Here is a 122,290-nt window from a genome sequence, read left to right as displayed (position 1 = left end):
ATATGAACTTAAGTTGTGTGTACACTGCTTTTGGCAGCAGAAAGAATTATCTATTTTTTATGAAGCTTGGCTGAATTAGGGATTAAATATGTCAAGTTTGGATATCTTAATTTCTTTTGATCAGTTCTTTGTAAGCCCCCAAGATTTATGAAGTTGCAAAAAGCAGAAAGCATTCAACATGTGATTAATAAACACAGTGAAATAACTATATTTGTGGCACTCACCCGGTTTAGTGTACGCTACTATTCATGACAATGTCATGGTGAAATTTAGCATTAACACTTTAGTCTAGCACTATCTTATTTTAATAAACAACACTGCCATACTGTCATATGCAAAACTAGGGTGGCACTAGGGGTGGCACATGCCACCCCACGCCACCCCACACTGTCATATGCAAAACTAGGGTGGCACTAGGGGTGGCATATGCCACCCCACGCCGCCCCACACTGTTATATGCAAAACTAGGGTGGCACTAGGGGTGGCACATGCCACCCCACGCCACCCCACACTGTTATATGCAAAACTAGGGTGATAATTTTAGGGTGGCACTTGCCACCCCACGCCACCCCTTTAGATCCACCCCTGATCCACAGAGCCTTCATACTGTCCTTCTCTATACGCAAAACTGACCAAAGCAAAAATACTTTAAACAATAAAAGCTGGAATAAGCAAACCTGCTCTGAAAACTATGTAAAACGTAAAACAAACAAGCAAAAAATACGACGAAAAAGGATGATGAACAGCTGACAGAGCAGATAGTTGATACCCCGAACCTTGGGAAACTCTAAAAGTCTTGCTCTATTTAGCAATAAAGCCTTGATGACTTTCGTCATCGCTTCTTCTTGAGAAACTCTAAAACATGTTCGTAAATAACCAATAAAAAATTTGTACTTCCTCCTTACACTGATATTGTGCCTACACTGTGCTGTGTTAGAGGCATCACTGACTTCTTGCTATCCGAGAATTATTTTATTTATTTAGTTATTGCGTTCAAAGCTATAGCATGAGGCAGGTTTCCCTTTGCAGCTGTTATAATATTTTCTCTAAGGGAAAAGTACTCGTCGCTTACTTACGTGACGTCGCGCGAACAGATGGACGTCACTTCCTGCAGTCAGACAGCCAGTTCGGGCCAGTTCATCGTTGCTGTAGTACTCGGTCTGTCCCATTGAGCTGTCAACACACGGCAAACCTCCTCTCTGCCGTGACAACATTTTTCTATTCAACTTAGCCCGTTTTCTCCGTCAGCGACGTTTTTCACCAGATAACAGCTACTTTCTTCTCACTATGACTCGAAGGTGATCTTCAGCGTGTCCAGGTGGTTCTGGGTGAGTGTCTTGTAATGAAATATCTGTGCGGTTTTGCCTTCATCGCTGTCACCACCATCATCATCATCACCCATGTGTCTTTCGTTACCAAGCGCGGCTAAATGCTAAAAGCGGTATGTATCTAGCTGATGCATGTGGAGACGTCAGCCTCATCCTTCCAGCGGCACGGGTGAAAAATCACCACGGTTGCCTCTGAGATACAGTTTTCCTTTTGGCAGCGATTAAATTGAGAAAACAGCTCAACAGTGGAGGACACCTGGACGTTGTTTTTAAGCTAGTCAGGCTAACAATGAAACTTGGCTAATGTTAGCCAGCTAGCAAACATTCACTCATGTCTTCTTATCTGCCTCGATGAAGCACCTAAGTGGATACCTGGGATTGTAGCCAGGATTGTTCCCCCGGAGTAATGTTTCCATTTTTAATACTGATCAGTTTTGCTGGCCAGCACCCGGTGATATCCTTTATGATATTGACAGTACGTAGTCACAGAAAACCAAGCATTCACCCATCAAGTTGTAAACATGTGCATGACAATTGCGCAGTTATGATGAGCTTTTTGATCTGCAGATGGTTTTTTTCCCCTTATCCAGTTATCATTTCGTTAGCATAAAAAGTAAATCCGAAGACGCTTTAAACTGTTGGCCGTGCAGTTTACTAAATCTAACACACCTGCTACACTACATCCTCGAGTAATTTGTAGGATTGGAAAAGTTAATACACCTGCAGTAAGTACAGCGTATGAAAACATGCTAATAAAATAACTTATAACTAATCGTTTAATAGCATTTAATCACAGGTCTTCTGAAAGGCTTCTCGTGGTAGCTGCATTGAGTAATATATATAGACTATTCAGAGTAAGCCAAATGTAAGTGAGCTATATTTGATATTTGTCAAAGATCAGGTTGTGAATTTTCCTAAATTATTTTGTTTGAAATGTGCAAATCTATAAGAAATGGTCAAATTGTTCACTGGCATCTCCACGCTGTAATATAAAGCTTTTGTGACTGAGACAGTCATGAAGTAGCTGGACTGGCACCCCTGTGATGGACAGGCCTGTTCACAGTGACAAGTGTCATCTATTTGGATTTAGGGCACGTGGTATTTTTGTTGTATCAGAAATCTATGCAAATGTTTGCCCCTTTTTTGTCAGCTTTCACTAAACCCACTCTTTTACTTGTGTGCATGTTGCGCTTACTTTGCAAAGCTGGCCTCAGACACTCTTGTGCCCCACATGAAGAGAGGTTTTTAAGTTCTGCCACAAATTCTCAGTGTGATTGCGAAGTGGACTCTGGACTTTCCACATGCCCTCTGGCAAACATTAGCACCAGAGCTTCTTCTTGTGGCTCCTACAGCCGTGCCTTAGCCCTGTTGACTTGCCCTACTATAAGCTGCCTGTTTGCCCAGAGTACAGGTTTGAGGCCTTATAGCTGTGATGCTTTCCATTTTGGATCTTCACTGCCTTTGATTTTGTGTGTGTGTGTGTGTGTGTGTGTGTGCATGTGCGTGACGTGCGCGCACCCTTTAGTAATCTGTAATTTTCACTGACATTTTTGCAGATTTGTTTGAAACACTGTTTCATCTTCGTGTTGCAGGTGTTGCCAGATAATTGACTTGCCAACTGTTGGGTATATAAATAACCTTGTCTAACTGATAAGTTGTAGACTGTTGGCATAAGACTGTCTTAAGCTAGTAACCTGTACACTCCAAATGGCAAGTTTTGATGAAGATTTGGATCGTGCAGAAACGTGTAAGGGTTTGGTTCTTTTGCTGAATGGTTTTAAAGAGCGAAAAATAATATGTGATCTAACAGGGGCATCCTTGCATTTCTGTTCACAAATTCTGCCGAAAAAGCTTTTAAAGTGTTGTAGAGAAAAGTCTGGTTATGCAAGATTCTATTTCTCTGAGAATCACACCTTAATTATACAAAGATATCTTCCTTTTAGCTTGAAAAAATTGGCTGTATCAGTAAAAATTAGGTGTCAAAGTAAAAAGAATATAAACTGGTCAAAATGTGTTTTTCATATTTGTAATTCATTTAGATCAATTTCAGAGGCTTATTTTTATTGAGTAAAGATTCTTCCAGTACCGTTAGGTGTAAATTGCTTTTTGGATTTATGTATTGCAGATGTACCAATCCTATATTTGGATTAGATAGTGTTAACTCGGAACTCTGTAAAATACACAATCAACTGTGCAGTAATGAGTGAATTCAAATAAATTAGGTGATTAACAAATGCATTTAAAACAATTTATTTAATTTATGGTCTGCTTGTCATGTTTTTATGTATAAATTCATTTAATTGCTAACAAATCATATTTCAGTCATGATATTAGTGTTGAAGCTAAACTCATAAAGAAGAGTGATTCCCAGCTTTTTAATTTAACACTGACATTGAAACTGCAATGAAGCTATATTTGGTATTGACAGATACCCAAGGCCAGGGTATCGGTATTGTCAGTACTGTAGATGGTGTATATTTCAATAATTCAGACTGCAGGCTGTTATTTATATATAAGTGATAAGACTTACATATGACTTGGGTCCAAAAAAGGCTTCAGTAGTGGAAGGATGAGAAAATTGTTTGGCTTTACTGAGCCAGCAAAACATGTCCTGATAAAGTTACAGTTTCTTTGTGTCTCAGTAGATAGTATATTTGATGTCTTTTCACTTTAACAGAGCCAGTGTTATCCTCAGTATCACTACAGTTAGTGACATTATGAACGTTGAGTTGAGAGGAGTAATATCCAATATCTAGATCTCCTTTCATGTGAGACCTCGAGCAATATGGGATTCAGATGTAAGATGAATTGCATTTATTCCATAAAATTTGACACTATTGTTCCAGTCTGTAAATAAGATAGGTCTGTAGTTATTTCTCAGTCTGTTCATCTGTTTATCTTTTGGGCAAATTTCGCACTTATGAGCACTTAAAACTATTTTTTATTTTAAATTGGATAATGAGGAAACAATATTTCTGGAATTGAAGAACTAAGAAGCTAACTTGCCCTTTTCACCCTTGGACTTGGCTCTTCTCTGTGAGGGAGCTTGAGGTCTTGTCGAGCTGAGCACTTGGAAGCGGTTTAGTTTAAGAAGTGAGGTGCCAGTATTCCACTGTCCTTTGAGCCAGTGCCTGTGGGGCTTTTACAGGTGAGCTTGAACACATCAACCTGTGATGGAAGGCCTGCCAGTGTTAATTCAGAGCGGAGATGTGAAATATCCTGACATGGTAAAAGTCCTCTCAGCAGTCCAGCGCTGTTTGATGTGGGAGCCTCGGAGCAGTGTGATAGAGAAACACAGCTTTCTACTGCTGGTATCGCAGTTTGCCTTCAGTAAGACCAGAACACTGAAGTTCTCAGCAAAAGTGAGAATGCTTTCAATGAAAATAGGAACAACTGTAAAATTTAACAGACCAGTGCAAACCTGAGAATAGCAATGTCATGTTGATTAAGACTTTTTAAGGCTTTAGGTAGCAAAGTGAGGTCATAAAAACACTGAAAATATCTTGACAAACATGCATTGTATGACCTTAGAGCATTGTTTATCAGGTGTTATTAGGCATATATGGCAGAGCTTATTTGCAGATTGTGACTGTTGCTTACTCTCATCGGCACCTGTCTGGATCTTTCGGCATAATCAATTGTCACAAGTGATATGAGTGTAATCTAGATACAGCCCTCCTGTTGTAGGAGGTCATCTACTAAGTTATAAGTTGCTCTTTGATGCATCTGTCGGAGTATGAATGTGTGTGAATGTTAGATAAAAAGCACTTGAGTGAGTTGAGTAAACCATAGAAAAAAAGTACTTGTGTGAATGGGTAACAAGGGAAGTTATATAAAGCACTTTGAGTACTCAGAGTAGAATAGCGCTATAAAAGAACCAGTCCATTTACCATTTATTCAAGAGGCATCTTCTAATGATAATGAGATCATTGGTTATATTAAAAGAATATATAAACTTTTTTTCTAACTTTTGATATACCGGGTTAAAATACCTGATGCATGTTAACAGCACAGTTGTACCACTAATCCACCTTGCAGTAGCGGAGCCACGCACTTACCGTATTTTCACGACCATAAGACGCACCGTACTAAAAGGCGCAGTCTCAGTTATGTGTGCGGTTACTGTATTTAACACACACATAAGGCGCACCTGATTATAGGGCGCATACAAGTATGCGTATTTAAAAATAAAGCGGGAGCAAAGCGGAGTTTGGCACTCACATTTTTGTTACCGGTAATCTTCATCAGCAACAACACACAAGCATACAAGTGTGCGTATTTAAAAATAAAGCAGGAGCAAAATTGAGTTTGGTACTCAGATTTTTATTCCCATAATCGTCATCAGTCAAACCCATCGAAGTCCTCATCCTCTGTGTCTGAATTGAACAGCTGTGCTAAATTGCCATCAAACATGCCAGGTTCACTTTCTTCACTGTCAGAGTCACTTTCCGTGCCGTGTGGCTCCTCGGAAATGATGCCGGCTTTTGCGAAAGCTCGAACAACAGTGCCAGCAGACATGTTAGCCCAAGCATCTACAATCCATTCGCAAATTGTGGCGTAACTTGCCCGGCGCTGCCTTCGACTCTTGGTGAAACTGTGGTCTCCATCAGTCATCCATCGCTCCCACGCCGCACGCAGCCTAACTTTGAATGGGCGGTTCACACCGATGTCCAGCGGTTGGAGTTCCTTTGTCAGGCCTCCCGGAATGACAGCAAGCTCACAGTTCATTTGTTTCACTTGGTTTTTCACATCGGCTGTGAGATGGGCACACATAGAGTCACAGATTAAGAGCGATGGTGATGCGTGGAAAAAAACACCTGGTCTCCTTACATACACCTCCCTCAGCCACTCTTTCATCATTTCCTCATCCATCCAGCCCTTTTCATTTGCCTTAATGATGATTCCTGCTGGAAACTTCTCTTTAGGCAAAGTCTTTCTCTTAAAAATCACCATAGGCGGCAGTTTCTGTCCATTAGCATGGCAGCCAAGCACAACAGTAAAAGAAGACTTTTCGTGCCCTGTTGTGCGTATCGCTACTGTGCTGGTCCCCTTCTTCTCCACAGTGTGACTCACCGGGATGTCGAAAGTGAGCGGCACCTCGTCCATGTTTGTGATGTGGCTGGGCTGGATGTTTTTGTCGCCGATGTGTTTGCTGCAGTAGGAGCGGAAGATGGCCAGTTTTTCATTATAATCCGCTGGAAGTTGCTGCGCTACCGTAGTCCTGGTCCGGATGGAAAAATGGCACCGTTTCATAAAACGAAAGCACCAAGATGGGCCTCCTTGGAAATGTTCAATTTTCATTTCTTCTGCTAGTGAAACTGCTTTTAGCCGAATGGTGACCGTCGAAACGCTTCTCCCACTCGTTCTTTGCTCGATGATCCACCGCTCGAGTCTTTCGCCCACACTTCACCCTTTAGCGTTCTCATGGTGTTCTATACTACGTCCTCATTACAACACACAGGGCGCACTGCACTATAGGGCGCGCCGTACTTTTTGAAGGAAATCTAAGACTTTTAAGTGCGCCTTATGGTCGTGAAAATACGGTATATTCACATAGGGGAATGTTTTGGGTTTCCTAAACTGATGTTTCATATTAAGAAACAACTGCTGAAGTCGAGCTTTACTACCATTACATGTATGAAATGCTGAATGACACTTGGCTCCTTTGCTGCTGACACACTGTAGCTTTAAAAATGACCTGTAATTCTACCTTTTACTCTGTTAGCTTGTAGCATGTGCTCAGAGTACCTACCGAATATGCCATACACTGGCAGTCCAGCCCAGTGATTTGGCAGACTGTGGCTACTGTTTGGGTTATTTTCCTCACTCGTTTCTCATATGAGGATAGGAAAGTGTTTAAAAAAAAAAAAAAGAAAAAAAAAAAGCCGTGTTGCTGTTACGTCCGTGTTTAAAAAAATAAAAAAATAAAAAATTAATACCTATTAAAATTGTGTACTAGTACACACCTCTGTAAAGTGAAAAGCACAGTTTCAAACAATTTTCCTGTTAATCCAAGATCATGCGTTCAGACTTAAACCTTAGCATACTTTTGATCTTGAGGATTAAAGTTTTTCCCAGGCTTTTCCCTCAAGTATTTTCTTCCCATAGGAAAGGAAACCAAGCTGTCTTTTTCTTTTCTTTTTTGTCTTTCATGGTCTGGAGTCATCCCTTGAAGTCCGTTTTCACCTGACACAGATGACGATGGCACATCATTTCAGCAGCTCTCTTCACAGTTTTGTGTTTATGTTATATTTGTTTCTGCAGTAAGGTGCAAGAGTATATTGTATAAGGTGATCTCACCTTTAACTACCTTTAAACTAAGCCAGTTTTTCTAGTTTCTCTTGAGACCAGTCTTTCAAGCTCGTCGGCTGGACGTTTCGTCGAATAACATGGAGAAGTTGTAACAGTTCCTCTGTGAGTTTAAGGTTCTGTGACTTAGGTAATCCCTAACAGATTCCATAATGTTGAGATAAACAGATACCATCTTTTGCAGGACTTTTTTTCATGTATTTTTTTTTAAACAACTTAAGCTGTGTGTTTCTGGTTGGTGTCTTGCAGCTGAATGAATTTGACATGGCTCCCTGGTGTGATTGCTGCAACTATAACCATTGCTAATGTTTGGATTTCTTCAGATTCCTTACACAGCCATCATTATTAATTCTGTTGTTCATACATGGGGAGACTCCTGATCTTTCTTTAATCGCATTAAAATTGAATATGAGCAGGGCAGGTATGAGATAGAAGAGTTACTGTTATATTTTGCAACTAGTGATCAGAGTTGGTGTTACTGTGTCGTGGTTAAACTGATGTCCTTATACGTGCCGATGAACACACTGAAATTCAAGATTTGTAATGAATAAATGAAGCATTCAACCACTCGAATCCTTCTCATTTTCAATAAGTTTTAGTTTCAGCACTTCAGACAAATTGGATTCCCGTTCTTAATTGCTGTCGGCATGCGTTTGAGAGTCTTATGAGTTTCTTTTTAAAGGTCGGGTTTAAAGATTTGAAAATTGGAATGCTCAACACATACTCAGGCTTGCAGTTCTTTCTTATTTTCTGTGTGTGCAAGTTTAGGGTTCATGTGGTTTGTGGTTGTGCGTTATAATCATTATGCCATTGTGATGCTCCCCCAGATTGTAATCTAGTCCAGAGTAGGGCCGTGTGATATGACAAAATATATCAGATGACAACTTTATCTATCGTTTTATATTATACTCTATCGTTTATTTCGTGCTGCAGGAAATACACTGTTTACTGCAATAGTTTTTCGTTGCTTTAGGTGACGGTTTGCAATAGCCACCATGGCATCCCAGAGAGACCAGCCAAAACAAGTTTAGGCGCTTGTTCCTAAATTTGGGGCTACCTCTGTAACAAAGTCTGACACAGACTTTGCACAGTTACGGCACGTCATATAAGGGCTCACGAAGATAATAGCAGCTATTACGGTTTAAATCTATTAATATATGGTTTCGTGGATTGGTCAAAACACTCGACTCCAGGTATACAATGCCCAACCGAAAACACTTCTACAAGTTGAGTTGCCTTGTTTATGTTACGAGTGTCAAGCCAAAGCTTCAGAGGAAAACAGCAACGTGGCATACTATGCTGCAACGACAGATTTGTGAACAGGCTGAACAACGCATCCCTGTATGAGCTTAATATATGGAAGCTTAACAGTGCTCTTCATTAGAGACTGGACATTCTGCAGTTGATGTTTGCAAACATGCTTTTTTCCTGACAACCATATAGGAGCAGTCAGCTGGAGTCGTCTAATGTGTATCAAAATTGCATAATGCCACATACGGGCAATATTTATTTCATTTTTGATTATTTAGTTAAATGTAAAAAAAAAATAAATAGTACTTCCCATGTGATGATTACATAAATTATTCACTGAATTTGCAGAAAAAGTGTTTAGATTGTGATATATATTGTGATATCTGATTAACTATAACCAACAAGTCAACACTTTACATCATTTTTTTTCATATCTGTGTATATACCTAAACCCAAGGGATGCAGTAGATGCTCTATGTGCATGAATGGAACATACATTTTAGGTAAAACAGGCAAGTTAAAATTTTATTCAGTTATTTATTAAACTTATGTTATGTGGTGGAGAACTCTGAAGGCTGTCTCAGGAACTCCTTTTAGTCTACAGAGGAGAGGAAGGGCAGGTAGTTAAAAGATTTTATTTATTTATTTTTTAAAGTGAACCCAGAAGCTACAATGATAAACAACATGACTGGCTCATGATGGGAAACATAGTTTGGCTTTAATACCCAATGAGTAGGAGGGGAAGTGATAAAGAAAGCGCATTGAGTTCAGAGTATGATGGCAACAAAACACTTTTTCCTCCAAATGCTTCCATGAATTATAGACTTATGTCATTAGGTCATGGCTCATTGTTCACTTTTTCCTTTTTGTCTTGTGTGTTGTAGAACAGGACAGAAAGGGAAAGGAGTATATGTCTACTCTCATTATTTATTTGTCTCTTTGCTAAGATAAAAATCTACGAAGTGCCCGAGCATTATGTGCAAGGAGTATTTTTAATTAAATCCCACATGCTAAGTGAATCTTTGACCACTAATCATTTGTTATTGTTAAAAAAAAAAGAATGGAGAACAAGAATGGTTCTCTGGACGCTTCTTGTATGCCGTGTAAATTTTATGTAAATGGATGTACTTGCATCAAAGATTTTGATGACATATTTTAATGTTTTCTATGTTTGTAGTTGTTACAGTAACTAAAAAATATTTCACAGAATAAAAATCGATAAACGTTGGTAGCCCACTTTCGTAGAATTTGTTTCCGTGCTGGCCATATGTGACGTTCCACTTGCTCACTTTATGGCTTTAATATGCAAACAATCATTAAACTCCGCAATCAAATACATGCCTACAATATTGTGGTTATATAAGGCACTGGGCTGTGTAAAAGCTGTACAGGATCATAGATGCTTTAGGACTCAAATAGGTGTTTATGATTTAGCCTCTGTTGAAGTTTTATACATTTATATTAAGTTACAACTGGTCGGAGCAGGCACACTCCGTTTTGCCTAACTATTTTTTAATCCCTGTAGAACTGGAACCACGTAAGGTAGCGCAATAATTTTTTTTTTTTTTTGCATATGAAACCGTAGGAGTTGTACTTACATCTTATTCCGTTAGCTTGCCCGAGGTCACGGTTTCCTTCCACATATAGCTTTGCAAAAATTGCATAAAAAGCACTTCCAGCAACAAAAACATAATATTCCAGACTTGCAGCAACAAAAACAATATTCCAGAAACACGCTTTGCCGATCCGATCAGCTGTTCATAACACTTCCTACGTTGGAATATAAGTCAGCGCGAACTATCGCATGTCCGCCATTACCTGTCCGAAACCGGAAGTGACGTCATTTTCGCGGAAACTGTAGTTTTTTAGCTTCAAAGCCTATGCTGGTGTTTTTAAAAGTCATGTTTGACTTTATGCTTTTCTGTATTGTTTCTGGGATGCTTAGAAGTCAAATTACACTGTTGGAAATAGTTTATTTTGATGCACATGCTGTGTTCTTGCAAATTTGCATTTATTTAATATATAATATATTAGTGTTGTCTTCTCACTATACATACTCTTAACTTTATGCAAGAGAAAATAAAGTATAAAAAAATGATATTTTTTGCAGAGAAACTCCGTCTTGTGGTTTTGCGACATGGTGCTGCTTTACGTGCACCCGGATTTGCGACATGCTTTACGGTAACTCAAAACAAAGACTGCACCCTCTCCACTCGCTGTTTACAGACTGAATACTTTCCAGATGACCACAGGTCAGGTGGTATATCGTGATATATATCGTTATCGTGATATAAAATAATTCATATCGTGATAAATATTTTTTCCATATTGCCCAGCACTACACACAAGGTCCTCAATGTCCCAGTGAGAATACTAGTTTCTCCTGTCATTCTCATATTCAAAACAGGAGGTATACCTTCTCTGCTGAGCAATTGGCTGGTGTAATTCTTCACTTTGGAGTGAAGTGGAAAAAAATTCTTATCATCTTGGCACCTGAAGTACTGAGATTCTGAAGTCCCTGGGAAGATGTCAGACTGGAACCTGTTTCATCCTTAATATTTAGTTTGGAGGCCACGACATGCTCGTATATTCTCAGTAATGAATAAATAACAAAGCCAAATGAACAGTTTGTTACACAGTAAATCTTTTGATAATTTCAGATGTAAAATAATTCAAAAGCTTTTATTAAGATAAGTACAACATCATAATGATTAACTTAAGTTTTGAAACCCAACAGATCCATCTTATATGAACAGACTTCTTATTCCACAGTGGTGCCTGTTTAGTTTTTGGACTAAACTCACATTTAACCCATTTTTATTTATTTATTTATTTAATTAATTCTTTAGTTACTTAACTTTTTAAAAAAAAAAGAAAAAAAAGAAGAAGAATTGAAGTGTTGTTGGAAAAGGTGGCAATAGGACCAAATCAAATGATCAACTTCAATCAAATTCTGAAGCAATTTTTCTGTATCTTGATGAAGCAACAATTAAGGAGAAGCTCCGAACAGTTTTGGCTATTTCGTAATATTGATTTGTAAATGTGTATCCTCAGTTAACCTTCAACCAACCTAAGACTCAGAATTTTTGGAAATCAATTGTAATGTGGATTGTTTGATTTAATGTTTAATGTTTTTTTTGTTTTTTTTTCTTGGGTTTTTCCATCCAGGGTTCCAGGTTAGTGTGGTTAGAGAGCAAGCTAACTGTGGGGAAGAGGACCGCCTGGGGCATTTAGTCCCTGGCTCTCAAGGTAAGTGCACATAAACCTTTGAAAAACATAATTTTGTTAAAAGACTTAAAGTGATATACTCACCAAATCAGTTATGTTGCTGAAATCTGCCTAGGCATGCTTTAATATATATGAATCTGATATGAATCAGTTGAACACTCATATTAAGCAGTAATTTAGTTATGTTCAGCTTTTTGTGGTTTTTCAACATCCGATTTATCCACACCATCCAAAAAAGTCTTCATTTTAATTACCAGACAACCAAAGTGTTAATCCCCAAGGGGTCAATTGCACAGCAAATATGATAACCAGCTGCTGTTTTACTTCATGAATTAAGTAAAAGGAAAGCAACAATGAATACTGTATTTTTCTTCTCTCTGTTATGATGCAAAATGTTCTATTGTTATGGCATTTTAGCAAACTTTTAACCATACCCTATTTTCTTATTATGTTGCAATATTTCCATACACCTTATTTATTTATTTACTTTGTAACCATTCCTAACCTGGCAGATGGGGGGGAAAAAAAAAAAATTGACTCGACTTTTTCTTAGCTTCAGTTAAGTTGTCACATAGTGGTACTTGAATCATAAACGGGGTCATAAGTCTGGTAAGGTTTCAACTGCTGTTGTCTGTTTGGAACCTGTAATTAGAGGTCACCACCCTCTGTTATCTGGATAGACTACGTAACAGTCTTGGTTTCAGTAACCACATAAACTTGATACTGTAATCTTTTTTTTAGCTGCAATTTATATTTGGATGTTATGTCATTGAGGTCATTTTTAACATAGTACTCTATTTTAAAATGTATCATTTATTTGTCATTCTTTTGTTTGGGGTACAAAACAGTGCCTGATTATATTTAGTCATTGATCTAAGGCTTTTGATACTCTTTATCGTGACTGTCTTATGATGCATCTTTTTTTGGTTTTGGTGGCAAATTGTCTCAGGTGTGGTATACAAGCTGTGGGGTCTGATGGCTTACAGTCCAGCCTCATTAGTGTCAACAGAGGTGTGCCACAGGGTTCTATTGTTGGATCACTTCAATACAAAATAGTCGTTAATGACTCGGGTGTAACCTTTAACGGTGCAAAGCATATGACACCACTCTCTGTTACCAGAGTTTTATGTACAAAAATCTTTGATTAATCTTAAACTGTTGTCAAGCTAAATGCATGTAGTTTTATGGAAAGATTGCCAAGCATCCTTTCTGCCTATAAATCCTCCTTGATGCTAACTATTGTCACATTAATTTCTTTTTTCCATTTATTTCAAACTTTGTCTTGGCAAATTTTCTGGGTGTCTCATGAGACTATATATATATATGTATTTTTTCCCCACTGTATATCATCTTCACCTACACCAGATCCCAAGACTATTTGGTCCTTGAAAATCAGGATGTTAATACTGAAATGGGAAAAATGGCTTGTAGTTATTAAGCTGTATGTGGGAGAATCTGTACAAGCTTTTAAAATAAGATGAAATGATTCCTGTTTAAAAAATTTAAATCCTTTTGGTCCATGGTAATCACTAGAACTAATTACCTGAGCTTATATCTTTCTGTGGTTCTGTAATGCAATCGGGTTGTGCTTGTGCCTTCCCAATGCATTTCTGGACAGTTATGTGGGTGCTTGTGTCCATAATGTACTTGTGTTGGCATTTCCAGTCATAGCAGAAATTTAGGAGGGAATGTTCTTGTTGTTATGCAGCCACCGCTGAGCGCTGGCTAGGGGGGCTGCCATTGAAAAATACAAGGAAGGGCTTGGTCCTAAGCAAAATATTCCGCGTATGCCAGAGAAAAAGTCCACCCGGGTGCAGCAGGCAGATAAGATCTGAGTGTGCGAGGCAGTGATACAGGATAATTGGGTTATACAGGGCGTTGGATGCAGTAGAAGGGTGGCCCTGTTGGCACTATGTCCTGACATATCATAGTGATAATTACTGTCAGAGAGGGTATCCTAACCATTTGCCTGACTTAATACCTCGTTGGATTTGCTTATCTTTGTGTGTACTGATGTATTTTGATATTTTATATTCAGGCTCTTAACCTGAGTCTAACTTCAGTTAACTTTGACTCCTGTCTATACTGACCTGTATAAGGCTAGCACAGTGGAAGGTAAAGGTCAATCAGTCCTTGGTTTGGGTGTAATTACACAGAACTATTGTGTATAAGTAGGCACAGATGGACAGAGACTTGATTTTCTTAACTTTGAGAGCTACACCTTCAGTTGCTCCACACCCCACCAGTGGTGCCCGATACAATCAGTGAAAGCTGGATTCTCTGATTTCTCCCGATTTCTTTTTTTACTTTCTCTGGTCTTTTGTGGAATGTAGAAATGGTAAAATGTGGCACTGTTTTAATGTCTGGGCCTTACTTCTTGAAACATCAATTTGCATCTTTGTGTGCCATGTTTCCCCAAGTAGCCCCATTTAGCCCCTCTGGAGTGAACCTGATCAACTGTCTCTAATATTACTTAGTGAGGGTTTGCTGTTTTTTTTTTTTTTTTTTTTTTTTTTTTTTGTAAGTAAAAAGTGAAACTGTCTATAGCCCAACTTGTGTTTACAAGCACCTTAGAAATCATTTGACAAAGATTGTTCAGTAGATATTACAGCAAAATTCACATGCACGTCCAAACACACTGGCAATTTTCCTTCTGTACGGGATGTTTAGTCCTCTAGAGAAATGAGAGAGGAATGGAGCAACAAGTTTGATATGGGGTAATGCATGAGTTTGAGTCATTCAGACTGTGGGTGCATGACAGTCTTAAGAGAGAGTCTCAGGTGTACTAAGGTTGAGCAACTTTTTGGGAAGTGCTGTTCCTTGTTGCTGGGCCATGTTTTGTGTGCTACAGTCTACATCTGAATTTGTAATTTGCTAAAATCTCTTTAACCCAGTGTAAATGCTGCACGACTATATGTGGACAGAGGTAGGAAAAACAAAATGGTTCACTAATGTATCCATAGACATGTTCTTAACTTTGTCCATAATTTTTTAATTTATATTTTATTCCAATTTTATCCTTACCAAGTGAAATTAGTTAATGAGAACTATTCTAAACTGACTGGCGCATGCCTGCAGTTTGCAATTGGGGAAAAAACGCGCTACTCTGTTTTTTGTCAGACTTCAAATAGCCGAAATACCTCCAGACTACGGAACTTCTCTGGCCCTTCCTTTCGACAATCTCTCCGGCATTGGAACCGTCATCTGTGTTGTCTTCGGTAACCTGGTCACCCAAGCTCTCGGTTGATTTTTCTCTAGTCGGCACACTCATTTCCTCCATTACCCGGCCGGCACGGCGGCTGGCTGCTTCCCAAACAAATACACATGTGCGGCTTGGCACTTGTGCTATACGTAACAAGTCACGTGATGTGACGCTGCGGCTGTGATTGGTTCGGCTCTGCGCTACTTAATTTGGATTGTCTGTTTTTTTTCTGTTCTTTTTTTTTTTTTAAGAGAGGAAGCGAGAGAGAGATGAGGTCTATCGCAATAGTTTAATTTTTCTATCGAGAAAAAGTTATTTCGCAATACATATCGTTATCGTTCTATCGCCCAGCTCCATGTGTGACTATATGTGTTATAGATTAAAACCCTCCTGTAGTTGCCGTTACTTCCACTGGTCCAAACCTCTTTGGCTTAAAGTGCACACTTTGAGTGCTGGTAAATGTTTTTTTTGATCTTGTGAATGATGCAGAAATTCAGCTTCCTTCCTAAGCAATATCCGACCTACCGCGTGGAGTTTAAATACAAAATCCCTGGTCACTTCAGTCAAGAAGATTGAGTTAAGAATATTGATTAAAAAGACAGAAACTTGCTTTCCAAAGTTGTAATTTGCTTTTGACATTTGTCTTTCTGTCACATTTGACATTCTTAAGCACTTTACAAGGCTTTGATTAGTCAATCTTTAATTTAAACAAAAATGTAGTATTATCTTGTGACTTGTTCTGCACTCTGACACTCTGCTGTTGAGCTCTCGGTTTCAAAGTCTGCTGTGAAGCTTAAATGTTTCCCACACTGTTCACCGTTGACATGTTGTCTGTTCTGTTTGCAGTGACTAAGGAAGGGGCTTGGCAAACTGTTCTGCAGCATGGAGAAGGAAGACCTCAAGATTGTCAACAAGGGGGAAGAGGAGGAGATGGTATTTATCTTTTTCATTTCACATATACGCATATTGAAAAAACGATTCCTTCCTAACGTACTGTGCTCCTTTTTTCTCTTTTTTTTTTTGTTAAGGAGCTGCAGGGTTACCGTCTGTGTCGTTGGCGGCTGGCCCTGGTGGGCCTCGGGGTGCTGTGTACAGGGGGCTTCCTTCTCCTGGTGCTCTACTGGATGCCAGAATGGTGCGTCAAGTCCACCTGCACTCGTACCACAGCCCGTGATGCCGAAGTGGTGTTGCTGCGCTCCACGGTAGGTAGCAAGTACAGCAGCAGTGAGTCATTATTATTCAAAAAAGAGAAAAATTACTGACTTAGAAAATAAGTTTTTCTATTTTTTTTTTCCTCTCTTTCTTTGTATTAAATGGGTTTTTAACATTTGGTTGGAAAAAAATCTAATCAAGAAATTGTGAAAGGAAGTGGTGGATTTTAGAGATTAAACATTTTATCAGCAAACTAAGAAATGAAACAAGTTAAAACAATTTTGGCTTCTTTTTTATTTTTTATTTGGTGTTGCCAATTCCTGAAAAAAATGGTAAAGAAGTAATTAGTAGTAACTATTTTGAAGACTAGTAAATAATAATAATGATAATAATTAACATTTATTATTAAAACATGCAAACACAGTTGTGGGTTTTTTCTTCATTGATTTTTTTGTGTTGATTTCTGTGTCTGTCTATATTATCATTATTATTTTATTATTTTATTTTATTATTTTAATAAAAGATTTCACATCTGTATTTTTCCATTATATTAATGGAAATATAGTTATGATCTCTCAATCCACTTCCCAGTGACTAAAAATGGAGACTGACATATAGAATAATGTTTTTCCTCCTCATAAATATTGCACTTAATAGGGGGAAATTTGTTGTTACTTAATGAAGCTTCTCAAAAATTCACTAGATTAACTTTGTTTGGATGGTTTAGGATGAGTTCCGGCGCTGGTTCCTGGCCAGGGTGCGAGTGATGCTTGCCCCAGGGAGAAACCCCTTCCACAGCCTGGAGACCCAGACCACCTCCCCCTCCTCCCCTTCCTCTCCTTCCTCCCTCTCCTGCCCCTTCTCCTCCTCTGCTTCCCCACCTCAGGCCAACGGACACACCGATCACCCCTCCGATGGCAGCCCTGCTCAGGAGCTCATCATAAAATTTGCAGACTACCAGCCCACGCAGGTAGGCACAACACTCGTCTCAACATAAATCTGTAGTATAAACTGGAAATGCACTAAGCACATAAATGAATGTGATCATCATTTTCCAAAGTTCATAGAAGGGTTGCTGTATGGACAACAATACAAATATGATTACTTTTGCCAAATAAATCTGTCTTATTTTCATCCCTTTTCTCTTTTTTTCCCTTCAGATTCGCTACTTTACCTTTCATAGCACAAAGTATTATTGGAACGACGAGAAGCAAAACTTTGAGGTTTTAACGTAAGCATTCTTTTATAACCATATAACTTTTTACTTTCACTGCAGAAGTAAACTTGGCAAAGGTTGCACACAGCAGTAATGACAAGTGAATATATGTCCTTTGGTCTTTATGTTGACTAACAAAAAAAAACTTGTGGGGGAGAAGATTTTCATTTTATAGCAACTTGCATACTTGTTTTGCTTTTGCTGTTGCTGTTATGTGGAATTAAAGTATCTCCTCCAATATTCCTATTACAGTGGCCTGGAGGATCTGCAGGTCAGCTGCTCCACCCTCCACTCGGAGCACAGCACAGGCCTGACTAGGAACCAGCAGGAGTACAGGTAACATCCAATCAAAAGACAAAGTCACACAAGTTTGTACGGCACTGTAGGTGCAAGGAGTTGTTGTTGGGGTTAAAAATCATAAACCCTGATATTGTAACTGGAGTTACTGAACAATGGAGGATGAATATCCACAGTCTTTGGTATTTACTCACAAACTAAACACAATTTTTCTTCCTGTCTTTTAGGAGACTGTTCTTCGGAGTGAATGAAATTGCAGTGAAAGTGCCTTCTGTTTTCAAGCTGCTTATCAAAGAGGTAGAGCAAAGTTTGAGTTTCTGTATCACCATGAATTTGTGTGAGAGACATCTTTTCATCTGGTGTGTTCATTGACACCTTGCACCACACATTAGTGATTTATTTTGTGTGGCACACGTATAATATATTGAGAACAGAAATCCTGTTCTTCTGTCAGAGCACACAGTCGTGCTTATGTACTGCTGTTTTGCTACTTTTTCATGTTGATGCAACTAGCTGAAGTAGCTTGTTAATTATTTCAGTGTATGATGAATAAAAAGGTGTTTAAAGTATTTTTTTTAATTTAAGAAAATTGTAGTGGTTCAACATTTTCAAACATTTTTAGTTTTCTTGTGATTTCTGGATCTCTCTCTGGTTTTCTCTCTTTGTTGTTGTTTTTTTTTTTTTAAATTTTATTTTATTTGACCTTTTTGCTTGCCATACTGATTCCTCTTTAAATCCTCCTGCAGGTCCTCAACCCTTTCTACATCTTCCAACTCTTCAGTGTGATCCTGTGGAGTGCCGATGAGTATTACTACTATGCTGCGGCCATTGTTTTAATGTCGGTCATATCCATAGCTACCTCTTTGTACACCATCAAAAAGGTGAGCTCTACAACATCATGAGATGGAATTGAATTCGTATTTCTGTCAGGAGCAATTTAAAGTCAATTGGATTGGAAATTAGTTCACTTTGTTTTTCTGCAATACTTAGATTTTAGCATAGAGATCTACTAATACAGAATTAATCAGCAAATGTGTGAAAAGAAGAAACAGGTTGATTCTTTTTTTCTAATATAAACACTTAGTTTTGAAAATCTTCAGCATCCTTGGAATAACTTAAACTATTCAAGTATTTATGACATATCAGCCACTGATAATGTATCCTTAGATTTACTTTTTGTATCATTATGTCAAAACACAATGAATGACAACTTACTTAGCTTTTGCTTTTTCCCCACCTCATTAGCAATGGGGCCTTAGCCTGGTTTGTCCAACTGTGTTTTTGCCTGATGGCGTTCCCACGATTGTTTTTGTTTTCAGTCTCAGATAAACGTCTTCAAAGGGTGACTCATTTATATGGAACATTACATTAAGTACCACAGAATCAGACGACTGCCTGTTGAAGACTTTTTTTTCCCTTCTTATTTCCTTGTGCCATTATGATTTATACCAGTGACTAAACTGAGTATCTAATCCAGCATTTTCAGGCCAACTCATGCACGTGGTTTACTGGCTCATGGTTGACTAACTCAAATGAAAACATCCTTGTAATTCACAGATGTTCATGGGAATTAAAAGGGGTTTTTTTAATCTTTGTTATCTTTCTTCTCTTTCTCCAGCAATACGTCATGCTTCGTGACATGGTGGCAGCTCACAGTATTGTTCGTGTGTCCGTATGCCGAGCCAATAATGGTTTGTAAAACTTTATTTTTCTTTGATTTTGTCTTTTGTTTGAGATTCAAAAATGAATTTCATAGGAAAAATGCAGCAGGTATTCTATATTCACCTAGTTTCAAAAAGTGATTTCCAATCCAAATCTGACAACAGGGATTTTTCTGCATTTATGCTGAGCCAGACCCTGCACTGGCTGCCCTCTAAATGTCCTCTGCTGTGAGACAGTGCAACGTTAGAGTCTATATGACAATAAGGATGGAAAGTTTGGTCTGTTATTCTGCACAAAAGGTTCTGTTTGTTTTTGCAGAAGTGATGACAATACAATCACCTTAGCATCTCAAAATGCATTTCATTAGTTGTCCCAAGGAGGGTGGTTGTCAGACATGGCTGTGGGGGCACATAAACTGTAAGGTACTGCTTATGATGCCTCAGCTTTTTCCACTGCTGCGTAGATAGGTATTATTAATGACAGAAGTGCTGAACAAGACTATGAGGCTCTTAAACACAAAATATCTTTGTGGCGGGGGGTGGTCTGCGGTGCTGCTGCAGGGGAGGTACACACAGCTACATGGCATCAACAATCACGCCTGTGCTGACTGACTGTTGTTGTTGCTGTGTGTCTGTAAAGGACGACAACAATATGACAATATGTTGAAAAGAATGAGCGAGTGGTCGGGTCTGCCTTGGGTTTATTACAATCTCCTCATCCCTGTTGCCCATCATGTCCACTGTCTACACTTGGAATACATTTCTCAGCTCTCCTATTTTAGGTTTGATGTCTGTATCTGATTGCACCACATATTTCCTGTCAGATATCGAGGAAATTTTGTCTACTGATCTGGTCCCCGGTGACGTGATGGTCATTCCCAGCAATGGGACCATCATGCCATGTGACGCCGTGTTGGTCAGTGGCACCTGTATCGTCAATGAAAGCATGCTTACAGGTTGGTAGAGAAGCGCATGTAAAGACTTGTTTCTTCAAATTTTATTTCTTTGCAAGTTCCAAACAGTCTGGTTTTCCTCTTATGTATTTCTGCACCCGGTACTAATGTCTTTTAATCCTCATTAGGTGAGAGCGTTCCAGTGACAAAGACCAACCTCCCAAACCCAGGGACAGGTGACGGGGGGGAGGAGGCTGGTAGTGCCTACAACACAGAGGAGCATAAGAGACACACACTCTTCTGTGGCACCAATGTCATCCAGACCCGCTTCTACACAGGCGAACTGGTCAAGGCTGTAGTGGTGCGCACAGGTTAGTTTGGGGGTCTGGATTCAAGCGCTTTAATGATTAATGTGATTATAGTGGAAATTGTTTATAATAATCCAGATCTTTTAAAACAAAATGGTGTACTGCTACAGTATAACAGTAAGATTTAGCCTATATGTTTAAGTTACTGACATAGTCTCTAATGAAATCCTTTACTTTACTGCCAAGTGGGAGCTTCATAAAGTTTGCTGGAATAAAATGGTTTGTCAATTTAGAACAACAAGCTTGCTGTTTGAGCTATAAAGGTTTATTAGTCCATTTGGTCAGAACATTTTGCCTCAGTTCAAAGGACAGAATGAAAGAAAGTAAGACTTAAAAATGACCAAAAGTTCATTTTCTTCACTCAGGTTTCAGCACAGCTAAAGGCCAGCTGGTGCGCTCCATCCTTTATCCCAAACCCACCGACTTCAAGCTGTACCGCGATGCCTACCTCTTCCTGTTGTGTCTGGTGGCTGTGGCTGGAATCGGCTTTGTTTACTCCATTGTACTCAGTATCATGAACGAGGTAATGCAGATAGTTACAGGAGAATGATCGGTCTCCTTTTTCAGTTTTTCCTTTTCTCCAAAAATCTTGTAAGATGATTACCTTTTCAGTCAGATGGTTTCCCTTTTTAATGCAATACAATTTAATAGAGTTAGTTGAAATGCCTGAGGCAGCTGTTCTAAGAGTGAGTCATCTATTAGCACTGAAGAACATGGGCTCTTTGTGAGTTGTGAGAATCAGGGTTATCAAACATGCAAACGTCTGCAGTTTTTCTTTTTTTGTTGGTTTGTTAGGTGCCAGCTAAGACCATCATCATTGAGTCCCTGGACATTGTCACCATAACAGTGCCACCGGCGCTGCCAGCCGCCATGACAGCCGGCATTGTGTATGCACAGCGACGCCTAAAACGTATTGGCATTTTCTGCATCAGCCCACAGAGAATTAATATCTGCGGACAGATCAATCTGGTGTGCTTTGACAAAGTGAGTCTCTTATTTATTCAGATTGTCAGATTTAAAAGACGGTGCTTGAGTCACTTTGTAGAATTTTACTGTCATTTCATATGTAGAAGCAACTGGTAGCAAAGATCACCCTGAGCTGATTCAGTTGAATTTCATTATCTTTTATCTTTAAAGACTGGAACTCTGACAGAAGATGGGTTAGACCTGTGGGGAGTCCAAAGGGTTGAGAATGGCAGGTAAGATGCTCTGAGCCCTAATTCAGTAAACGTGAGCCCATTTTACTGCATTTTGTACCCTAAAGAAACTAAAAATCTGAAGGTGTCATTTATTTCAGCCACTGATAAACTGGTAAAAAGAGCTTAGAATATACTGGAGTATATCTGTGTAACATTTCAAATCCCTCTAAATTGGGGATGTCAGACTCATTTTACATTGTGGGCCACATGCTGCCCACTTTCATCTGAAATGGGTCAGAACAGTAAAACTCTGATAAATGTGTAAACTTCAGTAACTATAAAACTATATAACTTTTCAAAGATTTCCTGTGGGCTGGACTGGAGTCTTTGCTGGGCTGATTCTGACTCCCAGACCTTATGTTTGACACACTTGCTGTAAATGCTGACATTACATTGAGGATCTGGGGTGTTAACATTAAATTACATAGTAATTTACTAGTCTTTTAATCAACTCAGACGTGTTGTTTCTGTCATGGTTGTTTCAAACAGCTCAGAAGAAATTTGGATACAAGCAGAAACCAAGAAATCTGTCTCTCAGATTCCCAGTGATTCCTAAAACTCATCATGTATTGTAATAAGCAGTGGCTGGATGATATGTCTTTTTTCTAGCACTAAGGTTATTATTAGAAAAATTAATTGTAATAGCTCTGAATTTTAAAGGCCTAATCATTTATTTACCAGATTAAAAGTTTTCATCTTGCGAAAATCGTCTCATTTCTCATTCAATTTCTTATGACTCCCACAATGTAGTTAAAGGAGTATAATTTACTCTCTCTTCACCGCCTACTTCTTCTGCCTCTCCAGCTTCCACCTGTCAGAAGAAAATGCCTACAAAGAAAATCTCGTCAAGTCCCAGTTTGTGGCTTGCATGGCCACATGCCACTCACTTACTAAAATAGAAGGCCAGCTGTCTGGGGACCCGCTGGACCTCAAAATGTTTGAGGCTACAGGCTGGGTGAGTTCATCTGTATCTATCCATGAGCTAAATGTCGGTAAGGGCAGGCTAGAGTTATGAGACTCATGAATCCATTTTGTGATGCAGTGTCCCCTTTATTCTCCCTTCTCTGTCAGTATTTAGGCTGGATACAATTTTGCTAAACTGGGCATTATCACATTATTGCTTTATAACCTGCCACAAAAACATCTGCATGATTCCAATCATGTTGATGGCTCGAGATTAGAAAGGTCCTCTTCTTTTGTACTAATCTAGCAGCGTAAGTGTACAAGTTTCAGATTATATGCAACTCGCTGTGCTGTTCTGATTTTTAGTCTGACGGTCTTTGGCATGTCTGGATAAGATTATTCAAACTAAATGTTACCTATGCCTAAAAGACATGTAAGCATTATTTCAATGTCTTAATGTTGCATATTTTTCCTATCCAAAAAGTATGAAATGTAAACATTTACTTATATTCACCTGCCCAGATCTTGGAAGAGGCTACTGAGGAGGAAACGTCTCTCCATAATCGTATCATGCCCACTGTCGTTCGACCGCCTAAGCAGCTGTTGCCCCCGGAGCCTGCTGTAACACCAGAGCAGGACATGGTATGTACAGCAACCCGGTTGTTAGCAGGACACCACAGGCCTTCGGAGCCTAGAAGAAAGTATAAAATTATATGAATATATCTGTCCAGCATCTAAACGTGCATTTTTTTTGTCTTTCCATGGTATTATAACATTATAAAGAACTGTGTATTTTTACTCTAAATGACTGGTTTATTTGTTGTTGTGTTTGTTTTGTTTTTGTTTTTATAGGAACTCTATGAGCTCTCGGTAAGTAGTAGTTGTATTTCTTTTCATGCCCGTCAAAGTTAACTATTCATTTCATTTTTTTTTTTAAAAAAAAGGAGTAATTTAGTAATGTGAGTATTTGTGTTTTATTTTTTGTCTTTACAAAACAGAGATTCCCTCATTTCTATAGTTCCTTTTTGCATAACTGATATACTTTTAACTTGATTTTAGCATTGCATTTTTCTCTTTCTAATAAACAAATATTTTTATTTTGTTTGTCTGTATGTGTGCATATGCAGGCAGCCTATGAGATTGGTATTGTGCGCCAGTTCCCTTTTTCTTCAGCGCTGCAGAGAATGAGTGTAGTAGCTCGTCTCCTCGGGGAGAAACGTATGGATGCCTACATGAAAGGTGCACCAGAGGTTGTGGCTAGTCTCTGCAGAAGAGAGACGGGTGAGGCGTCCAAAATGTAGAGACGTACACATTGTCTTACAATTTGTTTTATTTTTTTCTTTTGTACATTTTTCTATAAATTTAACTCTGTCCTGTTATATTAATAATTTTGTCCCAAAAGTAGATTCTGTTCATCTGGACACAGTGTTTTCAGATGAGCAGAATCAACTTTTTAGGACTTTCTTCCCAGGATGATTGAGCATGCTTCAAGATAATGATTTTGTCACTCCAACATTAGTATTTAGTGTTGTTGTTAGTGTTGGCGCTTGCACTATGAATCTATAAATCTTGGGTTTGTATCTTCTTTTCTTGCTGTTTGTTACTGATGGCTCTCCTGTTATTGTATTCATTTCTTTGCAGTGCCAGAAAACTTTGCAGCGGTTTTGGAAGGCTACACAAAGCAGGGTTTCAGAGTCATTGCTCTTGCTCATCGGCGGCTCGAATCAAAACTTACTTGGCACAAGGTCCAGAACATCAACAGGTAGTGTACTTTGCATTGATATAATACATGCGTTCTGAGACCTGAATAAGAAAATAAAGGGAAGTGGCTCTGTGTGGAACAAAAAAATATCTACTCAAAAATATTTTAATAAGAGAGAATTTACTAGGAAGAATTGTATGTTTAATTTGGGGATTTTGTTAGACACAAACACATTCATATATGTCTTTCTTTGAATTAGGGATCACATAGAAGCAAACATGGAGTTCCTGGGTCTCATCATTATGCAGAACAAGCTGAAGCCAGAAACTCCAGGGGTGCTGCAGGACCTTCATCAAGCCAGCATTCGCACAGTCATGGTTACTGGTGAGAACATGCTGGTATTTTCCATTATTGCATAACAACTGAGAGGTCACAGGTATGCCAGCAATAGTTTACTCTGCGTGTATAGTTTAACCAGCTGTTCCTGTCTAGACTCACTGTACTTGGCTGTGAATCAAATTCAACTTTGAGCCTTAAAAAGAATTGATTGTTTCACAATTGATCCATGGTTTGCACGTACTCTGGCTTACATTTAACCTGTTTTTTGCAAGCTCACCCATCTCCATTAGCCCCCAAACTCTACTGAGGTGTCTCTTAGGGTGAGGTGACACTGAGCTTGTATTTTATCATTCATCATCTATCATCAGTCACAGGCAGGCAAACCCTTGGGTGACTTATTTATAACCCAAGGCTGAAGATAAAAACATGACAAGCAAATGACTGAATTGTGGGATGTTAAAGCAAAATTAATATTGTAATCACTTTGCAGGTGACAACATGCTGACGGCCATCTCTGTGGCCCGCGACTGCGGAATGATCCCTCCCCAGGACACAGTCATAATTGCCGATGCCCTCCCTCCACACGATGGACAAGCCGCCAAGATCACCTGGAGATACGCTGACAAACCTCGCAATGCATCCCGAATTCAGGTGAATCGATGGGTCTAAATCTAACACTGGTACAACACACAGACAGCAGAACACACTTATGTAGATGGCTCATAATGTAACGTCACATATAAACTCAGTAGTATCTCGTCTTCTAAAGGACATGTAAAGGTTTTCAGTAGATCGAATACAACACAAAGGCGTGTTCTGATCAGATCATCCAAAAACCCATTACCTGTTATTTGATTACATCAATTACATGTTATAGAACTTATTTGTTGATTAGATAAAATGCAGCAGATTTTAACATTCAGTCATGAATTTCTGTGTGATTTCAGAACCTCTTTTAAATAATATAAAGATGCCTTTGTTGATTGTTAAAGCAGTTCAAAGACTTGCTTTAGCTCTATAGAAATTCTTGAATATTCCTGTTTTTTGTTTTTAATCTCAATGCATTTCTTAAAATTTCTCATACTTTGGAACAGGAAGTGAACATAAGCCTGGAGGATGTGTGTCACATAGATGAGCCCAAGAGCCAAGAGCTCTACCACTTTGCTATGAATGGAAAATCATTTGCTGTAATCGATGAACATTTCCCAGATATGCTTCAAAAGGTAAGAAACTGCTCAAACGAAAATGGAGCAGAAGTTGCACCAAATCCGTCTTTGTTTCTGACTCTGATGTGTCTCCTGTTTGTGTGCTCTGCTTTATAGCTCGTGTTGCGCGGCACAGTGTTTGCCAGAATGGCACCTGACCAGAAAACCCAGCTGATTGAGGCACTGCAGGGTGTTGAGTGAGTATTTGGTCAAATATTGGATGAACTTGTCAAAAGTGAGATTTCAAATTTTTATTATTAACATTCCCATCGTGGACAGTTTGTCATTAATGAGCAGCAGAATCAGCTTTTAAGTCAAAAGTGAAAGTTTGTGGCATTGTAGCTTTGATCTTGCAATGACTTTAAAAGGCGTTACACTGAGTAAAGAGTCACTGTTTGTTCTCATGTGCTCACAGCTACTTTGTTGGAATGTGTGGCGATGGCGCGAATGACTGTGGGGTATGTACACCTTCATCATTTGGACAACAGCTCTCTGTAATGGACACAATCTGACAGCAGTATGTATATAATGCTAACTTATCTCACCCAGGCTTTGAAGAGGGCTCATGGTGGGATCTCTCTGTCAGAGCTCGAAGCCTCAGTAGCATCTCCCTTCACCTCAAGGACCCCAAACATCTCCTGTGTCCCTAACCTAATCAGGTCCGTATTTTTATTTACATGCTGATTCATAAATGAGTAAAACGGTATTAAGAATAAGTATCTTTTAGGCTGAATTTGCAGTCTGGCAAATATACACAGTGTCACACTATTATTCAAATGTTTTGAGCAGTTGAATTCGTGGTTCTGGGAGGAAATTTTTTTCCAGTTATGTTGTTAAGAGATACGACACAGTTTGCTTTGTTTTTGCAGGGAGGGCCGTGCTGCTCTTATCACCTCCTTCTGTGTGTTTAAGTTTATGGCCCTCTACAGCATCATCCAGTACATCAGCGTCACTCTCCTCTACTCTGTACGTAAAACCGCCTGCTTAGTTAGATGAGAAATCCAGTGAATTCAGATTTTTGTCATCTGTACCGTGTTGTTTTTGGTTTTTAGATTTTAAGTAACCTTGGCGATTTCCAGTTCCTCTTCATCGACATTGCTATCATCCTCCTCATTGTCTTTACCAGTAAGTACAACTAAAGTATCAAGGATAAGCGATATGTGTGTTTATTTTTTTTGAATTTAATAATCCTCACTTTTTCCTCTGCCCCTTATCAGTGAGTCTGAACCCAGCGTGGAAAGAGCTGGTGTCCCGTCGTCCTCCATCAGGTCTGATCTCAGGGCCTCTGCTGTTCTCTGTGCTGACCCAGATCCTCATCTGCTTGGGCTTCCAGATCTGGACATTCCTTTGGGTCAAACAGCAGCCCTGGTACAAAGTTTGGACGCCACTTGCCGAGTGAGTACTGACTGTTACTTCTAATGTGTAGCAGACAAATACCCAAATCAAATAATAACTTGGTTTCATTATAGGTTTTAAACGTTGTCATGTTATCGTGTTCCACATTTTGTCATGTTATATGTTACATGATGGATTAAATTCTGCACACAATAGAATTTAATCCACCACAATGAAATTCTTGCAAATGTATTAAAAAATCAAAACAAATATATAACAAGTACATGAGTATTCACAGCCTTTCCCGTGACACTCAGAATTGATCTTATTGTTTCCACTGATCATGTGAGATGGTCTTCAACTTGATTGAAGGCCACCTATGGTGATTTCAGTTGATCGGGGATGATTTGGAAAGGCACACGTCTATATATAAGATCCCATGTGTCAAAGCGCAAAGCAAGCCAGGAAGTTCAAGGAATTGTCTGTAGACCTCTGATTTGGGATTGTATCAAGGCACAGATCTGGTGAAGGGTGCAGGAACATTTCTCCAGCACTGAAGGTCCCACTGCACAGTGACCTCCATCATCCATAAACTGAAGAAGTTTGGAATCACCAGGGCCTTAGTCAGGGAGGTGACCGGATTTACAAGAATTTCAAGTAACGTTTTTTACTTTGTCACTGTGGGGTTTGTGTGTATAATTTTTGTGGTGAAAAATGAACTTAATTCATTTTGGAAAAAGCTATAAGATTCTGAACACGTGAAGCGTTGTGATTACTTTCCAGATGCAGTATAAAAGGACCACAGAGTGAAAATGTTCTTAATGACTTCTCTGTCTTCACTCAGCGTCTGCAACCTCACATCACACATTGAAATGGACTTTGAAAATGAGACAGAAGAGGACGAGCACAACATCCAAAACTATGAGAACACCAGCCTCTTCTACGTCTCTTCCTTCCAGTATCTCATTGTTGCTATTGTTTTCTCCAAAGGCAAACCTTTCAGGCAGCCGAGCTATAAGAATTGTAAGAAACTTCAATAACATCAATATATATATATATATGTCCTAAAAAAATAAACTCTCCTAAACTCTAATTTTATTTGTGTGTACTCTTCACAGGGCCTTTTGTGCTGTCTGCCGGGAGTTTATATGTTTTCCTGCTGTTCATCTTGTTCTTCCGAGTAGACGTCATTACTGAGTTTATGGAGGTGGGAAGACATTAAATGCACACTTTATATTCTTTAATGTAGGATACAGCTTTATTTATCACATCAGGCTCCAACTTTTCTTGGTATTTATTCATGTAAATGGAGATTCTGATTTTGTTTTTGACTTACTGTAGTATTGTGCGTGCATAAAGCTTTAAGGCAGGGCTGTCTTGGTAATACTAACTTTATGACTTTTTCTTGTCGCTTCATTGATGAGTGTTTCTCTGTCTGTGTAGATTGTTTGCATCCCGTTTGAATGGAGGCTAAGACTTTTCCTCATCATCCTAGTCAATGCTGCTGTGTCTGTTTTGGTGGAGGTAAGATCCACACGATAACACTTGGGTAACAGCTGATGTTTTCCCCATGTCCAGATTTTGTTTTCTCATGCAGTGTGCTCATCTTTATCTCATTTAACCGGACAGCAGGATCAGTTTTGTGTTGTAAAGCAGAAATGGAAAGAAGCAAAGTGTGAAGTTTTTAATAGTTAACCATTTAAAGAATGTGACTTTATTTTGTTACAGTATGTGCATTTGTGGGTATTTTTCTCCGCATATGTTTGTCTAATTAAGGATGCTTTTCAGAATTTATTTCTGTAAACCTTCACAACACTGGATTATTAATGCCTGCCTGCTGACTCGTTGGAGCAGTATCACTGTTTCTGCCCTCCTTTTAGATGGCTGCCCTTGCATTCACATACTGCTTAGTATGCCCCTGTAGATGGAGCCTTTTCCTAAACTAACAGTGCAGTTTCCATTCATCTTTGGAGTGAATTGAAGGGGAAAAAAAAAACCCCACAGCAAGCTGGTTCTGTCAGAGCTTTCAGTATTCTTTAGACGACGATAACCATCCACGGCCGTCTTACTAATAAGCTTAATTTTAACCTCACATGCAATGATTAACACTCAGCTTCATGGAAGGATAAAACAAAAACCTGCCATACTTGGTACTTTAAAGCAGTGTGGCACTAAAAATCAGTTGCGCACCTCTATAACAGGAGCTTTGTGAAATCAAACCAGACTCTCTGTAATTCTTTCCCCTGCCCACTGCACCATCCCATAGACCGTCATCCTTGACATCGTCTTACGGAAGCTTGTGTTCAGCCGAGACAAACAGGGCAACTTTGGCGTCACTCCTGCCGCCCCAGCACCACAGGTTGGAAAAATCTGACACCTTCTTCTCTAGCCGTTTCCTTTTACTCTTGTGTGGTGTTCTCTCTCTCTCTCTCTGTTCCCACCTTTTTCCCTCTAATGTAATTGCTAACCACGTGCATGTGCAAAACCTCAGTCTTCTTCTGATCTGTACGCTCCTCCCTTTGTCCCTCTAATGGGGCACTCTGGTCAGGGCTTAAAAACGTGGTAACTCAGTTTTATTCAGGCTGAGCCACATGACATCAAATGTTGAAACTATTGCTAGTATGTCATAGATTGTTGCTATTGAAGCAGCGCTGGCCTTCGGTGAAGTAAACCCCATAATCTCATCATATCTAATGTGTGTAGTTTTAATGTTTTTCTGTACTGTAGGTCATTTAAATAAGTGATATGTTGCCATGCAATAGACATGCAGAATGCTGAGCAAAACATTCATCTACTGTTATTAATAATAACAATAATAGTACATTTTGCTTTTTTGTCAACCGCTCCAAGCCTTACATATTTCCCATTGCCTAGCAAGTATGATCCCCCCACCGCCCCACCCCCTGTGGTAGTCTGCAGGCCCTCTGCTTGCTGCCCTCTCTTAGCATCGCTCAACATTGTCATTGTTTCTCATCAAGTGTAGTGTGTTTGTATTTGAATAGTCAGACCTTAAATGTCTTTGTCAATGTGTGGTTTATAAGTTGCACTTTTGTCTACGTTTTTAATGTAAAGATCCTTTGTTTGTTTTTGTTCTTTGAATCCATGAGCTTGTTTTTAAGGAGAAGGCTCAGTCTTTAAGCTGTCTGTTGCCAACGCCTGTAGACTAGAATCATGCTGAATTTTGTTTTAATCTGCATGCACGCACAGTTGTTATAGTTTATCAGTGTCAAGAAATATGCATATTACAACTTTGACACTATATGAGTATATTTATATTTTGCATGTAGCAGTTTTGTTTGATTTGGCTGTTCAGGTATTCATTTAAAAAAAACAAAAAAACCACACACACTAACTTTATGTCTGTCAGGGAACCTTATCGCATTTTTACTTATTCGATTATTTTTCATGTCGTGGTATTCACAGGGAGCCAATGATCTGTATGGACACAAGTATCTGTCCTGCCAATGTTGCCCCCGCAAGATGAGACCCAAAGCTCGCTACATGCACCTTGCCCAGGAACTCAGTGTGGACCCTGACTGGCCTCCAAAGCCCACCACTACCACTGAAGCCAAGCCACGCCCAGAAAATGGCTCTGCCTATCAAATCATGATCAACTCCTAGCACCCCACAGCCTGTACTAGCTTATCCAGCTTCTACCTTTCATACAGGAAACATGCATATGAGGTGTGTTCAGCAAATTTCAATGGAACTGTCATGGGATAACTGCTTGCCTTCACTGTTCGTGCTCCAATGCTGTATAGTTTCAGATACTGTATTACTGCGCAAAAAAAAAAAAAAAATCTATGACACACATCTACCAAATGAATTTACATTGAACTTCTCTCAGTACTCTTGCTCTCTTTGGTTCACCCCCACACACGCTCTCAGGTTGCTTTTTATTTATCGTTAAAGGTGCAATATGTTGAACACCTTACTCTAGAAAAGGTCAGTGTTGTTTTGCAGGGGCATGCAGCAGCTCCTCTGGAAGTAGTGCTGCTTTTACTTTACCAAATTACTACTTTACTTTGCAAGGAAGGATAAGTGCAGCAAACAGCACAAGGCTAAAACTGACCATAGCAGGTTGGGCTCCACTGTTTTACATTGACTTTATAAAAGAAAAATCCAATCTCTGGGAAGAGCTCTTCCTTCCTTCATGTTAGACTGATGCAGGCTTTATGCAACAGTGACTCAGTGTCTCATCTTGAGATACAGTGCAGTATTACACTTCAGTACAGGCTGGCGCTACCTCGTTAGCATCCTTACTTCAGTAGCTGTCATACAATCTTCTGATAATTTGTTAATTTTTAAGCAGTTTTAAACTACCAGTCTTGTATGTTTCACCTTTAAATGTCACAAATTGAAATCCTCCTTTATTACAGTGTCTTTACTGAAACTAAGCAGCATTCAACTCAGTCTAGAAGGAACGTTGAAAAGCCATCAAAATGGTGCATTGGCCCCTTCAAATGAACGTTCAGTACATGTTCAGCATAACCTCACTTTGTCTGTGTGCAAGGGGGTGGAAAAGAGAGCCCGGGGCCCACTACACTCCACAGCTAGCCTCACATACATGTTCTGTCAGAAATCTCAGTTAAGGAGTTTAATCCTAATTAAGTTATTCCTTTTATATGATTGTCATAAATAACAAGATCTGCAGATTACAATATTGACCACAATACTAGAGTTTTAAGAGTGAAATGGGGATGTGTAGGTGTTTCAGAGAACACTGAAACGGAGAATGGAGAAGTACGGCATAAGATAGGATGTGTTTATCAACAGACATTTGCACATATCTTAGCTGATGTGAATATTGCAAGCTCTAATTGCTACTGTGTAGTGCTCTTTTGCAGCTAATGTAGATACATAGAATTATGTAAGTGCACCGGCTTAACCACCTAGTGGTCCTTCATTAGAAAGCATAGAGAGATGAAGCTTATCACGAATACCAGCGAGGACTGAAATGAACGCTTTTAAAAACAGAATTCAGTCAGCTGTGAGGAGGTTTGCAATTGTATACTGGCTGCAATCAATGCTTTGTGCAGTTACACACCCATAAGGGGAAGTACCTTTATATTCCTGCTTTGAAGACACCCACATATATCTAATTGGCTTTTGGAGATCATGTTAAACATCTGAAGAATACAGAATTATTTTTTTTAAATCTACCATCAGATAAATTTGGTCCATGATTTGTTGACCTGCTACAATTAGATGTGACCCGTTTCAAAATCAGCCTGTTCTCAGGAACTTTTCATTTCCATGGCTAGGAAGGTTAGGGAGAGTGTTTTTTACAAATTGATTGGGATTAAGTGTCATTTATGCCAAGTCAACTTTCAGTCGGGCAATTTATGGCTTGGTAAATAATGGGGGGGGGGACCTTGATGCTACAGAAGGATATGATTATGTTTAAAAAAACAAACAAAAAAACAGTGAATATTTGATGTACTTCCATTATGGGTTTTTTATGTTTGTTTGTTTTGTCCAAACATGCTACCTCTAAAACAAATGACTGAATTCTCATCTATCTTAACAGTACTGGCATTAATGCTAATATATCATAGTAATAGATAGATTTTACATAGCATATTGCATCTTTATTATAATTGTCAGGATCACATGCTGTTAACGCTGACTGGGAACAGCATTGCCTCCGTTTGGCACCTCCCTATCCATCAATACTGCTTTGGCCTTCTAGTGCTGAAAATCTAGCAATTGCCTCTACTAACTGTGCTTCTCTCTACTCTTTCAAATTGTTTTCTAGTGTGTAATAAGCTTTATAGAATTATGGGCTGCTAGTGGAACTATAAATCATAAATATTTTGTTTGCATCTACTGTATGAGCCATGTCCTGTCAGCAGAAAACATGGAAAGACATGCATGAAACCAGCTCTCTATGACCACGCTCTGAAGATGGTTGATGGTTGCAATGCTAGAAATATTACTTTAATTACAAAGCTTAACTATAGAATTAAGAAAGATTAACATTACATTTATGTATTACAAAAAAGGAAAGAATCTACATCATAAACGGCATGAATCTGTCTGATTATTGTGGACAGCTAACCACATGCATGATACCATATGAATCTAAGCATCTGCATCTTCAAATCCTTTTTAGATTGGCTCCAAAAAGGCAGAAGTACATGCTTACATTTTCAGTTTTAAAATGAGATTTCTTCCTATGGAAGACTGATTACAATACTGTACTGCATTATAGCAACTGTGCAACTGATCCACTCGCTGTTTTAAAGCACCCATGAAACGACAAACCCCGTACAAGATGGATGTTTACGCAGCCAGATTTCTATATTACACGTAGCCGGATTGCAAAGAGTCAAGAGCTGTATTTATGCTCACTCCTTTTGTTGGCATTTACAGTAATACTCCATGAAATGTCTTTCAGACTCACCCCACTAAATTTTGAAGGAGCTGTAAATGATTGAAGGCTCTCTCTAATAAAATCTAATAGGGAAAGTTCAGTCTTTTAAAATGGGTTTCAGTCATTAGTGATCAAACAGATGGGTGGGAAAGATGAGCAATCTTATATGAGAGAGTTTGAAGATTTTTTTTTTAAAGTTTGCATTCATAGCCATGGAAGTGGAGAAATGGGCAAACTTCTTTACATGCAGATTTAAAAACCAGTAAAGGCTGACTGTAGTATCACTTTAAACCAACTTGCATAAATCAGGTTAACTGTATCAGTGTAAGTGTAAAGCACAGCAGGTTGCCTTTCATGAATTGTAGTGGTTCAGTTTCTTCAGAGTGCTCATTAGAGATTATGTGACGCCATGCAAAAAGAAACGATTAACAAAAAACTTGATTCCTCCAGGGGAAAAATGGCGCAAATGAATTTTCAGACATCCTAACGGCGCTGTGATTGACTTCTTCAAGCATTTATCTCGTCCATTGATTATGATTTTTTTTTTTTTCTATACAGTGGAAATCGTCATATTAGTAAAAATAATGTAAGGTTGCTCCAGTGCTAAAAACCATTTCAGCAGTGTCTATTCAGATGCATTCATGTGAAAGTTGGGCCCCATGTTGTATAAACCTTTCCTTGGATGCATTGTTCATTACCTTGTGTGTAAAGAAGGATTTATAGATGGGATGCAGATGTGATGATTTGTATTCATGCAGATTCAAAGCATGGCTCACGTTGGCATTTTTGTGCTCATTAGCAGAATGGTTAAAGTGTGTCGTCATGTTTTGATATTTTAGTCTCACTGAAAGCAATTTGGCTTGTGGGCTCTGACACTGGTCACATCCGTCACACGACTTTCTTGCTTTTTTTATTTTTTATATTAATTATATATATATATGGTTTTTTTTTTTCTAGGTGACTTGTGAGGTTAAGAATGAATGTAATGCAAAAAACCTACAAAATTTAATCCAATGCAATATTACAATTATTGATATTTCCAAAGACTTTTCATCACACTTTTTTCTTTCCAAAAAAAGACTGAGTGAAAGAGAGAGGTTTCATCTGTCCTCTGTGTCAGTTTCAACATAGCAGAAGACGGTTTTTAGTGGTGATAATGTTAATAATGTTAGAGGTTGGATCATATATGAGATGTAGATTTCTAGTTTGTGCAGAAGAGTTGAAAGTTATAAAAAAAAAATTATGGTTTTTGAATTATCAAAGGGCTGGTGTGTCTTTTTCTACTTTTTTGGTACTGTGTTACAATCATTTATCTATTTTTGATTTGTACTGTCAGATGGATTAATCTGTACTTTCACTTTTGTTATGGAGTTGCATTATCTTTGTTTTTGGGGCATAAATCCTGGGCATTTATTTCATAGTTTGAATCGAGTTTTGCAAAGTATGATTAGGGCACTTGGATTAATATCATTTGGGCAAAAACGTGTTATAAAATGTTCACCATCCTAATTTCAAAGATTTGTCTTAAAAAAAAAAAAAAAAAAAAAAAGGAAAAAAAAAGATCTGTTTCTGTTTTGTTTTTCACTTTTTCTTCGGTTTCTTTTGTGTGTAAACTTTGAATTAAATTCTGTCACAAAAAGGGAATTCAGCTGCAGTAGGTTAGGCATCTCTGCTTAGCTCATTCACAATATGAGCATCATCTGACAATCTTCTCTGTCCTGATCGTCATATGTATGTATTTTACTTTTTCTTGTTTTTTGTGTAGAGCTTTTTAAACACTTCCATGTAAAATGTAAATGTAATTTAGCAGAATGTGCATCGTTGTTCAACATCAGAGGCCTGTTGTCATACATACATAGCTGCTTAGGAGCAAAATGTTTCAGTCTCAGCTGCGTCATCACTGTGCACTTCAACACAAACAGTTCCACCTATAGACGTGCAAAGTGTGAGTACTACTACTGCTTTTCCCTGTACTCGGGTTTTGCCTTTTACTGTAACAACTGTATAGAAGCAGTGGATCTTATGCTGAAACCTCTATGCTCTTAAACAGGTACAAGACACCAACTGTTCAGTTAGCATTGGCCTCTTATTTAAACCATGTATTTAAAACACACCACCGAATGGCATTTAGATTAAATCTAAATTTAATCTGAATTAAATCTGAGTGAATGAACACTCGTGGATGTCGTTTCCTCAGGGAACTGGGTCTATTTGATCATGTATTTGTTATGAATTAAGAAATAAAAGTTGAAACCCACACTGAATGGAAAAAAAATCAACACACTGTTGATTTAATAACTTTATCACAATCTGTTTTTTTTTGTTTTGTTTTGTTTTCTCCCCAGGACTATTTGCTGTGCTTATTTGCAGGTCCCTTACCTCAGCAAGAGGGTATATGTATTTACTTTTTAGCAGATGTAAATTTTTTTTAAAGAATTTTGTACTTTATAATTTATTTCTTATTTATTTTATGTTCTTTTCCCCTGAGGATTGTATTTCAAATTTATCTTGATTTCTTTCTTTTCAATAAATGTTTTTTAAAGCAACCTTGATGATAATAGTAATTTTCATGAATAGGATAATGTGAGGGTTGAAAAGCTACAGAAAACTGAGTGGAACAATATTTAACAAGAATCAACCTGAGCGGAAAATACATTAGCTTGGCTATTTACAGAATTGAACCCTCAAACTGGGATATGGCTTATTTACATGTAAAATTAAAACATTTTAAAATATATTACTTTTGTTAGTGCTGTGCAAAAGTCTTGAGTCACCTCTCATGCCTTTATATTTTGTTTCCATGGAGCCAGACTTTCTTTATACTGGGCTATGACTGATTAGAGCATAAAAAGGCACTTGGCATTGCTTTACCTTTTGAGTTGTCTGCTTGTAACAGACAACTTGGTAAAGAACCAAATTAAATTTGTAGTTTTAGGCAAGGTGCAAGCAGCCCATCGCATTTTTTCCACCCTCTTTTTAGTTGAATCTACGTAAAATGCCGGAGATGATCATTTCATGGTACTTTTGCACTAACAGGCAATTTCTCCAGAAAATTTGAAATATCTCAGCGTGAAGTGTTTCTTTAAAAAACTGAGAAAACAGAACAAGTAGAGGAAAAAAGAAGTAACAGGCCTGAAACTATCTACATCACATAGACCGTATGCATTTAAAAACAGTAGGAATAAATCCAACCAAGACCTGAGATCCGTGTGAGCCACTGTTCATTGAAGCTTCATCTGAAATGGTCTCGGTGAAAGGCTGGTTATCAAGAAGCCATCCTTATGGAAGGGAACTGAGACGAAAGCCTGAGGTATGCCATTTGAAAAGTTACGCTCTCTGAGAATGTTGTGAATGTAATAACTAAAGAAGGAAGTCTTCTTCTTCAGTCAAGTTTAACGGCAGCTTGCATCCAAAACTGTTGCATTACTGCCATCTCCTGGCTGTTAATCGTCCGTCACTCCTGAATCCTTAGATCCTCTTGATGAAAGAAGGAAGTCCTCTAGGATGGTCAAACTTATACTACAGGTGCATCCTCTAGTATCCTTCGAGGCACATGTTGTTGTGAATTGACATTACATAAATAACATTGAATTATAATGATCTATAGAGACATTTAAAAATCGAGAAAACACAGTATAAAAAGAAGATATAATTGCAGCTTTATTTCCTAAACATATGTAGTGTACGTTGTTATGGTTACCCCTAAAAACCCCGACACAGACGACGAGGGTGTCATTTGAAAAGAGATATTTTAGTGGAGGTACGTATAGGAACCAATTCACTACATCGTTTTTGTCAGTGCTGATTTGGCGGTGGCACCATTCACCGGAAGTGGACTGTCATTCCGATTGTGTCCTTGTTAGCTAGTTAGCCGCCACAACGGGCAAGCAAATGTGTGTCGTTTGGGAAGATGAATTAAACTGTACCTAAATAGTGAAACTGAACGACATCTCCGTGAAGCTGCTTTAACAGCACCATGCTGCGTGTCGGGAGCAGAGCTGCCTGGTGAGTTTGCATTTAATGAAGGTAACAGAAGCCAGGGTTAGCTACGGTGTGAGGAGAGCACATATGAAGCTGCTTCCTCTGACAGCTCAGGACGGCCGAGCTGGTTCTGTGTAGATGGCAGCAGCCCCATGTCATAGTAAGAAAAATAAAGGACACATATTACAGGAGTTATCACGGCTGTCTACACGTGTAGTGCTTTGGCTTCATGTTGCCGGTGCTACTGCAGCATAAACGTTACCTAGCATAAACCGGCTAAAAGTCTAGCTCGGTCGCTGAGTGTGTACAGCAGCTGGGTTATTTAAAAACAAAAACGATAGATTGACAGACCACTGTTGACGCGGATACTGTTAACTGTATCTGTACACTTAGTTGAGTGTTTTATTGTAATAAACTGGGTCGTTTATAACGTTCAATGTCAAACCTGAAAATGTATGCAGTCTTCTGCTTTCGTGCGTGTTGCTGCAGTCTTTTGGGGCTACCTTGAACAAAAATGACTGCTTTTGTAACTATTCTGTGGAAATGAGGTGTCTTTATTTGTTTTTATCCACACCTCTGTCATCTCAGCGTGGCCTGCAGGAACCTGGTGGCCAACAACATGGGGGTGAGATTTCGGATACCCTTGCAGAAGCTGCACCCTCTCTCCCGTGCTATCCATCACCGTTACTCTGGAAACGGCAACCCTCAGCGGCCTCCTCATCGCACAGCAGCCCGCTATTTCACCTCCATGTCTCGGTTGCCCATGCGGCCGCCGAAGCCTCCCCCGGGCTCTGGGGGCCACGGGTACCAGCAGCAGCGCAACTTCTGGGTGGCTCGCCTTGCTGCTCGGTTGCTGAAGCTCAGATATATTCTGCTGGGGAGTGCAGTGGGAGGGGGTTATACAGCTAAGAAGGTCAGTGTGGAATGCTGTGCTTTGCTCCTCATGTGAGATGCAGGAAAACTGTTAAGCATACTGAAGCGGTGATGTTTTTTTGTTTGTTTTCTATCAGACCTATGACGAGTGGAAGGAAATGCTGCCTGATTTTAGCGAATACAACTGGGTGATTCCTGATTTTGTTTGGGAACTGAGTGAACAAATAGATCTTGGTAATTTTTTATTTTTTTACAAACAATAATAATTAAATCCCTCACATTGTTTTCCACCAGCTGTATCATGAGCTGCAGCTCTGTCTTTTCCACCTGACTGTCTTATCCATTTTCACCTGCAGATAAACTGGCCAAAGCTCTACCAGAGATGGAAGAAATAGCCAAACTACTACCCGACTTTGACAAAATTGGGGAGAACTTCACGTTCCTCAAAAGCCTCCTCACCTCTGGTGAGTAAACAAAGCATCAGGATTCTCTTAATGCAATTACATATTATTGTAAAAACAGCATGTGCAGACATCTGAGTGTCATGATTTAGAGTGAAGGTTACAGTAGCTTCACTGAAGCAAGCCTGCTTTCCACTTCTACCTTCTTACCTGTAACATACTCCAAGGGTTGCATTTTTGGTCTCTCCGACCTCTAAGGGACCTGAGCAGAATGAGCAAGTAGACTTCTGTATCCTGTTACTTGTTGATTTTTCTGCTACACCCTTTCTACCTCTGGTTGTGGTTATTAAATGATTCCTTATTAACTGAACCCTCCAGTAAGTGCGATTTGGTTTTAATGCTGACTTTGGTTTCATGGCGTCACCATTTAGATGGGTCCATGTGCAGCATTTATGTGTGATATTATACCAATATAAATATATACATGTCTGTTATTTCATGACTTTCATTTAAAAACATTATCTGTACAAACTGATTGTGTAAACTGCATGGCGTTTCCTGTAATAAGGAATTTCACTGCAGTACAAGTTGGTTCCTGGGAACATGAAAGCTTAAATTAGTACTAATGAGCGTTACTGAATTTTGTGTAGGAGGCATTTTGACTGGATGAGGATTTGTTTTGTTTGTGTTGTCGTACATCAGCATTAGTGTTAAATAAATACTAAATATTATATTCTGCCTACAAATTATGAAGGATCGGTTGTGCTTTTATAATGAAAAGCCGCTAATGATAAATGCAACATTTACGGCTTTTTTCAAGATGAGACCCATTTGAGGGTGTTCTTTTCAATTTTAACAGTTTCCTATTAATTAGCTAGGTGACTTAAAGCTCTGGCACAGCATTATCTTTGTATTAATATACATCATCTAGCTAGCTGTGTCCCTGCTTTGACCATCATCCCTTTGCTTCTGTCTTTTATGATTTTTATCTTGTGTTGTTCTTCCTTTCTCCTCCCCCCTACCCTCCTGTTGTCCTCCACGTTCTTCACAGGTGTGAGTTTGGGTAGTGAAGTCAAAGGAGCTTCTGGTCTGCATCTGTTGTTAGGTGTGTAAACCCAGCTCTCAGTAGTGCTGCCCACTCCCCTCTTTTCTTTCTGTGGCTATCTGACAATTGTCTCGCCACAGCACTGGCACGGTGGCCATGATTTTGGCTCTGAAGGCGGTAGCAGAGCATCTTCCTGGGATATTGGCTGCCAGATTGCAGATAAATGCTGCTGTCATTGTTCAGACTGTTTACAGAGTTCAGTAAGTGTAACTACGAGGGTTAAAAGGTCTAATCTTGGACTAACCTTTACTTGAATTGGTAGAAGATTTCTCTACTGCTTCTTGAAGTCATCCCAAATTCATAGAAACCTTGAAGTTTACCTTCCCATAGTTAATTTAAAGCACTTTTTTTTTTTTTTTTTTTTTAAAGAAAGTAAAAGAAAAAGCTACAGAAAGGGTCTGGAGAGCTCATAAATGCAGATCATTGTTTTTACCTGTAGTATCTCCTCTTTTCCTTTTTTAATTTCTTTAAACTGGACTGTCCTTGGTTGTGCTTTGTCCTACTGTGTTGTGTATTCTTTGCCTCCTTTGACTTCCACCCTTTTTCTCACCTGGTTTTTGCTTCTGTCATTCTTTCATCACTAATCGTTGGGGCAGGTTCGTTTTGCTCAAACTTATTGTTTTTCAAATGGTTGGAAAATGAACACAAAGCTGATTAAGATGAAAATGAATTCCAATAATCAATCCAAACAGTAAGCTAAAATAAATTAAATAACAATAATGTAACCCTTAAATGGGTTAAGATTAATAAAGGTAGTTCATTGCACAGCAGTATGTGAAATATGTACCTGAAGGTATTCCCACACAGATGTGACCACGCCTTTGCAAGGAGTCATAATAACAGCAGGGAGTGTCTCTGGCTCTTACTCACGCACTATTAACACTTAATGTACCCTTTAATGGCTTCAGGAAAAATATTTGTCTATTGATATAATCAGTATACTTATTCCCAATGCTACTACATTTTTCTCTGTACATGTTCTTTCTGTGGCTAAGTAGAATTTACCTTGTACATTGTCATAACATGTCTTGAAAACTTAATTTCACCAGTTTTGATTAGGTGCCAAAGGAATATTAGAAAAATTAATTTAAAGATCTTAAAGAAGTCAATTCTTGAATTGCTTTTTGTCCATCTAAAACTGTTTCTAACAAGGTATGGAAGTTAATCAGTGTCACAGACATCAGGGTCAAACTGATGAAACCATTTACAGTATTTTAGTGCTTCAACATCTAGTCCTAGCTGCACTAAATTTTCTGATGATTATTGGACTATTATACATTCCTGAATAGCTTGAAAAGTTTATATATATACAGACCCTTTCCAAAAAATTAGAATATCATGGAAAAGTTTATTTATTTTCATCATTCCATTCAAAACATTGAACTTTCATAGATTATAGATTCAGGGCCCACAACTTAAACGTTTTCAAGTACTTAGTTGTTTATTTGTACATAACTTGGGCTTCCAGCTCATAAAACCCACAAAAACAGGATTTCAAAAAATTAGAATACTGTCAAGACATCACCATTTAGTTCTCAGTTATTGCAGGAAAAAAAAGAAAGAAATCAAGATCACAGCAAATCAATCAAAATGTGGTACTTTCAAAATGATATGTCAATCTTCAATCCTTGTTTGGGAATCCCTTCGCGTTAGTCACTGCTTCGATGCGCCGTGGCATTGAGGCAATCAGCCTGTGGCATTGCCTGGGAGTTATGGAAGCCCAGATTTCCTTGATGCTTGCTGTCAGCTCTTCATTGTTTTTGGGTCTGGTGGACCTCATTTTCCTCTTGATACCCCATAGATTCTCAATGGGGTTTAGGTCCGGCGAGTTGGCTGGCCAGTCAAGCACTGTGATGTCATGGCCATCAAACCAGGTTTTGGTGCTTCTGGCAGTATGGGCAGGGGCCAGGTCCTGCTGGAAGATGAAATCTGTATCTCCATACAGATCCTCAGTAGAAGGAATCATGAAGCCCTCTAAAACATCCTGGTAGACTGTTGCGGTGACATTGGATTTAAGAAAGCAGAGTTTACCTACACCTGCACCGGACATTGCACCCCAAATCATGAGTGACTGTGGATATTTCACACTGGACCTCAAGCAGCTTGGGTTCTGTTCCTCACCCGTTTTCCTCCAAACACTTGGACCTTGATTCCCGAATGAAAGGCACACTTTACTTTCATCGGAGAAGAGGACCTTTGATCACTGGCCAACAGTCCAGTCCATCTTCTCCTTGGCCCAGTTGAGTCGCTTCCGACGTTGGCACAGGCTCAGAAGTGGTTTTGAAGCTGTGATTCCTGCCTCATTCCACTCTTTCTGGATCTCTACCAGATTCTTGAATCTTCTGTCTGATAATCCGCTGAAGGCCACAGTCATCTCTTCTGCTGGTGCATCTTCTGCTACATTTTGTCCTTCCACTAGACTTTCCATTGATATGCATGGACGCAGCATTCTGTGAACAGCCAGCCTTCCTAGCTATAAATGTTTGTGGCTTACCCATCCTATGGAGGGTACCAATGATGCTCTTCTGGCCAGTTGTCAAGTCTGCAGTCTTTCCCATATTGAACTTAACTGAGACAATTGAACCAAAGTGAAGCAATTTAATGACACCTGGGAAAACCTGTGCAGGTGCTTTGAGTTTAGCAGATGAGTTGTGTGTGACACTCAGTTTAAAACATTCATGCCCTGTAAAACTTCTTCACGTCTTCATAGTATTCTAATTTTTTGAAATCCTGTTTTCATGGGTTTTATGAGCTGGAAGCCCAAATTATGTACAAATAAACGATTTCAAGTACTTAGTTGTTTAAGTTATGGGCCCTGAATCTATAATCTATGAAAGTTTAACGTTTTGAATGGAATTATGGAAATAAATAAACTTTTCCATGATATTCAATTTTTTTGGAAAGGGTCTGTATATAAAATATAGTGCTACATTTTCCAGACATTTGAATTTTAGTCATTCTGCTCTTCTGTTTTTCTATCGGGGGTCTTTTAGCCATAGTCACAATTCTCCTAGTTTGAGCTGCGTGTAATAATATTTATGTATTTGCATTGGTAATCTTATCCTGGGTTGTTATGTCTCCCCTGATAGAAACTTCAGGTGATCCTCCACTAAAGGCCACAGATTCCTCTGCTGCAGTTGCACATGAAGCTGGTGATAAGCAGTACAAAAAGGCAAGTAGATAAAATCTGCTCATACTTCCTAGTTTTTCTTCTCTTTACTCTGACACAGCTTGGTCTCGCTCAGCTCCTCTCTGCCTCTTTTCGCTTAAAAGAAAAGAACTATAATCATTTAAATCAAAATGCCCCCAAGAAACTTAAATGTTAGTTTGCATTACTCAAAAAAATTGTACATTTTTAAATGTACTGTGCTTTGAAGACCTGGCAGTGATTGAGGTGCATAGTCTTTAGCAGTGTACTACTTGGGGTTCGTTTTGATTCAGTGAGTTCTTCTGAATGTGAAATGCGAGTTAAACACAATCTTACCAGCCAAGTACACAGATATAATTAAAGGTGTAATAGTGAGAACAAAGTTTGTACAATAACAGCGTTAATTAAAGATGGTAAATTGCCAAAAAGCTGGCTGTAAGTGCTATTAGAGTAGCTCGATCTTCAAAGTTTTAAACCTGTAGCTGCAAACTGTACAGCACCAAATCAGTGTTAACTGCAAGTTGTCGCACACGCTGCTAAACATGTGAGAAGTTCATTGACTGTTGTCTCACGTCGGTGGATAGTTGCTTCTTTTAACTTTATGCTATATTTCCTTATTTACAGTTATTTCATTTCTGTTGTCCTTGTGCTGTTTTGTATTTTGTATGTATATTTGTTTTGTTTTCTATGTTTCAGCGCATCCATGTCCTATTATTTATTTATATATGGTGTCTGCGGGCATATGTGTGGTATATGTATGTGATTGTGTATAAGTGTGCTTGTTTAACAGTCTCTAAAGTTTAAAGGAAAGTGACAGCGACTTGGAGTATTACGAGGTGCATTTAAAAAAACAAAACTTTCCTATTCCCTATTTTTTTCTATGATCATGGTCTCCAACATGAATAAAACACCACTTTTTATTATATTATTTGCACATTTCACAGAGTGAAAAAGCAAAAAGATGCACACAATTTGACATACGTCATGGTGGGGACTCTTGAACTATTTTTCCTGCTATTTAGTATGCTTTGTGCTTCACCCTGACCAATATCTCAGTGCCTGCTTCGCTTGGTTAATCATCAACTTCCGACCAGTTGTTTTCAGGTCCATTTAACGTTGTTTTGCAGCACATCTAAACATTTTGGTCAGAACTTGAAACTTGTTTTATAGAAGATGTGTTATTGAGGAATTATGAACTTCAGGCAAAGTGTTGTCCCACTCATGATGAGCAGATAGCCAAAAATCCTCAGTGGTGCATAATAATGAGCAAATGCAACAGTATCACAGTTGCTGCCACTCGCTGAGAGGCACTGGTTGTCGTATTAGTTGCCTCTTCTGCTTTCAGTCTGACAAAGTTCAGCATCTCTGTGTTTTGGATTTAGGAGAGGCTGACTTTGCTCGGTTACACTATTGATGGTGGCAAAATTAACACAGCCACAGACTGTGATTCGTTTTAATGACAACCCTTAATTAATACAATTTAATTTTGACTTAAAATAAATCCCAGAGACAAAGACAGACGCCCTCTGCTGTAGCCCTGTGTTGGGTTACTGCAGTGGCCTGTAATGCTGGCCTGCCCCGTGGCCTGCAGTTGTTTTTGTTGCTCCTCCTGCCTTTTTCTCACTATGACATACCTCACCAGGGTCTGCTTGGCGAGCTCATTCTTATTCAGCAGCAGATCCAGCGGCACGAGGAGGAGGTCCGACGGGCCGCTGCAGCCAGTAGTGCACGCCCCCAACCGTCAGAGCCTGCTCCGAACCCCAGCCCCCCTCAACAGTCACGCAAGGTGAAGGTCCAGTCCCGCTTAGATCTGCTCTATCGTACAAGAGACTCCTAAAGCTTTACAGCTACAGCGCAGGGCCAAGATGTAAATCGTAGGACTCAGTGATTTCAGCCAGTGCTACCTTAAAAAAAAAAACACTAGAGTAACTTCACACCCAGTTGAAAATCAGTGTTTCCTGTCTGAAAGGTTCAAGCCTCTTTACCTCAGCGGTGCTGATGGGCACAATTGAAAGTGTGAAAATAATCACACACGAGTATACTAAACAGTTACTGTAGCAAGGTGACCTCATAAGATTTTCAGCTGGTGTAAAGTTGGTGTATATATATTTGTTTTTGATAAACTTGTAGTCCACATAAATTGGCCTGCCAGCAGATTTTATTCCACCCTCTATAGTATTAAAAAGCAGTCGTCTTCTGTGACTGTGTAGTTTGAGTTTGTTTTGCCAGTGTGCTGTTGGAAGGGCTTGCATGGACCTCGACAGCTTGGTTTCAGAGAAATGGTGACTATAGCCAGCCTCATTCTCCCACGCAAGTGGCTGGATAATCATCAGCAGTACTGCATTATTGTGCAGAAGCGCTGCATGGAGTGGAGTGAAACCTGCCGCATGGTGTGAGCTACACTTTTTTTTTTTTAAACTCTCATGAGTGGATCTAACTTTTTGTTATCAATGTACTTCATCAACACGCTTAAGCTCTTTAAGAGCCCCTTAAAGCTCCCTGAAAATAATGAAGAGATCTCTTAGCTTTTCAAAAATCTTTGCTATGTATTGCACAAATGTAAGTTAAAGAACATTTCTTACCCCTGTTGTGCAGTATAGAAATAGTTTTTAATGAAATAGTTTAGCGTGTCTTTTAAATTCCTTTTCTTCTTCTTCTATTATTTGTCCATGTGTGCAGTGCCTCCTGCTTCCTGTCCCACGTCTCATTGTTCCAAACATGTTGCATATATATATAATACACAAAATAAAATACAGTTTGTCCAATCATTAAAATTAAGCTGTAATGGCAGTGAATTTGTGATTAAGTTCACTCTGTGATTTGTGCCTGTTTGTGAATCATAGCGTGTTGATTGAAGCTGAGCGATGCCAGAATGATTGTGTCTGCCTGAAATTTGTCTTCCTCTCTTGGATTAACTTGACTTTCAACTCTCTCTGTAGACAGAATGCACGGATTGAACCTTTATGATGCCGGTGGGAGTTCAGTTGTTTGAAGGTGTTCTGTAAGAGTCGTGGGGTTAGCTCCTGTTTTCAGAAGAGAAAGGAAGCATTAACGTTTGTTGCTGTTTTTGTTTTTCTTTGTTTCTTCTGTGATCTTTAGTCATCTGACAAAGAAAAGATAGACCAGCTCCAAGAAGAGCTGCTGCGCACTCAGGTACAGTAGGCTGTGACTTCATTCTTCTTGCTAAAATGTAAATGTTGAAATGTTTCTGGTTGTTAGTTTTGACACTGCTATTTGTCCATTAGCTAAGATATCAGCGCATGCTGGAGAGACTGGAGAAGGAAAATAAAGAGTTGAGGAAGGTGGTGCTGCAAAAAGATGATAAGGGCATTCACCAAAGAAAAGTGAAGGTGGGTTATGAACATATTAAACACATACAGATTCTCTTTTTCCTGGTATAGATTTTACTTTAATTGGGATTGCTTTTTCAGATGTGAGCATTGCAGATATCTGGAATATTTTCCAAAAGGTCCCAGAGTGTTGGGCAGTTACATTTTATTATGATTAATATCTGTTAATTATAAAAAAGTGTTGCCTTTCATAGATTTAGTTATTCTCCAACTCTTCTTTGTTGTGACAGCTAATTACACAAAGACTGATGAATAATTACTGTTCTGTCTCCTTGTGTAGAAATCCCTTATTGATATGTATTCTGAAGTCCTGGACATCTTGTCGGACTATGATGCCAACTACAACACCCAGGACCACTTACCCAGGGTACATATGAGCTTTATTTGTTGAACGTCTGTGTGTTTTTTAAGAAACAACATTTTTTGTGTCATTTTTTTGTGTGTGTTAGAATTGATATCTTGACTCATAAAAATCAACAAACAACTTCCTAAATACCCGAAAGGTTGATGCTGTTAATGTATGAATCAACTTTTTGGGATTTCCTTACGTGGATGATTGAGCATGCATCAAAACTTTATAAATATGTTGCCAAACTTGCATTTCTTGTTACTGGATCACATAATACCTTCTGTTTCATTTTCCATTATCCCAAAGCTGTTTTCCTTTCCCTGTCTCTTTGTGTGGTCTCACCCTCTTCCTAAACTTGTGCTTCAGGTCGTTGTGGTGGGGGATCAGAGTGCTGGAAAGACCAGCGTGCTTGAGATGATAGCACAAGCCAGGATATTTCCCAGGGGCTCAGGAGAGATGATGACACGCTCTCCTGTCAAGGTGTGTGGGGCCAGTGTGGTTCGTGTGTGTGTGAAAGATTTCATATTTATATGGCCCTTATTTAATTGAATATTTTGTCACAACATGGTCAGAAAATGTCATCATAAACAGGTTTACATAAGAAACAACAAAGATTATTTTGAGCGTTGTCACACAAGCATTCTGGGAGTGTAAGTTAAACCATTAAAACATTGACTTGTGTTTTTTTAAATACATAAAAACTCTTATTTGCTGTGTAGGTAACATTAAGTGAAGGCCCTCACCACGTGGCCATGTTCAAGGACAGTGGCCGAGAGTTTGACCTAACCAAGGAGGAAGATGTAAGTGACACAGTCTTCAATCCATCCATTTGATAGAAACTACAACTTCAAGCTAGTTGTTTCATTAATTAAAGTATTTATTGTGCTCTTTCTTTCTGTCCCACAGCTGGCTGCTCTCAGGCATGAGATTGAGCTGAGGATGAGGAAAAGTGTGAAGGAAGGACAGACAGTCAGCTGTGAGGTTGTACATATACTAATACTCTGATTAAAAATAAAGGGGTTTTTTTCTGCAGCGTTTCATGAAATTATGTTTTCTGTTCTGTTAGACAATATCCTTGAGCGTTAAAGGGCCTGGCATCCAGAGGATGGTACTTGTTGACTTACCAGGTGTAATCAGTGTAAGTCTATATTCTGTATATAGTAATGTTTTAATTTCCTTTGACTGTATTAAGATTTCGTTTGTTTTTTTTCTATAATTTACCATATATTGATTTACCACGATGTACTAGATATATTTTGGATTGTTTTTTTTTTTATTTTATTTTACTTTTGTTTTTCTTAAGGAGTAAAAGTTGCTGTTGGAGTCACTATTTCACCTTTTGTAAAAGTTACAGTCTTAAAAAGTTATTTAATGTCTTGTAGACGGTGACTACGGGCATGGCAACGGACACTAAGGAAACCATCTTCAGCATCAGCAAGGCCTACATGCAAAACCCCAATGCAATCATCCTCTGTATTCAGGGTAAGATATGCATATGTTTCCATTTACAATATTAAAACCAGCACATATCACAGCGAATGAAGAGGTGATCTCTACGTGGACTAACCCTCTTGCTCGTTGTCCAGATGGCAGTGTGGACGCAGAGCGGAGCATTGTAACAGACCTGGTTAGTCAGATGGACCCTCAGGGAAAGAGGACCATCTTTGTCCTGACCAAAGTGGACCTGGCTGAGAAGAACCTTGCCAGCCCAAGCAGAGTAACTAATCTTTGTCATCTAAGAAAATGTTGTAAAATAGTTACTTTATAGGTAAAAGTTATGCTGTTAACAGCTTCAAATGCTTTATTTTATTTTAATTTCTTCATGTAGTGACAAAAACACAGGTCTACCTAATGATTCCTGACACCTAAAAAAAAAACATTATCATGACATTGTTGATCATTGTGTTAAAATGACTTCTTAAAAGTGATCATGTTGACTCATCATGCAATTATTGCAGTGTGATTAGAGCTATTTGCAACTACACCACAAGGGGGCGCCAAATCCATACAGTTTAACCAGATTTCCTTGGCAAGTCAGCACCTGGTTTCTGAAAACAGTGTGCACACTACAGAATGGAGGATTTCAGTTGTATTTATTTTTTGGTTTTTTTGCCATCTTCTTTTTCAGATTCAGCAAATAGTGGAAGGCAAGCTGTTTCCCATGAAAGCCCTGGGCTACTTTGCTGTTGTAACAGGAAAAGGTGACGTCCATTACTGAGAACTCCAGCATGCTACATTTACTTTTGTGTCCCTTAATGATGGCTTTTAGGTCAATAATGTCACATTTCCATAGAGAAATGTTTTTTAAATGTTTTATCTCCACGTTAGCTTAACTAAACAGCAGGTGAAGTAGGTAGGTAGCCAGGTAGTTGACCCTCCCTGTGTGAGGGAAGCCGAAAGCATTCAGGGATGCTTGCTGTTAAAACAAAGAACATGTGCAGGGAATCACAAGGCGTCTCATTCATCTCTGCCATAAGGAAGTCATTGTTTTCTGTGATGCATTCAGAGTAATGCAGTAATGCAAATGCAGTAATTTTTAAAGATCGAACTGGAGCAGAGCAGCAAGCCTTCCTACATGAGCATGACACATATTCTACTAAATAAAGCCTACATTTAGTACAAGCCTGCTCTCAAATAAAGGCCTTCTGCCTTTGGGGTAAATAAAAGACTCGGTCACTATTTGATAGAAATACATTATGTAACACACAGCATTGCATAGAATAGTCGCTAATTTATGTTAAATTATTTGCTCATACTTTTTTCTGCTAATTGCTTGTGTCCAGGAAGCAGTGCTGAAAGCATCGACTCTATCAAAGACTATGAAGAGGACTTCTTTCAGAACTCTAGGTTACTCAGGCAAGTTATACCATCTAATATGCAGCCTCTAAAAGTTCATCAAATAAGTAATACATGTGTTGAGAAATAATTTGTGTGCACAACTAGGGACGGCATGCTGAAAGCTCACCAGGTGACCACAAAGAACTTGAGTCTGGCCGTCGCTGACTGCTTCTGGAAGATGGTGCGCGAGTCTGTAGAGCAACAAGCTGATGTCTTCAAAGGTATGGCAGCACCTTCAGCATTTAATTTGATCCTATAAAGAACCGATTGATTCATATAGATAGGTTGTTTGCAATGAAACATTTATATGGTCAGATCTGTTTGCAGTGATGTGCATGTTAATAATGTGAATAGGCATGTTAGCATTAACAATAAAAGGAGTAGTTGATCTTACTCTGCTACTGACTTTTCAGTCTCCCTATATTGGCTTTCCTCAGCCACCCTACCATACTTTTCCACCCCCTCTGTCTTGACTTCCAACTACAATTAGTCTAGACAGTCTCAAGCTCATTGCTAACAGCATAAGAGATTTATGGCCATGAGACTTCACATCCCATAGGTCCATTGTGTTGAGTATCGATCCATATCCCATCAAATCACATGCAGCCAGCTTCCATCCTCCATTCTTGGCGCCACCACATCTCCACAAACCAGCAATTAGCCTAATCTCCACTGTGGGTAGGGAGCTGTGGAAAGGGGCAAGAAGCTCAGTGTGCTAGTGTGTGTCTCTTGTGTGCATACGCGAGAGGTAAAACTCTGACTTTTGATAAAGATTGTGTGATTGGCCCCATCTTCCTTCCTCCCCAGAGACCAGTTAGGGAGAGTAAGTGTGCAAAGCCCTCATCCCCGTTATTAGAGAATAAACACCATCTGCTGACTGAAAGCTGCCGTCATATCACGCTATGTGAGAAAAGGCCAGGCTCTGTCTGTATAGGCTCATTGCTTGATGATGATCGAGATCTGCCAATGGATGGAGCATAATCTCGAGGGTGAAAAGAAAGATTTAAGTGTTAAGTTTCAGCCAGGCAGAAGAATGAGCACTAGATCATTTGATGATTAGTGTCTGTTGGAGCTTTATGATGTTGCTGCCTATATCAAATTATAACTTCAGGTTTCATGTGTAAGACTGTTTAAAAATTAATTATAACCTCTGCACACTGTCTCACCTACCACTATTTTATTAAATCACAACATCTCAGTCTAAGTGACCCTCATCAGGTACAAAACAATTTTCATATAATAACTCTGATCCAAATCCATCCAGTCTGAATGCTGATGGTCCCTCTTTAGACCTGTGTGGATGTAACTGATGACAACAGTAGTTGCTCTTTATTTTAGATGTTTTATCACTAAACCAATAATGATATTACTGTCGTTATCTGAAGTTTTTACCAGTTTGTGTTCTCTGATTGGATTATTTATTTATTTCCTGTGGGTCATTCAGGTGTGCAGTGATTTAAAACCACATAAGATTGAAATTTGTTCATATTGAAGTTGAAAATGTTTGTTTAAATATTCCTTTTCATGATCCCTGCTTTAACCAGCTTCACGATTCAACCTGGAGACGGAATGGAAGAACAACTACCCTCGTCTAAGAGAGCTGGACAGGGTAGGAAACACAAACAGTCATTTCTTTGAACTCTCACATAGTTCTTTATAAAAGAAAGTATGCTCATTAGTGATGGGTATTTTATAAATTGCATTTATGTTTTTAAAAAAATGTCCTTAAGAAATAAGAGTTTATCAATATGTTAAAATTGCCCTAAATGTTTATAATGTGGTATTTAATCTTTTTGCAGAATGAACTGTTTGAAAAGGCTAAAAATGAAATCTTGGATGAAGTCATTAGTTTGAGTCAGGTGACCCCCCAACACTGGTAAGTTCCTCTTGAACTAACATCAATGATTTATTATTCTTTAGTCGGTCTCACCATCATTTCAGTGACTTTGTTAGTTTTAGTTGTTTGTGAGGTGAATGAGATTTCATGTTATGGGGAAAGAGCAGTGTTAAAATGTGCATTAGTACTTAACCAGCCACTAGCTAAAAAGCAGGTCTTTGTCTCTGTGCATGTAGCTGTATGTGAATACCCACAATGAGTAAAACCTTGCTTAAATGAGATGTATGCATGCTGTTGTGGGCATCCCCTGTGTGCGTGGCATCAGTTTTCTCCGATCAATAATCTGATGAATGGCCCATGGACAGGAGCTGGGGTGGCCCTGTTAGCCAGCCAGCAGCCAGCCAGCACTATTGGAAATGGCTCTTATTGACAGTGAGGAGTGCTAGCTGGAACAAAAGGGGACCTAATGAAGTATGGCTGTGCGTTTATGATAAATGAGATAAGTGCAACGCTTCCTTGGTCTCAGCGGGATTTGGGACTCGGGGGAATCCTGGGTTTTGTTCTGCGTTGCTGTGGAGAGTGTGGATGCTGTTAGCTTTTAACAGGGTCATAGTATAGATGTTGGAGTTTACAGTCGAGCGTCCCTCTTTGCTCATTGTTTTCCTGCTCCGGCTGACGACTTAACTACACTCAGCTAGACACCTTGGTCCAAGGCACTCTTTTTGTGTTTTTGCTTGTCTTCTATCTGTAACTAAAAGTGATAATCCAGATCTTCAAGATCTTAACATGGGTTAAAGTTATTGAGCTACAAAGTTTGGTACAAGTCGGCGCATGTCTCTTTCAGAACTGATGTTTTTTGTTTTTGTTTTTTTTTCTTCTTGTAGGGAATCTATTCTACAGAAAAAGCTGTGGGAACGTGTTTCCACCCATGTAATTGAGAACATCTACCTGCCTGCTGCCCAAACAATGGACTCTGGTACCTTTAACACCACTGTAGACATCAAGCTCAAACAGTGGACTGACAAGCAGCTCCCACACAAAGCACTAGAGGTGAAGCACACTTGCTTTATTAGTCAGCTCATATCATGATTAATTCAGTTAAAATGATTGTTGTTATTTTATTATTTTTATTACAATTTGGTGAGTTTTTGGAAATTCCTATCACTGTCATATTGTGTTTAGTATTTCCTTTTCTTTTCACTGTTTTTTTGTTTTTTATGAGTGTCTTGAGTCTAACTCGATTAACACAGATTGCAGATATTGTTAAAACAATTAAATTCAGCAGTGGTTTTATTCTAATAGCCCCTTTTCCCTCCTTATATTTTGCATACTTTGCCCCTGTCAGGTTGCCTGGGAGACGCTGCAGGAGGAGTTTGCCCGCTTCATGGCTGAATACAAAGGCAAAGACCAGGATGACATTTTTGACAAGTTGAAGGAGGCCGTGAAGGATGAGAGCATCAAGAGGCATAAGTGGAATGAGAGGGCCCTGGACAGCCTGGTAAACACACAGTAAAATACCCTCACAAGCAGAGAGTGCACACTTGTTTATTGAAGCTCGCAGAGCAGACAGAATTTCATGATGAGATGCCATCAGCATAGAGAATGTAGTCTTGATGCAAAGAAGCACTGATGCTAACAAGTGGAATGTGTTTTTTGTGCTACTTACCTCTTTGTGTGGTTGCATCAGAGGGTGATTCAGCACAATGCCCTCGAAGACCGCTCCATCACAGACAAGCCCCAGTGGGATGCAGCAATCCAGTTCATGGAGGAAACCTTGCAGTCACGCCTCAAAGACAGTACGTTGGCTATGATAGTATCATATGTTAAAACTCTCCTAGCAGTCTTAACCACACACAAACATTTGTAGACTTTTATTGTTCTTTTTAGTTGGAATCACATCAACACAGTTTAATGTTCTTACCTTTGTCCCAGACATCAGTCACACACCTGTCCTGACCAGGTTTTAGGTGACCTTGCTTTTGATTTAATTTTCTTCTTTTTTCCTCTTTGCCTTCGTCCTGCAGCTGAATCAGTAATCAAAGACATGGTGGGTCCAGACTGGAAGGAGAGGTGGCTGAGTTGGAAGAATCGTACACCAGATCAGGTCAGAATTGCAGGATTTCCTCAGAAGTCATAGCTGTGATGGTGCAGTAGCTTTTATAAGGAGCTTTGAAACTGTAAAGTGGAAGATCTATAAAGACTATCACCTTACACAATGGTCTAATTCCATCCACACTGTAGAGCTTACATATAAATATGTAATATTTTACATTTAAATGCTCCTTGAAGTGAAGACTTGCTTTTCTAAACCTTGCAGCATATTCGGAATGAAACAAAAAATGAGCTGGATCGCCTGCTGAAGCTGCACGATGAACACACGGCTTACCTGGCTAATGATGAAGTCACCACAGTACGGAAGAACCTGGAGGCACGGAGTGTAGAAGTTGACCCAATGCTGGTGAGATGGAACGGATTATTCTAAAAAAAAAAATTTTTGTAACAGCAATATCTGGCAATTATGTTTGGCCTCTATTAACTGGTGAAATATTTTCATACCTGTTCAGATCAAGGATACGTGGCATCAGCTTTATCGGCGACACTTCTTACAGAAGGCACTGTCGCACTGCAACCTCTGCAAGAGGGGTTTCTACTACTACCAGAGACACTTTGTTGACTCTGAGGTAAGTAGAAAGAGTTGCCTTTTATTTTATTTATTTATTTATGCAGTTTCACCTGAGGTCAGGGTTAGTTTGGAAAAAATATAACTTTACTCTGGGGAACCCTGTATACTGAAGGCTGAAAACCTAGCGGGTACACACCCTTGATTTGTGTCTGTCCCAGGCCAAATAAAAACCTAAAAAAAACCCGGAATAAAAATATGATATCCCTGTTTGTTTCTGCAGTTGGAGTGCAATGATGTGGTGCTGTTTTGGAGGATACAGAGGATGCTGGTTATAACAGCCAACACTCTACGACAGCAACTCACCAACACTGAAGGTGAGCACTGTGGACTGTTATTTCCATAACAGCAGTTGTAGCTATTTATGGAGTAAAGTTAAAAGTATAGAATATCAAACCTTCTATTTTTAATGATTTCAGCTTTTTAGTTGTCATTTCTGTGGGTTTGTTTTTTTTGTATCTTTCTGAAAAACCAACAGGTTATTGGCAGGAATTTTACTTCCTCGTTTTGATTTTTTCCCCCTCCTGTTGGAGTAAGTTGTTTCATCAGTGGTACTTTGTGTCAAACATGTGAAAAATGTTATATGCACTGCAGTGAAATTAATTTGCGCACCATCCCCAAAGCTGATACTGAGATCACATTTCACTGTTGTTCAGAAATGTTTGACTGAAGCAGCCTCTGCACTTTCATTGTTGGGCTTAGTGATTTTTATATCATTTAGCAAGGTTCCAGGAGCAGTTATCCAGATTATCTATAAAGTAAAGACAAATGTGAGAGTCACAGTCCTTCTCAGAGTCTTATTAATAATTATAAAGTGTTTCATAACTTGATTCATCAAAACAAAAGATCGACAGAAGAGTGCAGTTCATTGTTGTTGGGCCAGGCATTGATTATTATTGTTTCTTGTGTATCTGTCTCTGTGTCCGTGCTCGCCAGTGCGCCGATTGGAGAAAAATGTGAAGGAAGTGCTGGATGACTTTGGAGAAGACATGGAAAAGAAGACTCAACTCATAACTGGCCGCCGAGTCCAGCTGGCTGAGGATCTCAGTAAGACACACAAACACTTGCAGAGCAGAAAATACACTGCAGATACACAAAGGCTATAAAAGAAACACCTGCTGAGACTGATTGTTCCTATTTAAACTTCACAGTTCCTAACTCAACATCACAGTGGTTTGCATGCCTACCTACTACACTATCAGATATTATATACAGTACTGTGCAAAAGTTTTAGGCAGGTGAGGGAAAACAAAAGTGGAAGTGTTAATCATTTATTTTCATCAATCAACAAAATGCGGTGAATGAACAAAAGAGAAATCTAAATCAAATCAATATTTGGTGTAACAACCCTTTGCCTTCAAGACAGCATTAATTCTTCTGTTTACACTTGCACACAGTTTTTGAAGGAACTCGGCTGATAGGTTGTTCCAAACATCTTGGAGAACTAACCACAGATCTTCTGTGGATGTCGGCTTACTCACATTCTTCTGTCTTCATGTAATCCCAGACACACTCGATGACGTTAAAATCAGGTCTCTGTGGGGGCCGTACCATCACTTCCAGTACTTCTTGTTCTTCTTTACGCTGAAGATAATTCTTAATGATTTTGGCTGCATGTTTGGGGTCATTGTCCTGCTGCAGAATACATTTGGGCCCAATAAACAATCATTTATATTTCTGAAAACGTTTTTTTTTTTTTTTTTTTTTGTAAACAGCATTTTTTTTCACACCTGCCTAAAACTTTTGTACCGTACTGTATGTACATCTTACTTTGACCACTCAGGTCAACTACGTTATATTAAGCACGTGGATCCATTCTGGGAAATCCTAGAGTCATCAGTAGGTGGCAGTGGTGCTTCAGGAATTTATATTGATTAGTCCAATATGGCAGTATTATTGCATTTAAGTCAAGCTGACAGTACAGGCCGGCTGAGACGGCCTGTGTGTTCAGTTTCCCACAAAATAGGATGCTCTCTAAGAAGTAGGTAAAAGCAGACAGAAAATATTTGTAAAGAAGTTCAAGCTGTTTTTATTTGAAAAATGTACAAAGACGTACAAATGAATTGTTCAAGCAGAAAAACATTATTTAAAGGAATATTTATTTATATGTAACCTTATTTTCTACAGCAATGAAAAGTTGAAACGGGGGAAACAGAATAACAGAAAAGACCAGAAAAGTTTTGTGTTTCTTAAAAACGCATCTGGTGGAACATTTCAGAACTGATTTAATGAATTAGTAATAGGTTCAAATACATGATTGGATATAAAAGGAGACGCTGAGTCTTTGAGGAGTAGAGATGGAGCGGAGCTCAGGCAATAGTTCAGTTTAATAAAAATGCTTCTCATTTTAAAACTAAAAAGAGTTGGAGAAATCTCTGAGGTTAATTCATCTACATCTTTTGCCATCCATAGCAGATCCTGAAGTATTAACATGTGTTTGGGAAGCTTTTATTACCCTTAATGTTAAGTACCAAGTTGTCATCAAGTAACAGTAGGTTAGTATAAATGACAAGACGCACAATAGATGCTCTCACATTAAGCTTAAATAAACAAAGAAATTAGCTAAATAATAGAAGTGTATTTAAATTTATACTTTTTATTAAAAAAAGAAGAAGCAGCTGTTTTCAGGGGTAACCACAGCGCCTAGCTCTGCCCGTTTAATTTGGCTGTGTTTTACGTGGGACGCCCTTCCTGACACAACTCCAGAAGAGATTTTTAATCTTGTGCACATAATTTCTTCAACACCTTCTGGGAGTTCCTTTAAATTTGGCACAAGTGTTCACTTGGACTCTAGCAAGAACTGATTATTAATGATTGACCCATCTCCTCCTTTCCTTCTATGATTTTGAGGAAACTGCTCTTGCTTAAGCACAAATATGTTTTTGCAAATAAAATGACTCATTCTCAAAAGTAATTCGTACTGATGTTAGTTAAAAAATAAGACATAGACTCTATTCCTACAGCGACACAGTGCACATGTGCTGTATCTGCTCTGTAAGTAAGTTTTGGGAAACTTTTCTTGGGGGTGGACCGATATATCTGCTAATTTTTACCTGTCAGCCTTTTGAAGGCTCCTAATTAAAAGCTGGTGCAATGAGTCTTCTCCAGCGTTGGTCTTATTCAGAGAAGCTCTGCTTGCTAAGCAAAGTTTGTGTTTGCAAAGTGGCACACATGGCTTGCTGCCATTTCAGAAGTATCTGTGTGACACACACACACACACACACACACACGAGCATGCACATGCATAATGATTGTTCCTGTCACCACAGAAGTACACAACAATTTACACACACTTGCCTTTAAGTTGCAATTTTCTCACATTTAAGCCAAGTCAAAGCACAGTGTTAAAACACTGCAAATGCCTGCATGATCTCAGAGTTTAAAGAACAATACATGCCTCAAATACACACATTAGAGTGATAAATGATAAGTGAATTTACTAAAGAAGGCTTTTAACTGTTGAAAATTCATAACCTTAAGTCAGTTTTTTGCAGGAATCATTCTCCTGTCAACTTCTACTTTTAGATTTTCTTGACTTTCATATGTTGTATGCAAGCTCTGATTGTCAAAAACACATTTGTGCTTTTATTACCTTCCATGTAAACAGCAGACCGCATGTACAGTGTTACATGTTTAAGTAGGCAAACACTTCACTGCATCCAGACATGGTCATGCTACATTAAGAGGCACTCAGAGAAGACAGAAACACACACGAAGGTTTTTGCTGAGGGTTTTTCTGTCACAGAGCCCCCTCTCCATTCCACACACCGTCAGCCATGTCTAGACCTGCCTGGCCTTGCAAATTCTATAAGGCAAGTGGATCCATAAACTTTTCCAAACACGACATTCCCACTTTCCATCTGGAAAGACTGTCCTCACTGATAGATGTAGGAGTGTGTCTGGAATTTCTTAAGAAACCATGTAGTGTAGGACCACACCTGTGCATGCACACACTTTTGTTTTTTTTGTTTATGAAATCTGTTATTTGTGGTAAAGTGTCTGCTTCACTCTTTAAATCTGCATCAATACAAGCAGCCATCATTTGGAGGGTCGGATGGGAATTTTGACATCAGGAAAAAAAATCTATTTATTGTAATTTGAAGGTATAATGAATGTAAATTTAAACAGAATAAAATGCTCTGTAAATGAATCACCATGAACCACTGACTATGAAATTCAGTTTTCTCCATTTGCATCAAAGTCAGAGAGCTTTATTGCATCTTACTCCTCATGTCTCACTCCCTTCACTCCTATCTCTACTGTCGACTGAAATCTAACACTACTTATTTTGTTGTAACTCATAACTAACATTCCAGTCTAACGTTGCAGTCTGCTGGAAATGTACCTTACAGCATGCCGCCCTTTTGCAGCCCTAATTTTACAGTGATGTCAAATTTTTCTTTTCCTCCTAAGAAAATGTATGTTCCAGAGTTTGAGCTTTGTCAGTCTGTCAGGTTGAGTTAGTGGGTGAGTGGAGGATCTGGGTCATTAGCTGTCGGACACTTTGCGCAGGGCATTCGGTGTAACACAGCCTAAGTGTGTGGGTATGTGGGTCCTTGAGTCTAGACTGAACTACGTGGCTTATGGGCCGAGTTGGTGACATGCCTCAATTTCCTCTGGGCAAAGATTTTTTTTATTTTTTTTGGGGGGGGTTCTTTTTTTAACTGAAAGGCTCATCATAAAAGTTTTGCTTTGCAGAAGCTTTTCACTTGTGCAAATATAGTAACTGGACATGGCAAAGCATAATTAATAAAACCCAACTTAAGCATTCTTAATTAGAAGTATCAGGTAGTTATTACTTTGTACTTTTAAGGACATTTCTGCTGTTAAGAGACACTAAATCTGTCTTTAGCAACATCAGGCTGTTACTACATTTAAGAACACATGATAGGAATCACACATGGCTCCTTCCGAAACATGCAGTTCTCTACAGGAGAAGATTTTTTTTGTCTGCATCTGTGTGAAACAGCCTTATTCAATGCAGTTCCATCCATGATGAAATCATCTTTTCTTTGCAATATCATTTCTCCTTCATTCTCCAGACCTTTTAGAAACAACAGGTCAGATCGCCTCAGGCCCAAACTATGGCCTGACCCCACAGGTCAGCCAGCTGATACCATAGGCTACTTGATCTAGCTATTTTTTTTTAACCTGCCTCCAACTCCCTGGGTCATTCTGACCCTATTTCACTGCCTCTGTTAAAATCTATCCACCTGATCCTGTCTATCACTTTTCTCCCTTGGCAGAGGGAAAGAAAAAACAATGGGCAAATCTCAGAGGAGGGCCCACCTTCACCTTTATAGCCTCTCTGGTTAGAGAGGAGAGAAAGTGGGAGAAATGGGAGGCATTAGAAAAGCTAAACACACTTAACAAAAGCAGAAATGTGCTTCCAGGGGTGGACTGCTGTTAAGCTCGTATTTGCCCCTACTCACAGACAGACCTAAGATCACTCAGGTTACAAATACAGGTCAGGTGTGTGCGTGAGGGAGAGCGTGAAAACTCTGTTAATTAATAGCACGCTGCAAAGCGGGGGTGGGTGTGTGTTTGTCAGCGTGTGCCAGACCAGCTGTATGGCACAGTGCCGTCTCTGGAGCAAAGCCCAGGCCTAATGTGCAAGCAGAGCCCTCTTAGGAGACCACTGGGCTGTCGCTTGGCTGCTTCATTGACCCTCATAGAAATGTAGTGCAGTGTGTATGTGTTTGAGTGTGTTTGCATGTGTCTGTGCTTGTTAGAGCTACTGTGGTGGCTGATTATAGAGAGCGCACTGTACCACATTGTTTGGAGGATTGCTTTTATTTTATCAAGCCATGAATGTCGAATTTAATGTTGTGAGTTTTTAGGGCTCATAACACTCATGAACATAAATAATCACTGCACCACTTTTCTATGTCAGCACTTTGTCTGTTCAAGGTGTTGGTGTTTAATGTTTATGTTAACATCAAGTTTAGTGTCTTCATGTGTATTCATGTATTATTATACTTTTTTTAAAAATTCATCTGATACTATTATTAGTATAAATGCAGACTCGTTATTTCACCACATATCTGCAGTCTTTTGCTTTGCTTGCAGTGTCCACAAATCGAAATCCGGTGTGTAAATGAAGGTGGAACAGTTTTTTATTTCTTCCTAGAGTCACAGTTTGGCTGTTTTTGAACAGGAAGGAGCAGATTCCAGCGGTCACTCCCACATTGGTGGCTTTTTATCTACCTTGTCAGATTGTTGAAGAGTGTGCACACAGTGCACTGGCCCTTGAATATATAAATAGAAATGCACATTTGCACCTCCTTTCCCAAAAATATTTTCAGTCCCAAGATCAAAAACTCATAACTCATCCACAAATGGATGGGTTTAATTGACATACATGTTACATCCCTATTTATTTATTTATTTTGTAATAGGTTAGTTGGCGAGTTTAAAACCTGGTCATGGTTGTTTGTAATAATACATTTCGGATTAGGTCAGTAATTTTCTAAGTTCCCAGGTGGAATTTTCATCTGCAACGCCCCCCTCAACTCGGATTGCCAACTCAAAAAGCCAGAGTAGACCCACCAATCCAGTGTTAGCCATCATGGCAGAACTGAATGTAAACAGTAATGACACTGCAGTAAGTCTGTACTTCCACTGTTGTGTATTTGTGACTCCTCAAATAAGCCATTAAGAGAACACTGACTAGACTCTATCTATGAACATGCTGCAGTGGAGTTTTTAAGCACAAAAAAATGTATAACTCAGCTTTGCTAGCAATGCATGACTACTCCGGGTTGTGTTATTTTGGATTTTTGGGGGAGTTTTTGATTTTTCGAAATGTATTTGATCACTCTTTGATATCTTTTTTTTTGTGGACTTATTGTCTGTTATTCCTTTGTACAAGACTGAGCATCTCTGCTTTAAACTTAAACTTCTGAATAATTGATTACAGTGGTCACCACAAATGTGTTTTGCTATTTTGAGGAGAAATGATAAAACACATTTAGTCTTTCTTTCCTTTTTTAAAGTTTGAATCCATGTTGACAGCTCATGATTGTCACTACACGGGAAGTTAGGCATTTCACGCTGCTTGGACAACAAAATCAATCAGTCTCACACTTTGGTTGCTGACACATTATGGGAGGGGTCGATTCAGATAAACACCTGGGACCGAATAACCTTTTACATTAAGTTCATCTCCTCAGCGGCAGGCTCATTGGCTCTGATAAATGCAAGAGCGTGTGGAAAATTATGGATTTGAGCTTTTGTGACGCGAGGGTTAGCTGAGGGTCGTGGAATGAAAGGTGTCAACAGAAGGTGCTCTGAAAACAGTGCTAATGTGTGAAGTGTTTGCGTGTTTGCACATGCAGTCACTTTCTCCCTTTTCTCGTGTGGAAGCCGAACACAATGAGGCTCTGGTTGTCTGGGCTTGCTCAGCGGAATGCCCTCTCAGCCTCACGCTCACTTCGTTTCCTTTCATCTCCTCCCCCTCGTCCTCTTTTGAGCAGCTTCCTCCAGAGTGATTAGGGAAGGCTCATTGAGAAGTGCTCCTCTGTTCTCCCCTGCTGTAAGGGATGACGTATCATCTTAAGGTGTTGTGTGCACATGTTCCCTCATTCAGAAGAGAGGGGAGTAGAGGGTGGTGGCATGCTGTTGCTGCTGTTGCTTGTACAAAGCTTTGCGGTGCTTCTGTTGCTTTTCTTTATGACTTTAAGGTCACAATTCATTAGGAATTAATGCTGCTGCTATTGAAGCTTGTTTGGAATTAGATATATTTCCAGATCTGCACACAAACCATCATTAAAGATGCTTAACTACCTTTTTCCTCAACTGTGTTTTATGTCAAACTACAATGGCACACGGTCAGAGGTGTCTTTTTATTCAGAATGAGAACATTTACAATAAACACACCTGCCATAATCCCCACAGCTGAATGATAATTTCCAGTTTCAGCAGATTCTACCACATGGAGTTTCATACTTTTTATACTATTCATACTGCAAGGAATTGGCCAAATCACAGCCAGCAAGGAATTGGCCAAAACACTGACTAGTTATGAAATTTCCATGAGTAATTTTTCATCTCTGTACAACTGTATTCAGAACACAGCATTTCCACACTTTCCCAGCGGGTGTTTGAATCCTCTAGGGCTGCCCTTTGTCACTGACTATATTCATGAAACCCAGCACCTTCCAGATTTCAGGATCTCAGGTTGTCTTTTTTGCGGAGGATGTGGCCCTGGTGGCTTCATTGAGTGACAACCACAAGCTCACACTCTTGCAGCGTGTACCATGGCTCTCAGCTGAAAAAGGGTGCGTGGCCACTTCAGGTTCAGATACAAGTTGCTGCCCCAAGTGGAGAAATTCAGCTGTCTCGGGTTCAGAAGCGAGGGTACCGTGGAACATGAGATTGACAGGCAGTTCTGTGTAGTGTTTGCAGTGATGTGGCCTCTGTACTGATCTGTTGTTGTGAAGATGGAGCTGCCACTATATTGTTTTTTTTGTTTTGTTTTTTACATTCCTACCCTCACCTATGGCCGACCAAAACAATATTACAGATACAAGCAGCAGAAATGAGCTTCCTCCATAGGGTGCCTGGGCTCAGAGAGAAGGTGAGGAACTCAGAGCTGTTACTCCAGCAAATCAGAAGGACCCTGCTGCAGTGGTTCAGACATCTGTCTAGGAACTGTCAGAATGTGCGTGTTGAGGGGTTTGAACATGTCCAACTGGGACTCTCCCCTTGGGCATTCCCAGGAAAGGCTGAAGAGATTATGTCCCTCAGCTGGCTGGGATGAGGAATGTTTGAGCTCAAACTGCTGCCTCCACAACCCAGATCTGACTCCTTCTTCTGACAGTGTGAAGAAGTTAAACAACACATTTAATTCTCAAGATATCTTAATATATAAAAAATAAATTACTTTACTCTATTACTTAATTACTTTTGTGTAGTAAGTAGGGGAGGTCATCAGTAGGAAAGGCTGTAAAACTCATGAAAACTCAGTTAAAAGTCCAAAATGTATGCCCTCTTTCACCTTTTTCTGAAGCTTTACATTGGCTGGATTCATCTTTGTCAGATGACTTTTGGTGCCGGGGCTTTATGTTTGACACCCATGTTCTCTACAGTAAACAGTGATTTTGCAGACAGATTTTTCTGCACTCCTATTTTTTTCTTAAATGTTAGTCCTCATTTATTAACCAAGCTACTTTTTAGTCCACTGGCAACTACATAGTATAAAGGTTCTTGTCACCTCCCACCCACTGTGTGTACTACGTTTGTGTTTTTGCATATGTGATCACCAATCAGACTTGTGTATCTGTTTGTGGTATCCTGCCTTAACCTTAATTGCCTCTGAATACATCTACACTAGTCAGAAGTGTGGTTTTGTAAACCAGGAGTCTTATTAGTGTTACAACAAGTAGTTTTTTTTCCCCCCACAAAGAAGGAAACCTCAGACTGCAGAGTCACTGCCAGATGATCCATTTTCTGCTTGGGAGCGTCAAGTACACAAACAGTAGATCTAGAAGTTGTCATAACACTGGCAAATATGAAGCAGTACTTTGTGTATTTCATTTCATGTTGTTTGGTAAATGTTTTGGGACTTACTGCTTTTCTGTTGTGAGGCACAATCAGATATCTGTAAATCTTTTTTGGTTTTTCCACATTTTGACAGCTCTCTTTGTTCACTATCTGATAAGTAAAGTACAAGTGAAGAGAGACTAAGATGTTTTTTCATAATATCTGCTTTACTAGAGGGAGTTTTATTTCCCCGTAATATTTGCTGATTGCTGCTGTTGTCATACGGAGAGCAGCCGTTGTTCAGGATGCAGAGCTGATTGTCCACTAATCAAAAGATTGTTGGTTTGATTCCCAGCTCCCCCCTCCTCCTCCTCCTGAACTCCAAATAGCTCCAGACGCATGTGTGCGTGTGTGTGTGCGCGTGTGTGTGTGCGCGTGTGTGTGTGTGTGTGTGTGTGTGTGAGTCAGTAGTGGTTCACAATTGTGTTTTGAGTGGTTAATAACACTAGTTATCTTTACATAAATGCCAGCTGATTTTGATCGCCTCTGTCTTGTTTTTCAAGGTAATTTTTGAAACTGTCCAGCATGAACCTTCTACCACAGTAAAGTGGATTGCTTTGGTTATACTCGCTCTTCTTCAGTTACTCCCTCTTTACCTTTGCTCAGCTTACCTGTTCCTTCAAGTCTCCTTTGTTACCTCCAGCTATATACCATCAACAGTTTATTCCAACTGCTGTGTAATTCTGGTTTCTCTCTTTCATCGTGCTCTTTCTTTTCTTGTTATCAAAGCTCTCCCACCAGCCAGCTGCCACCGTTTACCAAAGTCATGACCTGTTTCTCTTTCCACTTTCCCATCATCTGTCTCTTCCCCTTTATTCCTCGCTGACTTCTCGCTTCCTTCCTGCACTCTGGCGCATCCATCCATCTATCCATCCTCCCATGTCAAGCACCAGGAATCTTTGTTTTACACACTCACACTTGTACACACACAGGCATGCCCATCATATGATTGACAAGCTGTTGATGTCACTGATCATTAGTCATGAGCATTTGTTTAAACAGGGTTAGACAGAGGATTTAATTACCTTTGCATCACAGTTTAATTTAGAAAAAGAGGAAGAAACGCAAGCAGTACAAGATTAACAAATTGAGTTTCATTCATTAAAACCGCTCCAGTGCTGTTCAGTTTGTTGATAATCTTTGGACTGCATTATTCAGACGACAGCGACGTAACACCCGTTTGTCTGCTTGGAAATATCCTCCCTAGATAGAAGCTCTGTGAATAAATCAAATGGACTACAGAAGCAGGAAAAAAAGCTGCGTGCTTTAGATGACAACCAGGCAAGAGGTGATGATGGAAGTGGTGATGCAAACAAAAAAAGGGGAAAAAATGAAGGAGATTGTGAAGCCATCTCTCATTCCCCTCAGGGAAAGAGAGAGTTAAGTGTGGGAAAATAGAAAAGAGAAAGATGTGTGGTGATGGGAGGGAAAAGCAAGGCTTCTGTTCACATGTTCCCAGCACAGTTTGGCCACCGGGGAGCCATTCCCACTGATCGCTGTGTCACTCACACACATGCACACACCAAGCTCTGACATCAGGTGCTGTTTAAAATGAGGTAATAGGAAAACCATACAGTCTCTCTTGTAGGCAGTTTAAAACAGCGCATGGTGTAGTTTTTTGTTTTTGTTTTTTATAATGGATTTTTATTGTTGTGGATTCTGTGTAACAGTATTGCAAAATAAAAATGTGGTGCAGATGCGAGAGATTTGTTGCCAATATGATGCATTTTGTTTCCATTATACTAGTATAAAAGTCATGTAGGATTGATTGATTGGAGAGCTTGCAAGGAAATGGTCCAACTACACAGGCGCAAATATGAAATCATTAAAAAATCTATTATGCCGGCTAGCTGCCATAAAAGTGTTTTTTATAAATAAAAGGGATTCTCGAGCGGCGTATTTTACAAGAATATTCGTAAACTAAAAGAAGAAACGGTGCTACTTTCTCTATCTTTGCAAGTAAAACACCTGCAGTTCACTAAGTCGCCAAGTGTTTTTTTTTTTTTAACCTCTTGTGGCTCAAAGGAATTTTAGGCGTTTTCTGTCTTTCCGGTGTTATATCGATATAAGGTGTGTGGAGTCCAGTGCAGCTGGAAGCATGTATTTACCTGAGGGCGGAAAAGGGATGAGGAACGCTGGCCCCGTCTTACTTGCATGTGCTTAATGCAGAGTTCATTGGCAGTTAACATTAGCTGCACACCTGTGGCTGATTCAGCGCAGGGGAGTTTCTTTGAGGAATCATGACAAGATATCAGTTTAGCCAGACTCTGCTTCACATCCCCGGGCCCATGTGGATCCTCGTGATTGATTGCCACTTAGCCTCACAACTGGCCTCCATTTGAGTGCACGAGGTGAGTCTCGGAAAACGTCTACCCCTGACTAGCTGTGATTTACACCATGAGTCATGAGTAGATTTACTGTCTCAGACTTGTTTTGTAGAATAGGTATGGTGACTGTTTCCTGATATATTTTTAATGTCTGTTATCTACCGTAGAGTTAAAGCCATCGAAAATCCAAATTTATTCCAAATTTGTCCCCAATTTCACAATCTTTTGCACTATAAGTCTGACCAGCAGTCATCACCTGGCTCTTTTCAAAGCTTTATCCCTGCATTTTGCTGTTTTTGTTTAGACTGCCCTTTGGCTGACCCCACGTTTTGACCTGTTCAGACCAATCTGTGTCTTTCCCCAAGTTAAACTGCGTTCTCACAGGCATCTGTTTTCTAGATAAGAGACTCGAGTGCGAGGGTTGATTCATTGCTCTGTCACTGACATGGCGTTAGGGCTGTTGACATACCGGCAATCCCTGGGTCCACGTCTCCCATGGACCAGAGCCTGTTAGAGCGTGACTATCCAGATTTAGTGACACATCAAGCAACAGCGTGCTGAGGAAAATGGCTTTTCTGTTTGTTACATTAAGAGATCAGCTTTCGGAGAAGGAAAGGCCAGAGAGTTAAATATTCACTGTCCCCACCTACACTATGACCTTGGCAGTCATGAGCTATAAAAAGTTTCTTCATGAATGATGACAGGCCGGGACGGGAACCAAGCCCCCACGCCACTCTCTCCAGTGGCCGTTCTGCAAACTGTTGCTCTCCTGTCAGAGCGGCATGCGAAAGAAGCCTGAACCTTGGCGCCAAACTCATCCAGCGAAATCTTTCTGTCGCCACTTTTTTCATGACAGCCATCTTTTCTTCACTGCTCCCTCCCTTTCACATTGAATGAAGAAGAGTGACCACATCCCATAGGAAGGGGATTAGTTTTTTTTCCCCCCTCCTTCACAGTAAGTTGCAGTTCCCCCAGGACTTTTTCTCTGCTGTTTTCTCCCTCTGTGGTGGCTACTTGTCCAGCAGGGCCACACAGTCTAATTACAGGTCAATTAAAGGCTTTCGGGATCAGTCCTTCTGCCAGCAGTTCAGCCATGGCAGGCTTAGGGGTTTCTACAGAGTGAGAGTGAATGAGATATCATTTCATGTGGAGATCAGCCGAGAGAAGGCCTTGAAAAAGAGGATTTACGGAAAAGGCTCCCCTGTCTTTCTCTTAGTCTGCCAGTCCCTCCACCCTTGGTAACCCACACACCACCAAGCATCTTAAAGAAGGGGCCTCTGGGATAGAGGCCAGAGGATTATGGGAATATTCATGACCAGATAAAGGGGTGAGCGGTTGAATGACTGTGTTTTGAGGCTCATCTCTTAGGTAAACAGGCGCTTAAATGGAGTTTTAGATCGCTACTCCCACTGCTCAGTGTGGAACAGGCAATGGTGACTCTGTCCACTTTTTTTTGTTGCATTTCTACAGGACGGTGAAAAGAAAGCCTTGTTGTGGCCTTTTTTTATCCTGTCCTTTGGTAGCAAACAGATGGTAAAGGAGGGAATAAATATCTGTTTCTCACAGTTTCTAGCCACAGAAAATATTGGCTGTTCTGAAAGATGCCATTCACATCCACCCGTGTCTGATGGGCTCCTGAAAGCTGCTCATTTTAAGGGCTCATTTTAAAGTCATTAAGCGTCTGCTTTAAGAGAATTGTAAATGGGCTTTGCTCTTTTGATATACATGGTCTAAATAAAATATATATGGCTATTTAATGTACAGCTAATTGAGCATGGCTGCAAGTAGAACTGATGAATTACAGCAAGTTACTTCATAAATCAACATTTTGTTTTACTGCAAACTCTGCTACAGTCTACCTGAAGCTATTACAACCAGCCTGTTTTATCAGTCATGTCCTTTCAGGTGCTCTTGTTTGTTTTCCAATCAAAAGGAGGTTAATGATACTCTCATCCCAGCAGCAGCTCAACCAAACCAGTGATGACTTTCTGTGCATGCACCCTGTGGGTGTTCAGAGATGAGACTTTTTTTGGTTGGATATACAATTTGATCCCAGCAAGTGCCACCAGGAACCTTTTGCTGTTCCATGTGACAGGTGTTTTCACGCCTGTAGTGTTTAGTCTGCTTAAATTGAACTCTGGTTTGTTTTCCCCTTCGGTGCAGTTTATTTGCGTAGAGGTGAAGACAGTAATCTCACTCGGGTGCTAACCAAAACAGCCGCACTGAGACCCTTCAGAGGGTCTCCAGAGCGGTTGGTTTATGGTGCGAACGTGCTCCGACCTCAATCCGAAACAACTACCAGGTGTATATTGTAAGTTTGAGCTAAAAACAGCTTCTTGTTCTGGGATGAGGCAAGCTAAAGATCTCTATGGACTAGCAACTAGCTGTAAATGTAAATTCTTCATGTTGTCCAATAGTCCAGAACACAGCACCTTCTTCCTGTGTTTACTTTTGTTGTTCCCGTCCCGACCAGTAAGCGGGCTGAACATTGTCTGTGCGTAAACATTAAGCAGAATCACAGGTAAAAGCTTTAAGTTTACAAACTCGTCAATGAATTTGTAACAGAGTAAACGAACTGTCGGTGTGAAGCCTGTAACCCTTTCACAACATAATCAACCAAACCAGGTCTGACAGCTTCTCTACAGGCCCAGATGTCAGAGTCTTAGAATAAAGTTTGAATAGCATTTGTAATGCAGTAACAAGCCATTGTCGAATATTTCCAAAATATAATGGTGACCGGCAAATTACCATTTCACCCCAAGGCAGCGAAAAAGACTTGCATTCAGCAGCTCTCTACCACTATTATTCTCTAAATACACCTGAATAGTAGTGACATCTACTTAACTTGATAGGAGTTAGATAATACTGTGGTCCACTGGATGAGTGATGGGTTTTCTGTTGCCTCAGCAGCAGGTGTTAAAGAAGAGTGGATTTCACCCTGTAAGCTTTCTCAGGCGGTTCGGGAAATCAGACTAGTGTCTTTTCTTTATTGCAAACCCCTAATCTAACCTCTAGACCACTGCTGCCTCCAGTGAGCTAACAGAGCTCAGCGTCTCTGCCTGGTAGCTGGAAAGGATCCTTAATGTTTGACCTGTGCTAAGCGGTCTATATTTGAAATGCCGAAGCTCTATAGAGCACCTTATCATCAGCCACATCTAAACCCTCTGCAAAGCTTTGAAGCTTGAGCCAGGGGATTTCCCAAGTTTTTGATGATCTGACAGCCAGTATCCTCCTTTCCTCACACCAGCCAAAAACCCCTCACCTCCCCCTTCACCCCATAACTCCCATCTCTTTCTTCACGTCGGACAGATGTTGCTAATCCCGTTCTTATTGGCTCAGATTGAGTTATGTTGTCCTGTGGTCAGGACACACAGCCTGTGAAGCCGAACTCTGCGAGCTGCCTTTGAGCCGTGCCTTGTGGTGCGCTGCGTGTTCGAATGGCATACCAGAGGTTTAGGTTTCATTCAGCCCCACACCTGCTGCAGCGACTTGTCAGCGTGCACCTCGACAGGCCCCTTTAATGCCTCCATTAGGTGTTGTAATCTCCCCCTAACGCCCTGCCATTTTGCCCGAGTGTGTTAACGGAGTATCAAAGGCCGGGGATTTTTTCCTTCGTTTTTTTTTTCCCTGCCACCTGCCAGCGGTAAATGTGTGGGAAGGTGAAAAAAGGTGGAGGTGACATGACTGTGCAGCGCTTGCTGGTTTTCGAGACATTTGGGTTGTGTGTGTGTCTCACAGCCAAGCTTTTCTGGCTGTCAGTCAGTTTTTCTCAGTTCTGCCTACCTGTGTGTGTGTGTGTGTGTGTGTGTGTGTGTGTGTGTGTGTGTGTGTGTGTGTGTGTGTGTCTGTGGTTTTTTTTTTTTTTTTTTTTTTTTTTAAGGTTATTTTTGCAATCCAGGACTTCTCAGCTTTGCCAGTTTTTTAGGACATAAGTGTGGGCGTGCCTTCATCTCTCCCACCAACTGTTTCTCTTCCCATCAATCAAGGAAAAGATACCTAAGCAGCCGTGCTCCCTTCAAAGGGGGGGGGCTGCACACGAGCCCCTGAGTATGATATTTAGTTTCACTGCAAATCACGCACGCAGTTATCACTTTTGTGCTGACGTGAAATGGACACTTTGGTCACTGTTGCTCCGGGGTCCAAGCCTCAGTGATTTATCGTCTTTAAAAAGGTTAAGTCTTTTAAAAGCCATGTTTTCTGTGGCCTGCCTCGTAGGAAAACAATCGACAATGGTTCGTCTCTGGATCTCTTTGCCGCTGACTGATCAATATAGTGCACTGCTAGTTTGTTCTTCAGAGCTCATGTTTGAGTTTGTGCTTGGGGGAGATCCAGACAGATTAACAAGGGTGACAGAGAAGCTGCGCAGCCAGCCAGCCGGGCCTGGAGGTGCAGCTGGCATCGCAAGCCACGGCTTCCTTTTCTCCCGCGCTGGCCCGCAGACTTCCTTCCGCCACTGTTTAATCAGCGATTAAATCCGCTTTAGACGGCTCGCTCATCTCGTGTGACAGTACACGTTGGGTGGAAGGATTGCTCGTCTTACGCAGTCTCAGAACAATAGGAGTCTAATCACAAAAAGAAGTGAGTGACTATTTCTTCAGTAGACCCCCCCCCCCCCCCCCCCCCCCCTCCCCTCCCCAATGTGAAATGTTGTTGTTACGGTGTCTCTCTTCGTGTCTGCCCTGAAGGTACATAGTATTGTTTTGTTTTTTTTGTTTTTTTTAAGGGGGTGGGGGGAGTGAGAGCTTTCATGTGGTCCATGCTAACCGGGAATGGGTACACAAGCCGTCATCATGATGTGTGAAGGAGGCCTGCCTTGTGGTTTTGCTGTCACTGTCAGAGGGGACCATCTGGTGTATTGGTGGAGAATGTGTTGAAGTGTCTAACTGTAGAGGTATATTACAGGGACGAGAGCAGATTTATAAAATCTCCACCTCATCCTGGTTCTGTTTAATGACATTTTAGTGTTTTCTAAACTGCAAAAGCTGCAGAAATCAAATTCTCAGTTTTTAAAGAGAACTGGCTGATGCACAGGAAATCACAGTAAAGTTCTGCAAGCGAGTAAAAGTTCAGTATTTGACCACATAGTTATAGTTTTTGTATATGTAGCAGAGAAAGAGTGTGGCATTTCTAAAAGACAAATCAGATAACTTGTATTACTCAACAAAAGCTGAATTCATTAGCTGCTACTTTTTTTTTTAACAGTAATGCAGTATGTTATTTAATTACTCGTCACACACTTCATTAATTACTGTTATGTTCCTCACATATGATGATCTGAAAGCCAATGTGGCATAATTACCAGTTCACAATATAAATCTCAGGCTACATCTCCACACACCAACACAAATCCCCTTCCTAACGAGGACATGTACATACTTTCTCTTAGTATTTACACCTTCACAGAGAGACTTCAAAGCGATCTTCACAGTGATTCTACTTTAGAAACATGAACAGGTAGAAACAGAGGCTCAAAGACCGGATTGCTCATCACTGCCTTTGTTATGTTAAGTTCAGGCTTTGCTGCTGGGCTGGTGTCAGCATACAGTCAGCTTTAGCATCAGTCTGGGTTCTTGGGTAACTCTGTGTTAGCATGCTGTCTGTGCAGATGGTTGCAAAGAGCTGAGTTTGTGTTAGCAGTAATAATGTGGTTGTTTCTGTCCTGGACGCAGTTTGAACTTCATTGTTGTGCTCTTGTAAAAATAATGTACATAACTTTAAGTGGGTTTTTTTCTCTATGGCAGGCAAATCACAATAAATAAATATTATAACATCATCATGAACTGAAATCTGCTGATGTTGTTTTTTACATTCTATTTATTTATTTGCTTTCTGTCTGCCTGACACGCTGATAAATGAAGAACTACTCGATACAACTGACAATATAATTGTAACTTGTAACTCTTTGCTATTTGGGCTGATTGGGACCTGATGAATGTAAAAACAAAGAATTAGGTGATTTTCTTTTTTTCCTTTTCTTTCTTTTTTTTTTTTTTTTTTTTTTACCTGATTTTTGTTTCTGAGAAAAATGAGATCCACATATGAGGACATTTGCTTTAAATTTCAATAGAACAGTGGCAGTATAATATCCTCGTAAGTGGATAATCAGGCCCTTGTAGAGCAAAATTCAGTATTTTGGTCTAGACAACCCAAAATGTGATGTCCACATACGTGGACGCCAGGTCCTAGGAGATTTAAAAAGTATGACGTGTTCCCAGTAATACATTAACTTTACCTCTGTGGTTTCTTTTATTAGTGGAGGACAAACACATTAAAAGTTGCTGAAATTGTTGCCAGCTAATTTTGTGTTTGCTGATGATTCTGTTCTCTTAACAAACCCACCATTTGCTTCTCTGCAGAGAAAGTTCGTGAGATCCAGGAGAAACTTGAAGCCTTCATAGAAGCTCTTCACAAGGAGAAATAGATGAACCAGGTATTTGTCTCTGTAACTGTGTCAGCTCCTAACCAAACTGATGCCCCGTTCACTAAATGTAGCCCATCTTTTATTCTTGTTGTTATCAGAGCTCTTGAAAGTAAAGTTTGGATCACAACAGAGAAATGCACTGAGCAAAGACGACTCATCTGTAAATGACTGTCTTCGCCCCAAACACTCACCACACACAACATAACCACCCCCCACCCCGCGGACACCTATGGAGAGACGGCCCTGCACAGAGCGATAAGATGAAGGAACAGTTTCAGGCTTTCTCTGCGATTTTCTTGTAACTTTTTCTAGGGTGACCAGAGGGACTTCTGTACAGGAGCCCAAACCTAATAAGAAGCTTGCAGAGTCCTGTCAGACGTCTGACCGCTTGTTTTCAATAAATGAGTAAATTGTGTACATGTTTATCTCCAACTTTCTTATTTCTTTTCCACTTTGTTTTCCCCTGGTTTTCTTTGTGTATATGTAATTATGCAGGTGTGTATTCACTGATCTGTGTACAGAGAGAGACCCCATTGCCATCGGCTCCTTTTGTCTCACCTGGTGCTCCTAAAACATGCCAAGTTAGTCGGCTGGTGGGCACAGAACAGTTTAGTTTGGTTGCACTTCTAACTTAAAGCACTTAGTTGTCTCTCTGTGCTGCGAGGGGATTCTCCATGCAGGCTAAATGTTCCCCTAAATTAGGTGTTCCTTCTGCAACCTACAGAATGTACTCAATCAATACTGCAGGATTAAGAGAATATAATATACAATATACAATACAACACTTTGATTTTATTTCTTATTATTTGGTTCTTTTGAAGTTTCATTAGGAAAACTTAAGTATTTGCATACAATTACCTGATTAAGCTCCAAGCTCGAATAACTGAGTCCATGCAAATCTGTCTATGTGGCGTTTCTTGGTTTGTGCAATACAAAAGCAAAAGAAAAAAAACAAGCAGTCAAAATTAATTAAAAATTAATTTAGAATACTTAAGCATAATGTAATCACCTTACTAAAAAGACCTCTGCAGTTTGCTTGAGGCACTTTCAGTAAACAAATAAACACAACAGGTTACATAACCTTTGAAAAATCAGAGCCGATATCATCTGTCGGTTATCACACATTTCTGTGGACTTGTCTAGTCCATCCTGGTCCAGTCACTCAGGGTAGGTTTGGTTCCAACCTACACCAGGTTTCATGTTCTTTCACAGTAATGTTTGTGTATGTATGCAGCAGACGCGCAATTGTCCCCTCTTTGTGCGCGATCAAATGCTTAAGCTAAAAACATGGGATAAAGAAGAAAAGAGGAAGGGAAGATTTTAAATGCTTTGGTCAAATCACAGATTCTCCCATCAGCCACTCGTTTCCTCGTTCTTATCTTCAGCCCGTCTTATCTTGCACCTCCATCACCCACGTAGACATCTGCTCATTCTACCAAGCTGGAAAAACTGTTATATTTGCCTGAGGGGGGGGGGTGGTGAGGCCGTGTTAGTTCCTCTTTCTTCCTTCCTTCCTATCTGTACATGGGGAAAAGATAAAATATAAAACTTAGTAGGCAGTCGTGGAGCTACTATCATGTACAGCACCTGAACGCAGAATTGTTGGTGAGTTGGTTCAAAAACGTGTTTTATGTTGTAGAAAATAATGTTTGCATGGTGTATCCCATCCGCTGTGCTTTATTTATTAAATTGTGTTTAAAAGTACAAATTGAAAATAAAATTGACAAATAAAAAAATCATTATTTTGTTTGTTTGGTTGTTTCATGACATGTCAGCGTTAAACTGATGTTTGCAGCACTGGAAGCTTTTTGCTGTTTTGCCTGCTGGTTCATGCTAGTGGCCTCTAACAATGGTGAGCCTACACTGACATAAGTTTTATATTCATGAGCCAAAACATGAGTAATTATACTATCGTGACCCTCTGATTTATTTCAGGTGCCATCATCAAGATGATTGCTTTTTCTGGGTGACTCGTGATAGCTTTGCGCTGCTATGATTTTCTGAATTACATGAAAAAAACTTTAGTAAGTTGTTTTAATGCAAATGTTAATAGACTAATGGGTAAACTAAAATTGTGCAGTCTACCTGTTTGCATGTGAACATTATCACTGTGAGCTTGCAGTTTAATCCACAGAGCAGCTGTTATGGCCATCTAGCAGTGGAGGGGGTATTGTAATATTAACCAGCACTTGAGTGCCCTGCAAACTGCTATTCTAATTTAAATCATTTCCTTGGTCACAGAGAAATAAAAAGTAAATTCTTAGAATCACTAGAACCTCTTGTCATCTCATTCGGCTGTTTTGCTCTTAATCAATTTTCCCATTGAGTTAAAGGCAGAATTCTTTACGATTCTCTTATAATGGCTCCAGTACACTAACTGTACATAGTTTCCTTCCATTCTTTTCAGTCTTTAGGTGCACCTATACAACTGCATAAAAATATCTATTTAACCAATCACATGACAGAAACTCAGACATGATTAACAGCAACTTGAATAACCACTTGTTACAGCCAAAGTATGCAGAAAAGCATCTGTCAGTGCACAGTATGGTAAACCTTGATGCAGATGTGCTACACAGCAGGCTCCACTCCTGTCAGCTAACAACAGGAAACTGAGGCTACAATTAACACAGAGCCACCAAAACCAGGGAAAAGAAGATTGAAAAAAATGCTGCCTGTTCCTCTGAGTCTGATTTCCTACTGCAACATTCAGATGGCAGAATTAAGCATAACAACATGAAAGCAGGATAACCACCATGTTAGTCCCCATGTGATGGACCGAGCAGCGAAGGAAAGTCAGGCACAGGTTGAAGTCCAAAAAACATTTTTTTTTATTTAACCCAAACACAAACTTGGTTAAATTATGCAGAGAAATCTAAATCTTGGGCCCATAGAAGAGGTCAAAGTAACAGAACTCTACTCAAAAGCTGATAACACCCAATAATACAAACTCAAATAAGCTGACCTACCTAAAGAGACAAAGGGGAAATAAATGGTGGCTGATCAGCACACAAAAAATACAAAAAGGGATAGAACACACAAAAACCTAACTGAAACTAACAAATCCTCCCCCCCCAATGATCCAGAGTTGTGGTATGAACCAATTTGTATTATGTGATTGTATAAGTAAATTAATTCTAAATATTTAAAGAAAGAAAAATGTAAGTGTAGTGTTATTTGTTACCACTGTGTGGCTGTAGCTGCAGCCATCACACAGCAGTAGAGCATGTTTGGAGTGAGGTACAACAGGAGCATCTCATGGAGGATGTCCAACAAAGCAGCAGCAGCTGTGTGATGCTATCATGTCAACATGGGCCAAAATATTTCCATGTTTCCAGCATCTTGTTGCACCACGAAGAATGAAGGCAGGTAAACAGGATCTAGTCCAGTACCAGCAAGGTGTATGTAGTAAAATATTAAGAGTCGAGACTCCATCTGTCTGAACCTTCAGTGTTTGTCTGCTCTGTAGCATGAACTGTATATAAAGACAGACATGGATTCCAGGTATACAAAGTCAAACTAGATGTTTTTTATTTACGTCCTCAGTAAATGCTTTACTGATAATTTTGTGGTCTCAATAACTAGTTTCATTCATTATTGAATGAAAATGAAATGAATAAACAGCCTACTTGTGACTGACAGGTGATTATCATGTAGACATGCAAATCTGCCCCACGCTCATCACATCTGGTTTAAAAACAGCCTCGTGGCAACAGTAAAAATACTCAGCCTGAAGTTTGAAGACAGCACAAGTCTGGGGTGACGTCAAGCTTGCTACTTCCCTCTTTGATAAACTGTCTATGTGTTCTATGTATGGATTCATCATGTTGTGTATTTTATCTTAAAGCTGGCTGCTGCTGTTTGGAGTGAAGCCCCTGGCCCAGGTTTGAACAAACTCTGCAGGCTGCTATCTTATCCCAGATCAGACTGAAACTCACTGTATCCCGAGGCAGCAGGGAGAGGCTCTGCCTGATTAATAAGTCAGAGTCCAGAGGTCCTCCACTTCTGGGCATTTTCTCTTCTTTCACAAGAGCCTGGTTGTTATTGCATCCTTACATTACTCAAAGGGCATCAGCCTCTGAACCATCACCTGAGGCTTTACACATGAAAATGCTTCTTTCTGTCCCACTATTATATCCCGCTGTTTTCTCAAAAACAAAGTGAAAAAAAAAAGCCTAATGACTCTAGCAGTCATGAAAAGAAAGGGGGAAAAGTCAACCTTCAGCAGAAGGCCTTTGTGCTATCAGATAGCCACGTTCAGGGAGCGAGGGAGGCCGGCCTGGACACACTATAACCCATTAGCATCTGCAAAGACCGTCACGTTGACTAATAGCCAGGCGCCACAACAGCACAGTGACTCGGTTTGTGTTTTCCCTCAATCCCCTTTATGCTGCTGACACAAAAGCAGTCAAGCCGGACCTGTCAAATGTGCCACAGCAGCGGACCTGCACAAAGCTTCATTTCTAGTCTTTCTGCAGAAAAAGAAAAGCCCAATCTTGTTGCTTCATTTTTTTTAAATCCCCCATCTAATCATACAGACACATTCAGGGCCTTTTCACGGGGGGTGTGGTGGCTCGGCAGATGATGAAAACCTTGAATGAGTCCAAGAAAAGGGTAATAAGTTGTGGGGATGGGCGTTTTTTGGCAGTAGCAGCGGTGTTAGCATTTGTTTGCCTTCTTGTTGGCAGCGCCCACTTTGTTCTCGCCTTTCTGTCTCCTCTCTTATCGGCTTGCTGGTTGACTCAGAGGGAGAGGCAGAAATTCAGAATTTATTGTACATGTCTGCTGATTTAAAACATCCTCTGGTGGATGAGGGTTAAAGACATCCACTCTTGTGCTTATTCAATGAATTGTTCCTTATTGATTTTGTGCAAAGCAAAGTCAGAGGGCTTTCAATTATTACATCCATAACGGTGGAGTCACAGTCTCCCGGTAAAGACAGCTCTTCATGTTTCTGGCGGTATGTTGTTGTAGTCATGTTGCAAAATGAATTTGTAACCAGTCAGATGGCATGATGGGGATTATTCGCTACTTTTATTTGGCATATTTAATACTTTGTTTTTAAAGATTATTCTAGTATTTATTCTAATTATTTCACCTGTTGTTTGGTGAAAATACAAAGACCTAAAGAATTTGTTATTTGTTGATATCATGTCAGTAATTGCATGACAATAAAGCAGAGTCTGATTTTTTTTTTTCTTTATCTTTGTCAGATATTAAAATGTGATGATTTGAAGCATGTGAGTGTGATAAATACCCCCAAAATAAGAAATGAAGAATGGGGCAAATCCTGTTTTTACAGCACATTAAGCAAAAATGCTAAAATTACAGTATATTTAAAGAAATGGCAAATTATTCCACGGACCATAGGAAATATACTACATGAAACGCTGTGTTAGTCTCGCTGCATGACGGGCTACTTGTAAAATTTAAGGGGACACTATTAATACATGAAAGACACTGATTTGGCTGATGGGAGGCACTTATCAGCCCCTCAGTGGAAACAGTGGATGTAAATCTAACACTTTGTGCCCCTGGAGACAAACGGCCACTGTTGAGTCACTGCTGATGAATCTTATCAGAAGCTTGTTGAAGCAACAGGCTTCCTCCTCTGATTTAACCAACAAAACCTCCTACTGTCCCCGGGGCCCGCTGCTTTCTGCCCTGCAGAGAATAGCGTCACAATTGGCCTTTGTGTTCATTATGTTGGAACCATCTTCCCATTGCTCTGTGGGGTCCATTCCAGAGCTGAATTAGGCCCATGGGGATTTTAGCCAAGTCATAGAGGTCACTGACCTTCCCTGTCACAACCCAGGCTCACACACTCTCACACACATAGAGAGAGCCGTGTTCCTGCTCTGTGCCAGTTATAAATTATTGCAGCGCTCTGTGCTTATATTGAGCTCAAGAAGGCCGACCGTGTGAATCCCGCGGTGGTCCTGTATCTGTGAGCGCGTGTGTGTCCACGGGAGCGGCGCTGCAGAGGTCCGCCGCATGTTCTCACCATTCATGTCTGACATCCCGCCCGAAAGAATCCATGAAATGACCTCATCGTCTCACAGCGCAGGACGTCATAAATGAATCAGGTCATTGTCGAGGGGAACCGGTCCCCATGAATAAATGCCCGCTGGCCGACCTATATTTTCCTACCAACCCACACACACACAGGCTCAGCTGTGTGAGAGAAACAAACATACCCCAAACCGTAACATGAAGTATCACATCAAAAGTATCACATCATTCAGATGTGAGATATCACATCTGAATCACTGTTTTTTTTTATTTTTTATTAGTAGTATTAAAAATGTGTCTAGTCGTTCTGTTGCTGGGTAATCAATGCAAAGAGATAAATCCAGTCATAAAGGATGCTGAACTTTGTGTGCAGATTAATGTGACAGCATTTTATTTAAAAACAAGTCTGCTTCATACACATGCGTTTATATGCCGTCTCTGTGATTAGGTGGCTACACCGATGACTGATTGTGCTGAATGCTTGATATGATCCTTTAAAGTTTACCCAAAATGCACTTCTTGAAATTAAGGAAGCAAACGTGTTATTCTAAGCCATCATAGTTAAATAATTAAATTAGATTTTACTATTGAATTGAATTGAATAGATTTACTATTTTACTATTGAAACTTATCAGACCAAAGCCTAAAGATGGTTATAGAAACATTTTGCTGAACAAAGATGCGACTGTAGCTTTAGATTGTGGAACTCTGAGTAAAATTGAGTTAGTTGCAGTTTTTAAAAGATATCAAATGTGCCCTGTGCCCTTTTATGTGGCTCTATTGTGAACTTGTGATGTTATAAAGGCTTAATAATACAGGAAAAAAACCTTAAGATATAAAAAAGAAATTCAACAAATCCACGTATAGTTCAGGGGCCTGTAACTAAGACAATTTTCACAGTATGAAGGTAAAATTTTACAAGTGGCTTTGTTAAATAAAATGAAGTTATTGTCCTAATTTTTTAGCTGATTCTATAAAGAACTGAGTTTACAGTGTGACTGCAGTCTTAATGAGTGATGCTTGTGGAGGGATTCAGGAACATCCCACTTTGAATATTCATGGCAGTTAGGCTCAGCTAAGTGATGAAATGCTGAAACCCAGGGCAGAGGTGTGTGTGTGTGTGTGTGTGTGTGTGAGAGAGAGAGAGTGACAGAGAGACTACAGAGGGGTGGGAACTTTCCCTCTACAGAATAGAAATATGCAAAGTTGCCATGGAAAAACCGATCACCACACAAACTGTTTCTTGATCGAGTGGAGGTCTTAGTGAGAGGGAGGGACGTGGAGCTTTTAGCACATGAAGCGGCTCTGGGCTTGCATGGACTTAGTGGGATTATGTGAGCCTTCATGGCAACCAGTGAGGCCAGCAGGTGAGGCCTGGGCTCAGAAGCCTTAGCCTTTAGGTAAACAGAGGGGAGGGCTGACAGATCCTGGCTGTGTTGCCAGGCTGAAATTGTATCTGTCCACACTACTTACATCAGTCCTCCTGCACAGTGGCAGTGGCAGGGGACTGCACTTGTTGCTGGATGGGGGACGCTGAGGACCGGCTTTCATCGTCTAAGTGCCATAGTGAGGGCAGACCAAAAATGGTCTGGTGACATTACTTGACTGGCCATCAATAGTATCTTAGCAGGCACTAAAACCAAACGCAAACACAGAGCGTGGCTGAATGTGAATGTTTGAGACGAGGCTCTGTTTCATTAGTGTGCTAAAGCCGAGCAGAAATGACGACACCTTTGGTAAAGTGATCAACTTTGCGCGCCTTTTGTCTCTTTTCAGCGAGTCCTGATCTCATTTTCACTGAGCTTACACTTTTAATTAGATTTGCATTTTCAACCCGGCCTGTTTTACATGTGTTCGGGGAATTAACAGTAGAAAACAGGCTTAAGTTACGTGAATGGTTCAGTGTTTTCCCAGAATACTTGGACTTCAACCTGCCTGACATGACGCCGGATTAAGACAAGAGAATTGCCACGTTACGTATTCAGTGTTGTCAGGAATTTTTGCGCATTTGTTTTACACCTTTTCGCATGACCTCTGCACAAATGAGACCTGAAAATGAGATTAAACGGGATTCAGCAGGATGCTGAACCGAAAGACGAACAGACCAGAGAAAGGCAGGTTTGTTTAAATTGAACATGATGCCAAAGCTGTGTTTATTTGCTGTATTTTCAAATAAACTTGCTTCACTGTTCTGTGTGTGCGATTTTTAGCTCTCATTGTCTGATCACAGTTTGTCAGGGGTGTCTTCAAAATGTAAACTTTAAGCTTTTTGTGCCTTTCTTTGGCCCCGCTCCCTCTTCCCCATGCATCTTGCAAAACTAAACTGTCAAAGTAAAACCCACCTCTGTGCCATCCGATCATCCTCCTGTTTGTTCACCTGCTGGTCAGTCGAATCAGAACTGAAAGGCCAACGCTTTGCCCTGCTGACCTCCTGACCTCCTGCAACCTCCACACGCCTCCTCTCTGGACCAGCAAATATTGAACCAGTCAGTCAAGTTTTCTCTGCTGCCCACTGAGTTTGACTGTTGCTAGAGAGCAGCTGTAATACTGCTGGACAACTGCAGGCCGGGGCATGTCCCTGTGTGTGTGTATGTGAGTATGTTTTTTTCATGGAGTTTAAGCGTGGGATGCATCAATTTAAGTTGGTGTCATCATTTGAATATACATAAATAACATCAAGTCCCAAATCTTGACTGCATACTCACTCACTGTTAAAAGACCTGCAAAATCCTTAATGTTTGTCAGTGTCGCTAAAAAATAAATAAATCCCACAATGCAATGCATTTCATAGATTAAAACAATAATTTTTTTTCAGTGCAAAAAGATTCAATGATATCAAGTGCTTGTAGTTCTTTGTATGTAGTGTGTGTGCATGTGCATGTTAACAAGTCTGTTTCCTTTAGATTAAACCTTCATTTCTATCAGCCATTGCCTGGGTTTGTGTGTGTGTGTGTGTGTAATCCTGAGTTCTCAGGAATGTTTGCTCTGCCAACACTGTAGTCGTCGTCGTCTCTCCAGCCTTGAGAGAAACAGACACTCAGCAGCCTTTTATCAGCTATACATGGCCTGTCCTTTTAAGAGGAGGAAGGTAAATAAGGACTTTAATAGGTGGATAATGTGGTCACAGGGCACAAGACTGACTGTTCTTGAGCAAACACGGGTATAGCAGAGTGTGCACACACACACACACACACACACACACACACACACACACACGATCCCCGGCCTCTCTGTCCTGGTCGTTGTGTCCTTGGGCAAGACACTTTACCCTACCGCCTACTGGTGTTGGCCAGAGGGGCCGATGGCGTGATATGGCAGCCTTGCTTCTGTCAGTCTGCCCCAGGGCAGCTGTGGCTACAACCGTAGCTTGCCTCCACCAGTGTGTGAATGTGAGCGTGAATGAATAATGTCATTGTAAAGCGCTTTGGGTGCCTTGAAAAAGCGCTATATAAATCCAATGCATTATTATTATTATGTATGAGGATTTGAGGATCTCCAACATGTGTTCAGAGTACTGAAAGCCACACACACCAACACTGGGGATCAGTCTTTCCTGCTAAGGTTTGATGAGCCAAAGATGAAATGTTTCGATTCATTTGCTTTGTTGGTTCGTTTTTTGGATCGATCGATCATTTTTTCTTGTTTTGCTCATTTGTTTCAAGTCAGCTTTTCTTTTCTTTTGTCTAAGCTTGAGTGTTCCAGCTGAATCCAGCTGATGTCCACTTGTAGGTTTTCTGTGCCCAAACACATTTCTGCTAACAAACACAAACACACTTCACACTTACGTGCACATCATCATCATCCTTATCCTCTTATTTCACGTCCATAGAGATACAACAGGTTTATCTTCCCAGACAGCGAACACACACACACACACACACACACACACACACACACACACACACACACACTGTAATCTCCAGAGGCCAATTAAGATAGTCTATCTACCTTGAGGCATGTGCACCGACCACCCCCTCTGCACCCTCCACACTCGCCGCCCTCGTACCCCCAAGTCACCACCAATGATAACCACCACCTCCACCTCCCCCCAGTAGACCCTTTGACCCCCTGACACACGACCTCTGTGCTGAATGAGTACACACAGGGGCGTTAGAGCGAGACCCCCAGCGATTATTGCTCCACTGTGACACACATGCACACAATAACATACAAACACGCACATACCCTGTGGCTGCACACGCTGAACTGAACAGTGAAAAAACAAGTACGGACCACTGGTCACACACAAGGCATCTCACTACACTGCCTCCTACATATGCACACAGCCCTGCCAGGTGAGGGGTTAGCTGTGGGTCGCAGGTTAATACAGTCCAAATGGGCCAAATGTACGGGCCAGCTACAGGATGCAGGGGGCGCTGTAGAGATCAGGAACGGCTTCGTTTGGCGCTGGATTTTACATTTTTTATATGACACAAAAAATAAAGTGGTATTAGATTTTATAATTCTTGATTAAAACATAAGATCAATAGAAGGAAATGGTGAGAAAACAAAATAAGATGAAGTCAGTGAAAAGTGAGGAAGAGCAAAGCTGGTGAAGTGTAAACCTCAGTATCAACAACATGCCTCTTTGATTTTATCCATATTGTTCATGAATATGATGGCGACATAAAAGTTTGGATGCTGAGTAAAATGTCAACAAAAATGGAATTCAATGACAGTTAACTGAAGGACATGTTTGATGTTTCACTGTGTTAAGCCTTTGGAAAAAGAAGAGACCAGTTATTGCAGTTTGGACCTTAAAGTGTTTCCTGTTGCTTACTTGAGACAGAATTTCAGCTCCTCAAGTGTTCAGGGTCTCCTTTCCAGGGAGGATTTCTACAAAAAGCTTCAGATTTTTAAACGTCATACCACAGGAGAGTTTTTTGGGGGGACTTTAGCTCAGGAGAAAGAGGGAAAACTGTGTAAGTAGGTCATCTACTAATTGGAAAGTTGGCGGTTCGATCTCGGGGTGCTCCAGTCTGCATGCCGCTGTATCCTTGGGCAAGATACTGAACCCCAAGTTGCGTTCAACAGAGAGTGAATGTTAGATAAACAACACTTAGGCATAGAAAAGAAGCGCTTGCATGAATATGTGTGAATGAGTAAATGAAGCATGTTGTATAAAGCGCTCAAGTAGAGAAGAAAAGCTCTACATGAGAATCACTACATTTACCATTTTCCACTTTGCACCAGTCAATCTTGAATGAGCTCGAGGTTTCGAGTAGGTTGCACCATTTTCAGAGCTGCTTTATATTCTTCTTCTTTTCTTTTTATGGTAGAGTTTTACATGCATTTGTGGATGAAGGCACAAAGTGTCTTCACTGACAATGATGTCTCCACATTTCTAAAGCAGCGTCTTCTGAGAACCAAAGATTCCTCAGGTTATTAGTTTCTGGCCTTGGCACTTGCGTACCGAGTTTATCCGAGTCTCTGAATCTTTAAAGTTATTAAGCACTGCAGGCAATCAAGCCCCTAAATTCTGTGTAATTTTATGCTCAGAAACAATGCTCTTAAATTGTTGAACTACTTGCCCACACAGTCTCTCAAAGAGAGGTGAACCACTCACCATCTTTACATCTGAAAGAGTCATTGTCACTGGATGCTGGCACAAGTTCAGATGATTTGTAAATAAACAACTGGATTATTTTTTACGTCTCATTTTTGTTTTTGTTACAATAATAATGTTACAATATAGACTGGAGTTTAAATAGAAGCCCAATAACCACGATTTATGATCATATATTTTTTATTACTGAAGAATTACTTCCTGTCAACATGTGCTATATGTAATTGCATTGTAGTAAAACCCACAGTTTCACCTCATGTACAAAATAATTATTCAGTTTCATCCTCTGTGTTGCGTGTCGCTGACACACAGTCCGGGCAGGTTTGTGCAAGGATAAACTGGGAATTGTTGCAATCTGGTGGTCAGTGTATAGGGACATCAAAGGGATCAACTCACTGGTGGCAAGACTACGAGGAGAATAAGACCAAAGCCAGCCAACAAAACTAAGCCCAACCTGAAAGGCAGGCAGGCCCAGTAATACGGGATCATCCCTGGTGTAATTCCTCCCTCCTGGCCCTGCAACAAAGAGACCTGAGACAAGAGCTGCACATCAGGGGGAGGTAAGGAGGGGGCTTCAGCGAAGGTCCGGTGGTCTGAGGTCCACTGACCAGGTCGCCATGCCAACAACATACACACAGATGCAAACAACTTGCCTGCAACAGTTTAGAGCCCTCTTGCCCGCCTTTATCGCCGCATATTCTAATCACCAGCTTTAGGCCATGCATTGTGTGTGGACGTGTCCAAACATGGCGGGAGATCAGAGGTCACCTTGGCCGCTGACCTTGGCCCCTATGCTCCCCCCCAAAAGGGTCAGTAAGAGGGGTGTTGTTGGATTTCGTTGGGGTCAGACCATGTCGCTGTCCCTCTGTGGCTGGTCCGGTTCCTAATCGGCTCAGAGGCCGGACGACATTTGTTATTGTCCAGCTGCGTTTGAAAGGCCTTGTGCTGAAAGGACGGGGCATGACAGGGTCAGACTGGCCACAGCGCTCTGCTGCTTTTCAAATGCCATCGATACCCTCCTTCATTCTGGCCAGCACCGCGTGACAAGCGGTCAGCCACAGACGAGCTCTGCCACGATGGCGACGAGGATGTTTTCAAGAATATAAAATGTAAAATGGATAATTCGGTCTTGAATGGTATCGTCTCCTTACCAATCATCAGAGGAATCAGAAGTGGCCTTTAGTGAATTATGAGTTTCAAGAGTTTCTCTTTCATTTACTGTTTAACAACATTTTTTTTTAAACAAGAGAAAAAAAACTGAATAAAAAAATGATTGCTTGTTGCTGCAATTATGTTTATCAGAAGAGCTTTTGTGTAACTAGTTTTTCTAATTGGAAATAAGAGTAGGGTCTGGAGGAGTCTAGCAGGCTATTCAATTACAGAGAAACACACACACACACACACACACACACACACACACACACACACACACACACACAGTACTTCCTCCAGTTGTTGACTCAGGACTGAATTAGCAGCTGATTAAAAGATGTTGCCAGACTCCTAATTCACCTCAGCTCACACAGATGCTGATGGCTTCGGGCCGCCTGAAGAGACTGACTCGCGAGTTAATTCTATTAGAACTGTCTCCCAAACTAATTTCATCAAGGATCTCCTGCTAACTTACTCCACGCACTGCTCACACATTCAGCAGAACAAGTACTGATCAGTTACACGTGCAGGGAGAGAAAGCACGGTGGGTGCGAGCGGGGCCACTGAAAGGTCCTTCAGGACCCAAAAAGAAGGTGTGCGAGGTGTTTACATCTTGTGATAAATGTTTAAGGCTCAAAATAGCGTGTTCAGCTAGGTTGGCTAATGATGCAGGAGCTTGTAAAAAACATCCTCATACAACTACTTACTGCTGTTGGGCTGGAATTGAACTCAGTCCCCAATCTGAGCAATCAGCTACTTTGACAATTCAGTTATATCATCACATGATGGCCAAAGCTAAGACCCAGGTTATATAAAACTTGAATTCCTCTTTAATAAATGGCCTTCCTGTTTCCCAGCTTCTCTACTCCTGTACCAACTTACTCTAGGCCATCGAGTCTTTGATACAAGACAGCCACATTGTAGCAACTACAGGGATGTCCAGTTGGTCTAAATGAGTGTATTTTAATGAAGTGCACTAAGCCCTACAAGTCCTCTTCAAACACACGGTCTCAGGAAATGCGACATCGCAGACTCCTTAGTGCTCGTCGCCTCACAGGCTAATAGGACCTGCCAATGAAACTGTCTCTTTTTCCTCTCACAGCCAAGAGAAGGGAGAGCAATTAAATCCAATTGGAGCCCACAGTAATGCTGGGACCTGGTCCCCAGGAGGCCCCAGCGGTCCGGATGTTTAATCATCATCTGACCTAGTTGTGGGTTCTGATAAATGAGCCTGGGGAGGGAAAGCGTTGGTTGGTCATTAATCTAGAGCGAGATGGGGGACAAGCACACACGGTCGTCGCCGAGTTAATTGGCCACTTATTTTAGCACGAGCGAGGGGCTAAGGCGAGATGGAGATGGATGTCCTTTCGTCGATCCATAATTTGGCCCTCCGGGGTGCTAATACAAGCAAAACAAACAGAGTAGAAAGAGGTGAAGAGGATAAAAGGAGAGGAGTGAGGGGGAGAGGGTGACATCTCTGAGACGATGTTGAAATTCCAGCGGAGGGAAACTTAAATGAAGCCACTTTGACTTGGACTTTAGAGGAAATGGGCTTCTGTGTTAAATTTCACTGACATGATCTGTTATTAATTTTTTAAGCTGTCATTTAAAGTGTATAATGTTAGGCTTTCAAACCTTTACCGCGTCAGGAAAAAAAAAGTGCTGAATTACAAGAATGTGATCACACTTCTTATCTATCTTATCTTTTCTACTCCTCTGTGTCGTTTCTGCCTGGCTGTCCAGTCAAGTTGGAGTGAGGCTCCAGCAGTCACCCAGGTTGCTGCCTGCCTGATGGATGATGGGAACCAAGGGGGGGGGAGTCCCGGCTATGATAAGGGCCCTATCTTGACAGGGGCTTCCTTTCCAAGCCTGAGCTCAGTCACATAGCGTCGACAGAGAGAGATGGATGTGTTGGTGGGTGGGTGGAAGGATGGATGGATGAGGAGGAGACAGACATGAGAGTGTCTTATGGGACAAGACACAACCTGTCCTTTTGTGTTATCAGTTCACCTCCTGACCCCTGCACTTTTTTGCCCTTTCTCTCAATCCAGCCTCAAAACCAGAGCGCCTCAGTACGTGTAGACAATGTGGTGTTCTGCAGGGTGTTTTTACTAATGCTGGAACTGTAGGGAAGGCGATGTTGGTTAATCCACCACTATTTTCCAGTGATCATCATTTCCCCTTGTATTACAGTGAGACTGACACCTCTGTTATTTTTTATTTGTTTTATTTTTTCATAGCACAGTGGATAGAAGGCTGGAAAGCTGGAAGACTTGGGCCTCTGAGTCACGTGCTCAATTCCTCTAACAACTAAACCAGCAGCAGTATCTCATTATTATTGACTGCCATTACTTCTAAAGGTGAAAATGCTAGAAGGAGAAGGAGATCGGTCCAGGCACTTTTTAACACGGGTAATATTTGGGACTAGAGCTCTTACTTGGAGAATCTGGGTTGAGTGGGGCTTAGGGAGTAACTGGTCAGGGGTCTGTGGATAGTTGAGACCACTGGAGGGTGGACAGGCAGCTGAGTCTGATAGGTAAGTATTTAACCAGAACTTTCCAGACAAGGAGGACCAGCTTGATGGGAACATGTGAGTGAACTTTGCAGATAGTGACCTCTTTAGCCATCCAGGAATAACTGGATGGCTAAAGAGGAGCCTGATGCAGGAATTGATCCTTATATTCTGGTAGGTTATGACTACATCAAAACAGATGTATCGGCTCAGACTCCACCAGCAGGTGGACCCCAGGCAACTCCAACCTATTCTTAACCTGAAGAACAATGTTGGAAAACAGCTAGAAAAAAAACCCTGACCAGGACCGTGACAATAACAAGTCTGACGAAATAAAATACAAAGATACTACATAAGACAAAAAGCTGTTTTACATTCTTGGTAAAACTCCAAGTTTTGCTGAATGCTTTACGCGTAATCTTCTGATGATGAAACTGCAGACAAACAAGCAAAATTGTGCAAAAACATGCGCGTACAAACGAGATGAACTTTTGTGGACTTTGTGGTGTTTCTGGCAGTAAAAAGAAAGAAGTTTGCAGTTTTAGAGGCGTCATGTCTGACTGCCATGGCTTTAAGGATTTGGGTTAGTGGGTGAATGTGGGTCTCTTTTACTGTCATGTAAATGCTTGACAGTTTCTCCCATGCTTTGTTATACTGATGCACGTGTAATCTAAGAAACTGTCACCATCTGGGTTTGTTAGTGTTGCATTTGAAACACTCTATCCTCCCATCATGCCCTGTTGAATGCGAGGAATTGGACTAAACACCAGGGGTCTGATCAATCTGATCAATTGGGGGGTGTTGCTGCCCCGTGCAACCTAATTCCAGCTAATTGGGACTTTTCACACAAATCTTAAGAGCAGAATGCTTTCTCTAATGAGCATGGCTGCTTTCACGCTCTGATCTGTGGCCAGCAGCAGGAGCCTGGCCCAGCTGACCTGCTCTATCTCGGGTGGTCAGTGCTGAACAGGACACCGCTCCTGGTTCAGCCACACTGAATAGCTGCTCTTCATGCTGTTCTCTGCAGGAGATCTCGGTCTTTGGAGTTTCAAGCCTGACCCCTCTGGATAAGACTGGGCCAGGGTCAGGTACCAGAGTCAACAACCCTGGACTGACCTCCACACCAAGAACTGTGCCCTCTAGCCAATAGCCTCTGCTGCCCTGACCCTGCTCAGGCCTGGCTTGGCTCCCTGTGGTGAGTCAGGGGGTCAGTCTCCCGGAGGCTCATTGTAGCAGTCGCTAACCAACGATAAAAGAGCTTGTGGTCAAGCCACGGGGGCTGCAGGAGCGTGAAAGCGAGGGCATAGCCGCACCCCTGCCGGTGCAGTCTAATTTAGCAGGATGCTGGTATGTAAGCCACACCAACAATGGACACTGGACTGGTAAACAATAATGTTTGTGCAAGGCCTCTTTCTTGGGGCCAATCTAGCACTCACAAAGCCCATCTGGCATCAATAAGATGTCCCGAGATGCTATTCAGCACATCAGTCTTCATTTTGTGTGGCTTTTCAGCAAAAGGTCCTCTCTGGGTGCTCAGTGCCCAGTATTGGCTAACACTTAAGAAGTGACAGATGCTATAGATCTAAAGTTTTGAAAATAAAGTGACCATGTGTGAAATCTATCAATTATTAGATTTAAAATTTCAAGCTGTCCTGCACAGGCATGAGAAGGCCTTTAGAAAGTTGATGAGACCCACCATTTATTTATCATTATTATTATTATCTTTAACTTATGTGGAAAGGATGAAAGGATAAATTCAACAGAGTGTGTTTAGGCATTTTACAACAGCATGCATCATATTCATTAGTTTTTGCAATTACACGAAGAGAAGTTTGCAACCCTAAACTTCATAATTTTCATGGCTGCACCATTTATACTCTTTTTTCTCTCCTTTTTTGTTAAAATTTAAACACATCATTGGTAAGGATTGCTTTCAAGTCCAAAGTAGGACACTTCATTAAACTACCCCAGCATTCTGAGAAGCCCCGCACATAAAAAACCTCCTCATTCATGCTCGATTCAGGCCTATATGAGTCATGTCTTCAAACGGAGGAGTGTGGGAGGAAGTTTGGAACAAGATGGCCAGTGAGTATTTTGTTCCCAGTGCTGGGGCTGGACCGTCTGGGCCAGGGTGAATAGTCAGGAGGCTAATGAATAAGACTGAGAGACAGAGAGAGCGTGAGAGTGCAGGAAGTAAGCGCAGCAAGTGGCAGATAGAAGCCAGAACTCTCTCTCTCACTCTCTCTAGTTCTCGCTCTGTCTCTCACCCAATCTGGGACAGGAAGTGGGATTGTTTGCGACCAGCACGTGTGATCCATCGCCCAGCATGCTCTGCTCTCCTGAGGGAGGTCAGGCAGGAAGTGGCCAGGCGTGGGCTTTGACCTCTGGGTAATGAGCGAGGACCCTCAGGGGGAACTGCTGCCTGCTGCCACGTTTCTCTCCACTTACAACAAGACGCACTGAAACACTGACATCAGGCATGTGAAGAGAGTCAAGCCGGGTAAAGCAGTGCTGTATCACATTCAGCCTGAATCACCAGTGAGTGATTTCACACTGCTGAGTTGCACTGAGTGCACACAAAAGGACAGTAGGGCAGGCGCAAGCGGACAGTGTGAGTGATCATTTGATTAATGCATTAAAGGTTTGGGCTCCGTCTGCTGCCACTGGCTTCAAGTTCATGTTGAGTTTTAATAACATTTTAATAATGAATAGGAACAGGGTGTTTTCACATAAAAATAATGATGTTTTGCATTGATTAGTTTGCAAAACATCTAATATGTGGGCAAGTTTATAAAATAAAAGGAAATGTCAATACAGATGAATGCAGTTAAATTACACCACCTAAGCAGTTTGACAAGCAGTCAAGGAAGTAGATGGATTTAATGAATGGATGGTTGGAACTAGAAGCTAGTTCGTGCATTTATTACTTCTAGTGTGGACTATTGTAATTCCTTAATATCAGGGTGCTCTAAAAGCATCTTGAAATGCCTTCAGTTGATCCCGGCAGGCCTATTTCTCCTATATTAGCTTCTCTTCATTGACTCTCTGTTAAATTCAGAAATGCATTTAAAATCCTTCTCCTTGCGTGCAAAATCTTCAATGATCAGGTCCCATCTTAACTTAAAGACCTCACAGTACCCTTTCCCCCCAGTAGAGCACTTTGCTCTCAGACTGCTGGTTTACATGTGGTTCGTAGGATACTTAAAAGTTGAATGTGTGGCAGAGCCTTCATCTTCCTCTTTTGTGGAACCAGCTCCCAGTTTGGCTTGGGGAAATAGACAAACTCTCTACTTTTAACATTTGGCTTAAAATCATTTACATAAAGCTGCATTAGGTGAAACTGAACCCTCTCTCAGTTATGCTGCAACAGGCCTAGGCTGCTGTGGGCTTCCCATCATACACTGAGTGTTTTTTCTTCACTCACCCTTGTTCACTCTCTATATGTTTGTACACCGCTCTGCATTTAATCATTAGTTGTTATTAAATTCTGGCTCTCTTCCATAGTATGACTTTTGCCCTGTCTCTCTCCCGTTATGCCCGGTCGCAGCAGATGGCCCCGCCCCTCTCTGAGTCTAGTTCTGCTGGATGTTTCTTCCTGTTAAAAGAAAGTTTTTCCTTCCCACTGCTGTCAAGTGCTTCTCATAGGGCTTCTTTAAAGGGCCATTAGCTTACAATACACAGTGCCTTGAGGAGAGTGTTACTGTGAATTGGGTCTATGTAAATTAACCTGAACTGATTTGAAAAAACTTTTTGTGATGCTACATTATGAAAGATTTAAATGATTGGATAAACAGATTATGAAAGAAGCTCTGCTCTCCCAGCTGAAAGGTCCTGGGTTTGCATCCACAGACTGACTTGGGCCTCTCTGTGTGATAGTTTACATGTTCTCCCCATGCTGTGGGTTCTCTTCAGGTACTCTAATGTCCTCCCACAGTCCAATGCCATGGGGTTAGGTTAATAGATGATTCTAAATTGGCTGTAGGTGTGAATGTGAGCATGAATTGTTGTCTGTGTAACATCAAAACACATTTTAAGGTCAGTTTGGGGTAAGAAAAGTAGAAAATTTACTGTTTTGTTAATATTTGATTCTCCAGGGAATCAATTCAAGTCAGTGTACTGTCCTCTGAAGATTGAGGCTGTGTGTGTGTGTGTGTGTGTGTGTGTGTGTGTGTGTGTGTGTGTGTGTGTGTCTGTGTGTGTGTGTCACATGCATGCGTGTTCCTTTCTGTTTGCGCAGTAGAAAATTCACTCTGGCAAATTGCTCTTTTCCCATGCCTCTTGGCCTTTCTCTGGCAAACTGCTTGTTAAACTCTGCCATTGTCAGGACTCTCTCTCTCTGTGTGTGTGTGTGTGTGTGTGTGTGTGTGTGTGTGTGTGTGTGTGTGTGTGTGTGTGTGTGTGTGTGTGTGTGCATTTTGGCTTGTATTTGCTTGTCACTGTGCCTGTGTGTTAATGTGCCTGCTTTATATATAGTCATTGTGTATATGTAAAGCGTGTGCATGTCAGTTAGTTGCCAGCCTCAATGTCAGACATTGGGATAACAAGGGCTAATTCAGCGGTCCATCGTGAAGGGATGGGGGTGTGTGTGGTGGTGGTGGTGGCGGTGGTAGCAGTCGGGGGGCTATCAGCGGGGAAGCCAGCCAGGTTCCCAGGACACCGTCTGCAGACCACTTGAGACGAAGAGAAAGAGAAAAGTGAGGGAGCAAGAAAGAAGGAGAGAGGGAAGAAGGGCGAGTCGTTCCCAAAACAAAACACAAAAACCTGAGGCCACAAGTCAGTCAGAGAAGCATTCAGATCCCACGCAGGTAGCTGGGCCAGAGAGAAGCCAAATTGTCCTTTGTGACACAAGAGCCATTCAGTGGGAACAGGATGCTGTCTGCGGGATGTCCCAGACCCCTCGGCGCTGCATTGTAGTGTGTGTGACTCAGTGCGTGTGCATGCATGTCTGGCTCAGTGTTGACTTTTGGAAAAAGATTGACGAAGGGAGGACTTGGCACTCTTCTCTGTCAAACATCTGACAGTGAATGAACGCTTCATAGACAAACTCAATTAGCCAGCATAGAGGTTTGAAGGAGGTGTCTTGTGCCACAATAGGACCTCTATTTTGACATATGGCCATGGTGAATGTAAGGCAAACATATCTTTTTGGTGGTTTTGAGACAGTGGCAGACAGATCAGAGTCTGTCTGAGACTGTGAGAAAGCCGGAGTGACGAGGCAGAGTACGACAGTGATAATAACGGCAGACGAAGATCTTTCAGAGGCGTGTCCTGAGACGATTCTCTGTATCTCATTTAATCTGTAATCTTAAAAAGGGTTAAATAACATTACATAGCATTGTCCTTATCACACCATATTACATTAGCTGGTTTAGTTTTATTCGATAAAGGTGTCAGACAGACAAAATGAAGTGAGTTTTTTGTGGCACTAATTGAACAATCTAAAATATAATTAGAATTCCCAAAATAAATAAATAAATAAATAAATTAATTAATTAATTTAAAAAGTCCTAGCTCCTCAAAATAATCCACACACTTTAGGACGTCTTAATGTTGTTGTCTGTGTACTACTGAACAGAAAACTTGCTTTATTTTGCTCTATGACGTTCGTATATTTACCCAAGTACTGTACAATGAGTTTATAACAACAACAACAACAACAACAACAACAACAACAACAACAATAATAACTTTACTTGTTTAGCACTTTCCAAAATTACAAAGTGCTTCACTGTTTGAATAAAGGCCACAGATTAAAGAAAAGTATACACGTTCACATACAGAGACATAACCAACGTGTGGCATTTATTCCAACATACACACTTTCATACATGCAAATAGTTGCAAACTATGGCCCAAAATAAAGTGGAAAAGCCATTTGAAGCCTGCTTAATGTACTTAAAATCTCTGTAAACATTTATTTAAATATAACTACAATTTTTCAGAAGCCGTGGTTGCACAGCTCCACTTTATCACACTTTAGAGGAAATTACTGCATTGTTTTCTGTGTCTCTGCATGAAGTTTTCTTGGCAGACTTTTACATATAAACATGTGCACTGGGTCATAGTTGTATCTTCTCCTTTTCCACTGAGAGTAAAAACAAATAAAGTGCATAAAACAGCTTAATTACTGTATGCGCTGTAATCTTCAGACAGAAAGGACTGATTTTGTTTTTTTTACTGAAGAAGAATAAGAAAAGCAGAAATATTAAAATATTGTAAATCTCAAAAACTGTGAAAATGTAGTATTTCACTATTTCACAGAACAGCGTCCACTCATGGACACGTGTTCTCAGGCTGAGTTCATAATTTACAGTCTGTTTTCTGATCGTGATCACCTGGTTTCACGTTAAGCCTGTTTCACATCCGTTGTGTGCCTCCATTGAAAGCTCTTATGGATAGCACCATCAGGTTGCTGTGGCACGGGCTGAGTTATACACAAGACCTTGTTCTCATCCCAGGCCACAGCATCATAAAACATAGTCCCCCCCAAAACAACACCCACACCCACTCCTCTTATGTTACAGGAACACTGAGGTTTTTCGTTCATATATTAAAGTTAAAGTGATGAAAGCAGCAGCTACACGGTCGGAGACGAGAAGGCACGTCCCGCTCAAAAGAATGAATTTATGTCAGCTAAAATCAGTACAAGAGGGGGGCAGTTGTGCGCTTATGTGTGTGTGTGTTCATCCCCATGACAACAAGGATGAAAGCACGCACTTCCTTGCACAGTGAGCCCATATAAGGGGGCCGCTGGGCCGAGCTCAGCTCAACAATACCTTTAATGTCATAGCTCAGTGACTGGTCTTTGTGAGCGGACCAGCGCGCTGCGACCCACACAAAAACTCAAAGGCAAAATGGATTAGAACATAAGAGAAAAGATGACTGAATCAAACCCAGTGGATTGGAGGAGATTAGCTGAAGGGATTATGGGAGAAATGACACACTAATTACTTTCTGTTGGGGTTTGGGATAAATCTGTGTTTAAAACTTGCGCGAGGTGTGCGCACAGTTGAAGTTTTGTGAGTTACTTCTGGACACAGTGGCTTTTGTCTTCACTTGAGTTTGAATGTACTGAGGAGGAGTGAAACATAGAAACATGGATATCAAAACGATGAACATCACTTAGATCTGGGTTTTATCTTTTATATGAATGTATAAATTTCAGAGGATTTATATCATTTTACATGAATTTGAAGACTGTCACTGATATTTTCTGAATCTTCTGAAATCTAAAAGAGGAAATCTATTACATTGTTTTTTACATTCTTTCTCAAAATACCAAATTCAGGATTCACAAATAAAACCAACACTAGTTTAAAGAATGTGTACTCTCCTCTGAAAATGATGATTTTTAAAACAAAACACATTTTAGAAACTTAGAAACACAAAAAAACTTTAAATATATGCAGAGCATAATGACAGTTTTTTCACTTTTCCATCTACTGAAAATGTCTGACCTTTTAAAACAAGTCAAACACTGCACAGCTGTGTCTGCAGAGCAGGTTTAAATTTCTGATCTGTATCTCCTCGAGTACTCCAGTCCAACCTCTTGTGCTTGTGAGGAATTCAAACTTCTGTCAAACACTTTAAGAGAAAACAACAGAAAGCCACTCAGAACCGCAATCTGACTTTCTAACTTCCACTCCTGTTGACCGAATGCTTGTCTCTCACTGTTAATTATTTGACCAAACTGGAGTCAAGGGGTTTAGAGGATGTCTTGTCTGGAGTTTGCTCTGCTCTCCAGGTCTCCAATTAGCCTAAAAAGAACACAGGAAGGATAGCAGAGACAAAAGAGGAGAAAAAGAAGGCCAAAAAAAGGGAAAGAAAAACACAACAATCAACAAGACCTCTTGGCGTCCTTGTGGGGGAGGACACACACACACACACACATACGCATACACACCTCCTTCCATTCCTCACAAACTCTGTGGTGTTTTCGGGGCTCGGGCTGTCACTGTGGAAACCTGGAGCGTCTTTCGTCCATTTCATGCGTTCACTTCCCTTCCTCCCTCCTTGTGTTTTTTTTCTCTCTCTCATCACATGCGCACACACAAACACTGACTTCCCCCCAAGTCACCACCTCCTCCCGCCCCTCCATTCACGCCCTCCCTTCTTTTTGAGCTAAAACAAAGCACTGGACTGAAAGGACTCTGAGGTAGGTAAATGTATTCAGTGACACCGGCCGGATGATTCCTTTCTGTGCCAGGCCTGTAACATTTGTTTCATGACTTGTCTGAGGGCAGGGACAGCGTGTTGGGCTTTTTGTCCCATGTGCCCTCTGCACGGCCCTGCAGTTAATGGTGGCCTTGTCCCAGGCTGTTGGACCAGAAACCTCCAGCCCCAAGGGACGGGCAGACATGGTGACATGGAAGAAACATGGAAAACTAAAGAGCATGTTGGGAATGAGTTGTTCCACACGCTCCACTCTGGTGTTCACGTTGCTCAAAAAAGTAGAGAGGAGGGCTTTCCTTTCCTTTCCTTTCCTTTCCTTTCCTTTCCTTTCCTTTCCTTTCTCAGTGAGTGACAGGCAGTCAAGCCAAGGGGCCAGGTGCTGCTGGAGAGGGTGAACTTGATCGCTTGAGCAGGGGGGAGGTTGGAGGCAGACACCCCGCTGCTATCTGTCCAAAGATGGCCCCCAGCATTTAACAGTGAGGGTCCCCTCTCTTTCACTGGCTGCTGCTCAAGAGCGCATCTTCACTGCCGTTTTGTGCGTCTCCCTCGCTGAGACATGAGTGGACTTTGGGGCCGAGAACTATGGCGCACTTGACTCTGGTAATCTGCTGAGCACCAAAAGACCTGAAGCCTCGAGTGATGTGAGAAGAGAGCATAGCTGCTGGGGCTTTTGAAGAGTCTTTGGAAACACGTGTAAAGCATATTTATATTAATAAGCTTTGCTGAAAGATAGGTTTGAAATGTTTGGTTGGAAATAAATTATACAGCATAGGACTGACAGCATTGTTGGGTTTATGTAGTTTTATATACTGTTACACTGCTTTATGTAAGAATTCTTCTGTTAATAGGACGATGGTGTGTAAACTCTTAAGCAGTTCTCAAGTACTAGCACTATAGAGTAATATCTAAAGGCCAGGTTAATAGTTAAATAGTTTTTACATCATTTATAAGATAATTGCACCAATTTGCAGAGGCTGCTGAGGGTCATATACAGAAAATGTATCTGTTATGCCACCAGAAAAGTTTTTGCACTTTAATCATGCGTTTTGTGATCTTTTTGAGTTCTTATTTTCTTGCACTGGAAAACTTAATGACTAATATTTAACATTTCTTTTTGCTACCCATGGGTGAAGGTCAATCACTGACCTGGATATAAAACGGTAACTCTTTTGAAAATATCTCCTGGCCATGCTTGCTGAGTTTTTATTTCCATAAATTCACTGCGGCATTGAAACGTTCGTCTTCTATTGTGCCAGAAATCCCAGGATTCCCGCCGGAGTATTTGTGTCTTTGTGTAAGTGGGTGTGTATATTCATAAGAGCCAAAATCCAAACCCACCCCTCCGTCTCTCTTTCTCAGTGTTCGGTAACAAAATCAGCCCTTGTATCGGGGGCCACCACTACAAACAGCGTATGAGGGGATTAGTGGCTCCTTGACCGCTCCTTCAAACACACGCCCAGCATGGCCGCCTCGATTATGACCATTAGATACCCTGAAAATGAGACTGAGATGAAAGAGTGGAATACTGAGGGCTTTTCCCAGGGACGAATTTGACCACACGTCCAGCAAAAATGAATCTATAATCCAAAAGCCCACAAAGGCCAGAGTGGAAGCTGTCCTAGAGTGTTGTGCTAGCTTGCTGAGAGAGGCTTTATGTTTCTATTGCTTTCATTGTGCCTGGGAGTGCCATAATAATGATTAGAGACTTTAAAGGCTAGATTAAAATGAGGACAAGGGCAGCTTAGTCTGTGAAGTAATTTTAGGGCAGCTGAGCAGGTTTTTTAATGGGAAAATTCCTCTGAACGTCACTGAAAGGGACGCGGGATTCATTTCTCTGAGATCAAGCTGACCCTTTGTTTGAGAAGTTAATGTGTACACATGAAATGTACTCACACTCTGCTTTACACTACCCCGACACATACCTCCACAGACACACATGCAGTTGTCATTGAACAGCTCATCCCCAGGCTGTGTGTGTAAAATGAAGCTGCAGGCAGTGCAAGGTGATCTTGTATTATCCGGGCTGCCTTCACTCGGTAGGTGAAAGTGCTGTGAGGCAGAGGGGCTTAACCTAGCAGATATCTATTCACCGTCCGAGGAGGCGCAGGATGCAGGGAGCGGCTGAGAGGCTGAGAGGCCTGCAGCATCTCAAATGACAGACACACAGCGGGAGCAGAACACACAGGCCAAGGTGTGTCAATGCTACAAACCCACGTGTCCCTGAGGGGGTACAGTGAATGAGTCACAAAGAGCAATGCTTTTATCTGTTGAAGCCTGTGGTGCAGGAAGCAGTCACACTTTAGTAAAAGTACTAAAAGCCCTCTGTACTTGTAAAAGATCTATGTAGAATATGTCATGTATGTAAGTATAACCAGAAAAATGGACCCAAACAATTAAAAGTCCTTTATTCAGAAAATGTCTCCTGTGACTTTTATGCTCTTAAACTTTATTATTATATGTTGCATGATGGATTGGTTCTGAAAGTTCTGAAAATTGTGAGCAATGCTCTCACAGTAATAACTAAAAGTGTCAGATAAATATTTCCCTTTGAGAGTCAGTGGCAGAAGCAGATTGTGGTGTGAAAAAGAAAAACTCAAATAAAGAAAAACTTCCTCAAAGTTGTTCATAAAAATCCCTGAAGCCACAGTCATTGCTGACAATGAGAAGAACTGACTCGCCAATACTGTGTTATGGAAAAAATCACTTTTGTTTTATTTGGAGGGTTGTAACTTGGCAGAGAAATGTCAGAAAGCCAAAACATGACCTATTGTCACCTAAGTTGTACTGAAAATAATATGCTTATAACTTTATTGTGCATTAAACATTTTTACACAAGGTGACCAGGAAGCCCCTCTTGAATAGCTGCACTCTTCACCTCCTTAGAGATAGGGTGAAGACTGCAGTCATTCAAGAGGGGCTCAGAGTAGAGCTGCTACCCCTCCACATCGAAAAGAGCCAGTCGACGTGGTTCAGGCGTCCGACTGGGTGAGGTGCTCTGAAAATGTCCTACCAGGAAGAGGCCCAGGGCAGACCCGGGACTAGCCGCAGAGATTATATTTCTCCACTGGCCTGGGGACACCTAGGTGTAGGAGGTGGCACGGGAAAGGGATCCGGACTTGTCTGCTGCCTCTCAGACCCGGCCACAGATAAGGGAAAGGATGCATGGATGGATGGAAATACGTCAAGTTTGAATCTACCCCAGTTAAAGATGGATTTTCTTCATTTAAAATGTATCTCATTCTTTTGTATATTAATTCGTTTGTTGTACTGAATTCACATTTACTGTGTTGGGCTGATTCCCAACTCCTGACAGGGTAGAAACACACACACATTATGTATTCTATTTATTTTGCATCAGTGTTTTACTAAAAATTATCTTAAAGTGTACTGCACACCCTTTAGCTAGTGCACAGCCAGCTTTACGTGGTGAAAAACAGAGAAGAAAAACGTATAAAACTATGAATACAAAAGTTTTGTTGATCACGTGGTTTAGGGATTGACCAAAACAACAGTTCATTTGAGTCGAATCTCGTGTTTTTCCTTCATCCTGATGTGACATGATTTTCCTGTTCACCTAATGTATGTGTCAACAGACGAACCCTGACACGGCGTGAATGATGCACCAGGTTAAAGTCAGTTAAGTTATGCTCTAATTAGCTGTGTGCTCAAAATAAAATGTGCGGGAACATTTAAATAAAAAATAAAATTACTTATTGCAGAATTTCTTCAGTTATTTCAAAAGCTGAGGATGGACAAGTACTTTGCTTCTGGAAGTTTCACTTGTCTGAATGTAACTCAGACTACAGCTTCCCTGGAACAAAACATATTTTATAGTAATGCACACACACACTCACACACACATGCAAAAAAAACCTATCCTGATGTAAACCATAGACTCTAACAGTCCTGTACACATACTATAAATCAAATGCACATTTTACATGTGCATTTTACTGCCAGGTCTCTCCCTCTCAGCTCACAGCCCAGGATTCCCTTTAAATATCTAAGAGTTCCCAACTGGAGTCGATAACAAAGCTGTGCAGGATGCCAACAAAGCCCCAGGAGATCCTGAAAGATCCCACTACTAGCTCCCTCTCCCCTTCAGCCAGAATAACCCCCTTTACTGCCAGAATTCCTTGTCTGTTCATCTCAAGCCAGACAATATGTGTTTCAGAGAATCTGAAACTCCATGCAGATGTACCCTCAGGGACATGTGCTCATCGCATAGAGACTGGGATACAGGGAAGATCCACTCTTAGAAGGGAAGGTAATTCAAGCACGGAAAAGATAGAGGGGACGCACCATCCAGAGACTCCGTGTTAAGGGTTTAGTTCCCTCAGCACGTGGCTTCCACACCTCCTGGCTCAGGTGTGCTTTCCCTCCTTTGGGAATGTTTATGGTGAGTCAGTGACTCTTTAACCAGGATCTGGGGTCAGTTTGCAGTCAAATCCCAGGAAAATACTAAAATTTAACTAAAAATCTGGTCCTGAAAAGATAAAACTGAGATGTTTCCACTCTATCTCCTCCTGGCTTCTTCTAGCATTTCAGATTTCTCTTAATGTGAAACTTTGAGAACTGTAATATAATAGTCATCTTCTAAATGAATCCTTATAGCGTCTGACAACAAATGAATTTTCCCAAAGCAAATGCAGGGCAGCTGATTAAATCTCTCCATATCTTAACAGTTTGTCTTTATAATGAATCTAATATTATAAATTACTTTGTCTTTTCTGCTTTATTTGCTTTTATGTGGCTTGGGTTCATGTCTTGAAGCAAATAGCTCGATCGGAGGGGGAACAACAGCTGTTTTGAGTAAACTGCAGGTTAGATAAATGCAGCTGTTATGTGTCTGTTGACAGTTAAAAGTCCAGATTTTTAATTGTGTTGCTTTACACACATTTTAAAAAAAATCAATTTGGAGATGCCGTGCATGCTATTTGCGTCTCCGCCACTAGAGGGAGGTGTTGGCTCTGATTGGTCGCTGGAACATGGCTTTGAATGGAGGCAGGGGAGGGATGATCAATGGCAGCTTCCTCGAAACTCCAAGCAGAGCGGCGCAGGTAACAGTATGCATGCACGAGTGCAAATAATATATCACCACTGCCAATATTAAAAATATGACTATCGCTCAGTCCGAGCGCAGACGTCAGGCCAACAGCAATTACTGAAATTGCTCCCACCTGGTGAGCCAGAGTGATGAATAATTAATTCTCCTTGTTCACATTCCAGCTCAAAATTAAGACTTGGGTGATTTGGGAGTTGTTAAGTTGTAGGCTAACTGTGTGGGGAACAGCTCCATCTTTAGCGTTCCCAGCGCACATTAAGAGGCTGTTCTCACCTTGTTGCTTTATTTGTTTGCAGAGCCTGTTTGAAACTAAAGCCTTTCAGCTGTTTTCCGACACTTTGGGTGTCGAAGTGTAAATTTCCTTTGACTCCTGTTTGTGCCCTGTAAGTATGATTGGGTATGCACACTGTTCCAATACATGCAGCGTGAGTGTGCACCCTGCAGGCTTTGCACGTTTTCCCATCACTTCTCGGAGGTGGAGCATCAAAGTGTGTTTCTCTCCTCGAGTGAGGCGTCCACGGTGGACTGCAACCTTCTGAAGTCAGGAGACCTGTGTTTACTCCAGGGATTACATTACCGCACCAGGCGCCTGCCAGACAGGCACTCTGTACCATCACTCAAGGTGAAACAGTGGACTGCTAGTGATGGGTTCGGGGACCTTCTGGTCTTCTGGTGTGCCCCTCTTTTCTGGAGAGTGTTGACTCAGATGGGACGAGTAAACAATCAGAGTGAACCCGCTGTGGGTGCTCCATTCTCATGGAACCCCGGGCCACTGGATTAGGCTAATGCTGGCACATGATGGGGGAGTGCTGCAGTGCGGCCCTCGGTGACAGGAGGTGATGGATTAGGGCTTTGTCAGGGCCCATGTCAGCCTGGGGGACCCCGTGATGGGGGAAGGAGGGAAAGCCGAGGGCCTGCCCAATCCTAGGATCAGCAACATGTTGACAAGGGATTATCCCAATTGGTGTGTTTCATCAGGAGCTGAGGTCTCATGGATGGCCAGGGAGAGGTGTAGCAAATGCATTCACTGATGGCATGTTAGGGCAACGTGGCTGAAGAGGACCAGTGGTTATTGTTACAGGCGAAATCGCCAGTTTCCATGTCGGCAAATGACCTTTCTCGTATGAGGAGATATAAAAATCAGTAAAGTGTGAAATCAGTGATTAATAGAAATAGAAAGCTTCATCATTTTTGATTTTAGTGGCACGAGAGCGAGAACTGCTGATTTTACAGGAGCCGTAAATCCCCACGCATGGGCGGCGATCGAGTTACTGCAAGTGCTGGCGATTGCACCCTTCCCTGGAAGCGGCGGTGCCATGATATCTCCGCCACATTTGCCTTCCTTCGTTGAAATGCGAAAACCAGATTGTTTCCTTTTACGGGTTCCCTTTGAAATCCGGCACACTCGACCCTGCCTCAGCTAGGATTTTACAGCGTGCTCTGGTTTATTTCTGGAAACCTCCCACACTCCTCAGCTTGTTTAAGACGCCTGCCCGAGTGTGCCTTTTGTTTGTTTTGCCAGTTGGGACAAACAGTAAAGTGAGGTGATTAAGCATTTGCATGAGGTCTCGTACACTTCAAGAGAAACCGCAAGGAACATTTGGAGGAAGGCCTGTCAGTCCGCAGTTGCCGGTGCTGTTGAGTAGAGGGGTCTGGAGGAGAATAAATTACCAACATTTGGCACTATCAGCCACTGGCCCTGTCTCCACATCTGGGCTTTGTCTGACGTTATTAAATGTGAAAAATGAGTCCTGCTCATGATGTTACGGTAAATGATACAGAATGACATTATTTGCTACAAGAGCTTTCTGTCATCTGGACTGGAGAACATAAAACGATACTCTGAGGAGGTCGGATATTTGTCATTTAACTCTGCAGCTTGTTGCCGCTAATGCATTGCCTGAGAAAGTGGATTTGTGCTGAGGTTACGCGGCGTTCATCTAAAACACAAGTGATTTGTTTTACATATTAACGTGATTAGGAAGGGAGGGAGGCGGCGGGGGAGGAACAGGCGAGAGTGAGACGTGACTGCGAGGGATAGTGACTGACATGTGGCAAGGAGGCACTGATCCGTCTCTTGACGAACTTGTCGCCTCACCACGCTCCATGTGTCAGGGCCTGGCACTCTCCCTGTGTCAAGCGTGGGTGGCCTCCTGACACGCGTTTGAATGTGTATGTCATGACCGTCTGGGGTGAAACTGCTCCTGAACGCACATCCACGTAATGACACTGACACGGTGCCATCGGGCTCGCCACAGAGCCCAGACGGAGTCCCTGGCGAGGACAACCTTTATCTCTTCCCTCTGATTTCTCTCAACCTCTCACCCTCTCCGTTGCTTGCTCTTCCTCTCTCTGAGTCTATCACTCATTGGTTGACTTCAGCCACAGTTATTAACTGGCAATTTGGGTCTGAATGATTATATTTAATGTAATTATGACCGTGAGGAACAGAGAGAGGGTGCTGGGAGCCGGCCCAGCTCTTGGAGCCGGTTCATCTGAAAATGAACCCTGTGCTGTAAATTGTAAGTACCTCTCCGAATGTCAGTGAGCAGTGCCAGCCAGTCCTACACAGGCGTCACTCACAGACCCCACTCTGTAATTGCTTGCTAGCTGGAGCTGCTGTGTAATTTTTGACGTGGCTCTGTGGCGGTGGCGGCGCTGACAGAAAAAGGGACTGGAGATTTAATGCCTGGTCTCAGCTTTCTCCCAGGCTTCTGAGTCTCTTTTTCTGCTCTATTGATGAACCTTTTTTTTTCTTCTCTCATTTCTGGCTTCAATTATTTTCTGCAACACTAAACTGCCCATGTTGCTGGAAGAAGTGCTGTCATGACATGGCATGAACTAAAAGCAACTCTTGTTTTCATCGAGAGCTGGATCTGGGCCTGGCAGGTACTCGGCGCATGAGCTGTTGTTTTTTGCTGCAGAAAAGCCGTACTGAGATCTTATTAATTCAGTGGGAAATTTGGAGCAGTGTCATTCGTATTCACTGAGAAAGGCCGTGTGTCTTCACAGAGCAGATGTCGGTCCATTTGCTGACTCGCTGCATATTCATTCCAGCGTATTCCTGCAGGTGTGTTTGTAGGCGGCGATCTCCCTGAGATGCACCCACTCATCATAAAGAATTAGAGAAGGGGGTGGGGGTGGGGGGGTGCTGGTGGTGGTTGGAGGAGGGAGGCTGACTCTTTAGCGACAAAAGCCCCCCAACCCCCCTTTGCTTGCTCTCCGTGGGTGTGGGCGGGAGGGCATTTAGTGGCCATTCAGCCTCTAGCAAGACCCCCTGAAGACACCCCCACATTCTAGGGATGACTACCTGCCCAGGAGCACTCTCTGCCCATCTGTCCCCTCCAGAGGCTGCAGGAGAGTCCGTCCTCTTGCCTCCTTCACCACAGGACATGCGCGCACACACAGACACACACACAAAACAAGTGGTTGATTGCCGACTCAGCTCTGCATCGGGCTGACAGAGCAAACGGAGCAAAGCAGGGGGTAAAGAGTGTGTGAGCGTCTGTCTGCAGGAGGGTACGGGCTGCTGTTGTATTTGTTGTGAGAATGAGTCGGTGTGTGTGTGCGTGTGGGAGTTACTCGGTGGGTGATTGAGCATTCATTAGTGGTGATGGATGTGTGTGTGTGTGTGTGTGTGTGTGTGTGCGTGGGCGTTTGTGTGAGTGGCAGGATACAAGAGTAGGAGGTGGAGGGTGTGTGTGCGCGGGTTTGTATGTAGGAGGAATTCAGTGGGCAGTTGAGGGTGTTGTGTTGCGTGGGTGGTAGTAAACTAATATACATATATTCCTGATCGAGGATACAGATTTAAATATGTTTTTACAGTTTTGATTTTACGCCGTACTCGGGGGAAGAGTGTTGAGGAAGTCCTCACTTCTTTATATTTTGCTAGGAAAATGTGAGATGGTTAAAGCAATTTAGGGAAACTTCAAAAGCACATGGGAATACAGTTTATAGGGCAAAAACTGAGTTTGTGCAATTCTAAAAAGCTTAAAATTCAATATTTGGTATGACCACATTTATTCTTTTAGTCTTCAGGAATAGTTCTCCAGGCTTCTTGAAGGACATTCAAAGCTCTTCTTTGGATGTTGGCTGCGTTTTGTTCGCGTGTCTGTCAACATGATCCCACACTGCTTCCGTAATATTGAGGTCTGGTTCTGGGGAGACCAATCTATGACTGATAGTGTGTTGTGTGTTTTAATGTATGGTGCATTTGCAGTGTGCTTGGCATCATTGTCCTGCTTAAAAATGAAGCTTCTGCCAATCAGGTGCTTTCCAGATGGTGCATCAAAATTTGATGGGACTTTTCTGCACTTATAATTCCATCAGTTTTGACAAGATCCCCAAAACCACTGGCTGTACCACAGAACGCTGTAGACACTCACTGTGGTACTTCTCTCCTGACCTCCTGGGATTTGAGCCAAAGATTTTACTCCATCAGACCTGTTGCCACTGACTTTCAGTCCAGTTGTAAGTTGATGTACCTCACCATCTTCTCCCTGTTTTATTTCTGTAAGAATGGCTTCTTGACAGCCACCTTTCCACTGAGACCATTTCTGATAAGGCAACAGTAGATTGCTCAACTGAAGGGCCAGATGCATCTCTCAGGTCCTCTGTCAGCTGTTTGCTTTTTAAAAAAAATATTTTTTAATTAATTTATTTATTTTTGTTCACCTGCTGTAGAGTTTTCAGGCCTGCAACTTATTTTTCTGTTCTCCACTCCAGTCCAGCCTCCTCATATTTTTTTAAGGACACCCTGCACGTGATATGTAAAGTGTTTTGTCAAGTTTTCAGCTGATAGCTATTTGAGAATCACTTTCTTGCTGCAAAAATAACATTTTATACCCGTCAAACAGTTTCTGACATTTTTCATAGATTCAACAAATAAAATGGGAAGAAATTCTTTTTGCAGCAGTAAAGTGCCTAAAGTGGACTTTCCAATTTGTTTTATGCTTAAATGATTCATAGGTCAGCGGTAGGTGGTGTCCCAAAAAAAAACCATTACTCTGACAATGGTGATGTAAACAACACTGGACTGAAGAAGCAGCCAATGTCCAAAGAAAAACTTCATACGTCTCAAAAACAAATTCCAGATGACTTTAAAATTTTGTTTAAAAATATTTAGCTTGTGCTTGCAATCTAGATATAAAAGAATGACAGGTGGCTGAAGACTTTTGCACAGCAGTGTAAGTTTATTAAAGATTTTTACACAGATTTCACATGAAAAACCAGTGAAAAAAGTTTGGCACTATTACAACACACAGTCAAAGGTTTCATCTAATTGGGCTAAATCTCTAGCTCTGGGATATTTTTGCCCAAGTGAACCTTTAATAAAAGTTACATGCCCCCGTTTCGTGCAGCGGAGCAGCAGCTTGTGCAGCATTATTCCCATAAGTGCAGCTGTAGGAACAAAACCCATGTGCTCAGCCCATTAGTCCAATTTAGTCAGCTGTCAAACTCCAAATTCACACCCTCATCCACTCTGGGAGCAGCAGGTTAAAAGAAGAAAGACATTCAGCATTCCTCTCACCCCTCTTGTTTTAAACCGAGCCGTCTTTGCACAGAAACCTGCTGAATAAACCTCCGTCTGTGTCCAGCATTGAGAAACCGAACCTCGTCCACCCTCCGCCGGTGGGAGGATGACGCTAGATGAGTTAGCTAAATACTTTCTGGTGAGGAGGCACGCCGCCGGCTACACACGAGGCCTGCAGGCGTGGGAAAGACCTGACTCTGAAAATAAGCACCGTTTGGCCCTCCTAACCTCTGCAGGCTTTGGCTCAGGCTGCCTGCCTTGTTCCTCCTTACTTGTTTTCTCTCTGTGAGTGGAAGACTCTCAGGAGAGGAGGTCAGCCAGGGAGAGGCCCACAGCTGTGGCTGTGAGGTCCCGATGTGTTTATTTGGGCAAGCCTAACCATAATAAGCTCCAACCAGGTTTTGCTCCTGAGGACTGGGGCCACCACTGCTGCGGCACTTTTCATCCTAACAATGGGGAAAGTGCGCAGACCGAGGAGGGAGCTGCACGGCAGAGTTTACCGTACAACAGCTGCCTCATCTGTGGGGGTGGAAGTGCACTGCAGATGTGGACAGGACGGATGGTTCATGTTCCCACACCTACTCCTGTCATACAGTTGTTCACCCGTGCTCAGCGGTCGGTCAGTGAATGAGTTCCTTTGTTTAGCGTGAGAGAGTTAGCCTGCTGAGTGGAAACACCACATGGCCAAGATCCAAAATAACCACAGTGTTTAGTATTCACGTGGAGTGTTACTTGAAATAGGTTACATGAATGACTAAAGCTGTGGACCGTGTTAAAATGCTTAAAATACCATCTGAGTATGATTTTTAAAGACAGCTACATGTGTCATCATAGCTATTTTTGTAAGTATAAATCTTCAAAGTTGTAAATGTATGAGCTGAAGTAGGAAAAGCCGATTCACCGGCGGTTAGCGTTGCAAAACAATCTGTGTTTTTATTGAGATTCAGCAGACTCTAAATAAAGATTAAAGGGCTCTGGGTTAATCAGGGTAAAACAGGTTTTCCTCTTTAGTGTGTTAGTAGCTGGTGAACAGGCCAGCTTTTTGCCATTAAATGCACGAGGTCACAAGGTTAGCCTTTGATTCGCTAACCTGCTTTGCTATCACTGAGGTAATCTACACTGCGCGTCATCATCCCCTTTCATTTGTAGAATAACAACATCCCCGTCCTGGGTTACTCATCACACTGCCACGCACCAACCCCTGCTATTAAAACAATCACTCAGCCCCGTGCAAAGGTGCACAGGTGTGGCCCAGGTTCCACAGGGATGGATGAGTGACAGCTGCCCACCCACTGCCCCCCTCTAGCCGCCAATCAATCCTTTCTGCCTTGGCCGCCTTCATTCTCCTGCAGCTTTGCTCATCTGTTGCAGGGCTGTTAAGTTGACAGATGATTACCTGTTTTGCTTATCTCGTGTGCCCCACCCCACACCACCCACTCCAACATTTGCAGTTTAGCATTGCCCCGGACCTTGCTTCCTCCAGCTGACCTCTCCAAATGTCTCAGCGTTTCTTATTTCACCCCCCCCCCCCCCCCCCCCCCCCCCCCCCCCCCCAATCAGTTAAAGCCCTGAATGCGTTTTCCTGTTGAGTTGCCTCTCAGCTCTGACTGTAGGCAGACCGCATGGGGCCACAGACATGGACACGTGTCAGCAGAGCCGACAAACAAAGCAGGTGTTGTGGCTGGGGATGGAGGAGGGGCAGCTGTCCGTCAGGCTCGCTGCAGTCAAATACAGTCCACGCCACATATAGCCTCTAAATCAGGGCCAGCACCACTGACCTCTAACTGACCAGAGGTGCGCTGACAAACTTATACTTTTATCCTGACGCTACATAAAAGAAGCAAAAATGTGAGGCTTCGTTTCCATAACAGAAAAATCTTTCTGTAGGCTCTTTCTTTGTTTACTAAGCTGCAAGTTGACTGTAACAAACAACAGATGCCAACATAAAAGTATCTTCCACATCTGCCAGCTCTCATCTGCCCCCAGTTTGTCTTACCTGCAGCGACACGCCTACTGGAAGCCTCTATTCTTAACCATTACCCCCCATCTCTTCTGAAATTAAAATGCAAAAATGCAGACTGCCCTATGAGATTCCTCTACATAATTTGCCGTCCTCCCCCGCCCCTAACCCCAGCTCCCCTATAACATCACTCTGAGGTTTGACAGCGAGTGGGTGACTTCTGACAGGTCGCATTGATCTCCTGGCTGGGAAAGAAGTTGGCTTGACAATGGAGAACATGTGTCCGTTTTAGGACAAGCCTTAACTTGTCTGACCCCCTCATTTGGGATGCGCCCACAGGAAAGCAGTCCCTGGGTTAAAAGAAAGCTGTTTCATCTGCTCAGACAGGAATCTGGTCTGTGCTACAGTTTTTGGTCTGACTTGTTTAAAGTAAAGAAGACACGATTGTGTTTTGTTTTCATCTAAATAGTGAATAGAAACATTCGCCTTTGATTTGGCAGCGTTCAGCGTTGTGCCCTTTGTGTTTGGTGGGTTGGATTCGGGGCTTTTTTGGGGTTCCTTCAAAGCAGCAGCAGGGCAAAATGTGTTATTGTCTGTGTGTGATTAGGTAGTTCTGTTCCATTGCTGTTTTTACCATGTGAACATTAAATAAGAGCCAGCCCACTTCTGAAATGTCTTTGATAAATGATATGAATAGCTAAATTCTTTTATGCAGCTTTGAAATGGCTCATTCTGGCCGCATTAATAACAGGGATCATAATGGGGACATAGCGAGGCAGGAAGATGGTTCAGTTTACAACTGGCTGTGCATGCAACGAGGATTGTTGCTGTCTTACACATTATATTGATTGTCAAGAAACCGCACAGTGCTGTGTAGGCCCGAGAGACAACTGGCTTCAACGCAGACTGGATCCAGCTCGATCCGTCCCAGGGCTGCACGTTCACACACAGACATGGAAAATTGATTTGCCTAGATAAACCTGAACTAGTAGATCTGACAGATAAACGTGTACAGTATTTGAATTTGTTTTGGTTTTGAAATCCATTCAGATGTATGCAGATAGGCAGGCCTTGTGTTGCCTGTGTTGCCTTGCAATAAATATGAAAATCACAAATAGATTCTTACATAAAGTGTGATCTCCAAACTACCCCAGACATGCATCTCCCCAGCCATGTTCTTTGGCGCCTCTTTGGAGATCACAAGGTATATTCCATTATTAGGAATGCCCGTAGCTGCTGGATTAAAATAGGAGGCTTCAGGCAGAGATGACTCCAGACCAACCAGAGGCCTATACTATGGAACAGGATTTTGGCTTATCCAGGTAACTTCAGGGTAGGTTAACATCCAAATAGAGATCATTAGGTATGAAATCACTTCCCACTGACCAATCAAATATCCAGAAAATAGCATCATCATCCCTGGAAGATCCCTGTGACCTTTGTGGGCAAACAGTAGAGAGTCTAAAGTTTTTTTTGTTTTTTTTTAATAGCTTGTGATGTCTTTGTTTCCCTAATGAGCATCATTAACAAATTATAATTAATACATATTTTTAGATGAAACTTTTTTTTATTATTCTTTTTGCTTTCTGTTGGCAGCAAAAAGTTTTACAATCATTTTATTGTTCTTTAACCATGTCTGATCTTAAAACAGCACATTTACACCGTACGTGCAAAACTCATATTAAGTTTGTACGTAGACTAAGATTGAATTCAGTTTTATATTTAATCTTTAGTCACAAACCCTCAAACATCAGCGAGTGTGCAGCTGAGAGAATAAAAACTAAAACTGTCAGGAGCAGGTTATGCTCCGAGCTCCAGCTTCAGATCAGCTGGAAGTGAACATGTTTCCACTGATTCTTTTGTTTGCGGCATGTGTTAAGTGTATTATTGATTCTCTGCTGGGGCGATCCATTTTGTGTACAGCTTGTTGGATATGTGTGTGTATTAATTTGGTCATTTTGAAAATGTATAAAATCTTGTTACATGTGATTTTAATCTGCTGCTAAGCCTCTTTTACTCTGGCGATATTGGAGCTACTAAGAAGCAGAACACACACCAAAAATACCAATTCGATCAATCATATCGATTTCACCGTGACCGGCTACAAACTGAAGTGATTTCCACGTCTCCTTTATCAGGCTGTGGGCTGTAAGCTTTAATGTTTAAACAGGTTCTCCTCCTGTGGATGAAGAGTCATATGATTTGTGAAATGCCCCTTTTCGATTGGCCAGATGGTGCCAACACCACCCTGTCACATGATAGCGCAGGGGGAATCCCTGGGTTCACTTATTGAGTTGGATACCAGCTTCATGTGCAGCAGCCTCGCATGTTAACTGGCAGCCTTTCATAGACTGCTGCTCATTGACTCCCCAAGCTACACCATCACCTGAGTTTACCTGCTTCACTAAACTAATAAACTAAACGCAGCTTATGTGATCATCTTTATTAACATCTAATCAAAAAATGCAGAAATAAAACATTTCTCCACTTGGCGTACAACCTGTAATCTGCAATAAACTCATGATGATATAATTTTAAACGTGTGTAAAAGTGAATGCAAATGTAAGTTACAGACTTCCCTTTTATTATAGTGAAGTGATTTGCTAAAAGTAAAACTCATTCCTAATTATTTTTAAAAATTAGAGGCTGACTCCAAAAGCTATGTGGCATGTTTAAAGGGGGATGTTTTCTATCAACTCATAGCAACTGTGGATGTGTTTGGCATATTTCAAAGGACGTGGCACACAGCGTACTACTTTTCAGCACTTGGACCTAACATCTTTAATAAAGTATCTGCTTGCTAAACTTTAACTTCATATTTGTTATTAAAACTGTATTTTAAGGTTGGTATGGTAGGTGTAATGGTAAAGAATATTAGCCAGGGTTATCTTTTGTGTCTGGAGTTTGCAAGTTCTCACCACGTCTGCACGGGTTCTCTTTGGGTCCTCCGGCTTCCTCACAAAGTCCAAAGTCATGCATGGTACTAGGTTAACAATGAATTCAATGTAGGTGTAATTCTGAGCGTGAATGGCTGTCTCTGCGACAGTCACTGCGGCTACATCTACACTAATCCGGATAAATTTGAAAACGGCGTTTTCAGCTAAAAACGCTCTGCGTCCACGCTATCCTTTTCAGTCGTTTCAGAACAGTTGTTCATCCACACTGAAACAACTGAAAGCGCTTACGTTTATGTATTGCACATGCGTGAAATGTAAGACGATTCGACCTGTGTCATTTCCGTCTGCCATTTATTTACTTTCCGGCTCTTGGAAGCGTTGCAGGAAAATGTTGAGGAAAAGCACAGAGTTTTTTAAATGGACTGACAATGAGGTGGAGTTGTTGCTGCAAGCAACACAAAAGTACAAAGTTGCAAAAGCGATTGAGAATTAAAGAATTAAAGAAAAGCTATCTGGAGCATGCACAGACTGATATTAATCTTTAATAGGGCTGTAAAAATGGAGAGCAAACAGAACAGCTGCTATATAATGCCCCCTGCCATCTTAGTTTAATTGGTCACATGACTACATCACATGACTAAAATGCGTCATCGTTTTTGAAAGGCTCCGGGTTCGCTGTCCACACTGCGATACGAAAACGGCCTTTTCAAATGTATCTGCTTTGGAGAGCGTTTTCAAAAAGCTCCGTTTTCCTTGACCAAAAACGTCGTCTCAGTGTGGACGGGAGGACAAAACGGAGAGAAAATGATGCGTTTTCAAACAAAAACATATCAGTGTAGACATGGCCTGCACGAGCCTGAGTAAGGGAGGCATTTATAGGCCACCATGCCCATTCCCAGGAGTTGGGTTGGTTATAAGACATATGTAACCCATGCCCCCCACTTGAGAAATCCTGTTAAAACCAAGAGGGGGAGCTCACTGGTGAATATGTGCTGAAGTGTGAGTTTTGGTGGGTCAAGTTTAAGATCCATAAAGCTGCCAGAGAGCAGCTCACTCTGGGCTTGACGGACCCAGAGCACTGTCCCGGCCTGAGATCTCTGTACGGCTGTGGACGCCCGGGCACGTCAAGAAAAAGAACACCATGAAGGGCCAGGGTGGACAACAAGGAGGGGGATTAAGAAAGGATGTTTTTGATGCTTCCTGTTGTGAAAATTGTCAAAAATATTTAGTGTAAATTTTGTGGGTGGTAACGGGTCATGTGCTAATTGGATGGAGCAGCCTTGAGCAAGATACTGACCAAGATACTGAGCAAGATACTGAACCCCGAGTTGCTTCCAATGCAGATATGGATGAGTGGAAGTATCACACAATGTAGTTACTCTCTGATATCAGAGCACATCACCGTGTCTTTAAGTAATGTCAATTTATCCAGAACATCACTTCCCGGTTAAATGTACTGGCACAGAAATCATGACAATGTAGAGTGACATGGGTATAAAATGTTCTGTTTCACGTTTTCACCGCTGTGGGAAACAGAATACCTACATACACACCTCTGTGTATTCAGGTTGAGCAGCTGGGCAGTTTCTGAAAAGGAAAATTTCGCCGGTCGCCTGCGCCTGCTAATGACATCAGGTTAAACAGGTCTCGTATACTCATCGGTGCTGACGTTGGTGTAGTTCTTGCTGAAATACTCACTCCCTGCTGCACGAAGAAAGGTGATAAAGTCATGCATGACATTTACTGCTAGACTGTTTGTGCCCAGAAAACTCAATAAATAGTGTGAATTTGTCACCTATTCAGAACAACAGCTTTATTATTCAAATTGTGCTTTCTGAATGAATTATGACTGATGTCGTAACATGTGCTGTGTGCATATTATAAAAGGCCAGAAGGTAATTTAAACAAAAACAACAATTAAAAAAAGAGAATTTCTAATGTCGATCCTGTTATAAGAAAAATCGTAAGCTAGTCATCGATGAGAGTTACTGAAAGACTTAAAAACAGATTTTTTTAAAGAACATCTGCTCTTTCTTTTTTTGTTGAGTGGATTGTTAAGTTAATGGCAATATAAAGCTAGCTGGAGGCGTTGGTTGATCTGAGTGTGGAAAGAAAATTTGCTTCTAGAAAAATTGGAAAGTGCTCCGAAGGAAAGTCTCAGCTGCCAGACCTCTCAGAATTAGAGAGACAGAGATGGCAAGGACACAGACAGCCAGATGAGGGCGGCCCGTGCAGTCTGTAGGCTATGTTTTAACTACTAATGCATCAAATTTTCATTTAGGTAAAAACAGTTAGCAGGTGATACTTTCATTATCTTCTAATTGCATTTTACTGCGATAATTTCCCTATAAGTGTAATAAACATAACTGGCATTCATTTTAGGATTTTGTTTCCCATTTTGTCATAAGAATAGGTATATTGGATTTTTATTGCCTTTCTCTCTGACAGATGTGCAATTTTACCTGAAAATATTCTGGTCTGCAGATCTTTTCTTGACTTACTTTTCCCTTAACTGCCATTTCGTATTTCAGGCAGTAGAAAATTACAAGCAAGAAATGCTGTAATGTCTTTTTTTATATACTTTTATAGTCTTTTCCTTCTCTGCAGGCATCACTTAGCTTCTTTTTCAGGTTCTCAGTTGCCTGGAGGAGCCTGTGGTTTTGAGTGTTCCTCTTCAAGAGTCAGAAAATTAATCATCCCTGATGATTATGTAGGTAAGTAACAAGACTATTAGGGCGGAATGAGCTAATACGAATCGGCAGCTTTGCAACTGCACAAACTTTTGCACATGTTAAAGTTCATTTTTAAACTTTAAAAAAAAATAATTAAGGAATACCCTTCTCTCAGTAAAGTCTGCTGACAGCAGAAATTGAATTTACTTCTTTTCCTTCCAAGATTTAGCAAAGTATGTCAAAATTATGGGAGGCAGCGCACAAACGTTTGCATAAACTGCATATGTATTCATGCTTGCGTATGCTCTACGTTTGCCTCTTTGTCAGCATGTAAATCTATCAATAGTTCACAGCATAAATTCTTTTAAATGAGTCACAGATGTTGCTGTTCTGTTGCAGCTGCAGCTATTTCGTAATTCCCATGTCAATAATGGGTCTTAACTTTAATCGCTTTGGAGACCCAGTAATTAGACGGTCGTATGTGTTGTTAGTAGCTTTGTTTTGTTTTGACCTTGTGTGATCTGTGGATTTCAGATGTAAGGTTAACGCAGCTCTTTTCATGTATATATTAAAGGAAACAATATTCCGGTCATATCATATTTCAGGATGACACTCGTCTTTGCGTCACTCACAACACGACAGTTTGAAGTGTGGTGTGTGTTTGTGTGAAAATGACAGCAAATGCTTTCGTGAGAGGTAGGAGGGTGCCGAGAGTCCTTTTCATCCTTGTGTGAAAAGAAATTGTGATTCGCTGAATGCATCAGATCTCAGCTGATAGGCCGAGCAGCAGGTTTTTGAGGGCTCCAATCTGTGTGGAAGCTCAGCCTAAGTGCAGAGATTATATATATGTTTCCACATTGTTCCTCTTTGCCGTTTTCACTTTTGAGCTTTGATTGTCCAGCTTTGGCTACTCCGATGATTTTGAGCCCACTCACTAAAGGAACAAATGAATTCGTCTGTACCCAGAGTGTATCTTCTGAAGTTAAAAGACATTTTGCAGATTTAACTTGATGAAACAAGCTGCATGAATCAATCTCTATTTTTTTTTTGTTAAATCTCACATCTTGATTGGCTTCTTCAAAGCACTCTTTTCCACCTCCACTGCATGTGTGACCCCCGATAAGAACAACAACACATAAATAACCAGCCATTGTCTGATGTTCAGCTCTGTTCAGAGCCTGGGGTCACAGTCAAAAAAAAAAAAAAAAAAATCAATACCATGTCGTTTTTGTCTCAGTGAGCCAGCCACTATCTCCACAAGCAGAAGTTTTTAATTAGTGGAGGACTGAGTGGATCACCCAGATGCTGATTTCCAGGCTCCTCTTTAGAGGAGGCAACATGTTTATAGATGTTTTATTGCCTAGATGGGAATTAGTAAATCAGTTGCTCGGTTCTTTGTTTTTTCCTTTGGATACTCAACGACACAGTCTGTTATTCAAGCAATGTCTGGTATTTCAGTCTCACCTGTGAAATATCACTTTGGCATCTGAGATTCTCATATTTACACAAAATAACCCAGAAAAATCATCTTAGTTTAACTGAATTGTATGTTTCTGTGATTTTTCCCATAGGCGCAAATGGCAGGTATCAGTCACTCAGAGCTGGAACTCTAGCTCCTCTCTAATATGGATCAGTACAAAGTTAACCTCTGCACTAGGTCAAACCTGAGACATGGCTCTGTCGTTGGCGGTCTCTGCAAAAGCATTCCCACCTGTGACTGGAGCTGGGATGTGTGAAATATCAGTGTGAGAGAACCGGAGGCTAGGCAGCAGCTTAGAGAGTCAGAGAGAGAGCCAGATGTAGATCTAATATCAGCTAAGAGCCTGCTGTTTGGGAAGGCTTGTCTAATATGATACACATGTGCTACATCCTGTCTGAACCACTGCCTGGCTTTTTGACGCTGCCTGGAGGAGGTAAGTGTGTGTGTCTGTGTGTTCAGTCGTGTTGTTAGCCGTGCCTCTTGTGAGATAAACATAAAGACAAAACTGTGTGTGGCTTTCTTCTGTAATTTCTGGCGATAAACAAAGAATAAGGTGGAATATAGTGTTTTAATGTCTGCCAACCTGGCAGCAAACACTTTGTGCTCAAGTTGGGTGTGTTGGAATGTGCGAGTGGAGTGAAGTCTTACCATTATCATACACTTTATCTGTAATTAACTCTCTAGTGGTTACTGATTGACCCTGTAACACCTGGGCAGATATGCCAGAGAGCTCCCTCCTGCGATGAGCTTTTACCAGTCTCATCGAGGGAGAACAGCTCTTTTGATTTAAATCCACCTTCAGTCTTGAACTTAACCGATGGGTGAAAAAAAGAACTTCATAATGCACCCCGGCCTGACACCGGAGAGCTGAGATTATTCTGGAAGTGGAGCGGTGTTGATAGCACATTAGTGCGTCCTTAGAGTCTTAATGGATAATCCCAGTCTGAGTACCTGGGATTCCATCCACATCCCTCCCTACCAACCAAAATAGCCATGCTTTGAAGGATTGAAATTAATTACCAATTTACAGAGTCCAAAAGTTTATCTTTAACTCCTCCTTAAGCTCTACGCTGATATCTGGTGCCAATTTAGGGCATGCGTCAACCAATTTTCAACTTAATTGGGAGATGGCACCTGGCCAATTAGGAAAATAAGGTGCAAGAGAGAGGACCAGCTTGAATGATAAGTCCACTTAATAAGGAACTTTCGCATTCAGTGCTCTTAATTAGCGAGTTCTCTTTTGTCTGAAGTTTTCTAGTCTTATACCATCTACACTTAAATTATTAAAAGGATCATGATTCTTTGCTTGGTTACTGAACTGCGTCTGCAAGACTAATCATCGGCGGATAAGCAAGAGCTTTTGGGAGCCACATGCCTGGTTTGTTCAAAACGCTGGTCTCCTGAGGAGAGGTTAAGGAGAGGAGTCAGCACCTCCCTGGGAGTTCGCTGCCACCATGTCATCCATTCCGGGGAGTAATCGAGTTATCATATCAACAAATCTCCCGTCAGGGGTCCTACAGCTGACACTTTTAGAAAGACACCCACAGGAGAACAACAAATTTTGAGCAGCAGGCCGTTGCTAAGAGAAGAACTGAGGCACCTGTAAAGGTCTCCTCTCCTGCCCACGGAGAGGGCACTCCCGCTGGGCATCACACTGCTCTCTGGCCCCTGGTCAGCCCGGAGCACAAGAGCAGGGAAGCAGGGGCCATAGTTAATGCGCTTCACAATAGGCCCGAAAACACAATAGAAGCAGTATATCACCAAGACTGTCAATAAATTTAAAAGCAACCCACAAACAATTAGCTGAAAGGGCAGCAAGGTTTCAGGGCCGAAGGCCTCCGCTCCTCAGGCCAGCGGAGACAAACTGTCCACCCACGTTCAAATGGCAGCTGGTAATTCTGCCTAGAGAATATGTTCACGGACTCCTGTGGATTACAGCCCGACCTTTAAGTGTGTCCCACAAAAATAAACCACATGCTGGGCCATTCCTCCACTCATGGGATGTTTTATGACTCTTTGAATGTGGGAAATGTCGCCCAATAGTTTGTCTTTAAGGCCCGTATAGAGTTACGTAGTTTGTTCATTCCACGCTTTATATTATTGGCAGAATAGGCCAGCCAGCTGTTTCCCTTGATGTTTTATGGTGTCAATGCCAAATGTTTACTTTCTGTGATATAGAAAGCTAGTGTAGCTGTTTGTGCTAATCATTTCTAACTTTTACATCTTTTTTTTCTTAACAACCTTCTCAATTAAGCTCCTACGTAGTCTGAGGCTAAAATGAGTCATCAGCAAACCCTGGAAAGCACAAAGTCCTCTTGATTTGTGAGATCATTTAAAAAGGCTTTGTTTGGATTGCCTATGCAATCCTAGATTCATCCAACATGAAAAACAAATGTCATCTTTGATTTGGACGAGTGGGTATGAAGTCCATCTGTTAACAATACCCCAATAAGAACAAAAAACCCTCAGGGCAATCAGAGCTTGCTTGCCTTCCATGACCAAAAAGCTTGCAAGGCTCTAAACTTATTTCTAAAGTGTCCTGGTTTGATGGAATCACTTAAATAGGTTGGCAAGCGATAAACAGTTTGCGACAAGATGGCGGATCAAGCTCGTCTTCGTCTTCGGGCATCAGTTTAAAAACCGCATCTCTAAGATGTGAGCTAACCCAGGTTTTGTTTATTAGCAGGAGGTTTCAGGGGAAACGTGCAAAGCAGAAGGAAAAATAACCTAATGGCATCTGATTTGTGAAATTCAATGTATTAAAAAAAAATGATGAAAAGCTGGCAGCTGGAGTCAGGAGGTTCGAGTCAAGCAGTTATGGTGTGAAAGCATGAACATATTGTGCCTTTAGAGAAAGTTTAAGACAAACTGAGGCCAGATTCAAGCGCAGCCTCTTAGCATTCTGTTCATCCGCCACGTCTATAAATCATTTGCTGACCAGTGCTGCTCCCTGCAACTGACCGGCTCGACCCATTGGCCAGGAGCCAAGCCTGTGTCCGGACAAGGCCCTGACCCGTGAACCTTGGCCGGAGTCCCTGGACCAATGGGGTGAGGCCATCAGAGCTACGACCCCGGCAGCCCGGGCTACCTGCTGCTCTGGCATAATACAATTGGACACAGCCATCAGAATGATGGAGCACACTGAATTCTCCACGCTGACCACTCCAATGGCTGCTGACCAAAGCAGGCAGTGGTTTCAGCCCCTCTAAAATATAGGAAAATAGCCCTTTTGATGTTATGTCACAGATGCCTTTTTTGTGCTTTTTTTCCTTTCTTTTTTGTCTCTCGTCCATATTATGCTTTAAAGTTTCCTGGTTGCTGCAATTTGGGGCCTTTTCAGAAGAGCTGGGTAAAGAGCGTACCATTTGTCAAAGCAGTGTTTTAATTGAAAAGCCACTATAGAGTGAAGCTCTATAGGGGAAGTTGATGTTAAATTTAGTACACTAAAACTCCACTTTGATGCACAAGTCACTTGTTACTTTATTACACTTGTAAATTTGCAGTTTTCCTCAGGTCCCACTGATTCATATTGTTATGTCGTATATGACGTAGGCCCAAACTCAGATTACTGCTGACATTTCCTCCCTATCTCAACCTCTGTTTTGTTAATGGCACAACGTTCATGCTGGTAGCATAATTACTGACATTAGAGCGAGCCAAGAAAGACTCTGCAGGATGCTAACCCCACGAAGCCACAACTGCTGTTTGGCATTCAAGAGTAAAAGGTGTGCCAGTGTTTCCCTGCCTTGGTCTATGTAAACTAAAGGCATGCTAGTGTATTCATACAGGTGCCCCCCCCTCCTTCTCCCAACAAACACACCTGAGGGACCCCCTCCAAGTCAAAACAATTAGCATCCTCCATGCCCTGTGGAGTTAAACTCTCAGTGCAAACAAATGCATCCGACTGACAGGCAGCTTAGGCAAATGGCTTGTTTGGGGAGCGGGCTCAGTCTCTTTGGGCTTACAGAAAGGCTGAGTGAGTTTCAGCTGGGAGCGATTGCATTACAGAACAGCGTGAGAAAGAGAAGCACCTGTATATATCTCACCTGAAATCAAAGAGGATATCTCGTTGAGAATGGGATTTAGAATTTCCAGCACAATAGGTTTATACGCCCCAGTTGGGATGTTAAGAGATGCATAGGGTGAGGTATAATGTAGTGGAAATTTAGTACAATTGAATGGAAGTGTCGCCAGTTTCGTGATGCTGAAAGGTGCTGCAATTGAATGAGTGTTTGATAAATGGATGTAACAATAACTGCTGTAAAAAGAAGAATAAGTGGTTATCATTGTGTGTACGTAAAGGTGATTGTGTGCATACTTGCTTATTTATTTATTGCTTATTTATGTAGAAATGCATAGAAAAATGTTCTGGAAATTTTGTAGAAAGTTATTTGTTACACTGCTTGTTATACTACAACATCTTCTGAGAGTGTCATGTAATTGACACTTAGCAATAACAGCACAAATCTTTATCTTAATCGCAGTATTCAATTTTTACCACCAAGCCAATGGAAAAGTTGATGAAAGCCAGTCAGGACACAGAAAAATGTTGTGGCAGCAGCAGTTCTACTGTAGAAGATGAGGACTTTCTCTCTGTGAAGCTACAAGCTAGTTCATCTCTGCTTTAGTTAACTGCTGACAAGCTTTGGCCCTTGTATGTAGTCGGCACACAGTCAGCTTGAGCATCACTCTGTGTCTGGGGGTCTCTTGCTGCTAGCCTGGGTTTAGCGTCTTGCCTTTGAATGTTCTTGGAGAGATTTGCTGTTATGTTCACAGCAGCGGATAGTTGTTTCTGGCCTGGATGCAGTTTGCACTTTGCTGTCAGTGAGTCTTGTGCTTTAATTCAATAGATTTACAGTAATGTAACCACTCCTCCAGCGTTGTGAACCATATGAACTGTATTCATGCAATTGTTGCACAATCATGCACGAAAAAAGGACATTTGATTATTTTTTTTTCTCTTTGGCCAAAATGCAGTTAGCCAAAGAACTCATGAAAGCAGATATATCTTTGTTTAGTAATTGTAATTTGATTACCAAAGTAAGGTAATCCTAGGTAATATAGTACTACATTACAGAAAAATGTAATGTGATTATGTGCCCCTGTTAAACAGGGTGTAATCAGAGTGTGAAGCCATAATTTGTAACACTAGCCCTGACTCTTACAGTTATTGGTTACTGTATCCTATCCAATGGGTATGCACTCAACTCATAGACTGTATATAAAAGTTTTTGGGTTCAGTTACTTAAAGTTGAAAAGAAAACATGAAATTTTGCAAATTATGTTCCCCATCAGACTCATTATTTGCTAGGTTGTGAGTGAGTGTGGAATGGTCCTTGCTTTCTTTGAGCCATTGCTCACTCACATCTAGTGTCAAAACACCAAGATGGGCCAAGGTGGGTCTTAAGTAAGCAGTGGATGTGCTTGTTTTGCCAAGTGCATACACTAAACTGGAAATAGTACAGAGAAGATTAGCATGGTCCATGTGCAAGGATGACACGTAAAATCGTGACACGTTTGCAAACTTAGGGGTGGCTGTGGCTAAGAGGAAGACCAGGTTGTCGACTAATTAGAAGGTTGGCAGTTTGATCCCTAGCTCCTCTAGTCTGTATGTCGAAGCATCCTTGGGTAAGATACTGAACTCTGGACTGCCCCTGATACATCTATTGGAGTGTGAGTGTGAATGTTGGGTTAAACGTGTTTAGGTGCAGAAATAAGCACATTTATAAATGTGTGTGTGAATGAGGTTTCAAGTAAAACAGCTTTAAGCGCTCAAAATAGAAATAGGTACTTGTCTATCACTTTTCTATCCATGTCACAGTGACATGACCATGTTATATACAGTCTGGGATTGGCCCTTAGAGAAAGGCTTATTAAGTATTTTGGTTTTTTTTTTTTTTTTACTTTATTGTATTTAGATATTGAAAAGTTGGTACTTTAAAGTAGAAAGTCTCCATTATTAAATGTGAAAACTACCATCCAGTTATGATTAGGAATACCTGCGTAACAGGATCATTTCTGTAGCATTAGATATCTAAATTCATATTCAGTGAGACACTGCTTTTTTTAGCTTTAGCTTTAGCTTTTATATTGTATAGGTATGCTAATATTTTTTCTAATGTATTTATGTTCTAGTTTTTTTTTAATTTGGCTGCTTTTTTTCTAATGAATAAAGTAAATTAAAAAATGAATGAAATTCATCAGGCAGACAAGAAATGTGGAATCCAATAAAGTCTAGAGTTTGACCTCACTATGAAATTAGCCATTGTGTATGTTTCAAAGAGCCCAGAATTGTCTTTTAAGCATTTTCAATATGGCCCAGTAGATCCCATTACTCATCTCTGGAAAAGTTTAGTTTGGGGTCCTGTCATTTGAAAGGGACTATAGACTTGGCATAATGTCTTCTGTGTCTTTTGCGATGGACCAGGGTCTCCAAGCTGCACAGAGAGAGG

The 122,290-nt window shown here is 41.0% G+C and overlaps 2 protein-coding genes, 1 long non-coding RNA gene and 1 other non-coding gene across 9 annotated transcripts; 3 read left to right on the top strand and 1 right to left on the bottom strand.

Moving 5' to 3' along the window:
- The first annotated feature begins 1,099 nt into the window (after window positions 1–1,099).
- atp13a3 (ATPase 13A3) lies at window positions 1,100–36,510 on the top strand. 3 transcript variants are annotated; one of them, XM_005459895.4, is made up of 34 exons: window positions 1,101–1,328; window positions 12,057–12,137; window positions 16,165–16,251; window positions 16,347–16,520; window positions 17,198–17,440; window positions 17,631–17,701; window positions 17,939–18,022; window positions 18,211–18,280; window positions 18,730–18,864; window positions 19,602–19,674; window positions 20,469–20,600; window positions 20,726–20,908; window positions 21,271–21,428; window positions 21,701–21,889; window positions 22,043–22,104; window positions 22,909–23,059; window positions 23,530–23,649; window positions 23,860–23,877; window positions 24,135–24,288; window positions 24,649–24,769; window positions 24,969–25,093; window positions 25,539–25,699; window positions 26,143–26,271; window positions 26,371–26,450; window positions 26,669–26,711; window positions 26,803–26,912; window positions 27,123–27,219; window positions 27,306–27,378; window positions 27,471–27,648; window positions 28,433–28,611; window positions 28,707–28,795; window positions 29,032–29,112; window positions 29,855–29,947; window positions 31,012–36,510. In XM_005459895.4, the coding sequence occupies exons 3-34, from the start codon at window positions 16,201–16,203 to the stop codon at window positions 31,207–31,209; spliced, it is 3,825 nt and encodes a 1,274-aa protein (XP_005459952.1). In that variant the 5' UTR covers window positions 1,101–1,328; window positions 12,057–12,137; window positions 16,165–16,200; the 3' UTR covers window positions 31,210–36,510. The 3 variants fall into 3 exon arrangements, 2 of the variants coding, with proteins under 2 accessions (XP_005459954.1, XP_005459952.1); XM_005459897.4 differs by lacking the exon at window positions 29,855–29,947 and having other exon boundaries at window positions 1,100–1,328; XR_001222890.3 differs by lacking the exons at window positions 28,707–28,795; window positions 29,032–29,112; window positions 29,855–29,947; window positions 31,012–36,510 and adding an exon at window positions 28,102–28,245 and having other exon boundaries at window positions 1,100–1,328; window positions 28,433–28,566.
- LOC112842436 (uncharacterized) lies at window positions 21,418–37,682 on the bottom strand. Its single transcript, XR_003214197.1, has 3 exons — window positions 37,163–37,682; window positions 23,522–23,698; window positions 21,418–21,530 (listed from the first exon to the last, which is right to left on the bottom strand). It is a non-coding gene; the product is annotated as an uncharacterized LOC112842436 (long non-coding RNA).
- Window positions 37,683–37,788: 106 nt separating this feature from the next.
- Window positions 37,789–74,556, top strand: opa1 (OPA1 mitochondrial dynamin like GTPase). 4 transcript variants are annotated; one of them, XM_005459890.4, is made up of 31 exons: window positions 37,789–37,969; window positions 38,534–38,858; window positions 38,956–39,052; window positions 39,175–39,282; window positions 40,271–40,324; window positions 43,414–43,496; window positions 45,115–45,258; window positions 46,572–46,625; window positions 46,718–46,822; window positions 47,103–47,189; window positions 47,538–47,651; window positions 47,891–47,971; window positions 48,078–48,152; window positions 48,238–48,309; window positions 48,554–48,653; window positions 48,758–48,888; window positions 49,300–49,372; window positions 49,955–50,027; window positions 50,115–50,230; window positions 51,554–51,618; window positions 51,809–51,885; window positions 52,731–52,896; window positions 53,192–53,344; window positions 53,534–53,642; window positions 53,871–53,950; window positions 54,164–54,304; window positions 54,411–54,527; window positions 54,750–54,843; window positions 55,463–55,573; window positions 72,753–72,826; window positions 72,916–74,556. In XM_005459890.4, the coding sequence occupies exons 1-30, from the start codon at window positions 37,941–37,943 to the stop codon at window positions 72,815–72,817; spliced, it is 3,099 nt and encodes a 1,032-aa protein (XP_005459947.1). In that variant the 5' UTR covers window positions 37,789–37,940; the 3' UTR covers window positions 72,818–72,826; window positions 72,916–74,556. The 4 variants fall into 4 exon arrangements, with proteins under 4 accessions (XP_005459947.1, XP_005459949.1, XP_005459950.1 ...); XM_005459892.4 differs by lacking the exon at window positions 40,271–40,324; XM_005459893.4 differs by lacking the exon at window positions 45,115–45,258 and having other exon boundaries at window positions 37,790–37,969.
- Window positions 74,557–121,260: 46,704 nt separating this feature from the next.
- On the top strand, window positions 121,261–121,366 carry LOC112842546 (U6 spliceosomal RNA). The gene has a single exon (XR_003214358.1). It is a non-coding gene; the product is annotated as a U6 spliceosomal RNA (small nuclear RNA).
- The last annotated feature ends 924 nt before the right edge of the window (window positions 121,367–122,290 follow it).

Source organism: Oreochromis niloticus, linkage group LG15, assembly GCF_001858045.2.
Source record: "Oreochromis niloticus isolate F11D_XX linkage group LG15, O_niloticus_UMD_NMBU, whole genome shotgun sequence".
Taxonomy (NCBI): Eukaryota; Metazoa; Chordata; class Actinopteri; order Cichliformes; family Cichlidae; genus Oreochromis; species Oreochromis niloticus.
This window is presented reverse-complemented; position numbering and strand designations above follow the sequence as displayed.

Coding starts and splice junctions, on each gene's coding strand:
- atp13a3 (XM_005459895.4), top strand. CDS start 16,201: ATGGAGAAGGAAGACCTCAAGATTGTCAACAAGGGGGAAGAGGAGGAG. Junction 20,601..20,725: donor CAATGAAAGCATGCTTACAG/GTTGGTAGAGAA, acceptor AATCCTCATTAG/GTGAGAGCGTTCCAGTGACA. Junction 29,113..29,854: donor CTGTGTCTGTTTTGGTGGAG/GTAAGATCCACA, acceptor ACCATCCCATAG/ACCGTCATCCTTGACATCGT.
- opa1 (XM_005459890.4), top strand. CDS start 37,941: ATGCTGCGTGTCGGGAGCAGAGCTGCCTG. Junction 48,654..48,757: donor AATCATCCTCTGTATTCAGG/GTAAGATATGCA, acceptor CTCGTTGTCCAG/ATGGCAGTGTGGACGCAGAG. Junction 54,528..54,749: donor GACACTTTGTTGACTCTGAG/GTAAGTAGAAAG, acceptor TTGTTTCTGCAG/TTGGAGTGCAATGATGTGGT.